General features: G+C 32.3%; 2 protein-coding genes across 3 annotated transcripts; both read left to right on the top strand.

Moving 5' to 3' along the window:
- Positions 1–5,379: 5,379 nt before the first annotated feature.
- Positions 5,380–63,349, top strand: LOC143065163 (bifunctional 3'-5' exonuclease/ATP-dependent helicase WRN-like). The gene is made up of 28 exons (XM_076238567.1): positions 5,380–5,955; positions 13,472–13,973; positions 15,481–15,534; positions 15,970–16,033; positions 16,783–16,858; positions 18,155–18,222; positions 19,828–19,936; positions 20,246–20,320; positions 21,152–21,234; positions 21,969–22,075; positions 24,544–24,650; positions 25,706–25,866; positions 26,365–26,456; positions 27,763–27,835; positions 32,407–32,515; positions 33,230–33,331; positions 35,227–35,307; positions 35,839–35,941; positions 36,223–36,329; positions 37,346–37,377; positions 37,726–37,912; positions 38,897–39,053; positions 40,188–40,300; positions 43,548–43,704; positions 45,643–45,735; positions 45,838–46,000; positions 58,313–58,590; positions 63,024–63,349. The coding sequence occupies exons 2-28, from the start codon at positions 13,500–13,502 to the stop codon at positions 63,333–63,335; spliced, it is 3,537 nt and encodes a 1,178-aa protein (XP_076094682.1). The 5' UTR covers positions 5,380–5,955; positions 13,472–13,499; the 3' UTR covers positions 63,336–63,349.
- Positions 63,350–71,034: 7,685 nt separating this feature from the next.
- On the top strand, positions 71,035–98,040 carry LOC143065162 (uncharacterized). Of its 2 annotated transcripts, XM_076238564.1 has the most exons (14): positions 71,035–71,165; positions 73,544–73,813; positions 75,396–75,674; positions 76,640–76,903; positions 77,659–77,925; positions 78,888–79,190; positions 80,272–80,550; positions 81,266–81,568; positions 87,512–87,781; positions 90,116–90,397; positions 91,151–91,414; positions 92,763–93,041; positions 93,900–94,202; positions 97,509–98,040. In XM_076238564.1, exons 1-14 carry the CDS (start codon positions 71,117–71,119, stop codon positions 97,778–97,780), a joined length of 3,684 nt encoding a protein of 1,227 aa, XP_076094679.1. In that variant the 5' UTR covers positions 71,035–71,116; the 3' UTR covers positions 97,781–98,040. The 2 variants fall into 2 exon arrangements, with proteins under 2 accessions (XP_076094679.1, XP_076094680.1); XM_076238565.1 differs by lacking the exon at positions 78,888–79,190.
- The last annotated feature ends 4,354 nt before the right edge of the window (positions 98,041–102,394 follow it).

Here is a 102,394-nt window from a genome sequence, read left to right as displayed (position 1 = left end):
ATTCCCCATTTCCATTCTCAATTTTACTCAAATAAACCTGTCAATGCATACTTTATAGCCTATGTTCATGTAGCCTCAGAGCATGTGGAGGGTCAGTAGCTCAGCTCAGCATAGTGATGTTTTAAAATGTCAATGAACGTAATCTGTGTACACTAATTGTGTAACTAGACTTACAATGTACTACAAAATTAAGTCACTTACTTGTTGATTGCCGTCATATTAACTGATATGTTTACTAAAAAACGGTATTGCACTGGTGGTCTAGCCCTCTTTGGAGATAGGAAATCCTTTTAGGTGCTAGTATGATAAAAAAAAAATCAACTTAGTTATCAATGTGTTAAAGAGGTGAAAAAAAAACATGATATAGGATGAACAAGAGATTTAGTCAGACATTTCGTTACCACATATTGTATTGCTGTGATGAAGAAACATAAATTTAATTCATTTAGAGGTTCAAAGATTTGGTTCGGACCCTTGTACTTCAACAATATTTGGGATATCACACCCTATTTTTTTACCTTGTAGATGTGTGTATTGGACCCTATAAATTTAATTGTGCTTCGAATAAACTCATTCATATAATTTGTCAATTTCTCCTAGTAGTAAAAAACTATGATCATTGAATATTGTCATTGGTTTTATTTTAACAGTTTTAATACATGACTAAACGTTTAAAAAATAAGAAAAGGGGGCTTTAATGGACAACTATCCACCAATGAGCAAACGATGAAAGAAACTATATGGCACCGTTCTAACCTAAAATGAGAATTACTTTCGGATATATTTTATAGATTTTATTTGAAATGATAGAAGGGCTGGATGGGTTTACCAGAATAAGAGAGTAATGGGTAAATTCTGCAGAAAAATATGCCTAACAAAAAATAAAGATAAAACCAGCCTCTAGAAGTAGCGAAAAAGATGAGAATAATGGGTTGATAATCAATAATCAGTTCAGTTGAGGTCTGGAGCTGGCATGTAAGTAATTGCTAGTAGTCCTTTGTTAATTTAAGTATTATTGTCATTTTGTTTAGTTTCTTTTGTTAACTATTCTGACATCGGACTCGGACTTCTCTTAAACTGAGTTTTACTGTGCGTATTGCTGTGTGTTTGATTTTTCTACATTGGCTGGAGGTATAGGGGGAGAGTTGAGATCTCAAAAAACATGTTTAACCCCGCCGCATTTTTGCGCCTGTCAAAAGTCAGGAACCCTTGGTCTTTGTTAGTCTTGTATGATTTTTAATTTTAGTTTTTTGTGTATAATTGGAGTTTAGTATGACGTCCATTATCACTGAACTAGTATACATGCATATTTGTTTGGGGGCCACCTGAAGGACTCCACCGGTGCGGGAGTTGCATTGAAGACCCATTGGTAGCCTTCGGCTGTTTTCTGCTCTATGGTCGGGTTGTTGTCTCTTTGACACATTCCCCATTTCCATTTTCAATTTAATGATAAAATTTGAAGAATAGAGAATAAAAAGATACAGAATTGAATATAATGGTAAAAAACATTAGGTACAGAGAAAAATGACCAAAAATGTTAAAGAACAGAAAAACGTTGGACCCCATCCAGACCCTCATATAAACAGTAGTTTATAACAACTAATGATTAACAGGACAGACATATATCATGTATATAGAATGTCTCGGAATCAAACGTTCGTATGACTGTAACCTTCCTGTACCTGAGAAATTCAGTGCAACAGCGCAAGAACCAACTGCAAAAGACTCAAACCACACCCAAACGAATAGCAAAATGACTCAAGTACCGATCAAAAGAGTACTCGAAGCTACTGAAAACTAGTTCAAAACCATTTATAGCTAATAAATGAATCACGTTTCCCACACTAAAATTCATCCTGCTTTCCAGGGATTCACACTTATGGTCAACATTATGTCGATTTTTTGTTTTATCATGACATGGCATACTATGCTTTTATCCGACTGCTTATAACGTATTTACTTTTTGTTTTGATATTGGTATTTTGTTTGGTAGCTGTTTTATTGACAGAAAGTTATTTTAAGCAGGATTTGAAGTCATGTACACGGAGGAGGCAATATTTTTGAAAAGGGAATGGGAATTCATAAATCGATTACAAAAACAAATTGGACGATGTTTTGCTAAAAAGATATAAATCGTGCAAAAGAATGATATAACTTTTTTGGGCAACCCCCTGGATCTGTCACTATTTGTTTTGAACAACCCCCTGGATCTGTCACTATTTGTGTTTGTTACCAAGCGGCTGATTAGTCAACCCCCTGGATCTGTCACTATTTGTGTTTGTTACCAAGCGGCTGATTAGTCAACCCCCTGGATCAGTCACTATTTGTGTTTGTTACCAAGCGGCTGATTAGTCAACCCCCTGGATCTGTCACTATTTGTGTTTGTTACCAAGCGGCTGATTAGTCAACCCCCTGGATCTGTCACTATTTGTGTGTGTTACCAAGCGGCTGATTGGTCAACCCCCTGGATCTGTCACTATTTGGGCAACCCCCTGGATCTGTCACTATTTGTGTTTGTTACCAAGCGGCTGATTAGTCAACCCCCTGGATCTGTCTCTATTTGTGTTTGTTACCAAGCGGCTGATTAGTCAACCCCCTGGATCTGTCACTATTTGTGTTTGTGACCAAGCGGTTGATTAGTCAACCCCCTGGATCTGTCACTATTTGTGTTTGTTACCAAGCAGCTGATTAGTCAACTCCCTGGATCTGTTACTATTTGTATTTGTTACCAAGCGGCTGATTAGTCAACCCATTTTCTGTTGATTTGTATTGTTATTAATTTTTTTTAACTGTTACCCCACTGTATCAGGTTATGAAAGGGGTTGAACTCTCTCAAGCATATTTATCAATTCAATTCAGTTTGATTCCACGCTTTATTTATATCCCCAACATGCACATTTTTTGTGTGCATTCTCCTTTGCGTTATATTTAAATTGTACTAGAACACACCCGTGATATCGCGGGTCCGTAACTGAATTAAAGTATATAACTATGCGCAAGCCTTATTTTAGTATTAGTATTGTCATCTGATAAAGTCATGCCGATTATAAGATACACAGTTTTCTCTGCTTTCAAATCTTTCTGTTTGAACCCGTCGAACTGGAACTTATCAATTATTGATAATATTAATTATTTGGAAAACAAAAGGTCCTGGAATGGAGTACTTTTTAATCAACAGCATTGTCCTATATTAGTTATAAATAAAGTTGAATTCTTTGATTCGCTGTTTTACGTCATGCCCACTAACAAATTGAAAACTGTACCTATACGCCTTATTTTACTCCAGGTTTTTAGTAGTCGTATTGTTATCTTAGAAAGTCTAACTGATTAAAATACTACAATAGGTAACAATTTGACAATTAAGTAGTGTCAACCCTTTGATTATGACCCGTGTAATACTATATAGCATATTAATCCTGAATACACCGTTTGATGGTGCGCCTGTCAGATGCGGAACGTACAGATAAGGTAATCGGTAACAGGTGAATATACTATTGGTATCGGTATCGGACTCGACCCGGAACTTCTTAATTATTGGCAATATTAATTACGTGGAAAACAAAAGGGCCTGGAGTGGTGTCATTTTTAATCTACACCTTTGTACTATATTAGTTATATATAAAGTTGAATTCTTTGATTCGTCGTTTTTACGTGATGACGGCTGACAAATTGGACCTCGTAATTTTAATATTATAGATTTGAGATTACTATAATATGATATTATAGTAATCTAAGATTGTATTCTTTAGATTTACTGACAGACGCAACACTAATCATTAGAATCTTAAAGACATTGATTACCGACCTAAAGCTTAGACTTTTTGAAATAATCATTGGCGGCTTTCTGGAGATTGACGAATTCTGTTTTTGGATAGCCTATTTATTGCATTGTTCAAAACACTTTGAACTGAAATTGCGTTAATTAGAAAAATATACACTAGTATACATTTAACAACATAAATTAGATACATAGTAAAATTGAGAATGGAAATGGGGAATGTGTCAAAGAGACAACAACCCGACCAAATAAAAAAACAACAGCAGAGGGTTACCAACAGGTCTTCAATGTAGCGAGAAATTCCAGCACCCTTCAGCTGGCCCCTAAACAAATATATACTAGTCCAGTGATAATGAACGCCATACTAATTTCCAAATTGTACACAAGAAACTAAAATTAAAATAATAGTGCATGTCAGTTCATAATGCTGTTGTGTTTGCTTTGCTGGTTTTTTTTTTAAATTTGGGGGGGGGGGGTAGGGGGGGGGGAAATACCCGAAATGAGTAACCGGAATACATGATGCACAATTCTTTAACACAGTTAGAAAAATACATTATTTGTAAGTTTCATCAAGGGTTTGTATTTTGTATATCTATATTACTATAAAACACCTTGGTTTAATAAGGGACAGTATAAATATATACTAAGACTAGCCTATAGTATAGACTGTCCCTGGTCAGTTTCATCAGAGATAATAAAAAAAACCAACAAAAACTCAAAAGAACCCGTAATTTAAAAAAAACAAAAAAAAAAAAAAAAAAAAAAACAACGTAATTTTTACTGTCTCTGGTCTTTTATTTTTTGTAACTGAAACATGACAAATTTATAAAATTAAAGAACAGAGAATAAAGGTAAAAATAAGAAAAGAAAATAATGGATATCTAAGATGTAATGAAAAGAGAATAATGGGTGATGAAAAAATACTTGAAAAAATCATGATAAAAATAAACACCTGGTCAAGGATTTGTATAGTTAGATCTATAAACGATACAACTTGAATCCTTGTCCTGGTCATTCAACTCGAATAATTAAAAAAAAAAAAAAAAACTGAGAACGTTAAAAAAAATAGAGACAAGTTGTCTCAGGAATGAAAATAAAAAACCCACATCCAGACCCTCGTGATTGCCATGATTGGTTGTTGCTTGCTTGTTTAACGTCCGGTGGCAAATAGTTCATTCATCATGCAATGTTAACCCGGACGCAATGGCGGATCCAAGGGGGGGGTTCCGGGGGTTGGAACCCCCTTTTTTGACGATCAATGCATTTGAATTGGACACATAGTTGGACCCCCCCACCTACTTTGTCCTGGGCTGGGACCCCCCACCCCCCTTTTTAAAATGGTTGGATCCGCCCCTGGGACCGTATAGGCCCTCATGGAAATGTCCATAGCTTCATGAACAGAGCGATCAAAATTATTATAATTCCCTTAATTTAAAGTGATTTAAACAAATTATTTGACATAGTATTTTTTTGAAATTGCAATTGAGAAGCCAGTAAAGTTGAAATATTTTAATTGGTGCGTTGTTCTGCTTTGTTTTTTTTTGGTTATTGCCTACTGTATGTATGTATGTACTGGTAAATGCCTCCGATCTTGAAAACTGCGAGGGTACAGTGGCATCCATGTACACTCCCTAACGGGATTAATGGAGATGTGTCACTAACGTATGTTTATACGACAATTATTTTTACAAGGACAATCAATCCCCACCCAACACAAAGGGAGTGCTAGGACACCGGGCAGTCTGTTATTATGGTGGAGGAAGCCGAAGTACTCGGAGAGAACCACCAGGCCACTCGGTGGAAACAGACAAACCAGAGAGATATCAGAAGATTGATCTCCAGGTCAAAGTAAGGGACAACTTTGACCAACCGAGGCCCCCAAAGTACCCATTCTAGTTTAAACTCCGGTCTGGGTACCAGAGATGTGTGTGAGAGGGTGAAAATTACCCTTCTGATGTGCTGATATTTTTAGCACCCCGAGTGAGAATCGAACTCGGGACCTTCAGCACTGTAGCCATCGGTCTTAACCACTAGACCACGAACTCACATTACGTTTGATAGGATAAAGTCCAAGGCGTCCCGAAAATACACAAAATGGAAGCGGGAAAACATATGATATTTCACGTAGAAATAGAAATATTGAGGTCATTAGTTGAAGAGTTCGCATCACTAAATATGTAAGAATCCTGATCCTAAAGAGGTTTCAGTTACAACTTTCAATCTATTACAGTAAATAATAATTTATAGTCAAACACTGACAAAAGATGATATACAGCATCTGTGTTTTTTTAGCCCTGAGCCTGAGGTGGGAGATTATGGGGCGAGTGTCGTTATATCAACAATGAGCAAAGCCAAATTATGCCACCAAAATGTTCTGAAATGGCAAATGACAAACAATAAAAATGAGAAAACTAAAAGCCTAATTTATGCTCAATGAATTATTATTCAGTACACATCCAACATTCGATGGATTTATTGTAAAGACATCATAAACATTCAGAGAAAAGCATGATCTTGTGCATTGACATAAGTGGGGCCTGCCCCCCCCCCCCCCCCTTTTGTAGGAAAATTTTGGTTGATTATCTAGTGAATCACTGAAGCATAACTGGAACCGGGGATGAACATGAACAGCATGAACAGACACAAGCATACATGTAGCAAATGAGTTGTAATATACAAACACCATTTATAAGATGGTGCCAAAGGCAAAATAACATCACCACCCAAAAACAGAAAATTAACAATAGGTAACGGAAAATGGTCCTTCCGTACAAACAGAAAAAAATCTTCTGAAGAAACATGAAAACCATTTAATTTTTGTAGTTCTACCATATATACATGTATCCTCCCATGCCTCAAAGCAGCTATAATTTTGTTTAAAAAGCAATGTAAATGTTTTTATTAGGTAGATTCATGGATTTTTTTGTGAAACATTTTCTGATGAACTTAAAAACATGTTAAAGGGGGGGCATTAGCTACTAGATAATGTAAGATATTTTATTAGAATAAAATCCAAACAATTGTATTGCTACTGAATACAAACTCAAGTAAACAGTAAACAATACAAATGTGTATCAATTACAATAAAAGTTAAAATAAAGACTTCATGCCTCCCCCTTTAAATTTTTCGTAAAATTAGTTTTTTAATATATGAATATCCATATAAGGCAGTGTTCCTGACCTATAAAAATTAGTACTAAAAAGTTACTGTGGATTCATTATTATTCATTGGATACTAATTTTTGTGGGTACAGGCAAACCACAAAATTAGATGTTCAACGAATAACAAATTTTCTGGCTTAAATATGTACTTTGTTAAAACCACGAAATTAAATGCCCACGATCATGCAAATTTTCTTAATCCCATACCTGCCATTTTTCGAAAGTGCCCATTGGGGTTTTAGTGGGTGACAACAATTTCAAAGGTCAAATTCTTTGCGACGAATTTTGTGTGTGCTGTTTTGTGGTCTAGAAAAAGTGTCATACATGTACTTGTATAATGAGCTTACAAGCCTTCTTCTTGGGTTTATTTGAATGATTCTAGTTATTATATCTATATATATATCATTTTATTCTGGTATCACCTAAGTTGGACAAAGGTATACAGAAAAACACATTAGTTTACATTGCATTACATATAAGTACATTTGTTGAGGAAGCATTAAATAATATTATGAGGTTGTTTTTTTTTACAACGGTATGATCAGTGTAGTCGACAGGTTAACATCAGAGAGAATCCAGTTTGTCATATATAATTCTGATAAATTTGCACAATTTTTGGAGTTTAGATTTCTGTTTTTGGTTCATAATAGCATTAAATTTTATAACATTACAGTTCGTTAGGTATTTATTGTCAATTAGTAGTGTTCTATTTGTCAGGAGACTGCTGCATTCCATTACATAGTGGTATTCATCACCTATAGCAGCTCTGCATAACGGACACTTTCTCTGTTCACGGGGAATGTTTTGCCATCTGCCATTTTCAATCGGCAGTTTATGGTTCATGGTCCTAAACCGCGACATTGTTATCACATCTTTATCGTCAAGTACATTAAGGTAGTGTTCGAAATTGTGTAATGTCTTGTATAGGCGATAATTCAGGGCTTTCGGCGAATCGTTTACCTTTCCTGTCCATAACTGTGTAAACTGATCTTCTAGTCTTTGTTTAATTGTCGATTTAATGTTAGGTGGTGTATTTTGGAATGACCATAAGTAAGAAAATCCACAATTGTCTAGAATACTTTTCATCTTGTCTAATGATCGCGATCGAAATGTTGTTTCTTGTGATAACTTCAAAAGGTATCTAAACATGACAGCAGCGAGCTTACTTTCTTTACCGGTAATTAACTTTGTCCAATAAGATATAATTCTAATGTTTATATCTATTTCTAGGGGATACCGACCCAATTCTCCGTAAATGAATTCGTTTTGAGTAGATGGCTTAAGATGTAAAAGTAGCTTAAAAAATTTAGTTTGAACTCTTTCTAGTATATCTATGTTTTCGTAACCCCATATTTCGCATCCATATAGCAGAATAGGTTTTACCAGTATGTCAAATAAATCTACGTGGCATTTAATTGATAAATTGTGAATTCTTCCCTTCCTTAAAACTTCGTACATTGCACTTATTGCTTTGTCCTTTAAATTTTGTTTGCATTGTTTAAAGCTGCCTGATTTGCTGAAAATAATTCCTAGGTAGTTAAAGTGTTTTTCAGTTTCAATATGATGATTGTTGAATCGGAAAAGTGGAGGGTTTGTCGTTCTTCCTTTTGAAAAAATTAAGATTTTAGTTTTAGCAATATTTACTCGCATCTTCCAGGTTTCGCAATACTTTTTAAATTTGTTAAGTGCATGTTGTAGTTGTTCAGGTGATTCTGCCAGGATTACAGTGTCATCCGCGTAGAGAATTATGAATAATTTCATTAAAGTTCCAAGTTTTTCTTCTATATCTTTACTTATTGTCTTCATGCCTAAAACATTTTCTGAGATGAGATAGTCTTCTAGGTCATTCAAGTATAAAGCAAATAAAAACGGTGACAGATTTTCTCCTTGTCTGACACCGATTTCACAAGCGAACGGCTCACAAATTTGACCATTATAGCTCAAGCTGGATTTAATATTCTGGTACATGCTGAAAATAGTATTAAACATTTTCCCCTTTATATTGCTGTTCAACATTTTAAACCATAGAAAATTACGATTAACCGTATCGAAGGCCTTTTCAAAGTCTACAAATGCGCAAAATAGTTTCTTTTTTGAGTGTTGTAAAACTTCAATTAGAGAGTTCAGAAGAAACGCGCAATCAATTGTTGAGTATTTTTCTCGGAAACCATTTTGATTTTCTTTAAGAAGAGATGTTTGTTCTGAGAATTTTTTAAGGCGTTCATTTAATACCGCTGTAAAGACTTTTCCGAAACAGCTCACAATAGTTATTGGTCTGTAATTTTTGGGGTTGCGTTTGTCACCTTTGTTCTTGTAGACAGGTTTTATCATTCCTTGGACCCATTGTTTTGGGATTTTTCCGGAGTCGAAAACTAGGTTGAAAATTTTCACATATATGTCTATAAGAACATGAGCTGATGTTTTTAAATATTCATTAATCAGTTTGTCTTCGGCGCATGCTTTGTTATTTTTCAGATTTTTCAGCGCTTTAAGAATTTCATGTTTTGTAATTCTGCTATTTAACTCATCGTTTATTTCTTCATGGGAAATATTACTTTCAATTTGTTGATTTTCTGTATCATCTCTCAGATCACTGTTTAATTCTTTGAAATATGAGACTAATTTGTCGAAATCGATCTTGGGCTGAGCTGTACTTTTGTTTCCATTTAGAAGTTGCCAAAATTCCTTACCATCCTTTTGCTTTAGATCATCCATTTTCTTTCTGAAATCGCTTCTGTATTTCTTATGTGCTTTGTTCATTGTATTTTTATATCTCTTCTCGGCATCTAACACAAGTGCTCTGTGGAACGGTGACTTATTTTTATTTCGTTTCATCTTACGGAATTCTGACCTAGCGGTTTTGCAGTCATGGTCAAACCATGGTTTATTTTTTCTATGTTCTGACTTCTTTCCTGCACTGATTTTAAAACCAAAAGTGTTTCTTGCTGAATTTATTAACACTTTGCCTATTTTACCTATTATCGTATCTACTGTTTCTTGCGTCACTACTGTCGTGCCATCAATTTCAGAATTAATATTTTCTATTTCTGTAAGGTTCAAGCATTCTAAGAATTTGTGTGATTTTTCATTAGTCCAATTATTTATTTTTTGTTCATTTGTTCTAGTATCATCGCTATATTTGGTGCTAACTTCTTGATCTGTTTGTTTCAGCGATATCTCGATTGGGGAATGAACATCTGAATAGAGACTTGAAAAATCAAGTACTTTAAAATCAGTAAAATTTTGAATAAGTTCTGCGCTGCATAGGCAATAATCAACAACGCTTGAATTTCGGCATGTGAACTTTCCATCTATGTCACCTAGAGTTCTACCATTCATGATGAAGAAGTTATTTCCCTTGCAAAATTCTAGTAGTTGATTTCCAAACCTGTTCTTGATTTTATCTCTACTGTTCCTTTTGCGAGAGAAGTCATACTGGTCTAAATTGCAAACAGCATTTATTTGTATATTTTCGATATCTACGACATGAGATTCACTGTCGGGAACAAATATAAAATCATCCTCTGACCCGGTTCTTGCGTTAAAATCACCAACAAGTAAACATTTTGAAAACCTATGTGATAGTTCGAATAATTCCATCTCAATTTCGTTTATTGCATCAATGGATGAATATGAAGTATATTCAGGGGGGATGTAAATAATTCCCAAAAGAATATCATCTGATCTATTTATTACTTTCGATATTTTACACCACAAAACAAATTTACTTTCAGTTTTGATATATTCAATATTATCTTTGAGATGGTTTTTGTACGCTACAGCTAAACCCCCCGACCTTCTTTTGCCAATTTTATTTCTGTTTTTATAAATCAATTCATATCCCTGTAATTGTATATCATCGATATCGTCTAGTTTTGTTTCTACAATGCCAGCAATGTCCGTTTTATACAGCAGTTCCGTAAATTCAGGATATTTGAGTTTTGATTTAATTCCACAACAATTAATACAAGTAAGATTTAGATAATTTAACTGATCATTCTGATTTTTCGAGGACTCTCTCGACCCGTCCTACAGTTGGGTGGTTATGGTTGCCTCATTAATGGCGTCATTGTTTCCAGATTCCTGTCGGGACCTTTTAAAAGGGCGTTCATTTACAGTTTTGTTTCCATGCGAATTTTGTTGGGCTTGACGTAGTAGAACATCCCTATATTCAGTGCCGTTTGGTTTTGTGTCGGTTGATACATGCGGTTTCCCATTGATATATAATTTATCTCTTACCAGTTTTACTTTTTTACCCTCATTCTTGGCCATCTTCATTACAGGGTAGAGTTCTTTCCGTTTTCTTTCAATTTCGATCGGGAATTGTTCGCTTATCCCAAATGTTTTCCCTTTCAGCTTGAATGTATTTTTAAGTACATCTTCAAGCTCATCTCTGTGGATAAATTTGGCTACAATAGGACGGGCTCCGTTCAGTCCGGGTTTTCCAAATCGATGAACGCTACCCAGATTTACGTTATAGGGTATGTCCAGTTCGTTTAATAAAAAGTTCTGAATTTTCAATTTGCACGATTCTTCCCGCTGAAACGCTAACCCGGAGAATACTAAGTTATCGCTCATGCTTCTGCATTTTAAGTCTAACACTTCCGCTTTTAATTCCTGAATGACTATGTTTGAGACTTTTCCGTTTTCCTCCGCTATCGTCTCCATTCTGTCTTTTATTTGAGATATCTCTTCAGCATTTGCTGAATATTTGTCTACTACAGTATGAACGATCTGACCCATTTTTTCAACACTTTCTTCAACTTTCCTATTTCGGTCTTGGATCTCGACAATTGTTTCCTCATTTGTCTGTACTCTTGTAGACAAATTTGACAGGCCTTCCTGTATACCATCGATTTTCTGTACTTCTATCTCTATTTTCTCGATCCTATCCGTTAGGACTCGTAGCGACTTCAGGATCTCCATAAGGATAACTCTAGCATCTTTGTCATATAAGAGGTTTCCCGATAATTCATCGTCGGTTTGTTGGGTATTTGTAGCCATTTTGACGTTGCTTTGGTTATCCGATTGTTATCAATTGTTCCGACGTATAGTGACGTTATGACTATAGATACAAATTCCTTCTTGTTTTGCATAAGTTTTGAAGAAAACGGTTTTAAGAGAAAGGGACCAAATATCACATAAAGATCGGAGTTAATATCAAGCGAAATCTTCTTACCGTTTTTATATCGTATATTTAAGTTGTTCGGCTGGTTATAGTCTATCTTGTAGCGATTTTGTGCAAGAGCAAATTTTGCGTGCTGCTTCCTCAACAACGTACCGGAAGTATCCTATCAGTAGAAAAGATGAACATGAATCTATAAGACCAGGATTTATTTTCATGTGTAAAGACATTAAATAATTGTTGGCTTTTCCAATTTAAAATTATGCACAAAGAAGGACCTTTATCAAGTTAGGAACAACACGTAGGAGTAACCCCTCAATATCAGGCCATTAAAACCCACTTTTTAACAAATGAGCACATATTGATACTGTCTGAAGAAATTTTCCCTAAGAACTACAAATGTATACATCTTATGATCTACAAATGTATCTGGTATAACATGTATATGGTCAACACATGTACAATAATTTTGAAATGTTCTTAGACTTACTGTATATCTTATTTATTATTCAAAATAATTGGACCCTTCAATTAGAAAAAATTTACCAAATATAATGTCTAATGAATTTTTTTGTTTGTTTGATCCTTGTGAAAAATAAAGAATAGTACATTGTACTTTAAATGAAATGGTAATGTAATTGAATACATACATGACATAAATAGCACATAAATATGTTAAAGCAAGTTTTTAAATGTCAATAAATTAGTGAATAAACTACTATTTATTCCCTTTATGGTAGTACTGCACCATTGAATTTTGTCATTCAGCCATGCTTTTATTCTTAATCTGTGTAAGAACCTCATTGAAGGTGAAAAATCACCTGCCATATGAAGTTCACGTTTTACAATTCTGACTAACACACAGATGAGGAATACAACACAAGTTCAAAATCTAGCATGTTAGAATAACCTTGAGAGAAAACATTTTTGATAATTTAATCACAAGAACACTGAATTTGATTGGCTGAACACGATTGTCTTCCCTTGGACACAGTTCAAAATCGGGAACAATGAAATTTTTCGTGTAGATTTTCACAAAATCATGTTTTAAAGGTCTTTTTACGATCACAATCGTGTCAAAGGGTCAAAATCGTGAAAGTTGACAGGTATGTAATCCACGAAAATAAATGAATCCACAGTATCAGCGATCAGTTTCAGTGATCAAAATTTTGCATTTTATTGTTGATGGCTGTTGTGATTCAAAAATCATGTAAGCATTGTAAATGTCAATATAGATCATAGATACATTGTAGAATTAAGTTATCAAGCTCTTACTGTTTGATTTCATGTGAAGTCCTCATTTAATAATGTTATTACTATAGCCCATAAAACTGAGGATATCTAAGTAGGTGCAGTCTACTGTATTTATCATTGCTAAAAATAACAAAGTCATACATTTTTTCTAGTGAAAATGCTGTAGAATGACCCGAGAAGATGGAAAAGAAACAAAGTATTTTACTTAAAAAACTTGAGAGTGTGAAAAGTGAAACATTAAATTTATGTTCTAAAATTAAAAACAATGTTCATGATGTAGATACCATTGCTTATACTAATGCATGTTGTGATATAGAGGAAGCTTTAGATCTCCTACAAAGAGTATCAGGTCTGTTCAGAACAGTAATTAAGGACAATAATAATGATAATACTGAAGAGGAAACTGAATGCTTTACTAATGATGAGAGTTTATTTTCGGATCCAGCTTCAGATAAAACAGAATCAGACAATGTAACAACAAAAACATGTGATCCATCAAGACGACAACAAACAACAACATGTGACCCTACAAGAGATGATGATTCAACAGATGATTTAGAGAACTTTGATAATTACAACATTGATGATGAACCTGCCACATCTACATCAACTGTACTGGCAATACAAAGTAACACAGAAGAGGTGTTGAAAAATGTAAGATTTATAATCAATGATTTTAAAATTATAAAGCAGATTTTGACCAAAGAATTGTATCAATCTAATACCAAATATACAAATTGTGGTCGTAGGCATTAAGTACATGTATTCAGTTTTATATTTTAATATACATCTGTATTTACATGATTTATGTAAATTTATAGTACAAAAAATCCACTTGCTACATGTAGGAGATTATTTAGGCAGATTTTATAGTAAAACTTGGTACATATACATGAAATAAAATATATTACAATTTCAAACATATGCAGTCAATATAAAACATGAATTTTTATACTAACCAGCCTTTATAGGCTTATGACGCACTGTCATTTATGTACGAAAAAATTACATGAATAAATTTCAAAATCATATCAATCCTTTTTATATCTGAGGCTTAATTCTTGTATATAGATGTTGAATACATATAAAAAAGAAGATGTGGTATGATTGCCAATGAGACAACTATCCATAAAAGACCAAAATGACACAGACATTAACAACTATAGGTCACTGTATGGCCTTCAACAATGAGCAAAGCCCATACCGCATAGTAAGCTATAAAAGGACCTGATAAGACAATGTAAAACAATTCAAACGAAAGAAAAACTAATGGCCTTATTTATGTAAAAAAATGAATACATTTTTGTAGATATAGGAAGATGTAGTATGAATGCCAATGAGACAGCTCTCTATCCAAGTAACAATTTATAAAGTAAACCATTATAGGTCAAGGTACTGCCTTCAACACGGAGCCTTGGCTCACACCAAACAGCAAGCTATAAAGGGCCCGAAACAACTAGTGTAAAACCATTCAAACTGGTACACCAACGGTCTAATCTATATAAAAATACATAATATATACACAACATAAGCAAAATACTTTTCTGGTCAACCATCAACACATTTTATTCTACAATACACAATTGTATATTCATATGTGACAAACAATAAACTGTATCTAAGACAGACTGTTAATTGTCCATAGTCTATAAAAATATGAATAAATGTTATTGAAGTCAAATGTATCGAAGATTGTCGTGTATACATTTATATTCCTTGTTCTTAATTTTAAGAACTTACCTCATTTTCCTTGTTGATCTTATTCTTGTGTACCAAAATTAGTTTTGGAACAGCCCTGAATTCTAAAGCTCTGTATTTTTTTTGTCTGTTGCATATACATGTATATTTGACAAATCTTCTAAGGATCTTGTCAGCAGTATTGTTCCACTTCAAAACAAAATTTCATATACATTGTTGTATATTACTGCAAACATATTTTGAGAGCAAAAATATAGATTCATTAAAAGTATGTACCACAGCGCAAAGTTTAGATGTATTCCCTAAATATCTTTATTTATGGTAAAAGATCATTGAAAGAATTACCCTTAATCAACAAACAAATATATATAGCTTAAAATATTTCTTTCCTGCTTCTGTATATAAAACAAAGCAATAAATGAATGTGTATTACCTTATAATATTTTTTTTGATAATATTTCAGAAAGAAGAAGACGAATTTGATGATGATGATGATTTTGATGATTCTGTTTTATTGGTATGTAATTATTTTTCAAATTTTTAGAAATTAATCTTGACTTGAGAGATAAAAAAAAAAAACCCCAAAGAAATGATAAATTTTGATATGACATGTTGTAAATGTTAATAAGGCTAAACTACTACCCAATGCATAAATACTTCATTTTATTTACCATAGGTAAAACCTTGATTTTAACTATCAATAACCTTTCTATACATCAGAAAATCCAGTGTTATAAAGATAATTGATCAGTTATCAGGGTCATATTTGCAAATACAAATTTTCAAACAAAAGTTTGAGTGGAAAACATCTACTTGAAATAATGTAAAATTTTCTTGGCTTTCTGGATTTGATTATATAACATGTATTAAGAAATAATGAAAACAATTATGATGATACACATAGTTATTTTTTTAGGCAATTTGACAAAATGCTCCAATTTTGTTTTTACAGGAAGTACAAGTTGATGAACCAGAAGAGGAAGATGTGGATGAAGAAGAGGAAGATGAAGATGATGGTACTGATATAAATGTCTCTTTACTTTATACTCTTTGCACTAAATGGTCAATACATATAGTTTTATCAGAAACGTCACAATGGCAAGCCTGCAGTTACAGACCAGAAATTTCATTTTTATGTTTTATCTTATTTTGTAAGAAATACTGAATCTGATCCCATTCATATTTGAGTTAAAATTTACTTTTACAAAAAACTAAGATCAGTATGATGTTATCTGTGTAAAGTTAGAAATGTGAATGAGACCTTTACAAATCGTTACATTGTTATTTCCTTTACCTTTAAAGTGTTTTCGTTTCTGTTGTATACTATAATAACATTCATGATTATTTTTCATCTTCACCTATAGTTGCCGTCTTGTAAAAATTAGCACCAGGTTTTTATGCGCAGCTTTTAAAACTATTTAACTACTAATCTCACGGATTTTCCAACCCTCATTATGGGTCATGTCCCAAAAGCGAAGTTGCACAAGGTGTGCCGTTTGTATAAACAGACTAATATATTTTCCCCAAAGCCAATGTTTCACAAATTCCCAATTGCATGGGCCCTGGGCCCCTTCTCCTAAGCACTAGGAAAATCACTGAATCTTGTTCATAAGAAATGCAGTATTTCACTTAAAGAAACATAAAATTTCCCTAATAACTTCTTCAAAAAGCTATGCAACCTTTTATTGTAATTGATCCCTGACCTATTTTTCATCTGATTTTCAAGTTTTATGTGATGATATTTTTATTATTATTTTAATTTTAGATCCACAGAATCAACCTCAAGATGGCAGATTTCAAAATATTTTGAAGCAGTACTTTGGATACTCAAAGTTTAGACCGTAGGTTTATTTAAGTTGATTATAATGCTTTCATTTACTAAAAACAATATCACAGGTGTCTATGATATCTAACCCTCTTTGAGTGTATGATGCCATTAGATTTATTCTGAGCAGGTTTAATCAACAATTTTAAGACAAACTGTATGTTCATACGTCTGTTCATCTGTCCTTCTGTCTAGCTTCAGGTTAAAATATTTGGTCAAGGTAGTTTTTGATAAGTTAAAAGTTCGATCAACTTGAAACTTAGTACACATGTTTCCTATGATATGATATTTCTAATTTTAATGCCAAATGAAAGTTGACCACAAATTTTATGGTCTACTGAACATAGGAAATGATAGTAGGGCATCCATGTACTTTGGACACATTCTTGTTCATTTTAAACTAAACTAAGTAATGTGGACTGTTGTAGTGTTGTTGATGAATTTGATTACAAAAATTTCTTTTTTAAAGCTTGTCATAATTTGCTCTAAAACACAGGAAATGCTTTAATACATCAACACAAATTTGTGAAAATGTAGAATATCTAGACTAGAATGTTTCTAAAAAGTTTTTAATACTATTATTACTTAAACTGTTTTATCTTTGAATATTTAGAAGTGTTGCTTAGACTGCTATAGACTTTTTTCTTTTGATTCTGGGGCCTCGATGGCAAGTGGTGTAAGTAGTTCTACTACTGTACTCACTAGCTAGTCAACACTGAGGTTGTGAGTTTCGAACCCAGCTCATGCTGGTGCACTCGACTTCAATCTTAATTGAGTAGGATTGTCAGTTTTGCCTATTGAAGGTCAGTGGTTTTCTCTGGGCACTCTGGGTTCCTCCACTAATAAAAACTGACCGCCACGAAATAGCCTAAATGCGGTGCTTAAAAGGAAAATTTGTTTTCATCAGTTTTTTTCATGTTCTTTTTGTTTATCAAAAGTTATTGTACCTTGTGAGTTTCTTTCAGCATGTAATTTTGTCATCCAGTCAATCATTAAAAAAAGAAGACATATTTGCTGATGATATTAGAATTTGTTAAGATATTTTAGCTGTAATCAGTATATTTCCTTTTTCCTTAAAAACTATTTTCATATACAATATCTTAATGAAAAGTTGGAAGAATGATTTTTTAGAGCTTGTCTCACAGAAACCGTGCAAAAACAGAAACTCTTGAAATTTGGTAACACAACTCTAAGGTCATGCAAATTTCACTTGTAAACATTTTTGCTTAAATTTTATTGGATAGCAGAGATTTGCAGTGCATCTACTTACACCCTTTTTAACAGGAAATTTATAAGATTTTTCATTTTGTAGGATGCAGTGGAAGATCATTAACTCTGTAGTAAATGAGAAGAGAGATAACTGTGTAATCATGGCAACAGGTTTGTAAAAACAATAGTTATGATGTTGTGTTTCTTAATGTTGAATAGCAAATCAGAGGATTTTATAATGAATAAGATAAAATCTTATCTTACATTAATGAATTAAGAGGGGACAATCAAGTTAATGCTTTTTCACACTACTATATGAACCAATGCTAAAAGATAAATTTATGATTTTTTTTAAAGGGCAAACTAAGGGATTGTTCAATAAGGCCAGACTTTTTATTTTATCTGTTTAACGAGAAAATTTGTAAAAAATTAGGGTCGAGGGGGCGAAATAAAAAAAAAAATAAAAGTGCAAAATTGGTCCAGTCGACACTAAAAATAAAAATAAAACCATTATAAGTGACTTTTTTTTTTTTTTTTTTTTATATAATTTATCAAAATACAAGAACAATGAAATGAGAACAGACCAGCATATTAACCCAGAGAAATATAAATACATATAGTTTATATATGTCTCTGGTTAACCCTTCTATTAATATAAACTTAAAAACTATGTTTTGATTCTGTATTTCCACTAATATAGGTCCATGGCACCACGCAAATATATCAACCTCGCTGCATATACACTATATATGTATATACCAGTCACCCAGTCAGGAACCTCTTAGTGTATGCAGAGACATATATATACACATGTGTATATATGTCTCTGGTGTAATAGTCCCAGAGTTAAGCAACTTTAACCTATAAATTGAAACAATGCTTATACATGGAAATAGATACATTAATCAAGAAGATCTAACCAAAAGTATGTTAATGCGTGTTAAATGCGTAATTTTCCCTTTTGGCATCAATTTTTGTCTGTCAGCAGTGCCATTCATGCGTCTGTAGTCATTATCGCAAGAATCCGGATTTCGGTCATAGCGGGTCCGTTTCCGATGAAATCTCGATTCCGATCCGTAGTTCTACAAATTTAAATGTCGGACGAAGAAAAATTTACAAAACTAAACGATGTTTGATACGCTATTTGGAAAGGAATATGACGATTCTAATGCAATACATGGATGACAAGTTTACTTGAGGCTAATTTCATCAAGTTCTGAAAGTTAGAATGATTTGATGTACGCTCTCGTGTAACTTGACAAGTATGAAAAGCATGCCACTAGCTTAAAAATCTTTTAGAAGAAAATATATCGTTTATGCCTTGAATTTCTTTACTTTTAAATGAAAATTGCTGTTTTATTGACTTGGTAAAAATTAAATATTACCGATAACGAAATTGACCGAAAGCGAGTATCGTGAACAACACATTTTATTTTTTTCTGAGGATTTCGTAACAGTCGGCGGGAAAAATAATAATAAAAGTAAGAAGCACTACTTTTATTTTTATTCTAAAATCGGGAAAGGTGGAGTCGGCGGATCTCGTTAAACAGATAATAAAAAAAGTTTGGCCTGACTAGGAAAATAACATCATTTTAACTTGGATATATATATATATATAGCAGATGAGATGTGCCAACTCATAATTCTAAATTTTTATGTGTTTGTTTAATACATTTCAAGGGGAAATATCTTATAAATCAATTCTTTTTATAAGTTTATCAATAGATTTGTGTTTGAACAGTTACATGTGAACAAATATTTTTGTTTATTTTACAGGTTATGGGAAGAGCTTGTGTTACCAGTATCCTTCAGTGTACACAGGAAAAACTACAGTAGTTGTCTCCCCTCTGATATCACTGATGCAAGACCAAGTCTTGGGGCTGAAGTGAGCATTTTAAGATTGACTAGTAATATATTTAATAGACAAGAATATTCAACCTTACAATATCAAATTATCAGCTGAAATCAAAAATCTGAAGTCCTTTTAGGAAGGACAAATCTCCATCAAAGTAATGCCTTGTTTTTAGTAGTTTAACCTATTAATAAAACTTATTTATCATACACTATTTATTATATTCAACTCAGTAATATAAGGAATGAAGCAATATTTTGAAAATAACAAAACTAATTTAATGAGTTAAAGGCACTGGAACATCAATAAGTTTTACAAAGTTAATGCATTCTTTTATTACAGAGTGGCCAATATTGAAGCCTGTTTACTTGGATCTGCACAGGAGAACACTGGCCAAGTTCTTAAAGATTTGTACAAGTAAGTTATAAAATTGAATTTTATACATCTATAGGCTAAACAGGTAGGATGTTAATGACTTCCACATAATAAGTTCCCTACAATCTTATAATTATAACTTGTAAGAATACATATTGGACTTTTAATACCCCAATAAAATTTCTAAAAGAAGCATTCATTTCTTAAAATGATAGTAGATTAATTAGATATAAGAAGATGTGGTATGAGATCCAATGAGACAACTCTCCATCCAAGTCACAATTTATAAAAGTAAACCATTAAAGGTCAAAGTATGGTCTTCAACACAGAGCCTTAGCTCACACCGAACAGCAAGCTATAAAGAGCCCCCAAAAACATTTAGTGTAAAACCATTCAAACAAGAAAACCAAGGGTCTAATCTATATAAAAAACAAGAAAAAAAACACTTATGAACCATATCAACAAACGACAACTACTGAACATCTGATTCCTGACTTGGACAGGTGCAAACAATTGCAGCGGGTTTAAACATTTTAATGGTACCAAACCTTCACCCTCATCTGAAACAGCAGTGTAACATCACAACGTAGAAAGACACACCATAAAATATCATTTGAAATTGATGAACTCAATCAAAAGACATATTAACACAAGTGAACTTTGAAAAGGATTGAAAATTAAGTATCTAGAAGGCAGGCAAAAGAAGGTATTAAACTACAACACCAGAGAACTGAGTTGCAGTTCATTATAAATATTGAACAATGCAAAGTTTCATAAAGTGGAATATATTAAGAGAAAAACATATTCTAAATTTAAATAGTTATAATCTTACCCCTAACTATCTGGTAAAAGTGTTCTGTTACTTTATTAAAGAGGTAAATACAGATTAGTGTACATCACACCAGAGTTTGTCAGTGCTGGTATGGATAAACTGGACAAATTACACAACACAGTCGGTAAGATATATCACAAAGTTAAGTACCTATATATAAGTATACTGCATTATTATACCATTGCTCTCATGGGCATCCAGTATAGAGTGATGGGAAATCCTTCCATCTATTTCATCATTCAGGTCATGTTTGATTTTAATGATTTTTTCATTTTGTCAGTCAGGAATTATTCTCCTTAGATGATTGAAAAATGCTGCTTTGTGTAAATTTAGCATGCAAAAATTTCAAAACTGTATGCTAATCCTAAAATTTAAATATGCTATTGTCATGAAAAATTATGGTCTAGATTGTAGTCTTTATAAAAAGTTATTAAGCTGGAAGTTAACTGGCTATTTTTGCCTCAAAACTTAAAACAGTTCAGTCTATGTATTTGCAAAAATGAATTTCTCACCCCATATGGAATTTACTAACCCTATTTATATAATTTGTATAACTATCAAACTATATATGTAACTAATAGTATCTTAAAATGAATATGTGAATAGAAGTAGGACATCCTAGTCTTTTAACATTTTTCAGAATAACAGGATTTTTCACAAGAAATTTAAAATACTTTTAGGTATACAGTAATAGATTTGAATAAAAATCTACATTAAGTTGCTTTTGTTAATAAGTATTACATTAAAGATTATATTTGGTGGGAACTAAAAAATGAAATATGATGATATTTATCCAACTCTTGAAACAGTTTTTTAAAGTATTTTTTTAGATTTAGAAATTGTTTAATTTATTTACAGGGATAGATTTGATAGCTATAGATGAAGCACATTGTGTGTCACAATGGGGTCATGACTTTCGATCATCATACAGATCACTAGGTGACCTGAAGAACAGATTTCCTGATGTAAGTATCAACAAAGGTACAAATTAATCAATCAATATGATAAAAATATAAACTGTTAATAATGTTTTCATTAGGGATTCAGATTAGTTTTCTGACAATTTTGAGATGAAAATAAATGAATGACTATTAAAACACATCTACAATTATGTTATTTAGACATATATATTTGATTCTCAGATTGTTTCTGGATTGTATGTTATTTAGACATATATATATTTGATTCTCAGATTGTTTCTGGATTGTATGTTATTTAGACAGATATATTTGATTCTCAGATTGTCTCTGGATTGTATGTTATTTAGACATACATGTATATATATTTGATTCTCAGATTGTTTCTGGATTGTATGTTATTTAGATATATATATTTGATTCTCAGATTGTATCTGGTTTGTATGTTATTTAGACATATATATATTTGATTCTCAGATTGTATCTGGTTTGTATGTTATTTAGACATATATATATTTGATTCTCAGATTGTCTCTGGATTGTATGTTATTTAGACATACATGTATATATATTTGATTCTCAGATTGTTTCTGGATTGTATGTTATTTAGATATATATATTTGATTCTCAGATTGTATCTGGATTGTATGTTATTTAGACATATATATTTGATTCTCAGATTGTATCTGGTTTGTATGTTATTTAGACATATATATATTTGATTCTCAGATTGTCTCTGGATTGTATGTTATTTAGACATATATATTTGATTCTCAGATTGTCTCGGGATTGTATGTTATTTAGACATATATACATTTTTATTTGATTCTCAGATTGTCTCTGGATTGTATGTTATTTAGACATACATATTTGATTCTCAGATTGTCGTCTGGATTGTATGTTATTTAGACATATATATTTGATTCTCAGATTGTCTTGGGATTGTATGTTATTTAGACATATATACATTTTTATTTGATTCTCAGATTGTCTCTGGATTGTATGTTATTTAGACATACATGTATATATATTTGATTCTCAGATTGTTTCTGGATTGTATGTTATTTAGACATATATATTTGATTCTCAGATTGTTTCTGGATTGTATGTTATTTAGACATATATATTTGATTCTCAGATTGTCTCTGGATTGTATGTTATTTAGACATACATGTATATATATTTGATTCTCAGATTGTCTCTGGATTGTATGTTATTTAGACATACATGTATATATATTTGATTCTCAGATTGTTTCTGGATTGTATGTCATTTAGACATATATATTTGATTCTCAGATTGTTTCTGGATTGTATGTTATTTAGACATATATATATTTGATTCTCAGATTGTCTCTGGATTGTATGTTATTTAGACATATATATTTGATTCTCAGATTGTCTCTGGATTGTATGTTATTTAGACATACATGTATATATATTTGATTCTCAGATTGTTTCTGGATTGTATGTTATTTAGACATATATATTTGATTCTCAGATTGTTTCTGGATTGTATGTTATTAAGACATATATATTTGATTCTCAGATTGTCTCGGGATTGTATGTTATTTGGTACCATTATGCTGTTGGAAGGTTTGGCAGGTTTTCTCACTTCTACATAACTGTGGAAAATCATTCTGTGATCCTTCTTTCATTCTTGTTTGGGATTTACATCTTGTAACAAGCTGTGAATAATGTCCCAAGTCGAGGCATCATAATTTATCCCAGCTACCATAAATGCAGATTTCTATATACAAACTATGTATGATTACTCCAGAGACAAGTAATTGGCTATCCTGAGAGAGTAATTGGCCGTTTCAGAAACTGAAGGCCTATGGGTAAAATGATTATTCTTGAAATTTTGGTGTACGACCACTGGATTTTTGGCCAATGACGTATCATTATAATTTTTGTAAACTGCTAAAAATAATTTGGCGTACATTTCACCCCCAATGCATTAGATTCTGAAAGGGCAAATTGGATTTTACTCCAGGTTGTACTTACTTTATGGTTATGTAGACAATGTCAATTTTATGCATGAAAATAAAACAGTTATTAAATATTTATGTTTATTATTTAAAAGGTGAGGGAAATTTATATATACACACACAAAAATGTCTGTTGGGCCAAAGGCCAAGTTGTCTCTGTCATATCTATTTGATAGATACAATAAGTAATACATCAACTATATTTGGATATATTGAATGTTTGAAAGGTGAATATTTTTGTTTGTCAGGGCTCACTTGATCTTGAACTTTTATGAATATTTGATCATGTTGAGTTTATGTGAAACCTGTAGTTCAGCCTTAATTAAAATCAGTAAAATAGGCAAGACATTTCAACTTCAGCACAAGCGCTCTTGACATTTAAAGATAGCAGCATTTGCATGATCACCTCATGAGCCAGATAGGGCTAAAAAATTGAACAAGCTTAAGTAATGTTTTATTTACTTACATTATTTTTAAGGCTGTGCACTTTTTGTATTATGTCATTTTCTTATTTTACATTGTTTAGATACCTATTATGGCTTTGACAGCCACAGCCACACAAGAAGTTAGACGAGATATTTGTAGAAGTTTGAATTTGAAAGACCCAGTGACAACTTGTACAGGCTTTGATAGGTATAATCAATATGTATCACTTGTAAATTATGTAAACTTTAAACTCTCAACATTTAACTTAGACTATTGTTGGTGGAGAAATTGATCTGGAAGCAAATTAAATGATTTACGATCTAACATGTAGTATTTATTGAATTATTCACATAACAAAATAAGCTCATGATATCTACATAATGATTTCTATACGAGCTATGAATACTGACAGGGGAGATAATTTTGTCACAAAAGGTTTTTTCCTTTATTATAAAGAACTAGAGTATACACAAGGTTTATAATTTATGAAATTGATAAAGATGCTTTCTAAAAATTCTGTGTTTTTCCAAATATTGACTGTCTTCAATACTGAAGATTGGATACTTTGGGCATGAACATCAATTATCAGTTCCAGTTAAAAGATTTGCTTTAATCTTTTGCAAATTTGGAAATTGTGCAATTTTTTATTACCGGTAGGTATTTTCAATCATTAATGAAAATCTTTCAAGGTTTTACTGCAATTGAGATATTGTTGCTTTTGATATTTCAAAATAACTTATGTTGCTAAAATATTAATTTTAGATTTGGCTATACTTAACTTATTAAGGGGGCTTGCGGATATAACTCCATTTTTTTAAATATAAGATTTCGCTATTTTTTCTATAAATGAACTTGATCATATACTTGAAAAACTAAATAAAAAAATGGAGTCATTGTTCATTTACGCTCACAATCTGCTTTCAAAAGAAGCATGCTTTTTTTAATGGTACTTTTTTTCTGTTGAACTAATAGAAAAAATAGAGGAAATATTGAAATAAAAATAGAAACAAATTACAGAAATCACTTAGATTTTACAATTATACAGCTTATTTGTGAAAATAATATAAATATATGTCACAGATGAGTTAAAAGAGGGATTTCAATTTTAATGCCAAAAATGACATTTTTTTTTATTAATCGAGCCTCCTTAATACTAGCAATGGCAAACACTGAAAACAAATTAAACATTGGCATTATTTTCCCTGTTATTGTAATAATAAAACTTTTTATTTTAAACCACATTTTTAATATCCACTTTTCAGACCCAATTTGTTCCTGTCTGTGAGTAGTAAATCAAGTGATCCATCAAAGGACCTAAAAACTCATATGACGAGAAATGGATCAAAATTTGAATTTGAGGGATCAACAATAATATACTGTCCTACTAAAAAGGCTACCATGGAAACTACTGCTGTTCTGAAAGGTTTGGAAGCTTATTGTATTGCATTTAAAAAATTTATTTAGAAGTTGTTACTACAAAATTTAGAATATATTTACAATTGGTGTTCTACTATGTGGTTATACATTGTGAATTAAGGAAATCAGCTATAGGGTTAAGATCAATAAGCCAGAAACTCAATAACACAAACTATCAAACATTTAAATCATTGGCCCTCTTTTTGGAAGAGGGTTCAAATTGTATGGCTAGGAAAGAATTCCAAGTCATAAGTGAAATAAGAGATGCTCTGACAGTAAAACAGACAGGAAAGTTAAAATATCAACAAATAAATTCATTTTATGATATTTGTTTATATACTGAATAAATCTGTCCTTTGTTTTTGTTTAAATTTTTAGAACAATTGATTTTGAATTTTTGAAATTGTTTTGTATTCAAAACAAATTTCTGTACTAGGAATAAGAAAAAAGGATTTGGGTATAATGTATATTCAAAAGTCACCTACAGTATTTCTTTACATATTAGGTATGAATGTAGCCACTCTCCCGTACCATGCTGGGTTGAGCTTAGAGGCAAGGAAAGAAGCCCACCATAAATTTGTAAATGATAAAGTTCAGGTAAAAACAGCAAAGATAAGTTCATTGAGTAATCATTAATTAAATTTATTATAGAGCATACTTAGAACTCTCAATCAGACACAAATAAGTTATTGGAAAAAGAAGCAGTTGGATTTAGGAGTCATAGGATATTGTTACTATAAAGAGATAAAAATTTGAAAAAACGGTTTCCTTATGGTACCTTGAGTTACTTTTGTTATTGTAATATAAAACTGTGTTAGATGGAAGATATAGGGAATGGGGAAGATCCTATTGATTTTCAGGCCAAAAGTCAAGACTGCTAAAATTTAATAAAAGGAAAATATTCACATATGTGTTGCACTTTCTGGGATATTTCTTATGGTGAACTTTTTTAGGTATTATAAAGCATAAAAATTATTGACAGTAGAAATGGGAGTAAGTCCATCTAAAAGTCTAGTTAAGAATTATTAGGGATAGCTGTACATAGAACTTATGAAAACCTTCTAAGTATTGATTTAAAAATAAGGGATTTAGTAGGGCTTTCTGGCTATGGATAAAGTATTGAGTTAAAAATAAGGGATTTAGAAGGGCTTTCTGGCTATGGATAAAGTATTGATTTAAAAATAAGGGATTTAGAAGGGCTTTCTGGCTATGGATAAAGTATTGAGTTAAAAATAAGGGATTTAGAAGGGCTTTCTGGCTATGGATAAAGTATTGATTTAAAAATAAGGGATTTAGAAGGGCTTTCTGGCTATGGATAAAGTATTGATTTAAAAATAAGGGATTTAGAAGGGCTTTCTGGCTATGGATAAAGTATTGAGTTAAAAATAAGGGATTTAGAAGGGCTTTCTGGCTATGGATAAAGTATTGATTTAAAAATAAGGGATTTAGAAGGGCTTTCTGGCTATGGATAAAGTATTGAGTTAAAAATAAGGGATTTAGAAGGGCTTTCTGGCTATGGATAAAGTATTGAGTTAAAAATAAGGGATTTAGAAGGGCTTTCTCGCTTTCTGGCTATGGATAAAGTATTGAGTTAAAAATAAGGGATTTAGAAGGGCTTTCTGGCTATGGATAAAGTATTGAGTTAAAAATAAGGGATTTAGAAGGGCTTTCTGGCTATGGATAAAGTATTGAGTTAAAAATAAGGAATTTAGAAGGGCTTTCTGGCTATGGATAAAGTATTGATATCATATGACAATGAGTTATATATTTTACATTTCTATATTTTTCTGATGGACAGATATATGATTACTGAAGCTTCCCAATATAAACAGTCTTTATGGTTGTTTTACAAGTCTTTTGTTTACAGTACATGATAATTTTTCCATTATACTTTTATATATAGGTAGTGGTTGCAACAGTGGCATTTGGTATGGGGATAGATAAACCTGATGTTAGGAAAGTCATACATTATGGCGGTAAGAAAACATATATTTTAATTTAAGGTAAGGGAGAAAAACACATAAAAAAGAACTTATATGGCAGATTAAAGTTTAAACAAGGGAAACATTTATAAAATTGAGTAAAGATGTAAACTTTTGGAATATGAAAAAGTTTAATTTACTAGAGGACTGATTGATTGCTATTTGCCTAAAGTCAAATGAGTAATACTTTACAGTCAATTCCACTTAATTGCATACCGCTTAATAGCATAATTCGGTTAATTGCATACTTTTCTCCTGCACAAAACCATTTCCCATTCATCTAATGTTAAATTGTCCGGTTATATGCATAGCCTTACAAGTGGCATTTCGGTTAATTGCATAGAAAATAATCGCCAGCTAGATATGCTTAGTTAAAACTGACGAGATTTTTGACCGGAAACGACAATTTGGTAAGTATATTTTTCTTGAATGCATCATTATTTTCGTTATTATTTCACATTTACTTCTGTGTTTTTTAAATAAAGTTTTAAAACAGTTTCTTTCGTGTTTATATGATTATAAAAAAGTCCTCGATGTGTACACAGGTAAAGTTTCCCATATTCTATTTTAAGCCTCGAGGTCATAAAAATGTCAATCAGCTGATTGTTGTAAAAACACAACCATTCTATGATCTTCTATTTCCAAAGGTGTTAATTATTGATTGGGTTTCAAACATTGTTCATAGATTACATTTTTGGTGAATTTTTAAAACATTAACGCCTGCTAATTATCGATCATTATCCAATGTGTTAATCTCGTAATTCGGCTAGGGGTGATCTACATTTATGTTAAATATTACAGGACATTTATATATGGTTGAAGAATTTAATAAATCAATCTTTCATTTTTTATATTTTTTTAAAAGAACATCTACTTCCAGTTATTATATTTTCTAACTTTCAACACTCGTGTCCAGCAAATAACCCGTACAGGGCCCCATTACCTGACTGCTTTGCATATACGAAACTAACGAGGTTAAAGTGACAGTGTTACATCACTGTGTAATCGGTAAATACTGCATATCAAAGGCAGTTCATTACATATTTATTGTTTAAAATGATTATAAACTATGTACCATTGTTAAACAGTTTGTTATTAATCAAAACGTAACAATGTAATGTGTACATCCGGGTCATAGAAACAAATCTATTTTTGGAACAATTTTATTTTCGTATCACAGGTAAAGGAAAAGTCGGTAAATAAATAAACTAAAAACAAGATGTGTTTATAAACTTTATTGAAAGTATGCACAGTGAAATAAAATGTATGACACTAGACAAATAACTTTTATTAGAATAAATAAGCATTCCATTTGTTGTAAGTGGATTATGGACGTTCATCTTTCTTCAGGGATTTCCTTTAATCACTGTTAATACTGATCTGCACTACCAATGTTATATGACTCCGTAATTTGGCATTTCGGATATAAGCATACTCCGCTTTATTGCATAATTTCGTCTGACAAATAGGCTATGCAAATAACCGGAATGTACTGTATTAATATTAAGGATGAGAACAACTTCACAAATAATGCAATGTGTAGATTCTGCTGATGAGAATGACCAGGATGTTAGTTGAAAATTTCATCTGTCAATGGAAAATTAATTTTAGGTAGAGGGTATACATTTTGACAAGTAACAGGGTGTTACAAGTCATATCAGATAGTTGTTGAAATAGTTTTAAGTACAGAGTGTGTGACACTGTCTACAAAAGGCAATGTATTTACATTCAAATTCTAACTTGATGTGTCTTAATATTTATACATCCCACACAGCCAAACAGATGCCCCAATGAAGCATGTGTTTTTTCCTGTCAATTGGACAAGACCAAGGAATTACCATATTTCTTTATGGGCCATTTCAAAAACAATGAGGATTTTTACTTTTTGTGGTATATTTTTATATTAGTTAAGTTTAAAATTATAACACAGGTGTTATAAAATGCAGGATAGTCAGGGCTAGCTTGCTGCCAAGTTTCATGAAGATATCTCAAACCACTTCAGAGAAATGTTTTAAAAACAGGTCATTTTTGTCAGGAGTGTTAAAAATAATCTTTAAATATACCATTTTAAATCAAAATAATTGTTCTATTTTGTACAAAATTCATTTCCTCACTTTCCTATATGATATTATAGTTGTACACACTTATTTCCTTTGATAAATTTGCATTACTGTGCACAAAAAATAGAAAAATTACTAATTAAAACTCATTGTGCCAAAACAATTATGATAAATAACACATTTAAGAGGTAAATGATAGGAATATAACTTGGTTTTAACATTTCTAACACAAAGAAACTTGTGGAACTTGTCCTTGTGAAATTATGAATTGACAGAAAATGTCTTAAAAAAAGTGTCACACTCCTGACATATATAATGCACTCCCACATCTATGATATAAACATATCACAGTTGTAATAATTTTTTTTCTTTTCTTTGCAATAGCCACTTCTGAAAAATAAAGAAGAAGAAAACATTTAAGTCCTATGTATTCTTTGGTAGATGTTTAAAGACAGTTGTCACACTCCTGACATTTTTGGGTGCCTCTCTTTGTATTTTTTTTAAATGGCCCTAAAAAGAAAGTCCTGTTCTATGGCAAAAGATATCAGTAATTGAAATCAATGATATAGCAATGTGTTAAGTGAATTTTTGTGAAAGTTTAAAGCATTTTTCAATCTTTGTAACATATGTCAGGAGTGTGACAAAATACTGAAAATAGAAGGGTTTTTCTACATACAATTACATAAAAACGGTACAATGAAATGACATTTTTTTTTTGCAAATGATCACAAAAACTCAGGGCTTTCAAAGTTTACTATTTTAACTGAAATATATTAAGATTCTTTTTATTGGCAAAAACTTCAATCACTAGTTATTATCATTTTTTTCAAATTAAGCTATTCAATTTGATTGTTATTATATGATTTAGCAGAAAAGATGGAAATTTTGGTTTTAAAATTTTTCTTTTTCTATTGACTTTCATTTGGAAAAGGTTTGAGCAATGTTTTCTTAACTGTTTTATTACCAAACTTGTTTATAAGTAGGATGGTGTCTGTTCAAATTTTTTGAGATGTATGTTATTAAAATTTAAGATTATTCAATGTGTCTGTTTCATTCTGCCTGAAACTTTGGAATTATAAAATTTAAAGTATCGGTAATAGGGTAAGACAAAAAGAAATACAAAATATTGAGTTTGAAATTGGACCCCCCATGTCACACTTTTGCCTCATTTTTTGGGATACGATTGCTTTCAAGCAATCTGTAGACTTATACCGGTGGCTCAGAGCATTTCCCTCACATCAATCGTTTTATTCTAAACATTAAGGAACATCTCGGATTCTTATGATTGTCTTGCTCTAAAAGGTAAAAACAAACAAAGGGATTGAACTTAAACAACTTTCCTATAATGTTCTTTTCATAATCTTCATGTTTAATAATTTCCTTGACTTATATGCGTGTTTTTAACAACACGGAAAATCAGAATTAAGCAGTATTTATATTTAGTGTATTTATAAATTTAGAAACACGTCAGAGGGAATTCCCAGGTTTGGAAAATGCGAGAGTTCTCGGAATTCCGATCAATCTATTTCTGTCATATAAGAACTGAAGTGGAGTTTTACTTATATGTTACCGTTATGAAACTGATATTTGAGATTGTAATAGAGAACCATTTAGGTCGTTTAATAAACATTTAATATATGTTCTTGCTTCAGGGTTTGTTTTGGAAATTATGCGCATGCGTATAGTTTTCTTGAATTCAAGGGGTTTTAGATTGAATGGTTGCTCTAGATTCCCCACTCAATTAATTAATTTATAACTCATGTGATCTTTTCTATATATGTCCTCTATTGAGGGTTATTGTTGTTGCATAATTTTAAATCATATGCATCATTTAAATTAAAATAAATATCGTTCACATCGTAGAACACCCCTTTCGGCGAAATTGAGTCTTCCATATTATCGTATAGAGTTGTCTCCCTTTCGGAAGTAACTTCCGTGAATTCTGAAATCGAGTATTAGCTCGTTCTGTCAATAAACGTCGTATTATATTAAAAACGAACGCAGTTTAAACCGATAAATGTGTACGGAAAGGAGTCATGATCACTGACCCAAAAGAAATTAAATATTTAAAGAGTTAGGAATGGGATGCCTTCTAAAAATAACGTAAGAAAATAGGTGATAAGATAATAAGATAATGTACGAGGTGAATTACCTTCTCCCACTCTGAGTCTCGGTGACTGCTGTGGAAAGTAAACTTGGGATTGATAGTACAAAAATAAAACACAGTAGGTCTAATTACATTGTTTATACACTTTTATCCGGGATTGGCTATTTTTTAACTATTTTACATGTGCAGTTGAATTAGTTTTAAAAATAATATTATCCAGCTACATGTATACATCGGTGTCATTGAAACAACGGCAATCGTATCCCTCAGAGCAATCTGCTCTGATTTTAAAATGGCCCTTATCCCATTAATCCCTTAGAGATGTATTTCACAAAAAGAAGTGTATTCTTTGCTTTTTCTATTGACAATCTTCAGTTAAGATGTCTGTTATTTTTCAGCTCCAAAAGATATAGAATCGTATTACCAAGAAGTAGGGCGAGCGGGTCGAGATGGTCTCCCAAGTAGTTGTCATGCTTTCTTCTCAGCAGCAGATTTTAATTTGTCGAGGTAGGTAGGAAATCATTTTCTCATGAGTGATATTTAGTTTTTATGTACTAAGTTTTAAATTCATACTTGCACATAGTTCACATAAATAATTATTCTATATGTTTATCATTAAGGTCTGTTCCTATTCTAATTAGGTTTACTCATTTAGCCTTTTCTTTGCTGACAATTAGAAAGGTCAACATTTGTGAGTAAAAAGTTTTTTTTCATGTCAGAAATAAATTTTTGTTTATAGTAACTGTTATTACTGATAGGCATTTCTAGTAAACTAAGCATTTTCTGAAGGCGATGCTTGACTAAATTTGCTTAACAATTTTGCAAAATTCACACTACTTTTCACAATTTGTACCAGAGATGGACTAAACTTCAGATTTCACAGAAGAGTAAGACCATAGAGAACAAGTACTATTTAATTATAAAAATTATATTCATAATTATGCAAAACACATTTCCAGCATTTGAACTCTATATGTTATACACAATTAATAAAGACCATATTATCTGACATTTGGTTTCAGGGTTCGTCTATACTGTGTGATGTTTTTTCAGATTCATCTTTCAACAACTTCCTGTTTAGCGACCACTTACATATTTTTACACTATTAAAATTATCCAGTTGCTGCAGGTAATCATCAGTGAGCAGTAGCTTGCAGTTTCACTTGTTTTTCATGTATCTTAACAAATTCCCTAAAATCAAACAATATTTTCACTTTTCAGACATTTTATAAATGAAATAACAAACCCAAAGTTTAAAACTCACAAGATGAAGATGTTAAGCAAAATGCAGGAATATCTCAACACTGGAAAATGTAGACGAAGGTAGGATATATTATTAGTTAATTAGACGGAGGTAGGATATATTATTAGTTAATGTAGACGGAGGTAGAATATATTATTAGTTAATGTAGACGGAAGTAGGATATTTTATTAGTTAATGTAGACGGAGGTAGGATATATTATTAGTTAATGTAGACGGAGGTAGGATATATTATTAGTTAATGTAGACGGAGGTAGGATATATTATTAGTTAATGTAGACGGAGGTAGGATATATTATTAGTTAATGTAGACGGAGGTAGGATATATTATTAGTTAATGTAGATGGAGGTAGGATATATTATTAGTTAATGTAGACAGGTAGGATATATTATTAGTTTCATGATGTTGGTCATATATATAGCTGAAAAGGGACTTCAAAATGCTTTACATCTCTTTGAATTTACATTTATATATTTAAAATTATTATATCTGTGGATATTTACAGTTGATTCATAGTGTTAGAATGTTTGGAAACTTAATAATGTAATCATAATCATAATGTAAAGACCTTCACATAGCCTAAGGCTGTTGGCAATCCTCTTTAAATAAATAAGAATTAAATTAATGTAAATAAAAGGAATTATTCCGTATTTGTATTATTTGAGTAGGTTTCTCTATATGAATTGGATTTTGAATAAAAAGCATATTCACCTGCAAAAGTGTTATTCATCGCGCTAAACGTCACAAGCTTTTACATGCAATGTTATGGTAAAATGTTTCATGTAAAATTTGTTTTGGAATATGTTTTTTTAATTAAATACATTTTCTTCTCTTGGAATATGGAATAAAACAATTACTGTCTTTTGTTTTGGTAAATATGGGGTTTAATTGACTTTTGGCCTCAGTGAATATCATTTTTTCAAAAGTCAATAAAACCGCATATTTGCCTCATCGAAAGACAGTAATTATATATAAAGATAACAGTACAAAAATAACAATGACCAAAGAGGACTATTGAAAGCATCTTTAAAATATGAGAATTTCTAAATCACAATGAGTCTTGCAAAGTAGCGAATAAATACAAAATAAACTATCAGAAATGCCTAATGAACGAAATCAATTGAGCCAGCCTCTGATTAGGGTCTTTACTTGGAACATGTTGATATATAGGTGGCAGGATTGTTTGAGCAATAAACTCTCTCTACTTTAATTTCAATCAGTGGAATAACAAAATTTCATAGAAAAATATACAAAAGAAATCATAATGTCTTAGAGTCTTATATTTACATGTAGGGGCCAGCTGGTGAACGCTTCTGGGTGCAGATTTTCTTGCTTTGGTGAAGACCCATTGGTGGCCTTCAGCTATTTTCTGCTATTTGGTCCGGTTGTTGTGTCTTTGACACATTCCCCATTTCCATTCTCAATTATATTATACTAGTTGTTGTATTTTAGTTAAGGTTTCTTTCAGTAAGGCCAATACCCGTGCAGAAAGACTTGATGTTCAAAGATAACTTAATGGCACAGATATTCAATACAGAAAAATGTAAGAGAAGCATGGATGAATTAAAAACTCATTTCCAAGTGTTATAAATAAACTCATCATAGATACCAGGACTAAATTTTGTATATATGCCAGACACGCGTTTCGTCTACAAAAGACTCATCAGTGACGTTGAATCCAAAACAGTTAAAAAGGCCAAATAAAGTACGAAGTTGAAGAGCATTAAGGACCAAAATTCCTAAAAGTTATGCCAAATACAGCTAAGGTATTCTTCCTATATAAATGTAATGAAAATGACTATATCTGTCATGATCATTATTATTAATTTTGACATTTTTTGAGATAACCATGATGGCTACAATGGTTTAGGATAAGGCTCATTAACATAATAGTCTATAAAATTGAATATCTGTACTGATGATTTTATAATTTGTGTATTATGCTTTGTTTATCAGATTATTGTTAGCTCACTTTGAAAGTAGAAATTTAGATGACATTGGAGGAACAGAAAACTGCTGCGATAACTGTAGAAGGAGGTAAAAATATATAAGAGTCTTAATGGAGGTACCGTCATGACCAATAACGGTAAAAATTCTTGCTAGATGACATTAACTTTAATTTTGGTGCATTACAATAATATGTACACAATAAAAAAAATCAACTGATTTTGACAAATCATGTTAAATTTTTCCAAAAAAACTATTATTATTTGAGACTTTTGACAAACCAGGATATGATATTTCGATGAATCATGGTAATATTATAACCAATTTGAAGCTAACAGTAGCTGAAATTACCATTTGAGGCCTGACTAAACGGCATTCCTACCTCATAGATAACATTTTTTTTAATTTTTTTTTTTTTTATAAAAATCAGCTTTTAAAACAGCATTTTTCAGATGATGTTGATAAGATAAGAAGAAAATGATCTCACTATTATGAAAGTGTTTATAAATGACCACGTAAAGTGGACCTTGGAAGTCCATTTATTTTCAAAAACACGATTTTGCAATTTTATTCAGGAATTGACTCCAAAGAGAGTTAAATGTTCTGTTGATAATTTTTTAGAAGTGAGAGAAATAAGAATTCCAGTATGAGTCAAGATATATCAGACATAGATGGTCCAGTAGATTATAGCAAGGAAGCTAAAGAGCTCTTTTCTGTGATAGAGGTATGTTTCTATACTTTATGCTTGCTGCTTTGTTGAGGAAATCATTTCTATTGAGTTGAATGATCTTTACAATGCCAGTACAAATATGGGGATTTAACCATCTCCTTAGATAAAGTAAAGTGTGCATTTATATGTTGTGTGGTTAATTTTATTTCAAGAGACTTGCTCCATTAATAGATAAATGTTAGAATGTTTGTATATTTAATGGTTTGAAAAAAAAGAAAGATGTTGAAACTTTGAAATATAGTGTAAGATATTAACCACATATAGTGTCATTACAGGTATTAGGGGGTAGATATGGTTTAACGACCCCTGTACAGTTCCTCATGGGATCCAATACACAAAAAGTATCCAGATTTTTCAAGCATCCACTTTTTGGTTCTGGAAAGTAAGTATAAATAAATATTAGTTGAACACTATACTGTTGATTCATTATTTGTATGGCCAATATTTATGGGCAATATGTTTTTTGGTCTGTGCCTCTGTTCGTCTGTCTATTTTCCTATCTGTCTTACTCTATCTGTCCCACTTCAGTTAAAGTTTTTTTTAATTAACTTGAAACTTAGTACACATGTTCCCAATAATATGATCTTTCTAATTTTACTACCTAATTTGAGTTTTGACCCCAATTTCAAGGTCCACTGAACACAGAAAATGATAGCGCAAGTTGGACATCTGTGTACTATGGACATATTCTTGATATGAATACTTAATATGTTCTTTGATTGAGGAAAAAATATTGTTTTCTTGGATTTATTGGCTTTCGCAAAGTCTGCATTCAAGCATTAAAGGAAATTAAAATAGTCCCTAGTTAAGCATTGAAATTTGTGATTTAGAGTTACTTGGAATCCAGAAATTTGGTATCATATGATCACTGATTACACAGTACACAATTTTTTTTTATGGCTTTGTATTGATTATTCTTGGGTGTTTGCTACAATTTTTTAAGGTAATAAGTAATAATCATCAAAAACACTAACATTCAGGATAGGCAATATAAGATATCAATCTTTAACAGTTTGAACTGCTTTGGCAGTCTGATAGTGGCTTTCCAACCTCAAGGCCTATTAGTCATGTGTTTGATCCATAAAAACAATCCATCATTATTTATCAATCCCTTTCAAGAGAAAAAATACAATACATATTTTTTGAAAAATAAGAACAAACACTATGCTTATGAATGAATGAGTTTTTAAACTAGATTGAAAAATACTTTTATGCACCATTTATTATGCCCATTTACGTGCATTATGTTTTCTCGTCTGTGTGTCTGTTTGTGGTTTGTTCGTTTGTGTACTATGGATACATTCTTGATTTATGAGAAATTATTCATGACATGTTGCTACAAGCAATAAATTTCTCTCATATATCTGTTTGAATTTAACTCTCTTTTTTTTTTTTAAGGTATAGAAAACTAAATTGGTGGAAAGCCTTTGGTAAGTGTTTGAGTAAAACAATATAAATATAGATAAATTATTTGTGAAATGGATTGTACATTTTATTTGTACAAAATTTAATTTTAGAACATGATTTTTTTTACTTGCCAGCAGCAAATAAAATAATGAAAAATGTCTGAATGACCAGTGAAGGTATATATTTATAGGGCAGTTTATACTTTTGATATGATGGTGTGTGAAGGTCCATTATATAGGGACTATTTTTGATTTAGTGAGACCATATCTTTTTGCAAGATAAATGATTTATCAGATTGTTTTTCATTGATAACCTAAGTGTCAGAAAATTGTGATACCTATTTCTCACTCTTTCTGTTATGGTATTTACAGGTAAAGCACTAATTTATGAAGGTTATTTAGAGGAGGAAGCTGTACAGGGTGGATTTGGAGCTACTGTACATTTGTCATCTAAAGGTGACATGTGGATGAGAGATCCTTCAAAAAATTCACTGAAAATTGTTCCCATGACAGACATGGTGGCTGCTGATAACAGACCTAGAGTAACAGTGCAAATACTGTAAGTCTCATTACCCCACCTCTTAAGAAATCAACCAATCCCTGTCCTTTATTAGCACCACATGAATACCATGTATTTCTTATACTGTTTTAGCAATAACCTGTCAACGATGACTCGGCTTCGCCTCACCAGGTATTTAACCTACTGCCAGGGTAAATTCCGTACCCGGTCAGTAAATGACTGTAACTAATGATCCTCATATCTATATTTTCTGATGAAGCCACTTTGTTTTTATTTTAAGGCCATACACTAACAAACATTTTATAACTATATATTTGCTGAATTGTGAGTTGTTTACTAAATGAATGATATATTTGTTATATCCTTGAAAAAATTGCAAGAGCATATAGTAATTACTTTGTCTGTTCATCCGTAATACCATCTACAACTTATATCTTTCCCTCTGTATGAAACTAATGGTTAATATGACAGTTGTTGTCTATTCGTTTGATGTGTTTTACCATTTGATTTTGTCATTTGATTAGGGACTTTCCTTTTGAATTTTCCTCGTATTTCAGTATTTTTGGGATTTTTTTCTAAATGGTATTTAAGTATCCTATGCTTTGTATAGATGAAATATATAGTAAGGGAGAAGAAATCTTTGGGTCAATAGTTTAAGGTTTTGAAAATGATTTCCTGATGGTAACATGAGATTCCTTTGTTTTGATTGGATTGAAATTTATACAAATAGAATAGAAAAGGACATGAAGGCTTTTGATTTTGGGGTCAACAGATCAAAGGTCAAGGTTACTTTTATTAAAGCTAGACCAAGGTCACTGATATTTTAAAAGTAAAATCTGGGAGAGGTGAAAAGTGGTCAACAGTTAATTTATCTTTACAAGCATATTTGTTTTTCCGACCATTGAGATAAAAGTTTAACTAAATAATGTACATGGAGTAACAGTTGGCAGTGTCAGTTTTTTGCTTGTTAATAATGTTCTATTTGAAAATTTAAGAGGTAGTTATTGGTTCGTTTTATTACAGTCCAAGACCTCAGATGAATGTAACACCACAGAAAGTCACAGCAGCCAACTGGACTCCATCAAATTATTATTACAATCCATCAGGAAATCAATCAGCAAAGAAATCTTCACCTCCAAAACCAGTGGCTGTAGTCAGTCCAAGAGTTGTTAAATTACAGGTAAGTACAAAACCAGTGGCTGTAGTCAGTCCAAGAGTTGTTAAATTACAGGTAAGTACAAAACCAGTGGCTGTAGTCAGTCCAAGAGTTGTTAAATTACAGGTAAGTACAAAACCAGTGGCTGTAGTCAGTCCAAGAGTTGTTAAATTACAGGTAAGGACAAAACCAGTGGCTGTAGTCAGTCCAAGAGTTGTTAAATTAAAGGTAAGGACAAAACCAGTGGCTGTAGTCAGTCCAAGAGTTGTTAAATTACAGGTAAGTACAAAACCAGTGGCTGTAGTCAGTCCAAGAGTTGTTAAATTACAGGTAAGGACAAAACCAGTGGCTGTAGTCAGTCCAAGAGTTGTTAAATTAAAGGTAAGGACAAAACCAGTGGCTGTAGTCAGTCCAAGAGTAGTTAAATTACAGGTAAGGACAAAACCAGTGGCTGTAGTCAGTCCAAGAGTTGTTAAATTACAGGTAAGTACAAAACCAGTGGCTGTAGTCAGTCCAAGAGTTGTTAAATTACAGGTAAGTACAAAACCAGTGGCTGTAGTCAGTCCAAGAGTTGTAAAATTACAGGTAAGTACAAAACCAGTGGCTGTAGTCAGTCCAAGAGTTGTTAAATTACAGGTAAGTACAAAAGTAATCTTGTCTTTATGATATGGTATAAGGAGGCTCGCAGGTACAAAAAAATCAGCAAAAATTTAAACATTTGTTTTTGCATTACAAATTTTATTTATCATACTATTAGTTGTTACTTTATAGTATGGTACAAAAATCAACCAAAAATATCAATTCATTTAGGCCCAAGATGACTTAAAATGGTTTTATCATTGAAAAAGCTCCAAATTATCTCCCTTTGGTGAAAAAAATCCATTTTTTTGCATTAAAATTGCTTAAATGAACGCTGTAAATTTAGAAATTGTTACATTGTGATTTTTGAAGAAAAGACAAAAATATGAGATTTATTATTGCATTCTTAGGAACGCCAGTATAAATATAGATGTAATTGATATAAAAATGTGAGTTCTAATTGTTTCAATACTCACCCTGTAATATTATTGACAATAATAATTTCTGAATTAACAGTATTTATTCTGGAGTAAATACATTTAATATCTTTTATAGATTTATTAAAATTTTGTTTTATAGAATGATCTGTATGGAGAGTTAATAAAGAAGAGAAATGAAGTAGCAAGTGATACTGGTTATACTCCACATTCTATAGCTAGTAATAAAGTATTACTGGACATGACTAAGATTAGGTTTGTATTAATAAATATCAGTTGAATTAGTTATACTCCACATTCAAAAGCTAGTAATAAAGCTTGGTACTAATAAAGATAAGTAAAAATTTAGCTGAGGAATAAAACTTACTGTAAATGTTGTTTTTTTTTTTTTTTTTTCTAAATATATCCTTATATGCCCCTGTCCTTGCAGGGGGAGCATTACGTTTCACCCTTGTTCATCTGTCTATCTGTCTGTACATCCGTACATCACAAATTAGTTTCCATTCTCTAACTTTAATTTGCTGCAATAAAATTTTATTATACCCCCGCTTTAAGAAAGGGGGGGTATACTGTTTTACCTCTGTCTGTCCGTCCGTCCGTCAGTCCGTCCGTCAGTCAGTCCGTCCCATGAAACTTTCGTCACATTTTTCTCAGGAACTACACATCCATCCTTTCTGTAATTTGGTATCAACATTTATATATGTCAGCCATACCGTGTGATGCGTTTTCAGATTCATCACTTGACAACTTCCTGTTTACCGAACACTTGTATGATTTTACACATGATAGCCAAGTTGAAAATTTTCGTCACATTTTTCTCAGGAACTACACATCCACCCTTTCTGTAATTTGGTATCAACATTTATATATGTCAGCCATACCATGTGATACGTTTTCAGATTCATCACTAGACAACTTCCTGTTTACCGAACACTTGTATGATTTTACACATGACAGCCAAGTTGAAAATTTTCGTCACATTTTTCTCAGGAACTACAATACAAGGATTTCTGAAATTTGGTTTCAGGATTTATATAAGTCAGCTATACTGTGTGATGCGTTTTTAGATTCATCACTCGTCAACTTCCTGATTACCGAACACTTGCATATTTTTAAAGCAATTGCTTTTATGCCGTCGCGTATGGCCATCTTTGTGACCCAGATCAGAGACTCCGCCCAGATCAAGCCATAGTATTTTGTTAAACAGGCTCCTGGTCAGTCATTCTTTAACACCTATGTATGTTTTCTAATGCAATACATAGCTTGAAACTTTAAAAAAACGTTAGTGGATTTAAGAAGTTTCAGAATATGTTCTTGTAGATGTATTTTTGTATTTAAAGGGTCAACCGTTTGACTATCAAATAACATAGAAGTCCGAGTGAAAAAAAGTACATTTTTATAAATGCGATTCCGTTTTCCGCCGTTCGTACGATGTTTCAACAAAATATGGATTCATTTCAGTTGTTGATTTAGTATTGAAAATTTAACTGAATTATCTCCTAATAAATACGGTTTTTTATGTTTAATTTGTGTTTCTTTAAAAGGTCAGGTGCTCTTGTTCATTCATAAAATTATCGTTCATTCATACATTTATCGTAAAATCAAAATCACTACACAGGTTAATGCGTAGTGTCAAATTATTACCTGTAATCTAAAAATAGACAAACTTTATTTGCGCAAATAATTTAGGGGAACGAAACCCTTGTTGAAAACACATAACAATAAGTTCGTTTTCCTTTTCTGTCAAAACTCCGTAATATTTATCGATCACCTTACTAATGAAATGGACCCGTCCAAACGTAGTAGATGCCAAGTCGGTCCAGATGAAGAGATATTTACAATTTGGAATTTTCTAGTTTATTAATACATAGATTGAAAAAAAGTACGTCTTTTTAAATATCATGATCAAAACTGGGTTTGCATAACAAATGTGACTTGTCAGATGAAACCATTATCCTCGTCTTTTCAGTGAACAAGTCTACTACGTTTGTTGACACTCGACGGTCCACCGTGTTAGCAATTTTATTTCACATGTTTTCGAAATATTGAAGATCATTTTTCGCAATGTTTCCTAAAAATTGATAAATATCAAAGCAACGTAGAGCTGTTTGTTCTTGTTCGTATAATAAAATTGAGAATGGAAATGGGGAATTTGTCAAAGAGACAACAACCCGACCATAGAAAAACATACAACAGCAGAATTAAGGTCACCAACAGGTCTTCAATGCAGCGAAAAATTCCCGCACCCGGAGGCGTCCTTCAGCTGGCCCCTATACAATATATATACTAGTTCAGTGATAACGATTTAATGTCATGTTTGTCTGTGATGACCCCCCTTTTCGGGATTGCATGAGAATTGTAGTTATCTCGTACCCACATGCACTTGTTTCTATCAATAGGAAGGTCGACTATCCATATAAAACTATTTATATGGATAATCGACCTTCCTATGGATAGAAACAAGTGCCTGTGCTCGTACCGCATCAGAAGGACACATATCAACTGAGCAACAATGTTTGGAACTTAGTTTTAAAAATGATGACAAAGTAACATTATGAAAATATTTTTATTAAGCTGAAATATACATTTATTCTTTACATGTTTATGTCTTGTAAGATATTTTATTTCTTTCCCGTTTTTTAACATTTGCGTCTGGAAAGTTGAAATGTTTTAACTTAATCATTTGTGTTAATGGTTAAATATAAATTAATAAAGAAAATTGTTAAAATTAAATCAATAAAGGAAATTACAGCCAAGGAAGTTACAAACACTACCAGGGGATAATCCATGATGATTTCTTTTTGAGTTATATGTTTCAGCACATGTATATTTGACCCCAACTTTAGCCTGGTAAACGTGTTGTCTCCTTGTGAAATATAAAACATATTAAAAATGACTTTCTGCTAAAGTCTTTTATTTATATAAAGTTAAAACCTTCTTACTTTTAACTAGACAACACTCATGTCAGGTTTAATTCTTGTATATATGTGGATGAAAAATAAAAGTCCCCAAACATTAACATGGCAGCAATTGCTTTTACAGCCTTTAAGGCTTTGATTACACTATTAATATTATCCACTTGCGGCGGGGGTATCATCAGTGAGCAGTAGCTTGCAGTTTCACTTGTGTTGAAATGTAAACAATGCTTATTTCCACAAAACACAGATAAAGTTTGAATTTGGAAGGTGTCATTTTAACTTTTCTAGAGTTATGTCCCTGTACAAATAGAAAAATTGCTGAATTTTGCCTCAACCAAATGTTATGAAACTTATACTCAATACTTATTACAATAAAATTCCGATCAAGTACAAATTTGGATAGCATCACTCTTACAGTTCCTGAGTGATGTCACTTTATAAGGTTATATGCAAGCTGGGGCATCATCAGTGTCCCATTTATTTTTGATAAATCAGCAATTATATGATAGCAGCTAGTAGATGTAGATTTATGTTGCATAAAAAAATATACAAATATATGTTCATTATAATCTTGTTCATTTCAGGCCCAGTACTAAAAAGAATATGTTAAAATTAGAAGACTTCCCAGAAGCGAAAGTGGAGAAGTTTGGTGACATTTTTATCAGTATAATTGTGAACTTCTGTCACATTCATGATCTTAAGTTGGATGACTTCCCTGATTTAGAACTTGGAGATAATGCAGTAGGTGTTTAATATATGAAATCAATATAGTAAGGCTTAAATTAAAATATTTTTTGTTTGCCCTTTACCAACCGACCCTATAAATTTGTTCCGCCTGAAAATCTTTTATTTGTATTTACCAGCAAGATTTGATTTGATTTTATTTTTTCGTTCCTACCAAAAATCTTATATTTGTATTTCCTGCTCAAAACTATTTTACCGGAATCCTTGGGTTTTATCTTTATTGTAAAAGGTCTAGTCCGTTGAGCGTTTGACATGAACACTTGCATTTAGAGTTCAAAGCATTTGTTTGAAATCGATGTTGAACGCTTTGAAATCATGATATGACGTACGTTATCTCTGTATCTTTATACTTGAAGAGCAGGGTTCATTTACAAAAAAGTTTGTTTAATACAAAATTATCAACGTGTGTACAAACCGTAGTATTTTGTGTAAACGGACGTTGTATTCTATGTAGGGATGGCCTTTTGTGATCCGTAGATCAGGATGATTATGTTAACGATGCCTTCGACCGGCATTGCTATATTATTTATATCTGACATGAACCAAAGGTGACAAAAGCCTGTGAAGTGGAGAATATTTAAAATCGCCCAAGTTTTCCATACAGATCATTTATAAATGCAATGTAAAATATGTGACAATTGAGTTTAAGTCTTGTAGCATTTTTATTGGAAACATAGGAACACATGGAAATTTAAACACTCTAGGGACTTTTTCTACTAGTAATGTATGTCTGCCCGGACATATTTTACCAGGACAAAGTGATCCCTTACATAAAACCTTTAGGTAGAGGTAAGCGTACAAGGTAACGTAGTACAGAATTTTAGTTAGTGCAAGTTAAAACTCTTCAAAGTTCCAGGCATATATAAACGTTGAAAATATGCGGCACAGCTCTATATTTTGATATTTGAAAACAAAATAGTAGTGCATTTGAATTAACTTCACATTCTACATGATATTTTTTTCGAAACGTAGTCCCAGAAACTTATTAGCAAAAGCAAAACAGACAAAAATGACATTATGCAGATTTTGTATCTATAAAATAAAATATTATACCTACCTGCCTACCCATGAAAAAAAATATACCGAGCCAAGTTATTTTTTTTGGGGAAAAAAATAAAATATTTTACCTACCTACCTACCCTGTTTCAAAACATTGGGTCGGAAAAGGGCAAACAAACAATATTTTAATTTAGGCCTAACAGTTTGAACTGACATAATAGATAATAATGGTTCATAAACCCACTCTGACCAAACTTCTGGACCCACAAGAAACTAGGAACTCAAACATTCTAAGTATTTGACTGCAGTTATCACTAGCCTTTCAACACTGAGATTGTGATTTTGAACCCTGCTTGTGATATGTGCAATCAACTGTCTTAATTGCTGAGGATTACCAGTTTTTTTCAATAGGTCACAGGTTTTCCCAGTTTTTCAGGCTTCCTCACCAATAAAAACTGGTCACTGAAATGTAGAATAGATAGTTTAAACTGGTCACTGTAATGTAGCATAGATAGTTTAAACTGATCACTGTAATGTAGCATAGATAGTTTAAATCAGAGGACCCACAAAGGGGTATTTTATTTCACCAATCAATCAATGATCAAAAGACCCACAAGGGGTATTTTCTTTCACCAATCAATCAATGATCAAAAGACCCACAAGGGGTATTTTCTTTCACCAATCAATCAATTATCAAAGGACCCACAAGGGGTATTTTCTTTCACCAATCAATCAATGATCAGAGGATCCACAAGGGGTATTTTTTTTCACCAATCAAGAGAGAACCAAAAGAAGAATATTATATATTTCATTTGTATTTGACTTCTGTGAGAGATGAACAGTATCATTTGAGTATCAGTTTACACATTATAAAATGGTAATCTATTATAAGCCACTCAGCTAACAAATAATAAACATTCATATGCTTCATTTCAGGATAGGGATTGTAGCACATCAGACCTCATATGGAAATTAACAGAGACATGCAGATTATCTTATGTCATGTTCCAGAGATCTTATAAATCTATTGTAAGTATAACATTATTGTGTGCATGTGTTTCTATGTAGTTGTCTTTTAAGTTATTATGGTAGAGGATTGATAACCTTAGCATCAGTATGTATAAATTTTAGGAAGAGGTAGCTTCATTAAGAGGTCTAAAGACAACAACAGTTGTTAGTCATATATCTGATGCTATGAAGGCAGGATTAGAGGCTGATATCAATCGACTAGGAGTCACAAAACAGATGGTCAATCTCATCACAGAGGCAATACGCAATCCACCTATAGATTCAGGTATGATACACAATCAAGCTATAGATTCAGGTATAATACGCAACCCAGCTAAAGATTCAGGTATAATACGCAACCCAGCTATAGATTCAGGTATAATATGCAACCCAGCTATAGATTCAGGTATAATATGCAATCCACCTATAGATTCAGGTATAATACGCAATCAAGCTATAGATGCAGGTATAATACTCCACCCTAATTGTTAAGATTCACTAGGAGTCATAAAACAGATGGTTAATCTCATCACAGATGCAGTACGCAATCCACCTTTAGATTCTGGTATACACTCTTCCCTTACGGAAAAAATGAAAAAAAAGTAATCAATCCACCTATAGACTTAGATGCAATATCCCTCCCTGATCATGTAAACTTGGGGACCTCTGTGGCCGAGTGGTCTAAGTAGTTACTTCTGTAATCACTAGCCAGTCAGCACTGAGGTACTTCTGTAATCACTAGCCAGTCAACACTGAGGTTAAGAGTTCAAACCCCGCTCGTGTGGGTGCAGGTGACTCTAATCTTAATTGACTAGGATTGTCAGTTTTCCTATTGAAGGTCGTTGGTTGACTCTGGGCAATCCAGCTTCCTCAACCAATAAAAACTGAATAGCCTAAATGCGGTGCTTCAATGTGGCGTAACAACACCAAAAAACAAAATCAAATAATGTAAACTTTGCTTCATTTAGTCCACCTTTGATTACAGTTCAATTGTCGATGAAATTTTTAATAAGAAAAACAGCCATATTTATTGCTTTTGCAACCCAAGTAGCCTGCATTTTTATCTGATTGGACAAAAATAGTGCGATTTGTGCATTTTGTTTTCCTTTCAACAACGTGTACGTTGCCAGAAAATTTTTAAAAAAATGTATCATTTAAAAAAACAGATGAAAAACTATCCCTTTTTATATTGCAACTAGTTGTGTTTTTTTCCTAAATATAGTAACATAGCTATATTTTGTATAATGTCACACTTTCTCCACAATCAGGGGTCCATTAAGGGATATAAATAAGATTAGAAAAACTATCATTTTATTAGTTAAAGTTGCAGTATAAAAACAATTTCAGGTCAATTTTATAAAAATATAAACTTTTTGTACTCGGCGCAAAACTCGGGAAGGGCTTGGTAGACCCATACCCTTCCCTAGTTTCTCAGCCTCATTCAAAAAAGTTTATATTTTCCTGACATTGACCTAATATTGTATATTTATACGCCCTTCAAAATTTTTGAAAGGACATATGGTATACAAATGTCTGGTGTACGTCTGTCCGTTGTAAACATGTCGCACTGTAATTCGAGAACAACTTCTCCAAATTTCATGAATCTTAACAGTAGTTTCTTATGATGGCAGTGTTCTCCCCAGGCCGATATGACGCTGCGGCACTGCAGCGCCTTCATAATATTTTCGTAGATCCCACAGCGTCTTAATTGGCCGCTGTCCTTTAATACTTGATCCTGCAGCATGTTAATTTTCACATTTTCATTATAAATGTTGGTTAAAATTGTCAAGTTGCTGATCACCGCTGAGAAGTCGGTCAGTGTTACATAATAACTGAGAATTAGTTTTACCTGTGCCTCGCTTATCTCAGCCTTATCGGACCATGTTATCAAGTAATAGTGTAAATGATCATCAAGAAGATAGATATTTTTAAAAGAAAATTTTTTAATTTAAAAACTTCAGTGCAGAAATTAAAGAAATTGATCACAAATACATAGTATTTTTGCATCGTGTGTGTGATCACTTGACCATTTAAATAACGAATTTTTCATTGGTCGAGAAGAAGAATCTATTTAAACAAGACCAATGAACGTGTTGAATACATGTGATAAATTTGAATACACATTGCTAAAGATATTTACGATGGAAATTATGAATGAGAGTATTTGTAGTTGAAAAAATTAAACTAAACTTTTATTAAAGATATTGAGGAGTGATTTATTTTAATAGAAAGTGAAAAAAAAATGTTGCTTGCAAGGTAAATTCCTCTCAAACTGTCATGTTTTAATTTTAGATATAAAAAGATATTGAACATCAATCGTGAATCGGTGCGTCGGAAAATATGTGACAATCAACACGGGTACGGAATCAATGCAGCTTCTGTATAATGTCACTAGTAAATAATTCCAATGGTCTAAACTTTAACGAATTTGTAAAGTTTCGTTTATATCTACCTGCCAAAGATAACAATAATACACACGGAAGCGTAATGTCAAACTACAGAAACTGGTCAGCTGTTCATTAAACTATTTTTCTTTTAAAAAGTTGTATCAAATGTCATAACCATATTCGATTTTATTAATTCTGAATGAACATGTTCTCTGCAAACAACAAAGGGTTGATAGGCGAGTGACTTTAACCATAAAATTAAATTTTTAATGCACCTACCTAACACACGGCTAAATTATATATCATTTGAAAGCTACACATCTGTACTATCTGTTTTGCCCGGTCGTAAAAAAATAGTACGGTGCAATTTCCGTCAAATCAAGATCAAAGGCCAAGGACGAATAAGTGCATATTTTCTAAGATTTCAGCCTGATTGCATAATATGACTTTTATATACTAAATTCACTTATGCAAACAATTTAAACTTTTAGCAGAGAGATTAACAGTCATTATTCAAATGCATTTTTTAATATTTAAAGCGTGTTTTTGACAGGGAGCACATGTTTCCTGAAATTCGAGTAAAAGTTAACAAAATGTGTGAAAACCCAAATTTTTCTTTCTGGTGCAAATGCTAATCAATTAAAACTAAGTAAAACCCTGTAATGACTATCAAAGAAGTTTTTGACATCATAAAATTCCCTAGAATTATGCTTACCTCCAATCAAACAGCAAATTAAAACAACGCATACAGTTGCCCAAAATACCGCCATCTGCGAAAAAAACAGCTTTTAAGCATTTCTTCCTATTTAAACATTGTATATGGTCAATATAAGATTTAATAAACAAATTTTTAAGAATCTGGATAATTTAGAGTAAAAAAATATGTGCGCGAATCATCTTATTGCTTGAAATAAAGGGGGTGAAACTAAGAGATTGCAATCTGCATTGTAACTACCAGACTGAAAAAAACATATTTCGACTTTTGTAATAGTTTGATTTGAAGCTTCATTATAAATATTGATGTAGTGAAAAGACCTTTTATTTATTTAATGTTAATTGAAAATTTAGACCAAAATAAATAGAAAATAAAATGATGAAGATTGAAATTTCAAAGAATTTCAAAAACATGTAAACACATTATAAAACTTGACTACTTGATTGCTTAAATTGCGTTGTTCTTTGTTTACATGCATTAATTCATCAAATAAGAATAATTTTGAAGAAAAAATATCCATTAATACGCAACGATTCTAGTTACAACTAAACTTCCTGAATAGCTTGAATGACTAGATAATTTTTTATACGAGGATGACTTCATGCAATAGTTTCTGATGACGACTGAAAAGAAGCTATCAATCAATCATTATCTTGAAACTTCACTTTCCATTATATAGATGATGTCATCTCACTGAATAGTTCAAAATTTGTGACAATGTTGGACTCGTATTTTCCATTGAAATTGAAAATAAAATACTCAACAGATATAGTTTACTCTATCACGTATCTTGAAATCGATGATGAGGGTTGGTTGAGAACAAGTTTTACGACAAAAGGAATGAGCATAAAACAACCCATAAAAACACCCCTTACTACCAAATTATAAACTTTTCATTTCTATGAAACAACATTATAGTAACGCCTGCATATCTATACTACTAAAGGAGGAGACCGATTTCATTGAGCCTCAACTCCTCTGAAATAAAGGCAACCATAGTATACCGCTATTCAATAGTCATCAATCGATTTACTAGTAGCTGAAATAAATCCGGGTCACAAAGCAAAAACTAGGAAAACGCATCAACTATAAGAGGAACACAACGATATAACAGAAACACAGAACTGCTACAAAAACAAACGCCAACATACAAAGAAACAAATTATTCGATACCAACTGCCATATGGCTGACTTGGTACAGGACATTTGAAGAAAAATTTGAGTTCAAATGCAAAGTTAAAATCATTTCATGGACGCCACTACGAGTTGGTTGACAATTATGAGATATCTGTTTCGCCAGATGACGACTGATAAGTTCCATCGACGTAACCAAATTGCCGTCATTTCTGCCGTGAATGTCACCAACCGAATAAGGCTTGGCACCGAGTTTGGAAATACATGAGCCACAAGACGGGTAAAAGAGAGCTGTGGTGTAGTGTTAGTGCATCGGACTACTAACACAAAGGTTCCTGGTTCGATTCCGTGATGAAAATTTCAGGGACTGAATTTTCGGCTCTTCCTTGACATCATTTGTGAGTATGGTCTTGAGGAAACGATAAAAGTCCGTCGGAAGAGGACGATAAATGGCTGACCCGTGTTAAAAGAGAGCCATATCTCTTGCACGTTAAACACACCTTTGTAGATTTTGAAAAAGAGCAGGCTAATGCCGCTACAAGGCAGCACTCGCACCCTCAAAGTGGAAAGCGATTAATTTATGTTGCAAAACTTGTTTCCCAATCCACTATAAATAAATATGTTTAAACTAAGACGGGTGTTACATGTGGAACATGATCTGCCTACCCTTTGGGAGCCCTGAGTTCACTCAATTTTTTTTGGGGGGGGGGGTTGTGTAACTCAATCTGTAGTTTTATATGTTGTGTTTTGTATACTGTTGCTTGTCTTGTTCGTTTTTTGCCCGGCTTTGTCAGTTCGTTTTTAATTATGAGTTTGGTGTCCCTTTGATATATTTCGTGACTATTCAAGTAGTAAAAGGTTTAAAAATTATAGATCAGTGTAGCTAAATGTATCATGATAACGATTTTGTTCTATATATATATATATATATCACCGTGAGCAAATTAAGTTATTTTCGCGGATATTTGTCTTATTGCATTAATCTTTTTCACTTTACTTTGAGGTGATTTTTTGGCCGATTTTCATTACTGCAAGTTAATGTCTTTAAAGTAAAATAATACCAAAGGGACAATCAACATCTCAAACCATGAATCAAATAAAGTTAATTAAAACCATGAACAAAATAAGATTAAAGTCCAAGAGACGAACAACAGTCCAAAAAACACAGCATACCATGAAAACGAACACTCCTAAAACAGCGAATGATCTTATGAGGTCAGGAGGGTATTTAACTTTTTCATTTTGTTATTTCACAACTGCTTATAGTGTTTTACATACACAATGACATGCATTTGTATTTTTAAAGCTTATGTAGAAAATGCTCAAAGCGTCTTTTACTCAAATAATTAAAGCGATTAAACTTCTAAACACATTTAATATGACTTACTATAACACGATTTTAAACTAAACAAGAAGCAGCCGCATTTTATTTAGTTCGTTTGCATCCCGCTTTAGACAACCAAGTGTTTCTAAACAAAGTTACTTATTTCAATGTTGCCTACGATTTAGTCGCAAAGTAATGTTTGCATTTAAACATGATTACAAAAAGTAAAAAAGTTTGACTTCGTAAAAAACATATTTTAACCTCAATTACCTCACATATATTCTTTTCTTAATTTAAATACCCCTTCTTTTATTATGGAAAATCATACTTCTCCCTGATATTCACAATTAGCGATGTGCTATTTTAACATAGATTAACAAAATGATCGCTATTTGCAGATGGCAGATTTTTGGGCAACTGCAAACACTTCAATAGAAGGCTGTTCCATGAACATTAATTAATAATTGCATCTTAAAATTACAAAACAAATATTCCTTGACCTAAAACATATACATTTATCTATTTTTTTAGCATACAAATCTCGATTCCCCAAGATATATTTTGCTTTTTGGATAATTTTTCATTTTTTTAGGATTTGTGATAAATTTCAATTTTCGGGAAATTTTGCGCATCGAATCTCTTATTTCTTGTTTGATTTGGAAATTATGTATCATGTTCCATAAAGTTCATATGATCTTTTGGAAAATTTTATGGTACAAGAATTAGAAAATGGCGTTTTATTTAGTAATTGCAAAAATTGGAATATTTTTTCATGACCTTTGACCTTGATTTAACAAAAATTGCACCGTACGATTTTTTTACGACCGGGCAAAACAGAAAGTACAGATTAACAGCTTTCGAATGATATATAATACAGCCGTGTGTTAGGTGGGTGCATTAAAGTCGTTAACTAAGCGTCTTTTTGAAATGAGTCACTCGCCTATGACTTCTAAGCAAAAGGCAGATGATGGAAGTTAAAAAAAAAATTTCAGACTAATGACTTCTAATGAAAAGGGGAATACACCTTCGTCTACACTGTCAGTATAAGCAGTTGTCATTGCTTCTCCTAATCCCAACCGAGCTAAAGTTTTAGCAAGTGATAACAGCCAGCACCATTTTTCTGGTTTCAATGACAAGTGGCTGACAGAGTTTTAGTGGCTTAGAAATGTGACGAAAGGGGGTATAAGCAAAAGTTATTGTGAGAGGGGGTTTTCAACCTAAAAGATTATAAAGTTGAGGAACAGACTGTCCAACAAAATAACACTTTCTTGAAACAAAAATATATCCCTTTAAGGAGCAGAGTACAGAGATGAATATTTATATTTTAACTTCTTTAATTGACTAAATATCAATAACTTTTGTGTTTAAAATCAATTTATTTCATATATATACATTGTATTCTTGTAATTCATGATTAATACTCTGCATTATTAAACGCATAACACAATGCATTATAATTCAACTTGCATGTCATGATTTATGACTGATTGCTTCAGATCACAAAAGTTCACTCTAAAAAAAGAGTTACATGCCCTTGAATTTTGCGCCTTTCAAAAATCCTGGGGAGGACACTGGATGGTCAAACAATCTATTTTTTTTGGTTTAAATAGGATTAAAACTTTTTTAGCTCACCTGGCCTAAAAGGCCAAGTGAGCTTTTCTCATCACTTGGCGTCCGGCGTCGTCCGTTGTCCGTCGTCGTCGTTAACTTTTACAAAAATCTTCTCCTCTGAAACTACTGGGCCAAATTAAACCAAACTTGGCCACACTCATCATTGGGGTATCTAGTTTAAAAAATGTGTCCGGTGACCCGGCCAACCATCCAAGATGGCTGCCATTGCTAAAAATAGAACATAGGGGTAAAAGGCAGTTTTTGGCTTATAACTCAAAAACCAAAGCATTTAGAGCAAATCTGACATGGGTAGAATTGTTAAACAGGTGGAGATCTATCTGCCCTGAAATTTTCAGATGAATCGGATAACCCGTTGTTGGGTTGCTGCTCCTGAATTAGTAAATTTAAGGATATTTTGCTGTTTTTGGTTATTATCTTGAATATTATGATAGATAGAGATAAACAGTAAACAGCAATAATGTTCAGCAAAGTAAGATTTACAAATAAGTCAACACGACTGAAATGGTCAGTTGACCCCTTTAGGAGTTATTGCCCTTTATAGTCAATTTTTAACCATTTTTGGTAAATCTTAGTAATATTTTACAAAAATCTTCTCCTCTGAAACTAATGGGCCAAATTAATCCAAACTTGGCCACAATCATCTTTTGGGTTAGTAGTGTAAAAAAATTTGTGCGGTGATCCGGCCATCAAACCAAGATGACGGCCATGGCTAAAAATAGAACATGGGGTAAAATGCAGTTTTTGGCTTATAACTCAAAACCCAAAGCATTTAGAGCAAAACTGACATGGGGTAGAATTGTTTATCAGTTCAAGATCTATCTGCCCTGAAATTTTCAGATGAATCGTACAACCCGTTGTTAGGTTTCTGGCCCTGAATTAGTAATTTTAAGGAAATTTTGCTCTTTTTGGTTATTATCTTGAATATTATTATAGATAGAGATAAACTATAGACAGCAATAATGTTCAGCAAAGTAAGATTTACAATAAGTCAACATGACTGAAATGGTCAGTTGACCCCTTTAGCAGTTATTGCCCTTTATAGTCAATTTTTAACCATTTTTCGTAAATCTTAGTAATCTTTTACAAAAATCTTTTCCTCTGAAACTACTGGGCCAAATTAATCCAAACTTGGCCACAATCATCTTTTGGGTTAGTAGTTTGAAAAATGTGTCCGGTGACCCGGTCATCCAATCAAGATGGCCGCCATGGCTAAAAATAGAACATGGGGTAAAATGCAGTTTTTGGCTTATAACTCAAAAACCAAAGCATTTAGAGCAAATCTGACATGGGGTAAAATTGTTTATCAGGTCAACATTTATCTGCTCTGAAATATTTAGATGAATCGGACAACCCGTTGTTGGGTTGTTGACCCTGAATTGTTAGTTTTAAGGAAATTTTGCTGTTTTTGGTCATTATCTTGAATATTATTATTGATAGAGATAAACTGTAAACAACCATAATGTTCAGCAAAGTAAGATTTACAAATAAGTCAACATGACCGAAATTGTTAATTGACCCCCTTAGGAGTTATTGTTCTTTATTGTCAATTTTTAACAATTTTCATAAAATTTGTAAATTTTTACTAACCTTTTCCACTGAAACTAATGGGCCAAGTTCATTATAGATAAAGATAATTTTAAGCAGCAAGAATGTTCAGTAAAGTAAGATGTACAAACACATCACCATCACCAAAATACAATTTTGTCATGAATCCATCTGCTTCCTTTAATATTCACATAGACCAAGGTGAGCGACACAGGCTCTTTAGAGCCTCTAGTTTGTGTAAATAAAATTTAAACTTTTTGAGTTACAGGACTTTGTAACTAAAACTGGGGTGTGTTTTTAAAGCAATTGCTTTTATGCCGTCGCGTATGGCCATCTTTGTGACCCAGATCAGAGACTCCGCCCAGATCAAGCCATAGTATTTTGTTAAACAGGCTCCTGGTCAGTCATTCTTTAACACCTATGTATGTTTTCTAATGCAATACATAGCTTTAAACTTTAAAAAAAAGTTAGTGGATTTAAGAAGTTTCAGAATATGTTCTTGTAGATGTATTTTTGTATTTAAAGGGTCAACCGTTTGACTATCAAATAACATAGAAGTCCGAGTGAAAAAAAGTACATTTTTATAAATGCGATTCCGTTTTCCGCCGTTCGTACGATGTTTCAACAAAATATGGATTCATTTCAGTTGTTGATTTAGTATTGAAAATTTAACTGAATTATCTCCTAATAAATACGGTTTTTTATGTTTAATTTGTGTTTCTTTAAGAGGTCAGGTGCTCTTGTTCATTCATAAAATTATCGTTCATTCATACATTTATCGTAAAATCAAAATCACTACACAGGTTAATGCGTAGTGTCAAATTATTACCTGTAATCTAAAAATAGACAAACTTTATTTGCGCAAATAATTTAGCGGAACGAAACCCTTGTTGAAAACACATAACAATAAGTTCGTTTTCCTTTTCTGTCAAAACTCCGTAATATTTATCGATCACCTTACTAATGAAATGGACCCGTCCAAACGTAGTAGATGCCAAGTCGGTCCAGATGAAGAGATATTTACAATTTGGAATTTTCTAGTTTATTAATACATAGATTGAAAAAAAGTACGTCTTTTTAAATATCATGATCAAAACTGGGTTTGCATAACAAATGTCAGATGAAACCATTATCCTCGTCTTTTCAGTGAACAAGTCTACTACGTTTGTTGACACTCGACGGTCCACCGTGTTAGCAATTTTATTTCACATGTTTTCGAAATATTGAAGATCATGTTTCGCAATGTTTCCTGAAAATTGATAAATATCAAAGCAACGTAGAGCTGTTTGTTCTTGTTCGTATAATAAAATTGAGAATGGAAATGGGGAATTTGTCAGAGACAACAACCCGACCATAGAAAAACATACAACAGCAGAATTAAGGTCACCAACAGGTCTTCAATGCAGCGAAAAATTCCCACACCCGGAGGCGTCCTTCAGCTGGCCCCTATACAATATATATACTAGTTCAGTGATAACGATTTAATGTCATGTTTGTCTGTGATGACCCCCCTTTTCGGGATTGCATGAGAATTGTAGTTATCTCGTACCCACATGCACTTGTTTCTATCCATAGGAAGGTCGACTATCCATATAAAACTATTTATATGGATAATCGACCTTCCTATGGATAGAAACAAGTGCCTGTGCTCGTACCGCATCAGAAGGACACATATCAACTGAGCAATAATGTTTGGAACTTAGTTTTAACATGAAAATGATGACAAAGTAACATTATGAAAATATTTTTATTAAGCTGAAATATACATTTATTCTTTACATGTTTATGTCTTGTAAGATATTTTATTTCTTTCCCGTTTTTTAACATTTGCGTCTGGAAAGTTGAAATGTTTTAACTTAATCATTTGTGTATATATGTGGATGAAAAATAAAAGTCCCCAAACATTAACATGGCAGCAATTGCTTTTACAGCCTTTAAGGCTTTGATTTCACTTGTCGCACCGTATCTCAAAAAAAAATTTATGATTATTGCTTAAAACCAGGGGCGGATCCAGGAATTTATTAGGGGGTGGTCACCTTTTGAAATCTTAAATTAAAATTCATTTTATTTTATTGGTATCATGAAAATAGTTACAACTATAGAAGACAAAAGTTACACATTATTCATTCTGTATAGTTTTTGATCTATATGTACAGTTCTTTGGGGCATTTTCCAGATAATCTCTTAGAACAGAGTCCCCGACTCTACACGGAAATCAATCAGTGCTTGAAAATTCCCGGAATTGAAACTTCTGTCCGAAATATGTTTTGCATCATCCCTATGGCCCCTTATAGGAAGATTCTGTTTGCCACAAAGTAATATACACACTTGCATATAGATTTCAAAACAGTTATGTTTGCTTTTATACGTTCATTCATTGCTTTATCAATAAATTTTTGAATATCAGTAGTCCTTTGCTCAATGTTGTCAAGAAAAAGTTGAGCTTTTGCTCTAGCTTCAGTATGACTTTTTTTACATGATATCTCATCACGGCCGAAATGATCGTTAAGTCTTGTACTTGCATGTGCCATATCTGTTAGTGGTTTGCATGATAATGTTCCAATGGCAAGCTATCAACCCCAAACAGAGCACATTATATGCAGTAAGCTCCTTCTTGTGAAGGTGAGTACACTAGCCCATCATAGCGATTTAGCCATGCAATTCAGCTGAAACAGTCTGTTCTTTCCTGCATACTTTTTTTATAGGAAAGTTATAGTTTATTCCAGGTTGGAAATGATTTCTTATCAAATTAAATTTCTCTTCGTTTGTTAATTTACGTGTTGTTTGTTTTACAAAACCAATGTCGTTTGTACTTATATGTAAGTCGGGGGTTGTTTCTCTCAATCTGATCACTTTTATTCGTATCAATGCTAGGTCCATTACAAGTCGTTGGTATTTCAGAGGGGGCTGATTTGTGGCGTTTCCTGAAGGAAAGAGGGTATAAGTTACTAAAAAATTGGAATGAACGAAACTTTTAGACAAACAGATGATGGAACGGGGGTATTCATTCAATATAGAATATTTATGTGACTTTAAAACTTTTAAATTATTTTTTAATTTTGGCATCACAGTAAAAAAATATTATTGGTCGAGAAAAGTTATCATACAAACTTTAAAAATTTAGATAAACGTAATGTAAAAAAAGTATAAATTACCTGCTAAAACCATCTAAGATTAAGGACTGTCTCTTCATTTTTACACCTTAACATCAAAGAAATCGACCAAGTAATTAGCGATTGCTGATTACATGTTCATTGTATAAACATACCTGTCAAGGTACATGTATTTAGCCTTAAGGTAAGTAATGACAACTTTATGACTGGTGATTACGATAGACAAATTGATTTGATCGACGAATTTATTTTTCAAAATGTTCAAGATGCACCATTTTTTGGTACATGGTGCACCATTTTTGCAAACCCAGGGGGTGGTCACCGGCACCGGGTGACCACCCCCTGGATCCGCCTCTGAAAACTTTACTAACTTCTTAGTTATATTAATCTAAAGATATGTATACTTTTTGGTGATGATACAAAATTTCATTTTAGAGTTAATGAGTTTTTTTGTATAAAAAGGGGGTGGTTCTCACATGTCGCGCCATATCTCAGATATTGTTGTTGTTACTGGTATCAAAGATATGAGATATGACGCGAAATGTGAAAGCCACCCCCTTTTTATACAAAAAAACTCATTAACTCTAAAATGAAATTTTGTATCATCACTCAAAAATATACATGTCTTTAGATTAATATAAACTATTCATTATTATTGCATAAAACTTCACACACAAAGCGACGGTCATATTATGTACTTGTGGAGCAGCTGTTTATTGTTTGATCAGATACATGCATACTTTTTCAGAGATTAGTCGACTTACCAAGATAAAGGATGTCTTGCCATCTCACATTGAATATAACCATATAAGGGTTGTCATAGCAACATTGGTACAAAAATATGGACAGGAGGTAAAACCAACAGGAGAGCTGATAGTTTGTCCTCCATCGCAAGAGAGTGGCACTATAAAGACACCACAAGAGAGTGTCACTGTCAGGACATCACAAGAGATTGCCACTGTCAAGACATCACTAGAGAATGCCACTGTAAAAACCTCACCAGATGATTCTGATTGGTCATCACAGGTTAGCCACTATCTTTTTTCATTCTTTAAATTTTTATATAAATGTATAAATAGATTACCCACATTTATTCAAAATAAGAGGGTGTATCTGAAAATTCTCACAACCCTGTGTTGAAATGAAGATGACAAATATTCTTGAGTTTGAAATACCATTGATATTCTGTGAACTGCTGTCTTCCTAGGCAACTTCAGTTGATGAAGGCTCTTGACTTTATACATTTTCATTCTACTCATTATAGAATAACTAATCAAAGAATTCAAATAGAGAAAAATATTCAACGAGCAACTGAACAACACATTAATTCACAAATGTTAAATTGAGAATGGAAATGGGGAATGTGCCAAAGAGACAACAACCCGACCATAGAAAAAAATAACAGCAGAAGGTCACCAACAGGTCTTCAATGTGGAGAGAAATTCCCGCACCCGGAGGCGTCCTTCAACTGGCCCCTAAACAAATATATACTAGTTCAGTGATTATGACATATAATTTCCAAATTGTACGCAAGAAACTAAAATTAAAATAATACAAGACTAACAAAGGCCAGAGGCTCCTGACTTGGGACAGGCTTAAAAATGCGGCGGGGTTAAACATGTTTGTGAGATCTCAACCCTCCCCTATACCTCTAGCCAATGTAGAAAAGTAAACACATAACAATACGCACATTAAAATTCAGTTCAAGAGAAGTCCGAGTCTGATGTCAGAAGATGTAACCAAAGAAAATAAACAAAATGACAATAATACATAAATAACAACAGACTACTAGCAGTTAACTGACATGCCAGCTCCAGACTTCAATTAAACTGACTGAAAGATTATGATTTCATCATATGAACATCAGGCACAATCCTTCCCGTTAGGTATGCTTAGTGCATGAGTTAACTATCAGTATTGTTTGGTCACATTTTGAATATTGTTAGATATAAAAATTCTTTGATTAGTTATTGTTTTAATAACATTGGCAATTGGCCTTTTCTGATGAATCTAAAGTATAAAATTTAAGGAACTATTTCTTTTTCTACGCATTCACAGTTTGTTTTGATCCAATGTTATCAACGTCTATCCATTGTCTAATGTTGTATGATGTCAGAGAAGTGAAATAACCAAGTTTTTATACGACTGCAAAAATTGAAAATTTTTTGGTTGTATATTGGTATCACGTTGGCGTCGTCGTCCGAATACTTTTAGTTTTCGCACTCTAACTTTAGTAAAAGTGAATAGAAATCCATGAAATTTTAACACAAGGTTTATGACCACAAAAGGAAGGTTGGGATTGATTTTAGGAGTTTTGGTCCCAATATTTTAGGAATTAGGGGCCAAAAAGGGCCCAAATAAGCATTTTCTTGGTTTTCGCACTATAACTTTAGTATATGTAAATAGAAATCAATGAAATTTAAACACAAGGTTTATGACCACAAAAGGAAGGTTGGGATTGATTTTGGGAGTTAAGGTCTGAACAGTTTAGGAATTAGGGGCCAATAAGGGGCCCAAGTAAGCATTATTCTTGGTTTTCGCACCATAACTTTAGTATAAGTAAATAGAAATCTATGAAATTTAAACACAAGGTTTATGACCACTAAAGGAAGGTTGGGTTTGATTTTGGTAGTTTTGGTCCCAACAGTTTAGGAATAAGTGGCCCAAAGGGTCCAAAATTGAACTTTGTTTGATTTCATCAAAAATTGAATAATTGGGGTTCTTTGATATGCCGAATCTAACTGTGTATGTAATTCTTAATTTTTGGTCCCGTTTTCAAATTGGTGTACATTAAGGTCCAAAGGGTCCAAAATTAAACTTAGTTTGATTTTAACAAAAATTGAATCCTTGGGGTTGTTTGATATGCTGCATCTAGAGATGTACTTAGATTTTTGATTATTGGCCCAGTTTTCAAGTTGGTCCAAATCGGGGTCCAAAATTAAACTTTGTTTGATTTCATCAAAAATTGTATAATTGGGGTTCTTTGATATGCCAAATCGCAAATCAAAAATTGAATAATTGGGGTTCTTTGATATGCCAAATCTAACTGTGTATGTAGATTCTTGATTTTTAGTCCCATTTCAAATTGGTCTACATTAAAGTCCAAAGGGTCCAAATTAAACTAAGTTTGATTTTAACAAAAATTGAATTCTTTGGCTTTTTTGATATGCTGAATCTAAACATGTACTTAGATTTTTGATTATGGGCCCAGTTTTCAAGTTGGTTCAAATCAGGATCCAAAATTATTATATTAAGTATTGTGCAATAGCAAGAAATTTTCAATTGCACAGTATTCAGCAATAGCAAGAAATCTTCAATTGCACAGTATTGTGCAATAGCAAGAAATTTTCAATTGCACAGTATTGCGCAACAGCAAGAAATCTTCAATTGCACAGTATTGTGCAATAGCAAATATTTTCAATTGCACAGTATTGGGCAATAGCAAGAAATATCTAATTGCACAATATTGTGCAATAGCAAGAAATTTTCAATTGATTGGAGTTATCTTTCTTTGTCCAGAATAGTAGTTGAATCAACTTAAATCATTGTTTTATACAATATACAATGTATATTCACTTTTACTACCAACTGATAAATCTTTACCATTCAGTAATAACAAGCACCTTTTGTTACATTTTAATATTTTAGGCCACGGTTTTTTAATTTGTTGGTTTACGGATTTTCTCCATGAAAAAGTCGGGTCGGTCGGTCGGGAAAAAAATAAAAAAAATATCTTTCAAGACAGAAAACTGATATGCAAAATAAATATATATTTCACCTTTCTATAATAATATGTTTGTTATCCTATTTTGTCATCATTTCTTAAATTTTAGTTAAATGAAATATTATTGCTCAGTTGTAATTAAAATTGCATGACATTGCCTAATAATTTCCCGTAAAAAAGGGGGTGCACGGACAAAGACGTAATTAAATTTCATAAATGAAGACAAATTCTCATAGCTCTTAATCAATTCCAGAAAACTTGGTGAATAATGATCTTCAAGAACGAAAACTGATAAAGAAATAAATGTAAAAGCGTGGTAAAAAAATAATTTTCAACACACGCGTCAAAAACGTAATAGACTCGTCCACTGGAAAAAATGAGAATATCGGGTTAATCTGTTGTCACGCATTCCCGTTTTTATCCAAATGGACGAAATTTTTTTTATTATCTATGAAACAAGAAAATTTTAAATGATCTGTTAATATTCAGTACTTTAACTTGATGTCCTGAACTTCCACCTGTCCACATTTGGACAAGTCTATTTCTATGAGAAGATGCATCTTACGGACTGTTGACAAATAAGAGAAACGAACTTATTGTGTAATTGGTTTTAAACACGGGTTTCGTTCCACAAAAATATTTGTCCAAACGACATGTCAAGGTCATTAATAATTGATTTATCTATTTTTAGAAACGTAAACTGGAAGTTTCATTTTTTCACAACAGAAAGTGTTATCAATTCTGTTAGTGATTAATGCATTTCATTTTATAAAAAAAGGATAATTTATTTATTTTTCAGGGATAATGCATTTGTTAGGGTCGGCGGGAATGAAAAAGCATGAAAAGTCAATTTTATTTTTATTTTGGAAATCGGCAAAATCAGGTCGGCGGATCCGTAAACCAACAAATTAAAAAATCCTGGCCTTATGATGTATTTAAATGAGTAGTTATGGGGGGGGGGGGGGGTTAAATATTTTCAATTCAGATTTCATAAATGAAAAGAAAATTTCTTCAAACATTTTTTTGAGAGGATTAATATTCAACAGCAATGTGAATTGCTCAAAGGCAAAAAAAATATTTTAAGTTCATAAGACCACATTCATTCTGTGTCCGAAACCTATGCTGTGTCAACTATTTAATCACAATCCAAATTTAGAGCTGAATCCAGCTTGAATGTTGTGTCCATACTTGCCCCAACCGTTCAGGGTTCAACCTCTGCGGTCGTATAAAGCTGCGCCCTGCGGAGCATCTGGTTTCACATGTGAAATTGTCAGTTATTTATTTCACCAGGAAATCTATGTAATTTTTTGCAACCAATTTAATAATTTATCTGGATTGAAATCTTCTCAGACATTCAGTAAAAACTTTTTGCTATCTTTTTTATGCCCCTAATATGGAAAGTCTAAGAAGGAAGCATATTTTTTATCCCTGTCTGTCTGTCCAGTAAAGGGATCTTGAGACTTTGAAAAATTGTGAATAAAACAGTGTCATCATTTTAGTTCCACTTTGAAAATACAGTATACTGTTTGTTTTATCTACTTCATATTTATCTATAAAAACCAAAAGCTTAACAGGGTGAAATAAAGAAATTTGTTTTTATTTTTGGGTAAAAGGCACCATTTAAATTAGGAATGTTGCTGAAATGTGGAATTAAAAACAAATGACCTTTTCATCTCAGACTGTGTGACTTGAGTTGATGATGATTTTTATATAGCATTTGCTTTGTTTTTTGTAGGATGAAGATGAACTGTTATTTGGTGAGGAGCCTAGTCAACAAAAAATTGATTCTAGTCAGATGAAACCATCTCTACAGAAATCAACATCAGACAGTTATAACAATCAGTCAAAACCTGTGATACAAAAGTCGTTTTCAGCTGGCTCAAGTAGCCAATTGCATAATGAATCACAAATGTCTTTCACAGGAAGTCAAATTGTCAAATCAGAAACAGACTCTCAATCGAGTGGAAGTAAAAGGAAGTTACCAGACTGGATGTCTGGCAAGAAACCTATGAATAAAAAAATGAAATCAAACAGTTTATTCAGATAAAAATATCAAAAGACTTTTTTGTTTTTGTATACCTGATTTTCTGCAGTGTTCCACATGTTGCAGCCTATAAAGGGAAGTTATATTTTATCCATTTTTTCATCTACCTGGGTATTCATTCATTTTCACACTTGATCTGTACTTAGATTCACTAAATATGTTATAAGTAGGGTAGTTTTGAGAGATTGAAGAAAGGTTTGATAATTTTGCAATGCAAGTTTCTTTTGTTTCTTCTACATCATGTTGTCATGTGTAGGAAACAATCCATGTGTTCATTCTACCTTCAAACATGTACAAATAGGCATTAGTACATCAACTGCAGCATACTTCAAATTAAACTACTTAAGCTTGAACATCATGATTGCAATATTTCTTATATGTCAGAGACAGTATCTGAAAATGTCTAATTTCTGGCAATAAGTAAAATCCCCCAAAATATCTTTAGAACTGTTATTTTAATAGCTCATATCGAAGAACAAACATTAAGGATTCAGGAACTGTTGACTGTAATTTAAACATTTGTTAAATGTGGTAATAACTGCAATTTTGAAAATGGTACAAACAAATTCCAGTTCTTTCCTGTTACCAAAGTGAATCAATTTTAAAAAGTTTCTAATGGGGATAAGGAATAAGTTTAAGATACTATTTGTGGTTTACTAGTGTATCCTGCAATAATTTATCAAATGCCAATTATTTATTTTAGCATTTTCAATACAAAAGGTTAAGAAATATACTAAAATTTAGTCTGATATGTCTGTAACATGAAAGAATCTTGAGTCACAGGACAAGTCACAGAACAAGTAACAGGACAGAGTTGGTAACGGGAAGCATTTTTTTCAAAACAATTGCTTTGTTTCATACATAGTTTAAGAAAAATACATCATTTCAAATTAGTCACAATTGTAAGATAACAGCAAACAATGTCATTTCATCTTTTGAAACTGCATTTGCAGGTAATGAACAATTCTAAAATAAATTCCTTTCTGTTACCATCTACTAAATTGCACAATGTTCTCTGCTGTTATCAAAAGTAAAAAACCTGTCTTTTCATTCAATATACTGTATATTATTTTGAGATTTATTTAATATGATTATCTTAACTTATATAAAATGAAATGGTTGGCATATAGTAGATTAACTTTGTGATTTATCAGTGCAATTGTCTTTAACATCCTTCCTGTTACTGATTACTTTTTATTAGGTAACATGATAGAACATAACACAAAGGAATTACACAGTACTTTTTGTTTTTTTATTGGAATTGTGTAGAAGTTTACTCTCATCTTCATATCAATATTTTAAGATACTATAAAAATACATTTACTGTTATAGTGCAGACAATGAAATGTTTTACAAAAAGGCTGTAACAAGTGGGAACAACAAAATTATTCTTCTCTAAATTCTGATCTTTGGGAAGTTTGAATTTTTCAAACTGGCTGCAATTCACCTATACACATGCATACCTGTCAACCTGTGATGATGAAAATGCAGGTCATAACCTGCATTGAAGAATCAAATCTCAGGTCATAACGCGTACGAACTTTTTTGAGCTGAATTTCAGTATTTATGCTACATTTTTCTTATAATTTAAATCAAAGTTACTAAAACATCAATGCATGTTCACTTGGTTAAGTAATTTTAAATCTTATTAATTATTATTTAATTGCACTTTGAAAAGATTATTAGAAATATGTGTATCACAGTCTTATGTTCTTTTCTTCTAGTAATGATGTAATTCAACCTCATACATCAATTACAACTTCTAATGAAATTAGACTGTCATCAAATATAGTAATACAGTTAAAAGAGGTATAGATCGCCAAAATAATTTTCAACTTTTTTTAAAAAATTGTATAAAGGTATAAAAATAGTGAAAAGATATATTTCAATATGTGTTTGAATTTTATTTTTTTTAAGATTTAATCTTTTTCACCCCAAAAACGTAAATAGAACGAATAATTTTGAATGGTGACAAAAAAGGGGAAGTAACTCTAGTTGAAATATGTTTGTAAAACAACAGTGCAATTTATTTACGACCTAAAGCTAAGGTAATTGGTGTTAATTAACAGTGTGTTTGACACCAAAGCTGTCAAGTGAAGCCATGCACTTAATGGGTAACTTAATTTGACAGTTTACACAGCTAGATGAACTTCCTGTTCGTGGAAGAATTACGAATTTGCCGGTATTTCAAAGGAATATTACTTATGAAATCAATCTCAAGGCTAAGAAATACGGGTGAAAACGGGTCATTTTCGGAATTCCCGGGTTATTCAATGACTCGGCGGGTGTCCCAGGTGATCCCTCAGAATTGTGAAAATCTCGGGGTTACACCCGCAGAATACGGGTCAGTTGACAGGTATGCACATGGAGCCATACATTCAGGAAATGACGCTCTTCACATTGCATTACAAAAAATCAAATCTTGGTCTTTCAAACGTTTCCACAGGTGAAAAACCCCAGTGGTAACAGGAGGGAAATTACCCCATTGAAAAATGCAAAATTTCATCACATGCTTTAGTTATAATAAAATTAGACCAGTAAGGGACAAGTTTTCTATATAATCTATCATATGTGTGAAAATGGGAAGCCTGTTTACTTAATTTAGATATCGTTTGAATGATATAATTGTCAAAAACCAACACTGGGCATTGAACATTTAAATCATTATATTTTATTGGAAGAAATATAAGAAAGAGTTTTTAATTGGCAATAGTTGGTGCATTATATGCTCTAGTAAATACTGAACTTCAAATTTTTCTAAAAGATGGCTGAATAAAAAAATATTTGCTGGTGGAAGATGAAACATGGAAATAAGACTTTTTTCAGATATTGTCTCGTATATGGAAAAATTGCCTTTTCATGGGGTTAGTTTGTCTCACAATTGTGATTTGACAATTCCAGGCCAGGGAATTAATAATCTTATTGATTAAAAACAAAAGTGATAAGAAACTATAAATATAAGTAAGTCCACTTAGAGGGACTGTTCATCTTTTGATTTCTAGCTCACCTTAATGAAAGTGGTATAGGCAAGACATACACGTGTTGTTTATGACGGAATCAACAATTTGCCTTTTATTATTGGGTCAGCTTAAGGAGACCTTCTTATGGTAATGATATATATGTAATGGTTAATACTATTTGGTATTCACTTGTATAAGCATGGACACATCTTATTTACTTGGAGAGATTTTGACCTAATCACCCCCTCAGTTATGGTCTAATGACTGATATTACATAGGGGTTACAAGTTTTAAAAGTTTGTAATGGCAATTCAATGATATTTTATGTGCAGATGTATTCAGGGTGCAGTCCGGTGTAATTAAATAAATTCTGGGTTACAAAATTTATACTATAAATCAAACGACCATAGTTCAGGAACAAAATGGGCAAAAATTATTGATAGGTTATGGAATTTCTTTTCAAGATATTTGAAAAGGCAGGAAAAGGTTTACTAAATTTATTACCTTATATTTAGAATTGGCAGTGTTCGGGTCTCGAATTGTATTAAAAGAAATCTAAAATATGCTTGAATTTTAGTATTGACCTTTTATGAGCTATTGGAATCCTCTATCACAAGGACAGTGTGTGATATGGGGCAACATATATTCCCTGTATTGTAGAAAAAAACCAGCTGTCTGAACATCTTACAAAAAATCCTAAACCTGACATGAATACATCCTTAAAATTAGTGCATAAAATTTCCAGGAAGATAACACTAATAATTCTAGTAAATTAAATTTAATCTCAAATGGTCATTTCTATTCTTACTTACATCTGAAGAATGTGAAAGCTGTGAAGGCGTATATTATTTGTATAAAGCTTTATATTTCAGATGGTAAAATACCTTAATGTTTCATACCTTGTATCCATAAACCTTAAAAACCTTTCTGTTTAATATCCATTCACTTGACCTCATTTTCATTGTTTAGTGATTGCTTGAAAAGAACTTTTATTTATGTTAGATACTCACTTATGAGTAATTGGATGGCAATATTCGTACCGTATACAAGTACCTTGATTATATTGATAACGTTAAGTTTACATTGTCAAGTTCATATCTCAAATGCTTATGTAAGGTGTACATGTCCTACCGACAGCTTTCATCTGACTGACATAATTTTCATGGTTCTGTGGACAATGCTTTGAATTTTGTCGGTTGGTCTATTTCTCAGATACTGTAAGCAATATGGATTGATTGTAAGGTGTAAATGTCGGACTGGTAGGTTTTATCTGACCTTGAAGTCATTTTTATGAGTTCATCAGGTTCTTCATGTATAAGCACTAGGCAAACTATATTTGGTGTATGGAATGATTCTAAGCTATACATCACTAACAGATAGGTTCATATAACCTTGACCTTATTTTCATGGTTTATTGGTCATGTTACTTTTTTTGTGTTTTTTTTTCCGGTTTATCATGTACTTAAAGCTACACATGCTACAGGTGAACTACATTTGGTTATAGGATAATTGTAAGGTGAACATGTGTATTTTGATGGGTTCATATGACCTTGAACTCATTGTCAGGGTTACGTGGGCTATAGCAAGTGTTTTTTTTTTTTTTTTGGTTTAGTCTGTTTCTAAGGAACTATAAGCATATACAATATGATCACCAAATTTGTTTATGGTGAATATGGCTGTCTGCCATGGTTCATATGATCTGGACCTCCTTTTCATAAGTTATCAAAGTTATGTTTTTGTGGTCCAATCTCATTAAAATCCGATGTTCTGATACGCTACCCTCCACTTAATGAGATTGTTTGTGGTCTTTACTACTTTCACCAAATAATCAATCATAGGTAAAGCAGACGAGACATTTCAGCGTGAACACTCTTGTTTAATTATTTTTGTTAGTATAATATTATATGGATCGAGAAAAAAAAATCAATACTCTTGATTTCATGGTTGTGGTACATTCTGCAGTCCAGTCTATTTGATTATCTGTATTGGCTCAACAGTTGAATTCATTGATTCACTTATACGAACAAAGATTGGTTTATAGAATCAATGCAAGGTCTACTTGTCTGTCTAACCGGGATCGTCTGACCTTGATCTCATTTCATGGTATCCTGGATTAAAGTTGAATTCCAATGGTTTTGTCTGCAATTTGGATTTTTATAGACAATTTGTCATTTATTATTGGTGTATGGAATGATTGTAATATGTTGGTTTGGCAGGAATCATGTGAACTTTACCGTATTTTAATGTGTTTATTTTCTGTGGTACTCATTGCAACAGGTAGATCTGTAATTGTTGTATTGAATGATTGTAATGTGTAATTGCCGTTTGGTAGAGTTTATCTGACCATGACCTTATATACAATGAAATTTATATTAAGCTGGCCTTTCAACTTAATTTCATTTTTTGGGATACGATTGCTTTCAAGCAATCTGTAGACTTATACCGGTGGCTCAGAGCAATTTCCCTCACGTCAATCGTTTTATTCTAAACATTAAGGAACATCTCAGATTCTTATGATTGTCTTGCTTTAAAAGGTAAAAACAAACAAAGGGATTGAACTTAATCAACTTTCCTATAATGTTCTTTTCATAATCTTCATTTTTGATAATTCCCTTGACTTCGATGCGTGTTTTTAACAACACGGAAAATCAGAATTAAGCAGTATTTATATTTAGTGTAGTTATAAATTTAGAAACACGTCAGAGGGAATTCCCAGTTTTGATAAAATGCGAGGGTTTTCTGAATACCGATAACTCTATTTCTGTCATATAAGAACTGAAGTGGAGTTTTTCTTATATGTTACCGTTATGAAACTGATATTTGAGATTGTACTTCCATAAAGAAATTGAGAACCATCTAGGTCGTTTAATTAGCATTTAATATATCTTGCCCCAGGGTTTGATTTGGAAATTATGCGCATGCGTATAGTTTTCTTGACTTTAAGGGGTTTTAGATTGAATGGTTGCTCTGGATTCCCCACTCAATTAATTAATTTATAACTCATGGGATCTTTTCTATGTATGTCTGCTATTGAGGGTTATTGTTGTTGCATAATTTTAAATCATATGCATCATTTAGATTAAAATAAATATATTCCACATCGTAGAACACCCCTTCAGGCGAAATGGAGTCTTCCATATTATCGTTTCGAGTTGTCTCCCTTCCGGCAGAAACTTCCGTGAATTCTGAATATAAACAAGACGTCGAGTATTAGCTGGTTCTGTCAATAAACGTCGTATTTTATTAAAAACGAATGCAATTTAAACCGATAAATGTGTACGGGAAGGAGCCATGATGACTGACCCAAAGGAAATTAAATATTTAAAGAGTTAGGAATGGGGTTCCTCCTAGAATTAACGTAGGAAAAAGATGATAAGATACGAATTGAAATCTACATCTACATCATACGACGACGATCGATCAGCACATTGATGACTATACGTCGGCGCATCGCTAACAGACACTTAATAAAATATAATGTAACCAATGAGTGAAATAAAATACCTTCTCTGACATCTCTCACTCTGAGTCGGTCAGTGACTGCTGTGGAAAGTAAACTTGGTATTGATAGTACAAAAATAAAACACAATAGACCTAATTACATTGTTCATACACTTTTATCCGGGTTTGGCTATTTTGTAACTATTTTACATGTCTGTTTGTCATTTGAATTAGTTTTGAAAATAATATTATCCAGCTACATGCATACATGTGTCAATGAAACAATGGCAATCGTATCCCTCAGAGCAATCTGCTCTTTGATTTTAGTATGAAATTGAATATTCTTTTAAATTAAAAATTATGTAACTCATTTTAACATAATCCCGTATGTAGTGATTGCAACTGCCATACTTTAAAACAGCCTCAGCTGAATATGGCAGCAACTTATTAACGTTAGAAGAAGGTTGGACCAGGATCAAACGCCAAGCAGGTCCAGGAGTTTAAACATGCATTTTATGGTTCATTAACCCGTACCCGTACCCGTTTATATGCCGTTATGAAAATATGACAACCTTAATGCACTTCTCGGAAAACTGACAAGAAGTCAAGTTAGGTTAATTGGGATTAATTTGATGACGACTACATGAAAGAATTTTCCCATTTTGCCTCCATATATAGTTCAACCACACAATGGTATTGATAACGTCTGTTTTGACTAACTAGGTCACTGTTCGTCAGAAATCTGTAAATATGGCCTGTAATTGTTATTAATGTTTCACTAAATAAGACAATGAGGACTCGGTTACCTCTAAATGACGTCAACATGGATGGGTTGCTGAAATTTGTGTCGTTGAATGTCAAAGACAACACTGATTTAACGACTTCATTAAATGTCGAAATAAAAACGAAAAATAAGCTGAATATGTATAGTTATCAAAGATACCAGAATTATAATGTTATACGCCAGACGCGCGTTTCGTCTACATAATCTCATCAGTGACGCTCCGATCAAAATAGTTATAAAGCCAAACAAGTAAAAGTTGAAGAGTAGTGAAATTTAACAGTTTTCAGTGAGGATGGATTTGTTAGTGTAAGTATTTATAAAAATATTTAAATCTTAATTTCTAAGAACCCACTCATATGTGTAATTATTTGTATTGACAGAAAATTGTCATTTAATAGAGATGGAAATTTATATCAGGAAATGACTACAGGATTGAAGACAATAGAATTGTAAAACAACAAGGAAATAATGAGTCAATTACATAATTATTCATCAAAGAGGGTACATCAGTTTAGTTGTTTCGTGCAGCTTGTGCTCATTTGCATCATACTCAAACTAAAGTTTTTTTTTAATGATACAGAATAAGAAAATCAATAGAAATGAACGAGGCTTATGTTCTTGTCATTTTGATTTTTAATCTCGGTTTAGGTAAGCCTTTATATTTATATTTTATATGTGAAAAATGATAAAATGGGTAAACATGTAAATGTACTTTATTTTATAAAGATAACTCTTTATGGGATGATATCAACAGGTCCAAGAAATATTGAATAAATTATTAAATTTGGAATACTTAAAAAGAAAAAAAAATATGAGCGGTAAGAGAGTACTAAGGAATCATTTATTACATGTTACCAGGGAGTTATATATCAATTATCTATCTGTTGTATAGTTGTTGGTTTTGTTGCACTTCAGTGTTTCTGTTGTTCCGTTGTTTTCCTCTTATAGTTGATGTGTTTCTCACGGTTTTAGCTTGAAATCCAGATTTGTTTTCTCTGAATCAATTTTTGACTTTCGAACAGCGGTATAATACTGTTGCCTTTATTTTATTGTGTTCGTTTGCCTTTTTGTTTTGTTTTGCAAATGAACTGTCTGTTTCTATTGGACTTGTGAGCTTGAAAATCCCCTTGGTTTCTTGTCTCTCTCTTTATGCACATCTTACAACAGTGTCATGACATTTACCATTACACGAATTCTTATCACGTATTCTACACACTTAGGTTCATCATTATAATTGACTTTCACATATTTTGAGAAATTATACTAAATAATATTCAATCTTTCCATAGAGTTTGACTGAAAATGGCTTTAACATTGTATAATTCTCTGTAAACCGTTCAGGCAATCTTCGATATATGTATTATGTATTGTTATGTTGAGATATGCTTTACATATTAAGGACTTTTTATATATTTCTGACATTGAAGCATCATATGAAGATGATACATTAAGTGACAAGAAAGAGAAAAATACACACGAATACCCTCAAACGAGATTATTGAAGAATTAAAAACCAATTGTTCAGAGAACAATGAAGGTCTTTCCACCAAAAAAATGGATTTTGATATGAAAGTTGTAAAATTAAGTTTAAAATGTCATTTCAATCGTCAAATGAAAGCTTATTGTATGCTGATTCCCAAAATATATGGTTTCTATACAATATTTTTTAAATAAGGGATTTAATTTGTTACTTCCGGTTTGAAAAATAATACTGCCGATAATATTTGAATATTTACTTGACACTGATTCCAAAAATATCTGGTTCTATATAATTTTATATAAATAAAGTACAAAAAAAAGCTATTTCCGGTTTACACAAGGTCACTTCCGGTTGTTTTTTCCAAGGTTAAATGGTTTGATTCCTGTTGCCAAAAGTCTCATGGCTTTATCATGTATATATATGAGGTAAAAGCAAAGGTCAAAATCTAGAACGTCAAATTAAACTATGACCTTGAGATCAATTTCAAAGTCATAAACCAAGGACCTCAAATCAAAAGACCATAGGTCTTAATTATATTTGGTTGATGAGTTATATCACCATACGCGTATTTTTAAATGCAAGAGGGGAGAAAACTCCTTTTTACGTTCAACGTACCCTTGCAATAAAAATTTACGTGTTACGACATGTCACAACTAACAATTTAGTAAAAATAATTTGTTGATATCTTATACGTTTTATTGGGAATAATGGATAATAAGCCAAATTAAAAAAATAAGAATATGACCTTGACCTTTGACCTTGACCTAATTTTATTTCTTTTGGACCAAGGACCTCAAATCAAAAGATCCTAGGTCGCTATCACTTATAGCAAATGCATAAGAGGAAATAACTCTCATATGGAGCGTTCATATTGCTTTTGTCAAAATAGGACATATCATGCGAAGGATATAACGAGCAATTTTATAAAATAAATTTGTCGTAATCTTTTACGGTTGCGAAGGAGTAGTGGACACAAGGAGATAACTCCTACAAAGAAACGTATTCGGTTACGCAGGGTAAATTTCAAAAGCGCATACACTGTTCGATATCATATACCAAATATCTAAGCGACATATTGCGAAACAACTATTTATCGCAAGAACAAAATTAGGCGGAAGAAAAAAAAATCAGAAGAAAAACAATAGGTCTTTCCACAGAAAAGTGGAAAGACCTAATTGATATCACTATTATGATAGCCCTATCTTTCGGACAGACAGTCTTTTAGGGACAATAAATTGATGTCCCTTAGTAATGTCAGTGTGTTATAAGTAATTAATTCAACATTGGTAAGTATAAAATTTAAGAGTTGGCATTTGTTTAGAAAATAACAGGGGACTTCTGAAATGAAGAACATTTCAAAACAGTACGAATAAGAAAACATGAATAATTCTTTTAAGCAGGATAAATGAAAACGAATGTTGAAAATCGAATGTTAAAAATCGAATGCCAAACTTGACATCCGTGATAAACTGACATGTTATACTTTGTTTTGCAGCTGGTAAACCTCTAAAAAAAAATTCAAACTAGAATCACTATAACTTTTCAGGTCATTCGTACCAGTCACAAGGAATAGGAATACAAATAAAGGGAAATAATGTCACAATTACATGGAAAAAACCTTCCAGTGATATCAAATCAACAAAATTAGAAGTTAAAAATATTGTAAGGAACAAAACGGTTTATCGGGCAGACTTGAATGGTACTGACAATCAACACACAGTTCAATTATCGCCTTGTCAGAAATACAAAGTTAAACTAAGATTTGTTAATCTATTAGGAGGCAAACATGAAACGGATAATGCCTTTGTATTAGGTGGTAAGTTTAAATACATTAGACCGTTGGTTTTCCTATTAATATTGTTTTAAACTAGTCATTTTTGGGCCCTGTATAGCTTGGTGTTCGGCGTAAAAAAAGGCTCTGAGTTGAAGGCCGTACTTTAATTTTTATCTTTTTATACATTGTGATCTGCAAATAAATGGGGAATGCTCTCATTGCATTCATATCATATCTTCTTATTATTTAAAAAAAAATGTTTGTTTGTATATGCAAATGACGAAATAAGAAGATGTGTAATGATTGCCAATGAGACAACTATCCGCCGGAGACCAAATGGCGAGGATGTAAAACAGCTAGAGGGTACTGTACGTTTTTTTTTAACAATGAGCAAAACCAAACACTAAGTGTAACGAAAATTGATCTAAGTTAACAAATTTGCTGTAAAATACCAGTTGTCCTTTCTTTTGATTGTGTTTTTATATGCTTGTAAGTTTTTCCATGGTTTGAACACCTTCTGTCACATAAAAAAAACCTACAGTTTTTATTTGCATTATTTTACCCTTACCTTCCCAGATAAGTATGATGGACTGAAACGGTTAACCGACCGTGCAAGGAGTGTATAGTCAGTCAAGGTCGTTAAAAACTTCCATTTGTTTTGAAACGGTTTCTGACCTGCCACGCGAGGGTTGCATAGCCAGTCAAAGTCGTTAAAAACTTCCATGATCATCGAAATGCTTTCAGTTTGAAGTATAAACTTAACGGATTATATTCCAACTGTTAAGAGTCCTTGTGTCATTGTGGTTAATTGAACATTCATTTGGTGGATATTGTTAACGGATGCTTTATACATGTGCTAATGTGTTCATACGTTTTGTGTAAAATTTATCTGATGCATGAAGAAACCAACAGTCTGAATGCTAATAAAATATGTGAAAATAAACAAATATGATAGTCAGCAAAAAAAAAAAAAAAAAGACAACCATTGAATTAAATAACATGCTTCTGACTTTGGACAACGTTTTTGTTTAATGCAACTCCTAGCCACCGTGTTTATATAATTGCGATCACTGTTTATTGGCGAGGATAATACACGAAGAGAACTACTGGCACTTGACAGGAAAAGCGACAATCAATGTCATTCAAAATTGTAGTAGTACACGACGAGCTGAGTCTGAACTTGTAAAAAAGAATTTTTTAAACAATTTTATGTTCTTGTGTGTTAAAACTCAATTTGCTTCATTATTTTACATTGATAACGGGTCATCTATTTTTAAGAGTATGCTAGTATTTGATTATTTGTTTTTCATTTATTTGTCAATGGTCGAATTCTTTCCCGGGTTTTGTCTCTTAATTTGATACATTTTAGTATAATAGCTTTATATGTAATACTCTGACTAGTATAGGTCATATGATTGTCCAGTTAACTGATACGAATGGGTCGTTTGTTTCATTGACAACTAGTTGTTTGGTATGTAATGGTATGTTTCCGCTATAAATATGATGAGTAAGGTGATGGGTATCATTAATACGAGCGTCGCTATCACCCCATATGGAAATTACTGACCCCATATATATCGTATTAGGTCACTAGCACACTATGTAACTAATACTATTTTTACAGGAAAATATCTATATACAAGCCTGGATACAAATATCACATTTACTATACCAAAACTACCGGATTATTTCTACACAGTCGTCTCCCCAAAGAGAAAAAGTATACTGGAAGTACAAGGAAAACATGTTATGGTAAATGATGACGAAGGAAGTCGTTATAAAATAAAAACGACAACAAAAGATTTTGTTATATCTGTCCAGCTTGTAAAACAGGTTGACGGTGGGATGTTCAAAGCTGAAAAATTATCAGGGGAAGGGAAATGTGTTGTTGTATTTGTCACAGGTAAGTTATTAATGTCTGTATCACAGATGCTATAAGCAATTGGTTAATTCTTTTTTGTGAGGTGTGCTTTTTTTGTTTTATCTTACCTTAACCTCATTTTCAAGGTTCAAGTAAACTCATCATAGATACCAGGATTAAATTTTGTATTTACGCCAGACGAGCGTTTCACCTACAAAAAACTATAATCAGTGACGCTCGAATCCAAAAAGTTATAAAAAAGGCCAAATAAAGTACGATGTGAAGATCATTGAGGACCAAAATTTCTAAAAGTTTTGCCAAACACATCTAAGGTAAAATATTCCTGAGGTAGAGCAGCCTTAGTATTTCAAAATGTTTGTAGTACAAAAGCTATATACTTGGTTTATATTTGAATTAAGAAATGCTTTTAATTGAACATGATTGTCTGTCTGGCAGGTTTAAGATCTTGACCTTTTCAGACAGTTTTATTAGTTTTTGTTGAATAATATTCACGAGGATGTTGAGTATACATCAATGAGTCAGGAGCACATAATTTTCTTCGTGATTAGAGCTTTGACATATTTAATAGACTCCTGTTGAAAGTGGAAGTCAGTACGTTGACCTTTAAATGTTTTTCGGTTATTTATGGCGTTGGTGTGCTATCTCATTAATGTATACCAACACATTTCTAACTTTACCTGATTTTTACTTTTCCTGACCGATTGAAGTTTTCATAATTGGCCTATGGATCGGAGTTCTTCGTTGTTCAAATTCTTTTGAGCTCAAGTGATTATTTTGATTACAAAGAAACAGCAATGATTGTAGGAGTTTTGAAACCACAAATGTAAAGCTTTGTTTAACACATTCCTCCTTCTTTAATCATCTTTTTTTAACCTTATCGTAATAACTTGATTCATCTTTTTGTAACTTTAACCAGAACTGTTTTTTAAATTGAACTTCAAATAACGCCATGGTAAAATGTGAAACACAGAATTTCCATATTTCAGATAAACCGACTACACCCTCTCTTTCATACAACGAATATCCTTTTGTGGGAAACAAAGCAAACTTTACATGCATTTCTAAAGTACAACGTTGGCCCTCAGATAATTCTGAAAACCTGTCTTCCAAGTATTACTGGAACAGAGAAAGTCGACAACCAAACACCATTTTAAGACGATCAGATAAAGGAACTTCGGTAACCTGTCAGGTGACTGATGACAGAGGACAAGAATCACCATTCAGTAATATTATCATTCTTGATCCATATTGTAAGTTGATACAATATATTATAAGCTAAGAAATTAAACATGATTCTTGATCCATATTGTAAGTTGATACAAAAATATGTTATAAGCTAAGAAATTAAACATGATTCTTGATCCATATTGTAAGTTGATACAACAATATATTATAAGCTAAGAAATTAAACATGATTCTTGATCCATATTGTAAGTTGATACAACACTATATTATAAGCTAAGAAATTAAACATGATCATTGATCCATATTGTAAGTTGATACAACAGTATATTATAAGCTAAGAAAGTAAAGATGATTCTTGATCCATATTGTAAGTTGATACAACAATATATTATAAGCTAAGAAATTAAACATGATTCTTGATCCATATTGTAAGTTGATACAACAAAATATCATAAGATAAGAAATTAAACACGATGTTATATGTCAAAGTTCAAACTAACTTTTATATCTGAACATGCACTCCGTAACAATGAAACAGCAATGCGAGGCAACATGTAAACCAAACAGATGTAAAGGTTGAATAAAATTTATTCTTCCTTGTTTAAGAATTTAATTTTATTGTGATAATTTAATTCTTCTTTTTGAAGCTTTGAAAAGTGTGAAAGTGTTTGTTTGAATTTAATGGCACCATGTATTATGCACCATTAAATTAAGCCGTCTCCTAAAAACACAATACAGATCTACTGTTTAATTCATGTTTTTTAAAATCTATTCCAAATCGTGTTACAAATAAAAAGCTTACAATAAATCTTTTTTTTAGATGGACCTGGCAATGTTCATATACATCACAATTACAAACAGTTTACTGTAACTGAAGGTCAAACATTTGGTCCTGTCAACTGTTCAGCAGATTGTTATCCAGAGTGCAACTATGAGTGGAGACATCTAGGCAGGGTCCAGTCGTATAGTCCAGTCTTACATATATCTACAATTGACAGAAACCAAACTGGTGCTTATGGTTGTTATGTTATGCATCCAAATAATACAGATATAAATATCGCATTGAATATAACAGTCAGCGTTCGGTGTAAGTTCAACAGTTGTAACTAGATATGGGGTACAGAAAAGCCACAATAATGCTATTCTACTTTCATTACTAGCCATCAATTGTTCGGAGAGAACTAGTAGGTTCAAAACACAATAATGATTTTTGTTGATTTTACATATTTTACGGGCAAAGAACTTTTTTATAGAAAGAACTGTCTCTTAAATGGTAATGTGATTTCAACAGAATAAATGACAACATCAATTATTGCCCCCATTTAACTCCAATATTTATTACAACCTCATAAAACATTCTGGTACTAGTTATTTATGCTGTCTGTTAGTTAAAACATTTTTGCCCGCCAACCAAAACATTGGCAATGGGATCAGACAAATGTTTTGCAGCTAAGAACGTCTAAGACTCTTCTAAATTACGTACAAATGACAAATAACAGAACAAAAAAATGCATGCAAATAACATCATGAAATCAACAAGATATAAAACGACATGACCATCGATTTCTAAAAGTCGCGTTTACTGTAAATGTATTTATGATGGACCAGGTAGGCTGTTTTAATCTGGGAATGAATATGCACTCTTAAGGTAAGTTTTTATATGCAAAGATTGTTGTTGTCCAGTAATAAGATATTATATATAAAATGAAATGGATGATCCATGTATTTAGATAAATTGAAGTATTTCGTTCGAGGTCAACAAAAAGCAATTACACTATAAAAGTTTATTTAATTAGCCATAATGTCTATAAACTATGATATATTGATATATTTCTGCACTTTTGTGAAAATAAACGTGTTTAGGTCCATATTATACTTGTTATTACCGTTATTAGAGTTTTCAAATCAGTAGGTATACTTTCTGTTCTCAACCTTTGAGCTATATAATATGTACACAAGAGGAACTAATGTTGAGTATTTACATAGAAATGTCTGTTAATGTTTATGTATAATTAACCTGTTTTATTTATACTTGTTAAATATTTTCAGACTCACCTGTTTTAAGACAATTGACATTTAATACAGGACATAAAAAAGACAACATGCGGTCAATCATCGAGGGTGAATCATTAAAACTCGTTATGTATATTGAGAGTTTCCCAGTATCAATGATTAACCTGCATTCACCGGATAATTTGGTCCATCCTCTTGTTTGTACCATTGACCAACAGGTCCATAGTTACACAACAAATATTGAGGGGTTGAAATGCGAAGAGCCCGGGAATTATACCATCGAAGCTAACAATGGTATTGGCGAGGCCACTATGAGTTCTTTTGATTTGGATATACAATGTACGCTATTATATTTCATGCATGCATTTTACATTTGCTACATGTATTCTTCTGGGGAAAATGTATGTTTTTTAAGGGAGTTTATTGGATTATCGAGTAATCATTCTGCTGAGTTGATATAACGTTACATAAGAGAATGTTGAGTCAATTTTCGATATCAATTTCATTTTCGCGTAAAATGTGTTAAAATTGGCGAAGATTGGTCAGCGAGAATTGACTTCCTTGATGATTCTTTTCTCCTAATATCCTGATGTTTTATGCACGAGAAAATTCTCAGTTCGTTTGTAGCCCCTGTTGTTTAGGTTACCGTGAGGTTTTTGTTATCGCTTTGTCACTGTACATCCTCGCTGTGGGAAATGTTTTAATACAATGTATATAGTGTTTTGGCATTTTCAGTTCGACGTTTATGAGTTTGTTCATCGCGTTGGTATCTTCAGTCTGTTTTAATTAATTTGCAAATCCTTGGAATGTACATTTCTTAATAAAATAAGCTATTGTTTGAATGACCTATATATTATGTTTTACAATCAACCTATTTAAATGTCTGGAAACAGGCAGGGCGCTGCTTTTGTTTAAATTTTGTTGATTCAGAATCCACGATCAAATAACAAAACTTTTTTTTTTTGTCCTTTTTGTTTGCAATTAAAATTGTGTGTTGTAAAAGGGACCAAAACCAACATTTTAATGTTGCCACACGTGTATGTTATAACGAAATTAATCATGTATAAAATTGTAATGATATGACATTTGAAACTGATATCGATAAACCCAGACGTATAAGTGTGAGTCAAATTCGCGATAAACTGAAAGGACGCCAATGTATTTTGACAACTCATACATTTTTAATTGTTGTTTTTTTAATTATTGTTGATGTTTTGTTGTTTTTGTTGTTTTTGTTGGGTTTTGTTTTCTGTTTAGGATATGAAAAAGGAAGGGGTATTTTTTTATTATCTAGTTTTGTTATCAACATTCTACGATTTTATTTGGGTTCGTTTTTGCACATCCCTTTTTTTTGGCTTCTCTGTTAAAATGCACAAATTTGTCTAATATCTAATCATGTAGTCGATTTTTTAATTTGTAGGTAAACCTAAAAGCATAATATTCCAACGAAGTAAAGTTGCTATCAGACTTAACTCTATTGAAGAAATTACCTTGTTTGTTGTGTCCAATCCTAAACCTAATGTGACGTGGATCCAAAATTCTCCATATCCTTGGACTATAAGCGGAGTAGGGGTTAATCACAAATACTTTCTCCAGTCAACAATCAAGATTTCAAAATATCCTCTTAACCAGCAGCTTGGTTTATCAATTTGTAATAAAATTGGATGTAAGATAGAACATATCAAAACTGTACCAAAAGGTAAACTAAATTTTTTAATTTATTTTAAGGACATGCTAGTTAGTTTATACAAAATACATTTGTTGCATACTGAAAAAACGATTCTGCGAATAGTTTCAGTTTTTGGTCAATGCATGACATTGGATTTTGTTCGGTATTCAATACCATTTACATATTGAATATGTCCAAGTAAAAATATGATAACTGTAATAAAGTCTATCAAAGGAATTTGAATGACTGTATTCTCAAGTCATTTACACATGTTGGTAATCATATCAAAACTTGTTTTGCTGCTGACAATCATTTATTTCGAGATTCAATACATGTTTTGTCATAAAAGACGCACACTTAAGGTAAAATTGTATCCTCTGCCATCGGAATGATATGACGTTTCATCCGTTCGGCTGTATAGGTTACGTATAGCTGAAAGCCTGAGCAACTATATACAATTTACCTATAATCGTTAGCCACTTGATGAACCATATAAAAATAAGGAGATGACCATGTTGAGTTACAATGGTCAACTGTAGAAGAAGATCACGTAGACTTTTATTTAAAGCACGAATAAAATGGTTGGCATTATATCATAATAAGCATATGCGGAATGATTGTCAATAAAACAACTATCAATTAGAGTCTATATTAATAATATTTCAACTGTAAAGAGTATCAAAGTACTGTTGTATCATATTGGCCTTGCAAGAATAGAAAGTCAGTTTTTGGTTTCTTTTACCAGGAAAACCTGATGGAGTCAAAAACATCACTATCGTAAATTTAGCTCCATATTTAGCACAGATATCATGGTATAGTGGCTTTGATGGTGGTGCTCCTCAGAATTTCTCAATCAACTTAGAATCTACAACTGATGGCAGTAGAACCATTACCGTTCCGTTAGTAGAGAGAGACGAAAGAGACTTAGTGTTGATAATGATTAGCGGTTTGTCAACAGACGCATATTACAACGGTCAAATAGTTTCATGCAATAAATATGGCAAAACTGAAGTGGAATTTGAGTTTGAAACTCAAGAAGCTAATAACGGTAAATACTTTAAATGATCAAAGAAAATACACACATAACAATACCTATTAAAAATACTTTTTTTGTTTATACGCATATATTACTATTGACAGAAATATTATCAAATCATCCATGATTCGCCTTCCATTTTGTTGAAAGTTTTCTGTTTTTCAATGTATATGTTTATATTTTATTCTATGAAGTCATTTCTGTTAAGAGTTTGTCTGTTTTAACCCGTTCTTGGTTTCCAAACTACAACCGAAAAATGGAAAAGATTATTGGTCGATGAATGAATTAAGTAGTGTCATTCCCAAAATGACGAAGTTCATGTGTGATAATGACCCTTGTATATAGCAAATCAAAAATACACCGTTTAATGGCACTCCTGACAAAGGCAGATAAAGTAACATGGAGTGGCATATACTATTCGTATCGAATTCGAATTCGGATTCGGATTCTCCCCGAAACCTTTAAAATATTGGTAACATTAATCATGTGGGGAACACAAGGGTCTGAAATGGTCATATTTTAATCAAGATCATTTCCTATATTAGTTATATATATAAAAAGTTGAATTCGTTGATTCGTTAAATAACATCATGCCGGTGCTTCGGACGCAATAAATTATTAAACGTGTTGTTTTATATTTTTACATCACTGGGTCGATACCTCTGCTGGTGGACTATCAGTCCCCGAGGGTATCATCAGCTCAGTAGTCAGTGCTTCGGTACTGACATGATTAAACAAACTTTACTAAAATTGTCCGTTTATAAATTTTGAAATTATTATGAAACTAAGGTTTCAACTCCCTCAGGCAAAGTTGGCTTTAGATGAATTTGGCTATTTATTTTAGATATTTTTAACATATAGCTCTTCGACGATTTTCGGTACTTATACATCTTCGGATTTCAAATGTTTGGCTGTGAGCGTTCCTGATGAAGGTAAATCCAGAAAAGCGCTTCGGACGCAATAAATTATTAAACGTGTTGTTTTATATTTTGACAAATATGACCTAATTGATATAGTAGTATATATAAGCTCCTTACACAAAAAACTACCCTAACAGTGTAGTAAAAAAAACACTGAAAATGACGCTACTTTATTGTCATGATTAACACCACCAATTTGTTGTTCGATACGATTCGTCTGCGTTTCAGATTACAAGTTACATGTTTTTGCTCTCTTGCATATTACGATACCAGAGAAGTTGTGTGATCACTTAATCTGCTGATTGAGTTCTATTTCTAATTGTGACATTTAGATTATGTATTTATTGCCATGGCATGTTTTGCATGTCATTTTGTCAACCTTCATTTGCTTCTCTTACGTGCTTGAGTTGAAGGGTAACAGTACCATGGACAAAATAAAAATATATGTCTACAAAACACAACATAGACAATTGCATGATTGAAGATTGATCTGCCTTTTAAAACCGAGATATTGCTCCATTTGAGACATCCATGATTGTATAACTCATGTTAAAATCCGATATCATAGTTTATGCAAGGCTGACTACAATAGCAATACATGTTTATATCAAATATTTGTAAGATCTAGAATAAGAATAATTCTTGTACCATCAAAGTACACATTAAACCTTTAAAAAAAATAGAAAGATATTTAATATTTCTTTTGCAAGGTTTGTTCTCTTAAGTATTATATATTGACGGATTTATTTACAGGTTTGTCTAAAAGAGAAACGATCATATACCCATTGATAATATGCGGAATAATTGGTCATATTATAGTTGTTTTTGTTATCATATTCAAATACAAAGAAAAAAATATAGATTCCAAACTGCAAATTCTTCAAACAGGAAATACAGTAACGACTAACACTTTAGTTATGTATGACAATGCTTTTCATACACCCAGTACTAACAATAAACAATCTAAACTCGGTCAACACGCTTCTATGAATGGAACAGAATCTAAAGTTGCCGATAAAGAGTGGCTCAAGAATGACGATAAAAGAATGGCATACTCAAATGATGAAACATCAGCAGACAGCAATAAAAGTTGCAGTAACAGTGGAGATTATTATGATAATGAGACAGATGATACGCACGAAAATGACACAACACCTATAGACCACGCTAAAAATTGCGGTAAAAGAGATAATTTTTACGAAGAAATGAAAAGAAATAATACTGCTGGTGACTCAGTCTATGACGTTTTAGAAAAAAAGTAAAATTTAACTTAAAAAGACATATAGTATGCTTAATATGGTTGCTGTGTGCAATTACTTACAAACTAGATGGAAACTATTTTACCATAAGTTATTTGTTTTTCGTTTTGTATATGTAAATAAATCAGGTTGTTAGTTGTTTAATTATTTTTACATTTGCCGTTTTTGGACTTTCATAGGTTGCTCTGTGGTATGGCTAACTGTAGGCTCCTATGGTACCTTTAGTTGCTAACCTACATCATTTGGCATCTAATGGAGAGCTAGCTTATTGACAATAATACAACATAAAAAGATGTTAGATATACGTCAATGAAACAGCAAAGCAATGTCATAAAACCCAACAGACAACACACGGTCTTCAAAAATTGAGAGATGTTTAATCAATGCTACAAGCTGGACATTTTACCAAGTATATTAATGTTATCGAAACATTATCAAGAGATTATTGAAGATTTGCAATAAACAGTTAAAACTAAAATAAAAATCTTCCCCAAAAATATTATAATGATTTTAATTTTAAATCTCAACTTCCCTTTTGTCATTTCAATAAGATGACGCACAAAAGTTTCAAGACCATATAAAGAAATAATGAGAACAGGAAAGTTAAATTGATGCATAATAACGTTATTATATAAGAGATATCCGAAATTGCGATATATCGTTTTTACTTTTTATAAGTTATTGACCTTGTTGAGTTATTTCAAATGAAACTTTTCTGGTAAACGGGAAACAATCTTATTTGTATCATATTCCTGTGCCCATTTTCAAATGTATTATACATCAAATAATCACCTTAGATGTACTATATGTTAAGGTAATATCCACTATCAGGACAGCTCTACTGGACACAAAAGAACACGTTTAGCCATAAACAGCTATGAACAGTTCAGTACTAAAGAATGTTCATGATTATTACACTTTCACTTGTAAAAGCTTATAAATAATGAAACCCTAAACACTCGGCGTGGGATCCCTATTTTCATATTAATTTCCTGCAAATGAAATAGTACTTTCACAAGAATCATATATTTGAACAATTGAAATAAAAGTAATGATAAGACCAACCAAAGATGTGACTGGAAACACAACCATATCGAAACTTGTGCGACAAATGTACATGTCACAGTGTGTAGCCAACAGAACACTAGTAACAGTAAGATAAGTAAAGCGACTGCATTCGGTATTTTGGTATTTCAATTTCGATGAAAACTCGAATTATGGTATTAAATGAACATCGGTCTTTATTAACGTTGTGGTATAAAATGTCGATCAAACGGTGTCTGTCTCATCTTTAAAAAGTTTAGCCATAAAAGGTCACAAAAGATATCTACTTAATTTGTTATAAGGCGGATACAAGTTTCGATTACACAAAACTCATAAGTTACACTCCAATCAAAACAGTAAAAGAAAAAAAAAAATAATCGCAAAATTAAAGAGCAATACAACAGAAAATTGCCGAAAATTCCTGCCAAATAGGGCTGAGGTGATTTCTGAAAAGATCTGAAATGAGACAATCACAGTAAGACATATTAGTTCTATTTAGTCGGTGAAATAATAATAAATTACCAAATTTGAAATCGTTACTCGTGAAAAAATGAACGTCATAAAAAATTCGTCACTTTTTGGGGCGTTGATACATTATTGTGACGCACAGTTTATAATTCATGAGAGGTGTCCATTGTTATTTTGTGGTTTACACGATTTAATGTACCCTTTTTTCGTAAAATGTCTTGTACCAAGTCAGAAATATATCAGTAATCTGATGGTCCATTTTTATGTATGCTGTATGTTGTTTTGTTGCAGTTCAGTGTTTCTGTTGTTCCGTTGTTTACCTTTTAACAGTACTTATCGTGAGTGCGTTGATATTGAAACCAAATTTGATAGATAAAATCATTCCAATTTTTGTAAAATAGTCATTCAAAAATTCGAGCATGATGGTCGTAACTTTAAATGTGTGATGGTCGTTAATTAAACTATAGTATGTTGGATGATGGTCGTAACCGACACAAGATGGTCGTAACGCTGAAAGATGAGTACTCGAGTACTTAGACAAACTTTAATTAATGTATTATAAAAGTAAAAGTAATAAACTCAGATGTCATATATAATTTGCTACAAACAATATTATTTGTTACTCTGATAATAGTATGCAGAAATTAAGCTACAGAATTATTAAACATACACAGTTCTGATGTATTCCAAACGCTTATCATTTAAGAGCAACAGTGAAAACTAATCGACTCGCATTAAGCCAAAAAATATGTTAGGGTTGAGTATTATTATATTTTCTGGTCTATACGTCCTTTCGTCCGTTCGTCTGTTCGACTGTACGTCCGTTCGTCCCGCTTCAGGTTAAAGTTTTTGGTCAAGGTAGTTTTTGATGATGTTGAAGTCCTATCAACTTAAAACTTATTAAACATGTTCCTTATGATATGATATTTCTAATTTTAATGCCAAATAAGAGTTTTAATCCCAATTTCACGGTCCACTGAACATAGAAAATGATAGTGCGAGTGGGGCATCCGTGTACTGGGGACACTTACTTGTTTACTGTACGTTAAGGCATAAAATTATTAAATGTATGTGTATTCCCTCATATTTGTTTTTGTGCTGTTATGAAAATATGACAAACTTAATGTACTTCTCGGAAAACTGAAAAAGAAGTCAAATTAGGTTGGATGGAATTGATTTGATGACGACTACATACATGAACTTTTCCATTTGACCTCCATATGTAGTTCAAAAACACAACGGTATTGATAACGTCTGTTTTGAAGAAGCTATGTCACTGTTCGTCAGAAATCTGTAAATATGGCCTGTAATTGATATTAATGTTTCACCAAATAAGACAATGAGGACTCAATTACTTCTAAATGACGTCAACATGGATGGGTTGCTGAAATTTGTGTCGTTGAATGCTAAAGACAACACTGATTTAACAACTACATTAAAGGTCGAAATATAAACGAAAAATAGGCTGAAATCTAACAGTTTTCAGTGAGGATGGGTTCGTTAGGGGAGTCATTTACTAAGAAATATCATAATTTTGAAGAACCCACTTGTATATGTTATTATTTGTATTGTTAGGATATTGTCATTTAATAGAGATGGAAATTTACATCAGGAAATGACTACAGGATTAAAGACAAAAGAATTGTATTACAAGGAAATAATGAGTCAATTCCATAATTATTTATAAAAGAGGATTCATCAGTTTAGTTGATTCTTATAAGTGTAGCTCGTGCTTATTTATATTACACTCACACTAAACATTCATAAATGATACAGAATTAGAAAATCAATAGAAATGAACGAGGCTTATGTACTTCTCATTCTGATATTTAATCTGAGTTTAGGTAAGCATTTATATTTATATTTCATATGTTGAAAGATAAAAAATAAAAGTTAATGTATTTCATCTAAAGAGAAAGCCATATTAGACGATATTTTAATATATATTTATATTAAAACAGGTCCAACCAAAATTTGAATGATTAAAAATATTTACAAACATATGAGCGTTAGGGGTTACAGCGTAATAAGTAAACAATAATTTAAAGGAATTGTAGACCAATTATCTAAATATTGTCAATGATGTAAACTCTCATTGAACAGCAGCCCACTTCTAAAATGTACATTTTTGGTGCAGTATGTATTGGAAAACATGAATATAATCGTAGTATGATAAACTGATACTTTTTACTTAATATTTTTTTGACAAATTGTAAACTTCTGAAAATAAAAATATTCACATTAGAATCACTATAACTTTACAGGTCATTCGTACCAGTCACAAGGAATAGGAATAAAGATAAAGGGGGATAATGTCACAGTTACATGGATCAAACCTTCCAGTGATATAAAATCAGCAACATTAGAAATTAATAATATTGTAAGTTACAAAACAATTTATCGCGCAGACTTGAATGGCACTGACAGTCTACACACAGTTCAATTATCGCCTTGTCAGAAATACAAAGTTAAACTAAGATTTGTTAATATATCAGGAGGCAAATATGAAGTGGATAAAGACTTTGTGTTAGGTGGTAAGTTTAAATACATTAGACCGTTTGATCAACTGTTTGAATTGTTTTACACTAGTCGTTGTAGTGCCCTTTATGAATTGGATTGAGAATACTCTCATAGGCACTTATACAACATCTTATTTATTTTGTAAAAATGTTTGGCATATGCGAATTAAGAGATACGGAGATTCGTTATGATTGCCAATGAGACAACTACCACCTGAAGACCAGATGACGAGAATATAAAACAATTATCGGACACTGTTCGTTTTTAAGGCCAAAAATAATAAAAGATGTGTGTTTCCTTTTACGGTACCCATCCTATTTTTAAGCTCAACAAACAGCTTACCCTGCAGTTTTTTTTTTGTCATTTTTCAATAAGCACTGTTAAAGTCAGAGTGTCTCTCTTTAAAAAAAAAGTAAAATAAAAAGAAATCCCTACCTACCTACCCTATATTTTTCAAAGGTGTAATAGGAAACACACGTATATTTTATTTTTGCCTGAACAATGAGCAAAACCATAAAAAAACAATTAAAGGTACCGACATTAAAAAATGTAAAACATTCTAAGGAAGATACATACATAAATGCTTCTGACTTCGGACATGTATTTGTTTAACGACACACTTAGACCCCTTGATTATATAATTGCGACCAATGTTTATTGGTGAAGATTAAACACGGAGAGAACCCATCTACATTTGATAGGTTAAGTTACAATCGTTGTCATTTGAAATCGGAATCGCACGCTTGTCGCCATGAGCTGGGTTTGAACTTGTAAAAAATAATGTTTTAAACAATTGTATGTTCTCAAATCTTAAAATTGGCTTCATTATCTTATATTGATGATAGGTTATTTTATTCTAAGAATATGATAGCATTTTACTATTTGTATTTACTGTAAATTCAGAAATTATTGCGTTCATTTATTATTGCGATTTTGTCATTATAGACTAATATGCGATTTTAATTTTTGCCATATTGAGAAAAATCCTATTAAAGTTATATAATAAATTTCAAAATGCGAGTTTAAATTATTGCGATTTTAACCCTGTCGCAACTTTAGAAATAATAAAAACATCGCAATAATTTCTGAATTTACAGTATTTATTTGCCATTGTTTTGAAGGATGATTGACTATTTTGACTTCAGATGGGCAACCATAAATACTGCATTTTTATCTGACCATGAAAAACATAACCTTTTTACCTGTTGAATATTTCTGCCTGGCAAAAAATATACAAGTTATCTGCTTGATTTTTTATCGAGGCTGCGACTTTTGTCGCAGAAAGCTCGACAAAGGGATAGTGATTCGGCGGCGACGGCGGCTTCTTAAAAGCTTTATATTTTAGAAGATGGAACACCTGAATGCTTCATACTTTGTATATAGATGCCTCATGTTACGAAATTTCCGTCAGTCACATGTCCAATGTTCTTGGTCTCATTTTCATGGTTCAGTAACTACTTGAAAAAAAAGTTAAGATTTTTTGTAATGTTAAATTCTCTCTTATTATAAGTAATAGGATAACTATATTTGGTATTTGGTAATTTGCAAGATCCTCATGCCCGTCAGACAGTTTTCACTTGACCTCGACCTCATTTCATTGATCAGTGAACAAGATTAAGATTTGAAAGTCCATATTTCAGATACTATAAGCAATAGGTCAGGTATATTCGGTCTATGGAAGGACTGTAAGGTGTACATGTCCAACTGGTAGGTGTCATCTGACCTTGACCTCATTTTCATTGTTCAGTGATTATAGTTAAGTTTCTGAGTTTGGGTCTTTTTTTCTAATACTTTATGCAATAGGTCAACTATATTTGGTGTATAGAAATATTTTATGATCTATATGTCAGTCGTGCAGGTTTTATTTGACCTGGACCTCATCTTCACGGTTCATTGCTCAGTGTTAAGTGTTCGTGTTTCGGTCTGTTTTACTTTGACTATAAGCAATAGGTCAACTATATTTGTTGTATGGAAGATTTGTTACCTGTACATCACTGCCTGGCATGTGGCATCTGACCTTGACCTCATTTTCATGGTTCATTGGTCAATGTCGTGTTTTCTTGGTTAATGTTAAGTTTATGTAACAGTTGTAATAAAGCTTTATATTCAGGACTGTCAACATAATATCAACGAATAGTAAAGAAGGCGAGACATCTCAGCGTGTGCCCACTTGTGTCTCTTGTTTTGACATATTTTAGTATATTAGCTGTGTACGTAATGGTTCTAAAGATTGCCTAGTTAACTGATATTATGTCGTATTGATAATAAATTTTTGACATGTGTTGGTCTGTTGTCGCTTTAAAAATGCTACTTTAAGTGATTGGTATCTTCGTATATATTTTTTCCAGGAGAGTATCTATATACAAGCGTGGATACAAATATCACATTTTCTATACCAAAACTACCGGATCATTTCTACACAGTCGTTTCGCCAACGGGAAAAAGTATACTGGAAGTACAAGGAAAACATGTTATTGTAAATAACGACGAACGAGGTCGTTATAAAATAAAAACGACAGCACAACATTTTGTTATATCTGTCCATAATGTAAGACAGGTGGACGGTGGGATGTTCAAAGCGAAAAATTCAGAACTCCTGGAAGGGGAATGCGTTGTTGTATTTGTCACAGGTAAGTTGTTTGGTCTTGCCTGCGACGAAAATCGCAGATTGCGAGGCATACTGATAACCTCGTCCGGATTAACCAGGGAAAACTAATTTACACATTTTTTTATTCTTCAGAAGGTAAAAGACCTGAATGTTCCATACCGTGTATGCAAAGAAATACATTATGCTACAAAGTTTCAGCTTGTCAGACGACTCTTGCCTTTTTATATGTAAATTTCTGTGTTATTTGGATTTCTTGTGAAGAGTTGTCCAATTTACAATGATAACATATCTTATTTTATGTCGAGCCTGCGACTTTTGTCGCAAAAGCGAGAGATAGAGATCCTACATCGGCGTCGTCCACAAATATTAACTCTGTGGTTAAAATTTGAAATTTTAATAACTTCCAAAAATACCCTGATTTTTTACCAAACATGGACAGAAGCTTGTTTATGATCGAAAGATAAAATCCAGAAGTGAATTTTGTAAAACAAAATCCTGTTTATCCATATTTTACTTATAAATAGACTTAGTTTTTCTTTTCCAGATAGCCTCTATATACGTCCAAATACATAACAATTTCTATAACCAATTATGCTCCCCATGACAACAAATCAGCAATGCATTGGAATTCATTGGAATATGTATTGCTATCTAACTGGATAAAAATAAGAGTTTCATATGAGTTTCCTTATTTTCAGGCTGTTTTATAATTAAACCTTATCGAAAAAAAAATATCGATGCACAATTTTGTAACTACAAAATTACTTCGTTTCAGACAAACCGACCACACCCTCTATTTCATACAACGAATATCCTTTTGTGGGAAACAGAGCAAACTTTACATGTATTTCTAAAGTACAACGTTGGCCTTCAGATAATTCTGAAAACCTGTCTTACAAGTTTTTTTGGAACGGAGAAAGTCGACAACCAAACACAATTATAAGGCGATCAGATACAGGAGCTTCGGTAACATGTCAGGCGACTGATGACAGAGGACAAGAATCACCATCCAGTGATAGTCTCATTCTTGATCCATATTGTAAGTTGATACAACAAAATATTATAAGCTTAGAAATTGAATACCGCCGACGTTTCATATGAATTTTATTATCTATTAGTAGCTTTTATCGGCAAACAACATTTTTAAAAAATATTGTTTTATGTCACAATATAAATAAAGTTTTATAACTGAACATGCACTCCATAACAACGGAACAGCAATGCGAAGGAACATTTAAAACTAAACAGATGTAAAACAATTTAAAGATTGATTTAATTTATGCTTCCTTGTTTCAGTATTTAGTTTTATTGTGTGAATTGAATGCTTCTTTTTTTAACACCCATTTGTTATCTTTTGCCTCTCTGTTAAATAAAATAAATAGATTTTTCTTATATCTAAGTGTTTAATTAAGAAATAATTCATGGAAGCCATAGATTGTTGGAAATTTACACATGGCCTGGGCCGTGATATTCGAATTTTATCCTGAGCGTTAGCGAGGGATAAAATTAACGAATATCACGGCCCAGGCCATGTGTAAATTTCCAACAATCTATGGCTTCCATGAATTATTTCGATTCTAAAAAGACAAATAAGATCATTAAAAAAACTGAAGCGAGGGTGGGTATGCGGTGTGTGTGGCTGTCCTTTTTTACTCCCTGTTAGATAAAGCTCAAACATTCTAATAAATCTGTAGCTTGCATGGATTATTTCGTAAACAACCGCTAGAGACAAATTTGTTTCATTCTTTTAATTCTCAAAACCAACAATTGCCATTTTAATTTACATGTTTTTCTCGTAAGCTGGCGTAAATCCAAAGTTGACATTTCGTAACTAAGGAGCCGCCATGTTGACTTGCTGACATCAGTAAATATGCGAATAATGCAATAGAATAGAAAATTAAACAAAACCTACCTTGAAAATCAATTCTTATACAATAGTATACGACATTTCGATGATTCACGTAACAGCAAACTTTCAACTCTATCGTTTTCATTTGTATGACATCATGTTTTGAAAAAACTTAAATGCGCCAAAAACATTAATAGACTTTCGCGGAATTTTATTTTATTTTTATTTTGTTGTTTTCTCCGAGCTTTTGTGCATTACTTCTTTTTATTATGCATCCGAATAAGAATTTATTATGTTGTCTATTTTTAATTGCAATTTTAAAAAAACAATAAAATCGGCAAAGGGTTTGCAAATAGATTTCAATACATGTGGAATTACGTGGGAGGTATATTGTAACAGCCATTATTATATACATCTCAGAGTCTGCGCTAAGTATAGATATAAATATCGAGAATTTTATCACAGTGTTGTTTACAAAGAGAAAGAAGCACTTCATATTAGAATTGATAGTATTTTTATTTTATTTTTTTATTTTTAGGTAAACCTAAGAATATAATATTCCAACGAAGTAAAGTTGCTATCAGACTTAACTTTATTGAAGGGATTACTATGTTTGTTGAGTCCAATCCTACCCCTAATGTGACGTGGATCCAAAATTCTCCATACCCTTGGACTATAAGCAGAGTAGGGGTTAATATTAAATATTTTCTCCAATCAAAAATCAAGATTTCAAAATATCCACTTAAGCGGGAGCTTGGTTTATCAATATGTAATAAAATTGGATGTGTGAAGAAATATGTCAAAACTGTACCAAAAGGTAAATAAAATTTTAAAGGCATGCTAAGTAGGTTATTCAAATAATATTTGTTGCATGTTGAAAAAACGATTCTGCGAATAGTCTTTCAGTTTTAAGTCCATGCATGTCTTTGGATTTTGTTCGTTATTTAAAACCATATACATATTGAATATGTCCAAGTAAAAATATTTCATCTGAAATAAAGTCTAACAAATGATAAAGGTATTTAGATGACTGTACTCTCAAGTGATTTACACATTTTGGTTAACATATCAAAACTTTTTTGCTGTTTACAATAATTTATTTCGAGATTCAATACATCTTTTGTCATAAAAGACGCACATTTGAGGTAAAATTGTATCCTCTACCATCGGATTGATATTGCGTTTCATCCGTTCTGTGGTATATGTTACTGATGGTTTTAAAGCCGGAGCAACTAGATACAATTTACCAATAATCTTTAGCCAGTTGATGAACCATATAAAAATAAGGAGATCAACATATGTTTAGTAACAAAGGTCAAATGCAGCATAAGATCACGTAGACTTTTATTTAAAGCATGAAAATGGTTGAGTTTTGCATTATATTAGAATAAGCAGATGCAGAATGATTGTCATTAATACAACTATCAAATATATATATAAAAAAAAGAAGATGTTGTATGATTGCCAATGAGACAACTCTCCACAGGAGACTATAAAGACACAGACATTAGTAACTTAAGGTCAGCATTCGGCCTTCGACAATGATCAAAGCCCATACTGTATAGTCTATATTTTAAGTCAAAAAAGTTTTACCTGTAATGAGTATCAAAGTACTGGTGTCTCATATAGGCCTTGCTAGAATAGAAAGGTGAGTTTGTTCGTTTTCTTTTACCAGGAAAACCTGATGGAGTCCAAAACATCACTATCGTCAATTTAGCTCCATATTTAGCACAGATATCATGGTATAGTGGCTTTGATGGTGGTGCTCCTCAGAATTTCTCTATCAACTTAGAATCTACAACTGATGGCAGTAGAACCATTACAGTTCCGTCAGAAAAGAAAGATGAAGGAGACTTAGTGTTATTCATAATAAATGGTTTGTCATCTGACGCATATTACAACGGTCAAATAGTTTCATGCAATGAATATGGCAAAACTGAAGTGGAATTTGAATTCGAAACTGCGGAAGTTAATGACGGTAAATACCTTAAATAATAAAAGAAAATACAATAACTGCAATAACTGTTTGAAAGACTTTTCCCTCGTATATACGAGTATCGCATTATTGACAGAACAATTTTTAAATATCCAAGGTCTCCTTACATTTTGTTGAACGTTTTAATGTATATGTTTATTTTAATCGGTTTGCTAGAAATTTGTGATGTTTGCATTGAGAGACGATATTGTCAAAGCTTAGTTTTTTGTCTTAGAATTCGATTTGTTAGTTCATTCATCGGACAAAACAAAAAGTATAGATGACGCTGAACATGTGAATCGACATAACGGTGTCCTTTTGGGTTGTTATTGTCCATCTATCCAAGCGAGCTTGTTTGTTTAACAAATATGAAGCTGAACGCCTACAAAGACAAACCGAAAATGTATTATATCAAGATTTTTGTTTTACTTTCAGCTCTATCAATAATGTCCGGTTTTTTTTAAACACATCATTGCATTGCATCTCATATATTCATGTCAAATTGCTATTATTTTTAGTAACACAACTTGAACGATCGCTTCATATCTTGATCTCGTTCTCGATATCAACACAGAAAGACACCTTTAAATAAGAATCTATGACAAATTAAGGCAATAGTAGTATACCGGTGTTCAAAATTGATAATCAATTGAGAAGAAAACAATCGTGTTACAAACCAAAACCGAGGGAAACACATCAACTTTTATAGGAAATCAAAGGAACAACAGGATCACCGAAGTGCAACAAAAACAAATTCCAACACATAAAGAAACGAACTATTTGATAACAACTGCCATATTATTGACTTGGTATATGACATAAATGGTGGGTTGAACATGTTTTAATAGCATGCAAAACTCCCAACCCATGACAATGTTAATCAAAGTACTGAAATTCAACATCACCGTGATAACTATTATATTGTTACGGTAGTCAATGTAGTGATAAAAAGCAGAATACATTGGTTTGTTGTTATATATTATTTTCATATAACAGTTACATGTATACATAATTTTCATCCATTTGTATATCAGTCTATTCTTCTTTTGTACCGATTACGGTATAAGTTGCACAGTTTCCTCTGCTTTTAAAATCTTTCTGCTTGAACCATTCGGCGTTTGAACTACAATTGGATGCTTATTATAAGGTATACATTGTTCTCTGCTGTCAAAATCTGTCTGTTTGAACCTGTTCTTGGTTCACTTACTACAACCGGAAAATGCTATAAAAGAGGGACGAAAGATACCAAAGGGAGAGTCAAACGCACAAATCTAAAATAAACTGACAACGCCATGGCTCAAAATGAAAAATACAAACAGACAAACAACCACACACATAACACAACATAGAAAACCAAAGAACAAACAACACGAATCCCACCAAAAACTAGGGGTAATCTCAGGTGCTCCGGAAGGGTAAGCAGGTCCTGCTCCTCATGTGGCACCCGTCGTGTTGCTTATGTGATAACAAATCCGGTAAATAGTCTTATTCGGTAGGTCACATTCATGAAAGGGAAGGGGATTGTAGTTAAGACGTAAGGGACATATCTGATATCATTTGGGAAACGGTTATTCCATAACGGTCAACCAACTCGTGATGGCGTCCGTAAAAATTACAGAGGGATGATTTCAACTTCACCATTTGGAACTCATGGTTTAATAGCTTCCCTGTGAGCAGCAACCCTCTATTATGATAGGAAAAGCAAGCACGGGAATATCGTATTAATTGGGAGATGTACACCCCGTATGCAGGTGCTGCTGGAATGTTGCTACTTAGAAATGGAAAGTTCACAATTGGAAAGCTGAAGTTATCTCTTTTGTCGTAAAATTTTATTTTCAACCGACTCTCATTGTCAATTTCTAGATGTAAGTCAGGATATGAGGCTGACTTAGCTGTATCTGTAGTATCCTTCATCTCTAGTTCGATGGGATAGATACGTTCCACATAGACAACAAATTTTGAATTATTTAGTGAAAGAACATCATCTATATAGCGGAAAGTAGAGTTAAAGGATATTGCTAACTTCTTGTCTTTCTTCTTAAGAAGTTCCTGCATGAAGTCAGCCTCATAATAATAAATAAACAAGTCGGCAAGTAGAGGGGCACATGACCGTATATATAACAAATCCAAAATACTTCGTTTGGTGGTACTCCTGACAAAGGCATAACGTATAGATAAGGTAACATGTGACATATTTACTATTAGTATCGAATTCGAATTCGCATTCTACATTAAACCTGTTAATTATTGGTCAAACCAATCTGTTGAAAATAAAAGTTCTGAAATAGTCTAATATTTTAATCAAGACTATTTCCTATATTAGTTATAAATATAAAGATGAATTCTTTGATTCGTCGATTTAAGTCTTGCCCGCTGACAAATTGTACCTCATTATTTAAGCAGAAAAGAAAAATCCACACTGCAAAAAACCCTACCATACAGTGTTATTATGAAGTTGACACTGAAATTGACGCTACTCATTCTTTACGACTACGAATTTGTTGTCCGATACAATGTGTCTGTGTTTCTACTTGCATGCGAAATGTTTTCGCATTCTTGTATATAAAGATACCAGAGAAGTTGTCTGATAAGTTGATTTTCCGATTGAGTTCAATCTCTGATAGTGACATTTTGATTATATATCTATTGCCACAGCGGGTATTGCATGCATTGCTTGTCTTTTATTAACCTTCATTTCGCTCTCTGACATGATTTAGTAGAAGGATAACAGTACCATGGATAAAAGGATAACAGTACCATGGATAACACGTGATAGTTTATGAAAGGCTTCCTAAGATTGCCGTTTTATTTCCCAAATGTTGCAATGGCCCAGTTGTCTTCATTTTGTACTGATCTGAACTATCATTGATATGGTCATATTTATAAATCAACTGTTTACAAACTTTTGAAATTTTTGAAATACTAATTAAGGCTTTTTTACCTCAGGAATAGATAACCTTAGCTGTATTTGGCAAAAACTTTTCGGATTTTTGATCCTCAATGCTCTTGAACTTCGTACTTTATTATGTCATTTTAACTTTATGATTCTAGCGTCACTGATTAGTCTTTTGTAGACAAAACGCACGTCTGGCGTAAAATCAAAATTCAATCCTGATTTCTATTATGAGTTTATTTCCTACATATTATGTAGTAAATTAAAAGTATATTCAGATCAAATCTATGTAAGATAAAAAATAAAGATATTTCTTGTACCTTTATTTTAAAGAACACTTTCAATCTTTAAGCAAACAAATATGAGATTTTATATTACTTTTTTCAAGTATTATCTTTTGAATTATTTGTTTACAGGTTTGTCTGAAAAGGAAACGATCATATACCCACTGGTAATATGCGGAATAATTGGTATAATCATTGTTTTTGTTATATTCAAAATCAAAGAAAAATATAAAGATTCCAAGCGGAAAATTCTTCAGACAGGTAATAAAGAAACAACTAACTCTATATTTATGTATGAAAATGCTTCTCATACACCCAGTACTGACAATAAACAAAGTGCATACTCAAATGATATAACATCAGCAGACAGCAATAAAAGTTGCAGTTACAGTGGAGAATGGTAAACACGAAAATGATACAACACCAACAGACTGCGCTGCAAGTAGCAGTAAAGGGGATAATTTTTGACGAAGAAATGTAAAGAAATGATACTGCTTGTAATCAGACGCTTTAGAAAAATAGTAAAATAAACGTAAACAAACATATACTAGTGTTATGTTTATCATTATTGCTGTTTGCAACTACTTACAAACTTGATGAACAACTATTTTGCCTTACGTAATTAGCTTTTTTGTTTTGTATTTGTAATTAAATTTAGGATATATTTGTTTGATTATTTTTACATTTGCCATTTCGGCACAGTCATAGGTTGCTCGGTGGTATGACTCCATATGGAACCCTTAGTTGCTAGCTTACGTTATTTGGCATCTGATGGAGAGCTATCTTATTGACATATTGTCATACAACATACAAGAAGATGTTAGGTTTACTTTAGTGAAACAGCAACACAATGTCATAAAACCATAAAAGAGATAACACACGGTCTTTAAACAACCTACAGATGTCTTATATGAAATGCACCAAGCACTACATTTTACCGACTTTATCAACATTATCAAAACATTAACTAGGGATTGTTGAAGATCTGCCATAAACAGTTAAAACTAAAATTAAAATCCCCCCACCCAAATATTATAACAATTTTAATTTAAAATTTCATCTTTCCTTTTGACATTTCAATAACGACGCACACAAGTTTCAAGACCATATAAAGAAATAATATGAGAACAGGAAAGTCTTTTTGATGCATAATAACGTTGTCATATAAAATATATCCGGAATGATTTATATCGTTTACTTTATATGAGTATTTGACCTTATTTAGTTATTTCTAATAAAACTATTCTGGTAAACAGGAAATAATCTTATTTGTATCATATTCCTTTGCCCATTTTCAAATGTATTGTACATAAAATAATAATCATCTTAGATGTACTATATGTTAAGGTCATTTCCACTATCAGGACAGCTCTACTGGACACAACGAACACGTTTACCCATTAACAGCTATGAACAGTTCAGTACTTAAGAATGTTCATGATTATAACACTTTCACCTGTAAAAGCTTATAAATAATGAAACCGTAAACACTTGGCGTGGGATCCCTATTTTCATATTAAATTCCTGCAAATGAAATAGGACTTTCACAAGAATCATGTGTTTGAACAATTAAAATAAAAGTGATGATAATTCAAATCAAAGATGTGACTGGAAACACAACCATATCGAAAAGTGTGCGACAGTTGTATATGTCACAATGTGGCCAACAGAACACTAGTAACAGTAGGAAACGTAAACAGATTCGATAATTTGGTATTTCAATGAAAACTCTAACTATGGTCATAAATGAACATGGGTTATTATTAACGTTATGGGATACTTCGAAGTTGAGCTGAGGTAGCTGAATTTCTATGTTTAGAAAAATACGGATTGTTGACAGAGAATGTATCGTATTAAATCTTGTGTTGTGTTTCAAAATATCAATCAAATAGTGTCTGTTTGGTCTTTATAAAGTTTATGTAATACTCGAATCAAAACAGTTTGAAAATAAAATCAATTTCAAAAATCAAACCAAATAAAACAGAAAAATGCCGAAAAGTCCTGCCAAACAAGGCTCAGGTGATTCCTGAAAAGATCAGGAGTCAGGCAATCACTGTGAGATATAGAAGTATTGCCGGGATGTAAATAAGTTGGTGCTATAATATAACTATCTTTGATACGACCAATTATGTTATCGAACAAATTAAAGACAGATATCCCATTGCACTTCAAAGGTAAAAATTGATCTAATGATTTTAGTCGGTGAAATACGAATAAGTTACCAAATTTGAAATCATTACTCGTGAAAAAAGGAACTTCACAAAAAAAATTCGTCACTTTTTTGGGGCGTTGATACATAATTGTGACGCATAACTTGTAATTCTATTATAATTCTATTGCTGTGTCATGTCGCAAATTCATGAGAGGTATCCATTGTTATTCTGTGGTTTACACGATTTAATGTACCATTTTATTCGTAAAATGTCTTATACCAAGTCAGAAATATGTCAGTTGTAATCTAATGGTCCAGTGTTTCTGTTGTTCCGTCATTTCCTTTTATAGTTGATGTGTTTCCCTCAGTTTTATTGTGACCCAGAATTGTATCCGCTTTATCAATTAGTGAATATTGAACAGTGGTATACTACTGTTGCTTTTATTTACACCTTTTGGCCAATAAAAGTTAAATGCAGCTATATAGTAAAAGAGAGGCGAAAGATAAAACGGAATATTCAAACTAAGAAGTCGAAAATAAACTGACAATACTATGACTAAAAAGCATTAGTGAAGCGAGCAGAATCTGCCTACCCTTCCGGAAGATATAATGTAATAAAATAGTTTGTGGGGTTTGTGTTTATATTATGTTGATATATTTTGTCTTTTTGTCGTTTTCGTTTTTGCCATGGCGTTGTCAGTTCCTCTTCGAATTGTGACTTTTAAATCATCCATTAATCAATTCGGGATTATTATCATATTCCGATTTTAGGTTCCTGGATAGTAGAATACTAACCAGATAACGTATATTACTTCCCGAAGAAACCTAGTTTCATAGCTAGTTGAACATCTCACTTGTATGACAGTCGTATTCAAATTTAATTATAAAGACAACGATGTGTGAACAAAACAAACGGATATATTAGGTAAAAATTTCAAATATAAGGGTTACGCAGTCAACATAACAGGTAACATTTCAAATATTTGGGTACAGCAGTCAACAATGCGTTATTATCATTAGATACGAAGAACAACAAAACGCAAGAACAGCTGAAAGGCCGATATCTCCCCCGGATGGTACGACACTGCCTTATAAATATTTTACATTTTACATTTAAAATATTTTTATTTCACATTTAATTCTTATTGATTGATTTGCGTTTGCTTTACGCCGTCTCGACACCGAACAAGTATAAAGTAAAGTAACAAAAATAACTTACTGCATGGGAAATTCTGTACGGATAAACCTTAATTGGTAAAATCAAAAACCCAATCACATCTAAAGATTGGGAAACAACTGTCATATTCCCGATTCGATTATATCCTATAACTGTAAAACCAATATTTCAGCCAATACTTACATTTCATATACCGTATAGCGGGTTATTTTCTCGGGTGTAAATATTCGCTTATTTTCGCGGATAGAACAAAATCGCCAAAATAAATTCCGCCAATTTAAAACTGCACATGCAAAAGTATTGATATATATTTTGAAACGGCCAAAATATTTCGTATACCTTATTCAATGTAAATCGCGAAAATAACCCTCTATACGGTATCCCGCTGAACTTGAAATTATAGTAAATACTGATACTAGAAGGACTGCTTCATGCATTGATCTTTTCCTCAAAATTGACACAGATAAATGACTGCACACTAAAATCTATGACAAACGGGACGATTTCACCTTCCTAATTATCATTTACCCAGCTCACAGCATTAACATACCCTCTGCCCCTTCGTATGGTGTTTACATATCTCAGTTGATACGTTAATCTCGTGCATGTTCACACTATACGGACTTCATATACAGGAGCGTGCTTCTTACGCAGAAACTGCTCCAACAAAGTTTTGAGTAGGAATGATTTAAAGTGACATTCCATAAATTTTAGGGACATCATCAATAATTGGTTGATCCATACGATGTGTCTTTGTCCAAACTGACTAAGGGCATTTTTACCATGTCTTAGCTTGTGGTTTGCCATTACGTCTGATCTTTTCAGTACCAAACGCGAACTTTTCACGTTTGTGGCTGTTTTGCTGAGAGTGAATTCGCACTGCTATTAGACGTGTCACGGTATTTTGCTATCCAAAATTCATGTTTTGATATTATATTTGATATTTTTAAATGTCTTATCGTTTTTTAACCTTTTTTCTGTTCGGTTTGTGCGAGGGTTACGATAATTTATCATCCAGTTCATTTATAAGATTTTAGTTGGGGTACACTAAACTTACACTATGCATTTGGTTTTCAGTTCGATTTAGAAGAAATACCGACATAGCTAGATAATATAATCAATTATCTAATTACTAACACAGTTTTATATTGATAAGTATTGTAATTTTCATTATTATAATACATGTAATATCATTATTACAAACCTAATCTTGAATTCTATCTTTTTTTGTTGTTGTTCATTTTTTAGAATTTTACTTGTGACGCCACTTTTGTGCGTCGATCTATTCGGCTGACATAAAAAGCCTTTTCGGCTGACATAAAAAGCCTTTTCGGCTGTGCTCTAGTTATGTGCTGATCTAGGTTGTTTTACGTATTCTTTTTTATTCTGTAGTTAGTCACCACTTCGGTATAAACATGTACATATCGATTATATGGTCATTTTTATAAATTAACTGTGTGCAACAATATGAATTATTCTAAATACTACGGTAGGGATTTTCTTATCCCCGCAGATAACCTTAGTCGTATTTGGCACAGCTCTAGAATTTTGGGTCATCCATCCTCTTCATCTTTGTTTGGTTTTTCTTTGCTATTTTGACCTGAGCGTCACGTATGAGTCTTATGTAGACGAAACACGCGTCTGGTGTATTAAATTATAAGCCTGGTACCTTTAATAACGGTTAGTGGT

The sequence above is a fragment of the Mytilus galloprovincialis genome, chromosome 2, assembly GCF_965363235.1.
Source record: "Mytilus galloprovincialis chromosome 2, xbMytGall1.hap1.1, whole genome shotgun sequence".
In the NCBI taxonomy this organism is placed as follows: domain Eukaryota; kingdom Metazoa; phylum Mollusca; class Bivalvia; order Mytilida; family Mytilidae; genus Mytilus; species Mytilus galloprovincialis.
Note: the sequence above shows the minus strand (reverse complement) of the source record. Positions and strands in the feature narration are given on the sequence as shown.

What these genes read in the sequence shown, in the direction of transcription:
- LOC143065163 (XM_076238567.1), top strand. Translation starts at nt 13,500, where the DNA reads ATGGAAAAGAAACAAAGTATTTTACTTAAAAAACTTGAGAGTGTGAAA. An exon ending in TTGTAAATGATAAAGTTCAG is followed by an intron (nt 26,457 to 27,762) that starts GTAAAAACAGCA and finishes TTTTATATATAG; the next exon opens with GTAGTGGTTGCAACAGTGGC. An exon ending in AAATTGGTGGAAAGCCTTTG is followed by an intron (nt 37,378 to 37,725) that starts GTAAGTGTTTGA and finishes TGGTATTTACAG; the next exon opens with GTAAAGCACTAATTTATGAA.
- LOC143065162 (XM_076238564.1), top strand. Translation starts at nt 71,117, where the DNA reads ATGAACGAGGCTTATGTTCTTGTCATTTTGATTTTTAATCTCGGTTTA. An exon ending in TAAAGACTTTGTGTTAGGTG is followed by an intron (nt 87,782 to 90,115) that starts GTAAGTTTAAAT and finishes TATTTTTTCCAG; the next exon opens with GAGAGTATCTATATACAAGC. An exon ending in AACTGCGGAAGTTAATGACG is followed by an intron (nt 94,203 to 97,508) that starts GTAAATACCTTA and finishes ATTTGTTTACAG; the next exon opens with GTTTGTCTGAAAAGGAAACG.